The sequence below is a fragment of the Labrus mixtus genome, chromosome 20 (genome assembly GCF_963584025.1).
Source record: "Labrus mixtus chromosome 20, fLabMix1.1, whole genome shotgun sequence".
In the NCBI taxonomy this organism is placed as follows: Eukaryota; Metazoa; Chordata; class Actinopteri; order Labriformes; family Labridae; genus Labrus; species Labrus mixtus.
In genome coordinates this window covers 23,970,922-24,111,181 of record NC_083631.1, presented here as the reverse complement: position 1 = coordinate 24,111,181, position 140,260 = coordinate 23,970,922, and the positions used below count along the sequence as shown (strand labels likewise).

Genomic DNA, 140,260 nt, shown 5'->3' with positions numbered 1-140,260 from the left:
CAACGAGAGCATCTTACTTATGGAGCTATCTTCACCCGTTGCTGGAAATTAGGTGGATACGCCATGACTGCAATGTGATGTTGGCATTTAAAGGAGCAGTATGTATCTCTGACCCCTAGTGTTTAAAATGGGTACTGCAGTCTAAATTCTAAACATCATAGAGAGCTGTCTTCCCCCCCCCCCCCCCCCCCCTCCTCTCTAGAGTCCATGCTCACACAGGTCACCATGTGGTGGACTCTGAAGCTTCAGTGTTTATCCAGCTCTGCATGGGTCTGTAAACCTTTCTGTGTTCTAACCTCTCTCCATTTTTCAAAAGCATCTCCAATATTGATCCTAGTTTGAGCACGTTTCTGCTCGTGGAGCTTATTAGAAACATGCAGAGGCTTTTTAGGTCGGGTACAATCACTTCTATCTGAACCACTTCTCTTGCCCGCTTCCATCGCTGCAACACCTGTTGACCTGATAACTGCTCTCATATCTGACAAACAGAGGGGCATCCAAAACGGCCGTGTGGGGGCGTGTCTTAAAAGCGCCTACCTTCTCTGGTCCAAACAAATCCAGAGCATTCAGGAGCAGAATCTAAAGTTAGAAGGAGGACATACTGACTGCTGCATTGTTGTTAGAGAAGCCAGCACTTCAACATAGCATGTTTTCTTAATGTCTGCAACCATGGAGGATTCATTTGCTTGGTTAAAACCAGGACAGGAACTCTTCAAAAGTCCGGGACATATTAGTGATCTATAGATCTTTGTGGGGAGCTTAAAAACTTGACTTATGGTCACGCCATGTGGAGGGATGGTGGGTTTTAAACATATAAATGAGACTCAGAGTTCTCTTATAGACGGTATAGACTGTGGCTCAGTCAGTCTGTCTAGACCCCCCCCCCCCCCCCCCCCCCTCCCCCCCCTTCATTTAAGTTGTGTTCAGGTGTCCGAGAATATTCCTTCATGGTCTCTTTGAGCTTTTATTTTTACCTCCACAAATCATATGGACTGTATGCCTGCACTGTATGTGCATCGACGTAAAAAGAGCATGGTTTCCCCTGAACACACACACACATACACACACACACACACACACACACACACACACACACACACACACACACACACACACACACACACACTCACTCAGGAATTCATGCAAGCTTCATGAAAGAGGGGGTCTGTCAGGTGAAGTCAGACGTAGCTCGTGTTACCTGCTTCTCTCCAAAAAAAGGATAAATTGTCCAACTAGCCCGGCCTCTATGATCATAAATGAAGTCGCTTTTATTCATTTTTTAAAATCTGTTTTTCTGTGTAGTCGCTGAGCACATGTGAGGCAACAGCGCTAACCACTGCACCACCATTCAGCCCTAAATGTAGGTACATAAAAGATAATATGATTGTTACTCCAGATACAGATTTGACAGGACAAAGGAGCTGAAGAGAAGCTTTTTGAACAACCATAGAAGGGGAACTATGTCTCGATGTTTACAGGACGACTGCTCCTGAAATCCTCCTGATCTGGTTCAATCATAGACCGTCATGCCATAAGGTATTCTGTGTGAAAGAGGTCAGACCGTCTGCTGCTGAATATCAGGTCAGATGGATGAGGTGGACTCAGGCTGAGCGACATACAGCAGATCACACACGGCTTATTGAAATACAGGACATTCCTAATCCCATTTGCGGACCCGAGTCAGACACAGACGCATCAGAGGAACTACAGCACTCCTTCACAACAACATGCATCTACATGCTTCTGTTAGAATACAGCGCAAGTGTTTAGTTTTTGTAGCATCAGTGGAAGAAGATGGAGACTTCTTTAAACCATTATTTTATAACTTTGAGAGCGAGTCTTCAGGTTCCAGTTCAGGTGACTTTATTTGTACCTGTAGATTTGTTCAGCAGCCAGCGAGAGAGAAGAAGAAGAAACACATTAGAGAGAAGGAACACTATTTTAAAACCTTCTTAAACACGAAAAAAAAAAAACCCTGAAAAAGTACTGGTCACGTTTACCTGTCGTTCACATCCTTTCAAATGAGGGTGCAATGCAACCTTTTGCACCCGATGCAGAGCTGGATAAACACTGAAGCTTCAGAGTCCACCACATGGTGACCTGTGTGAACATGGACTCTAGAGAGGAGGGGGGGGGAGAGACAGCTCTCTATGATGTTTTGAATTTAGACTGCAGTACCAGTTTGAAACACTAGGGGTCAGAGTTACATACTGCTCCTTTAAGCTTGTTTAAGACATCCATCCTGACGTCTCTCACTTCTGATCTCGGTGACTGATTTCATCTTTGCACAGTTCGAGTGGACGACAATCCTCTTTCTCTTCTCTGGTTCATCTTTCAGGGATCGTTCTGCGCTCATCCCTTTCAGCTGCTCTCTCTCCCTCACTCTCCCTCACTCTCTCTCTCTCTCTCTCTCTCTCTCTCTCTCTCCCCTCCCTTTATCTCTCTCTCCTCTCTCTCTACATATTTCACTATTCTTCTCTTACTTCTGATTCCTCAGCATATTTTGTCGGTTTTGATCCTCTCTTATTGTATTTCTTAAAAACTCCTGTAAGTTTGAAAAACTCTTCTTTAGAATTCAGCCATTTATATCGGTTGAAATAAAAACCGATTGTTGTGGTGTGCCGATGGAGTAGTGGTGCAGTAGTAGGCTTTCCTGCTACTTTCTCCTGTTCTCCTGAGAGAGGGGGCGTGGTCAGACACAGCTCATTTACATATTTAAAGGTACAGACACAGAAACAGCCTGTTCTGAGCAGGGCTGAAATAGAGGGGTTTATAGACATGATCAAATACAGGATCAGAGTGGATTTAGAACAAGAAACTTCACACACATGTTTTGAGGAGCTCTGAGACTTATTTAAACTGAAGAAGAAGAAGAGGAGGAGGATATGTGACCTTTAAGTCGTGAAATCAGCTGAAGAGAACTTCGCTGCCTACTTTAAATGATTTCCTTTCCTACATGAGCACGCCTTCATGTGTATTTCGATTTTAACTCATGTAATTCATTAATGCTCGTTTAGGTTGAGCACTAGTTGCAGAAAATAGAGTTTAAAACCTTTGTTTGATCTTGACAAAGAAAAGGAAGAGATGTAAAGAAGTGTCCGTTCACATTAAAAATGCTCTTTAGAGGAGGAACATAAGACCTGGAGAGTTCCTGAAAATGTTTGGAGAAACTCCAGGATGACGCCAAACAGGCGGCGTAAGCCTTTGAAACGAGATTCGGGTCAATCTGCCCTTCAGAGAATTCTTCCCAATTAGTTCAGCAGGCTGGCTTCTTAACGTCTTACATAACAGCGACACACACACACAAAAGGAAACATCCAGAATCCCTGGAAAGAAACAGAAATAGATTTTTTCACCACAACAATGGAGGAGACAAAACGGCTGTTTGTGTCTGCGGTTAAAGACGAGGTCGATGTTTCCCAGAATGAGACACAAAGAGAAAATGTCCTGAATGATTCCATGATTACTTTTATTATTCTGCAGGAAACGCAGCTGAAGACACAAGTTGTTTAAAAAGTGAACTCTAAAGGCCCGATGCATGCCAAGGAGATCGTCGGCCATCGGTCGGTGAGCGATCGTCGCTCTGGTTTTTGAGGTGTGTCCGGCTCCGTCGCTACCCGTCTGTCTTTTTTCAGCCGATGTTGAATCTGCGTCGGTCGGTGTCGCTGTCGCCGTCGGTTGGTGAGAGGAGTCACTCTGATTGGTTCTTCAGCTAAGGCACGAGAAGAAAAACAGAAGTGACCAAAGCAAGAAAACAACTTTTTATCAGACATTATTCTCGATTAGAAGAACCTTTATTACAGCGGTGTGAAAATGGTTTTCTCGTATCATAACAACGGTTTATTTATCCACATTCTTCTCCGTCCTCGTCCTCTTCCGGTTTCCCCTTTTTGGAATGGTGATTACAGACTACCGCCCCCTACTGGCATTGAGGGGTATTACGTCTCAGGCACACGCACAGCATACGTGGTGGTTGGCCATCGGCTGTAGTCTTTGCGGTGCGTTCAAGTACAAATTTTTGGGCCAAGACAAAAGCAATTCTTCTTTGACGTCTGCTCGATGTGTCAGGGCTTTAACATCCACACATCCAACAAACATCACCTACTTATTAAAACATTTAAAACGCTGAAAGATGAAGAAACTAAAGGGGATTTTTAATGAACATGTAGTTAATTAAAAAATCAAAGAGAAAGAAATTGAATTCATTCTCTGCAGGCAAATTAAAACAGAGAATGCAGGAGAGCCGTGAAAGTGAAAGATTTGGGCTCAAAGTGAGGATGTTCTCACTTCAAAGCTTAACGAAGCGTGGCGGCACACAGGAAATGGAAACGCACAACGTGTTTGCAGAAAGGAGAAGAATCAGTGGATGTGTAGAAAGTGAGTTAGAAGTCTGCACATCCACTGACCAGGAGTCTGAATGATTTATTACAACGCGGGGATACTAAGATTTAAAGACTTTGTTTCAATGCAACAACAAATTACACTTTTTAATTCATATTTATGAAGCACGTCTGAACACAGAAACGAAGAGATTAAAGAGCTGTGCAGATTTAGAAAATAAACATTTCATGATGTAAAAATATTAAATTCAATAAATAAGAGATCACAGCAGCAAAGTCAGGAATGAAAGATCAAACAGAAGAAAAACTCAGGGAGGAATAAAAAAGAATGATAAAGTAGGAAAATATTTAGAAAGAAAAAGGATTTAAACTCTTTATATGTGATTTTTTTGATCCAGCAGATGTCGCCCTTGAGCACCAGCATGAAACCAAAACAACTCGCGCTGCATTGTTGTGTTAGCATGCTAATGCTAGATCTTTATTATGCTCGTATCTTCACACTGCATGTAAATTTACCTGAAATGAGCGTGATCTAGAAACACAGTTAAGCAGTGAGTACAGTATGTTATTCTTCTTTTCTCTAGTCCCTCAATTAAACAACTTTTATACACGAGGGGAGGAGTCAGCCGGCCGTCCGGGCGATGTAAACAAAGTGAAGATAGGACTCTGAAAACTCTGAAAACATCACAGACAGTGGGACTCGGGTGTTACACCCATTGTAGACAGTCATGACTCACAGAGTTATTTTCAGAGGAGATACTTGATTTATATATTTAAGTGTGAAAAATCACATATAAAGCCTTTAAGGGAGCAGTATGTAACTCTGACACCTAGTTGTTAAAATGGGTACTGCAGTCTAAATTCTAAACATTAGAGAGAGTCATGAAGGCCTAAGAAGGGCGTACAGTCAGGTTGAAAAGAAGTCTTAAACAAACTTCACAGTCTGTTTATTAAATATCCAAAAAGTGTCTGAGGATCAGTTTGTTCACTAAACATAAGTTATGTTCCTCCTGCATGACAGATCTGAAGGTAACAACCCAATAATGAAACCTGAAGACCCTTTAAATGTCAGCACAGAGTTTGTAGCGTTCTAAAAAAGGTTTGGATTGTTCTGCAGATAGGAGTGAAAACTTCACCGTGCTGAGAATAAACTGGACCTGACGAGGAGAGCTTTGTTGTTTTCATGCTCTTTTTAAAAGCAGAACGACTCGGCCTTCACTCTCTGGGATGCCCACGTAGTCACAGTAGTGGAGCCAACTCGGCTCTGAGTGGGAGTAGAGCAACAGAGGAAGGGTTCATAAAGACGGGGAGTAGTGAGAGTGAGGCTCGGTGTGTTTTGCGGGTGGATTTGTCGGGGCTGAACGAAGGACCTGCAGCTGTAATCTGGGCTTTTAGGATCCGTTGGTATTAGGAAGGACACTTATTAGATTGGAGCGCTGAGCGTTCTGAGCTCAGAGGGCAGAGACTAATTGGATATCGGCAAATCAGAGAGGCCGACGTTATCATGACACGGTGGAGGGAGCGTGAAGGATGATGCTCCAAACAAGAGGAAGCTGAATTAATGGCAATTAAAAGCAGCTTGTGATGCAAAGAGACGGAAATACGCACACGCACACTGAAGCACGCTGCTATTACACAAGCTCACATTCACCAGTCAACAACTATTACATCATTCTTTCAAGTCTAAAAACATACACGGGGGGAGCGTGCTCAGGGTTTGTTGTGCGCCTCCGTTCGTTTGCGTGCAGAACACGTCAGGAGAGTGAATGCTTTAGCAGCGTCATCACCCTGCAGAGCGGTCCTTCATTAGCTGCTTCAGAAACTGTGAGGAAGCAGAGTGGAAGCTTTTGAAGGAAAGAGAGCTAAAAGATTGAAAGATGAGGGTTGAAAAGAGCAGAAATAAGAAAAGCAAAATATTATTTAGAGGAGAGTTCTTAAAGGTCCGATCAGTGAGCTGTGTAGAGAGTGAGATGATAAAGGACCAATCAGTGAGCTGTGTAGAGAGTGAGATGATAAAGGTCCAGTCAGTGAGCTGTGTAGAGAGTGAGATGATAAAGGACCAATCAGTGAGCTGTGTAGAGAGTGAGATGATAAAGGTATCTTACTATCTGATCATTAAGGAAACATGTTGAAGTGCTGGCTTCTCTGACAACAATGCAGCAGCCAGTATGTCCTCCTTCTAACTTTAGATTCTGCTCCTGAATGCTCTGGATTTGTTTGGACCAGAGAAGGTAGGCGCTTTTAAGACACGCCCCCACACGGCCGTTTTGGACACCCCTCTGTTTGTCAGATATGAGAGCAGTTATCAGGTCAACAGGTGTTGCAGCGATGGAAGCGGGCAAGAGAAGTGGTTCAGATAGAAGTGATTGTACCCGACCTAAAAAGCCTCTGCATGTTTCTAATAAGCTCCACGAGCAGAAACGTGCTCAAACTAGGATCAATATTGGAGATGCTTTTGAAAAATGGAGAGAGGTTAGAACACAGAAAGGTTTACAGACCCATGCAGAGCTGGATAAACACTGAAGCTTCAGAGTCTGCGTGGTTGTTTTGAACGTTAACGTCGTCATTTTGTGTCTTTTTTTTGGGCAGTTAGAGTCTGCCAGTTGTTCTGCGTCTGCCCGATGTTATTTTGTCCCTTTGTGGTCGTTTGGAGTTCTTTGTGGTCATTGTGCGTCTGCTCGTGGTCGCTTCTGGTTCCTTTGTTGTCGTTTTGCATCTTCTCTGCGGACATTTTGTCTTTCTTTGTAGCCATTCGGATTTCATTGTTGTGTTTCTTTTTAAGTGTCTCTAAGTGGTTTGATGTTTTCATGTCTCACTTCGGGATCATTCTGCATCACGTTGTTATTCTTTTATGTATTTTTTAAGGACTTTTGTGCCTCATTTTGAATCAAATGTAAACTAGACTTTGTAGAATAATGAGCATGACAGACGTTCTTTAAGCTCAGCTCTGTGGCTTCCCATCAGGCTCAGCTGTTCCGATGTTTCCCTCATGCGTCTGATTGTTTTCAGAGTCACAGAGTTCGTTTCCTAATTTCACATTCTCAACATGTCGTCAGCTTTATCGTCTCACAGCTGCTCACAACACACAGGATCCATAACGTCTCTCCTCGGTTTCCTGCCTTTTTAACGACCGCCTGAAAGCGTGGATCCCGGCGCCCCCCCCCCCTTTATTACAGACTCTGTTAAGTATTAATGAGTACATTACTACACTGTGGGCTGCAAATGGGATGTTTAGCTGGCCGAGGGCGTCTCCTGCAGCGTGCACACATGGGGACTGAATAATGAAGCCCAACAGATTGAGAATTTATGAGCTGCAAGCAAAGATGTAAACATATAAATAACCCGGCTGAGTGTGGAGAGGACGCACACACACACACACACACACACACACACACACACACACACACACACACACACACACACAGGAAGCTGTCTGAGTGTGTGTACTTATAGTGCATTAATCTGTGCAGAACAGAGGAATACCTGCATGCAGCGACGTCTTTAAAGTGCACAGGTGGAGGAATCCAAATCTGAATTTAAAGTATTTGCAAATATTTAGAATTTAATAATCAGAAACATCTTTTATAAGGAGGCACACCTCATTCACACCTCTGTCTGTCTGTGTGTGTGTGTGTGTGTGTGTGTGTGTGTGTGTGTGTGTGTGTGTGTATGTGTGCGGGGGCGGGGGGGGGGGGGGGAGGGGGGGAATCACTGAAAATGTGCATTTTATAAAAATATGCGAAACATGTTCTGAGGATGTGCAGAGCAGGAAAAACATAAACTCATTATTGATGCTACTGACTGGTTTAATGAACTCATTCATCATGGCTTCCTTTTTGTTCATATGGGGAATATGTGGGGGTTGTTAATTTGCTTTTTTCTTTTATCATTCGAGTCAAGACATGAATGCAGCTTCAACTGTCTGCAGGACAGAGACATGTGCACAGTCACATTAAAGGGATCAGAGCTGCAGGAAAGGGAGCGAGACTGAAACAAAACCGATTGACACAAATTCATGAGTTGTATAATCTGTTAAATAACTCAGAATCTGTGGTTCAGTATATTTTAGTTCCTGTTCTCTGCTGTGCACTCCGACATCCTCCTCTTCACCCAGATCACAGCTGCAGGCAAACGGAGCCACGGTGGAAGCTTCACTTTAGACTCTCACCCACTCACCCTGCTGCAACGAGCAGACACTCAGCCGCAGAGAGAGACCGTGTGAGGAAGAGCTCCTGCAGAAAATCAGAGCAGAATGAGAAGCTGCAAAAAGAAAGAAAGTGAAACAGCGAGGGGAATAAAGAGGAGCTGCTGCAGGAGGGTAAATGTTCAGACGATGCTCAGAAAAGAGAGAAGAGCGGAGGAGATTTAAAGAAAAGCACGTTCCTTCCCTCCCCAGCTCCCTCCATCAGGGCTAATGTCTCATTATTAGTCTTAGCCGGCGGCTCTCAGGCAGTCAGGGAGAGGTCAGGAAAGCTCCAGAGAGTCAGGCTAACTCTGAGCTTCTCATTGAGCTTAGTGGAATAAAAAAGTCCAGAGACATAAGGAGACTCTGAGGAACGCTCTCCGAGGAGGATTCAGAGGGAGGTGCTTTTAGAACTGTGGGAACTAAAGGATACGTTAGACGTGCACACACAAAAATGACTTCCGATACATAAAAAAGCACAAAGGCAAAACATCCACAAGAGGATTCAAAAGGACGAGAAACAAGAGACTACAGAGAGATGCAGAGAGACCACATGGCTCACAGCGGGCCTTCCACACCTGCCTCTGACAGTCAGCAACCAGGTCTGCATACTTACCTCTTTTCCTCTCCTGAACCTTCTCCATCCGGTCTTCTCATGGGACGGTCAGCTCGATTAAGACCACTTGCTCCCCCCCCCCCCCCCCCCCCATTCTTTTTTTCACTTGTAATCCCTCCTTCCACCTGCAGGGGGCAGCTCTCACTCAGCAGAGCTTCAGTGTTGCAGGTTTTAAGTCTCTGCTGTAGTTTTGATGCAGTCATTGTTGCAGAGGGTGAACGAGGACAGCCCCCCCCCCCCCCTTATGTTTCACACGGCTGTTTATCTGACCACAGCTCGGCCTCACACACACTTCATGCATACCAACGACAGCTAGGAATAAAAGACGTGGTTTTAGCGGGTCGTGCTCCAAACCCTCTGTGCAGAATCATCTGAGCTTTAGAAGCCGTGGAATGAGTCTCTCTTTAATGCATAATTAATGTTGTTTTAATACGGAAACACACACTGGTGCAGATCATTACATTTTAAATTCTTCCATGCAAACCTCTGAGTCGGTCTCTTAACAGACGCTGTAAACAGATTTATTCAACAATCATACCGTGGTCAGTTTCGACTCGATTGTGACCACAAGGGGGGGCAGACCACTTCTAAACCAACCCCTTTGCTTGTGTGCAGTTCATCAGGTTCTTGTTCGGCATCTGAGTAATGTTAGTCTAATGGCTGCATGAGGCTTTTTACCTGAGCTGAATATTCACACCAGCATGCAAAGTTTAGAGAACTGCAGTTCCAACTTTTGCCACTAGAGGGCGGCTCCATGAGTGAGTCAATCCCCATGAGGTCTCTAACCACCACAGCAGAAATCAACATGTTTACAGCCTGGTATGAGGTCCTCTCTCTCTCTTCAGGAAAACGTTTATACGACTCACCTGTTTACATATTAAGGCTTAAAGGGATGTAGAATTAGGGGGGCGTGGCCTCTTTGAGTGACAGGTGGGAGCTGCTAGCTGTCACCTCAGCTAATTAAGTCACTGACCTTTAACCTCTGGGCCGTGTTTGTGCTGGTGGAACCTTTTGGAGATTTTTTTCACTTTTTTCACACCACATCGTCTCATGCTTCCTTTATGTTGGGGTGGATGTTAAGATGTATCCACTAGAGGGTGCGGCGTGCACAGATCGCCACAGGTCACCGTGAACTCAAGGTACAGAAAACGTATCATTGCACGTCCTGGGTCATTTGAGGCTGCAGCCTTTTTGAGAAGTTTGTCTCCTTTTATCTTCCAGGGTGTGGGACCCTAAAATGAGACGACAGCAGAGAGAATCTGAGCCTGAAATAAACTGAAGAGTTTATCGGGTTCAAACGGCGCTCCCCCCCCACCGTGTCTTCATGTCACTCGCTGCCACCGGCCGCCAGCGTGTCACTCGTGTTGGTTCACTGCTCGGCCCGGCGTGTTAGCGTCCGCAGACATGTCATTACACTGACCGCTTCTGACAACCACAAAGGGAGGAGAGGAGAGGAGAGATGGAAATCAAGAGACTGAATGAAGCCAACGCAAACAAATATATGAAATCTAAAATGACAGAGAAAAAGAGGAGAAGCCCAAAAAAAGAAAAGAGTTCAAATCAAAAGCTGACAAGGACAAGAACTTCCTAAAAATATAACAGAGAAGAGAAACATCATAAAGAAGTTTGGAGCCTGGTCACCAGGAAGCAGCACAAGAGTCTGAATCCACAGACCAGCACTCAAGACCTCCGTTTCAGAGTACTTCTCCCCGCCCCTCATTGTTGCTAGGTTACAAAAATTAACATCAACTTCCCTCGTTAATGTCTGTTAGGTGTGTTTAATATTTACTTTAATTCAAAGACATATCACAAAGAAAACATGAAGATGATGTACAGGAGTCGTGTCCTGACATCAGCAGCAGCTCTGCACCTCTCAGTGTCACTCCACCTTCACCAACCAATAAGAATCAAGAAGGGGGCGGGACTTCTGATATCAGCTTCGTCAACAACAAAGGCGGAGGAGGCACTAGTCTGACTCCTCTTTTCGAGGGACATCTTTTCATGTCGACCCTATACTGCAACCAGACAGTATGGAGAGCTCCAAATATTTTGGCTTCACTTTCGGGGAGCTGTCATGTCGTCCATCTTTTTAAAAGTGTCTTTGGTCAGCGCCTGTTGCTCGGGGTGTTTTGTCTTCAGTTTGAGATCAACAGGAGATAAATGAGATGCTCTGAACATCTTATTATAGAAGTGTTTTAAATGTTTGTTTAGTTGTGTTCAATGTTTGTTTATGAGTTTTTGAATATGATTTGAATCATCTGTGCTTCTGATCGAGCGTGATATTGAGAAATATGTTTGCAGTACGAACATGATGTTTTGGATCTGCAAACAGAGTTCCCTCTAGCACATTGCTGTACATGCAAACTCAGCACAACTCGACCTGAATCATCCAACTAAGTGACCTCTCAAACTGTGTGCAGATCTTTAAACTCAGACACATAAACCGGTTTTAAATACTTCATCAGGCCGTTCAGTCAAACTGTAAAGTTTAAGTTTAGGATCCTGAAAAGAAAAGTTTTGGCTTTGTATAATTAGAAGGAAATCACAGCCAAGAAGGGACGGATGCTGAACGATGAAGCATGGTGGTCCTGTCTTGTTTGTTTGTTTGTTTGTTTTTTAAATGGTTAGACTGAAGAGGAGAGGAATCAAAGAGAAGCTTCCCTGCTGGTTCTGGTTTAGAGACGAGCAGACTGTTGCAGTTACTGACTTTGTGTTCATGCATTAACCATCATGGTGGAGATCTGAAGAGAGGAAATTCCTGCACAGCGAACTGCAAAGACAAAACTCTGCTCAGCTGTTTTCACACATGCACTTCTGAAAACTTCTAGAGAATGGGTTGCCGGTTCGGACCAAAGTATGGATGTTTTACCGCTAGCTGGAGAGGTGCCAGGTCACTTCCTGGGGACTGCCGAGGCGCCACTGAGCAAAGCCCATGCGCTCCCTGTGTTGCACCCCCCAACCAGCCCACTCAAGGTGAATTCTCCTGATTATATCCTGCTGCGTTCTCACATCAGAGGCTGGAGGAGAAACTCCGGGTGAAGGACTTCAGGAGTTTTTTCAGGAGTTTTGTGCGGGTGTGAACAAGGCTTAAAGTCGTAAACACTGCAGCTATTTGTAAAGGCTTTTTGATAGAGGACACAAATGTGTGTGTGTGTGTGTGTGTGTGTGTGTGTGTGTGTGTGTGTGTGTGTGTGTGTGTGTGGGTGTGTGTGAGATTCCTGACAGGAGTGGTCGAAGGCCCTGCAGGTCAGTTTGTTAGATTTGGCACCACAGAAGAGCAAAGTCAACATCACATGAAAAGAAACAGTTGGAATCGAGCTCTTATGAGAAATAGAGACAGATTTTACCGAGCTATGAAGCAACACAAACACACACACACACACACACACACACAAACATGGCCCGGAGATGTTTGTAGAATTATATTTTACAGTAAAAGAAGATTAAAAACTGAAGAATTAACCCCCAAACTCTGCAGGACTGAGCCCGAAGAGTGACACTGGATGGCATCGTATTCTGTGTTTGCACATCAGTTTTAGTGGAAGAAACAGAGAAAATGATGTTCAAACTTTTCACTCATAAGGAATCTTAAATGAAGAATGTGCGACATGTTCCACATAAATAATCAGGTATCAGGTCTCTCCTGTGTAAATGTGTCTCTGAGTCCTGACTGTCTACAATGAGGGAGAAGCTCGAGTCCCACTGGCTGTGTTGTTGTCGAGCGAGGACAGTCCTCCTGAGTAACGTCTGTCCCCCGTCCCTCCGATACAGCCGGCTAGCATCACTCTGTGTTTTCTATCTGACTCACTTCAGACTCATCTGTCGTATTAAAAACAAAGTGTAGTGAAGCAACGGCCGTTCATGAATAAGGATTAAAAATAGCAGGAAAACATGCGCGTGGGCCAGGAGGTTGTTGTTGGATTGGTGTTTGTCTGCGTTGTGTCCGCTCTGACAGACCAACCACAGAGCGGCCTGAGGTCCACCTATCGACCACGGAGGGAAACATGAGCCGCCCACACAGGTTAGAAATGTGTTTGTGCAGACAGAGCCCTTCTTAAGAAATACATTTACTCTATTTCACTTTTTTTCCTTCTGGATTAATTCTCTGTTTTGTTTTTTTTTACGACCTTAAAGCTCATTTTTTCTTTCCATTCCTCCTCGTCCTCTCCTCCCACAGGCACGCCAAAGCTTTCACAACATCCAAACCTGACTGCGGGCCTTTTCCGTCTCTGCATAGATAATGAAGCCGCTGGGGTTGTCATGACGACAGAAAAGTCCTATCGGCACCCAATGTGGGGAAATAACTTATTTTTAATCACCAAAAACTCCCGAACACTGTCCGACATGAAACCAAACGTTTGGCTGCCAACAATCCTCAATGTTATGATTCTAACCACGCGTCACCACGACCACCAAGACTTCACGTGAACGCGCGTGCAGGGCGAACACACGTTTCAGACTTCACTCCAAACCGAATAAATCAACATTTTGTTTTTCTAAAATAACACAAACATGAACAGAGTCCTTATGAGTAAGTAAGTCCAGATGTTGGACGATGGAGTGAATGCACGAGTCCGAGTCACAATTTCCCGAGTCCAGGACCAGAGTCTGACTCGAGTCCGAGTCCTGGATTCAACGAAACTCAGCCGTGGGTTAGACGTAAATGGTAAATGGACTTGAGCTTGTATCGTTCTTTTCTAGTCTTCGGGCACCGATGAGGTAGCGAAAGCAACTTGGGGTTAAGTGTCTTGCCCAAGGACACATTGGACACGTGGCTGCAGGAGCTGGGGATCGAACCCCTGACCCTCCGGTTGAGAGACGATCAACTCTACCACTGATCCACAGCCGACAATGCCAATGTGCAAAATTGCACTCCTGCATTGAAAGGAAACTGCAGTTCCTCCAGAGTCCACTAGAGTCTGTCTCCTGCAGTGAGTCAGTCCCCATAGAGCTCTATGTTAAAATGTCCAACTTTACAGCTGCAGTTCCTCCAGTGTCCACTAGAGTCTGTCTCCTGCAGTGAGTCAGTCCTCATAGAGCTCTATGTTAAAATGTCTAACTTTACAGCTGCAGTTCCTCCAGTGTCCACTAGAGTCTGTCTCCTGCAGTGAGTCAGTCCCCATAGAGCTCTATGTTAAAATGTCTAACTTTACAGCTGCAGTTCCTCCAGTGTCCACTAGAGTCTGTCTCCTGCAGTGAGTCAGTCCTCATAGAGCTCTATGTTAAAATGTCTAACTTTACAGCTGCAGTTCCTCCAGTGTCCACTAGAGTCTGTCTCCTGCAGTGAGTCAGTCCTCATAGAGCTCCATGTTAAAATGTCTAACTTTACAGCTGCAGTTCCTCCAGTGTCCACTAGAGTCTGTCTCCTGCAGTGAGTCAGTCCTCATAGAGCTCTATGTTAAAATGTCTAACTTTACAGCTGCAGTTCCTCCAGTGTCCACTAGAGTCTGTCTCCTGCAGTGAGTCAGTCCCCATAGAGCTCCATGTTAAAATGTCCAACTTTACAGCTGCAGTTCCTCCAGTGTCCACTAGAGTCTGTCTCCTGCAGTGAGTCAGTCCTCATAGAGCTCCATGTTAAAATGTCTAACTTTACAGCTGTAGTTCCTCCAGTGTCCACTAGAGTCTGTCTCCTGCAGTGAGTCAGTCCTCATAGAGCTCTATGTTAAAATGTCTAACTTTACAGCTGCAGTTCCTCCAGTGTCCACTAGAGTCTGTCTCCTGCAGTGAGTCAGTCCCCATAGAGCTCCATGTTAAAATGTCCAACTTTACAGCTGCAGTTCCTCCAGTGTCCACTAGAGTCTGTCTCCTGCAGTGAGTCAGTCCTCATAGAGCTCCATGTTAAAATGTCTAACTTTACAGCTGTAGTTCCTCCAGTGTCCACTAGAGTCTGTCTCCTGCAGTGAGTCAGTCCCCATAGAGCTCTATGTTAAAATGTCTAACTTTACAGCTGCAGTTCCTCCAGTGTCCACTAGAGTCTGTCTCCTGCAGTGAGTCAGTCCTCATAGAGCTCTATGTTAAAATGTCTAACTTTACAGCTGCAGTTCCTCCAGTGTCCACTAGAGTCTGTCTCCTGCAGTGAGTCAGTCCTCATAGAGCTCCATGTTAAAATGTCTAACTTTACAGCTGCAGTTCCTCCAGTGTCCACTAGAGTCTGTCTCCTGCAGTGAGTCAGTCCTCATAGAGCTCTATGTTAAAATGTCTAACTTTACAGCTGCAGTTCCTCCAGTGTCCACTAGAGTCTGTCTCCTGCAGTGAGTCAGTCCCCATAGAGCTCCATGTTAAAATGTCCAACTTTACAGCTGCAGTTCCTCCAGTGTCCACTAGAGTCTGTCTCCTGCAGTGAGTCAGTCCTCATAGAGCTCCATGTTAAAATGTCTAACTTTACAGCTGTAGTTCCTCCAGTGTCCACTAGAGTCTGTCTCCTGCAGTGAGTCAGTCCTCATAGAGCTCTATGTTAAAATGTCTAACTTTACAGCTGCAGTTCCTCCAGTGTCCACTAGAGTCTGTCTCCTGCAGTGAGTCAGTCCCCATAGAGCTCCATGTTAAAATGTCCAACTTTACAGCTGCAGTTCCTCCAGTGTCCACTAGAGTCTGTCTCCTGCAGTGAGTCAGTCCTCATAGAGCTCCATGTTAAAATGTCTAACTTTACAGCTGTAGTTCCTCCAGTGTCCACTAGAGTCTGTCTCCTGCAGTGAGTCAGTCCTCATAGAGCTCTATGTTAAAATGTCTAACTTTACAGCTGCAGTTTAACGCAGCTCCGCCTCTTTACCTGTTTCATGATTGGCTGAAAGTAATTTGGAGTCAGCGTTACCAAGACAGCGACCGCCATCGTTTGACTTCATAACTCCTTTTCAGAAACCAATGGGTGACGTCACTGAGACTGCGTCCATGTTTTATACAGTCTGTTGTTTAAATATGGGGTCTAAAGAGGGTTGACTCACTTCTAGAGCCTCCAGTGGCCGCTGTAGGAACTGCCGTTTTTGGGACACATATCGGAGGTTGTCGCTTGGCCCTCTGCGTGTCCATGTTTATCCCTTTGACTGACCTTTTCTCACTTCCTGCTCGTGTTATGTCTTTAAACAGGCTCTGTTAGTCACCAACATCGAGCTCTCCTCCTCCGCAGGGCGTTTCCCATTCCGTTGTTTCACTCCCTCCTGTTCCCGTTTATCATTTATCTGGCCTTCTGGCAAAAAAAAAAAACACGCCATTTCTTTGTGCTTTCATAACATTTCTAGACGGCTACACATTCTGTTTGGGTTAGACGGACGAGCCGGAGGGGAGAGAGAGAGGGAAAAGTACTTATGGAGGTAAAGAGAGAGGGCATGAAGAGAACAGCAGAAATATGACTTTAGTGATGGACGATTAAAAAAAAAAAAAAGGCTGAATGAGAATTTTGTTCCATGTAATCACCCTCTCCGTCGCCTCTCACCCTCCCTCTCCTCTGGCCTGCGTCTCAGAACAAATTCCAACAACTTTAACTTTATTTACAACCCGCCACTTCCAGAGTAAACATCTTTCAAATCATGAAGAAAACAGTCCCTCTCATTCATGTTTCTCTCCCCCCTCTCTGTCTGTGCGGGACGTTCAACATCAGGCTAAAGAACCAAAACTCCTGCTCAGCTGTTTCAGAGTTAACGGCCTCTCAATGACCACATCACTGAAAATATCTGCAGCCCCAGCGCCAAAAACATCCCAAACCTGGACACTGTGTGTTTTCTGTCACTCTCTGGGCTCTGCAACATGAATCCCCCCCCCCCCCCCCCCCCCCCCCCCCCCCCCCCCTTATCTGTCAGCCGCGTTTATCTCCATCTTCATGTCGTCTCAATGTTTATCTGTCCGTCTGAGTCCTGTTGATTCCCGTTAAAGCTCCGCCTCCTATTCCGGTTTGTTTACCGTCGGCCTGCACGGCTCTGCCTTCACACAGCTATTCACAGAGTGTTGTGGTTTGAGCCAAATGTGATGTGATGTTACGTAACGCTCAGATACATGGAGATCTTGTTCTGAGTGACGAGAAGCTCAGGCAGAAGATAACATGCATCCAGAACAGTTCTGCATTCAGGACCTGCTGCGGAGGAATTACTTCATCATAATTATGGAAAAATGCTCAAAACATCACGCTACAAATTATTGTGATTAAAAGAAGCCTAATTGAATCACAGAACAACAACAACTTCTTCTGCCTAAAGCGGGTTACCATGAGAACGTTCAGAAAAACAAGTCTGCGCTTGTTTGTAAAAAACACAGAAAAAGAGGAACAGCTGTTCCAACGTAACCACAAACAACGAGATGAAGATTCAGAGATTTCAGACGTTTGGAGTTGATTGGAAGGTTGTTTTGCATTCTTGTGTTTTCGCAGGTTTTCATGTAAAATATGACATGGTAGTTTTGACCAATCACATATCAGCAGGCTTCAGCGTGTGCAGGAGACGACGATGCACCTCAACGACATCTCGACGCCGATCGTTGGTGATCTGACGATGATTTTTTTATCTCTATAAACGGATATCTGCGTGAAAGAGAAGCTAACGATCTGCTAGGAATCAAACATTCACACTCGACTGAACAATCTGTTTTACGCTGCGTCATGAAGTCAATCATTGTTTAATCCCAATTTCCACATACTCGGAGCACGCCGCAGTCCGTCAGCGCCGTGCACTACCCTGCTGTTCACTGCCACTCTGTGAATGTGTTTCCACAGCGAGCGCCGCCGTCCGTCTCCTGAGCGTGCCAGCAGCGCTACTTCTACGATCTGCTCGGTTTCAAATACTCACCAAGTCTATTTTTGACGGAGCACGCTGCAGGCACGCGTCAAGCTTTAGAGAACAGAACAACACTCCAAAAGTTGACCCAGTGAGGCAGCGCACTCGCCATTCGACGGAGCGAAACCGCAAGGCTAATGGACCGCGGCGTGCACGGAGCATGTGGAAGTTGGGAGTCAGATTTCCTGACTTCCTTGATGCAACAGAAATGGTCAGTCCAACATACATTCAACAAATGTGAGACAACGATGAAACCGCTAACGTTACATCTCAATCTGTTCTGAATGATATCTGCAGGGATGTTCACTCTGCTTCTCTCTCTTCTTCTCTTCCTCCGTCCTCTTCCTCTTAGCCTCAGTCGTTGTATCAAACAGTACAGTGACGGGCTAACTGGCTGCTGAGTGAGCAAGCGCCGTCAAGACGTACGCACTTCTCACCAGACGACCTCGACCTGCTGACAAAGTTACAAAGTTGCAGAAAACAGGCGAGCGGGGCGTTCTGTGGGCACCAGAGAGACGCCATCCTCCCTGCTGGAAGTTATCGTTCTAATAGATCGAGTTTGAAACGACTGAAGGAGGAGGAGTTACAGATTGTTGCTTTAAAGGGTTAATGAAGGCCTGATAAGCTGCGAGGAAACATCTGAGTGTCAGACGTATTGTTATTATTACGTTAAATATTTCAGAGGTCATGTCAGACATGAGATCACAGCTTCAGTTCATGACAGTTAAAGGGACAGTTCACCTAAAGTCTCCCTTTAAACAGTCAGTCTGTATCTCCTCCTGAGTGAAATGTGTCCCTGCAGGGCGGATTGTCTTCTGATCTCATCGTGCCGTGGTGGCAAACAGCAGTGAATATTATCATGTAGCTGTCAGACATCAGCTTCTCTGTTTACCCCTCTCTCTCTATCTCTCTCTCTCTCTTGTTATCCCCCCCCCCCCCTTACCTCTCCTCAGTGAACGCGTGGGAGTCGGGAGAGAGAGTGAGCTAATACCCCCGGTCTGATGGAGCGGTGGAAAAGGGGGCTGATAGAACGAGGAGGGAGGAGAGAGAGAGAGAGAGAGGGGTGGAGGGAGTCGGTGGGTAGAAAATGAAGGGGTGGGGGCACGAGAGGTGAGTATAAAAAGCCTCTCGGGGAGGAATTAGGAAATATTCCTCTGGAGATATTTGAAACTTCTCACTGCGTAATAATCTGTAAACGGTAAGAAAAAACATCTTTTTACTCTGAGAGCAGGTGGACTGAAGACGCAGCTCGTTTTTATCACTAACAGATGATACTAACATTTCATAATGCTTTCTGCACAGTATCAGAGGCCTTCAGTGTTTGTGTGTGTGTGTGTGTGTGTGTGTGTGTGTGTGTGTGTGTGTGTGTGTGTGTGTGTGTGTGTGTGTGTGTGTGTGTGTGTGTGTATGTAAAGATGTGGGCTCTATTCTGCTCGTGCCCAGCATCATTCCTGTGGCTTTAACTCTGGGAATATGAACCCACCAGGACCCCGACTAAGACTCAGACAGACATAAAACTTTGCAGACACTGTTGTCAGCACCACACACACACACACACACACACACACACACACACACACACACACACACACACACACACACACACACACACAAACACACACACACGCACACACTCTTGTCTTTGGAAGCTTTTTGAGCCTTAAGGCCTGAGGCTGCTGTTTCTGTGCCCGATGTAAGTTTTGGTTACACCTGAAGCCAAGATTTACCTGAGGGGCTGATGTTGTGTGTGTGTGTGTGTGTGTGTGTGTGTGTGTGTGTGTGTGTGTGTGTGTGTGTGTGTGTGTGTGTGTGTGTGTGCGTGTGTGTGTGTGTGTGTTTATGTATAATGAAAGCCGCTATTGATGGGGAAAAAAGGAGGGCTGCTGAAACAGAGTCCAAAAGTCCAGTCCAAATCCTACAAACAGAAGACGAGGATGAAGGCTTCTCTGCAGCGCAGGCATGCAAATAAAGTGTGTGTGTGTATGTGTGTGTGTGTGTGTGGACATCTGGCCTTGCTGTTTTCACAGGTGCCACACACCTTACTGTATGTCACTCGTGCATGTTACCGTGTGCACGTGTGACAGTGTTTGCGTGCAACTTGCAACTTGTGTGTGTTCTGCAATCCTGCAAACAAGACAGATAGACAGATCTCCGATAACACAGTCTGTACTTTATGAAATGTTTTTCCTAATTTAAGCCCCCTGATAGAGTTTCATAGCTTCTTACTTTTTGATTCTTCTATTGTGTTCTTTTTTTTTTGTACACCAAAGCACCAAGAAAAAATCCTCTATGTGTAAACCTCTTGAGCAATAACCTGACTCTGATGTAGAAACGTCTCTTTTAGATTCCTGTTCCAACATTAACTTGTCTCGGACTCTCTGGGGGGGTCGGTCGGTTGGACGGCTCTTGCAGCCACAGTTATTCTCTCATGGCTGTTCTTTCACACTGAGGTTTCAGATATGGAGCAGCGGTTGCGGGTTGGCCTTGCGCTGCACTGAAAAGACCTTTTGCACGCTTGTTTATCTCAGCGAGGATCTTCAGTCTTGTCTCATGAATATATAAAAACTTCTGGGCGGAAACTCTGCAGCAACTTATAGATCATGCCTCTCTTTGGTCTTCGTATGCACTGAACCACACGGACAGATTTAGACACTTTTAGCCGTCTATCTCTGCTTGTGGTTCTTCCATGTTTGCCAACAGTGTCGCCACTTTCTCTCTTTTTCCTTTTTAGCTCTTACTGCAGAGCTGACAGGACTCACTGAAACACCTTTCTGCTCTCTTCCAGCAGACAGGCAGATAAACACGGCCCAGGATGAGGAGCCTTCTTCAGTTTGTGGCAGTGTGTGCCGCGGTCTCTCTCTGCGCCTGCTACGGTAGAAAGAAATGCCCCTCGACATCCTCACTTTTCAGCTGTCGTTCCTCTCATGTCAAACATTCGATTCACGCAGCGATTCATCATTTTATTATTAACTGATTCCATTTTTTCCCGTAGACTCTCATGAAAGCACAGAATCCATTGAAGGTGATTAAACGTTGTCTCTCGATCATGGAAAAAACTTCTAACATCATGCATCCAATCCCTTCTCTAACACGCCCCTCCCCCCTCCCCCCTCCCCCCTCCTCCCCCTCCCCCCTCCCCTTTAACTTCACTTGATCAGATGCACGATGCTCGATTTAAAAAGGGGATTTCTTTTGTTTAGTAAAGTTTTGATTTTCCAGATGTCTTTGTGCCTCCAAACCGAGCCAACTCCTTCATCACGCCGTCGAGAGGCAACGCACACACCCCCCTGAGAGGGAACAACTTCAACTATTACAACATGAGGAGGTGAAACACTCGACACATAACCCTGCTTTTTTATCATGCACATATGTAAAACCTCAACAGGCGAGGAAATGCACACGTGCACACACACATTAAGGGATCATTAGAAAAACTTTAGTAGACTATAAACTTTTACAGCTGCTGAGAGCCTGCAGCTGGACGTGAATACACGATGATTGAAGAGTAAAAAAAAGCCACTGTCTGTTTCTGATTATGATCCTCTTCCCCTTTAACCGTCTCTGTCTGCATTTCCACGTCTGTGTGTGTTCTTGTCTGAACTCTGCAGGACGATAAAGTCCCCGGCAGAGAGGCGTGCAGAGACCTGCGAGGACTACGCCCCCTGTCGCTTCTACGCTTACCACAACGGCTTCCAGCAGGCCTACCAGAGGTTCTTCGGCGCCCGAACTCAGCCCCAGCCTGCGAGACCGGCGGTGACTCGTCGCTACTAAACATCAGCTGTCTGTCAAACACACAGTCGTCATTATCGTCATTTTTTCCACATGTCATAACTTTTGTGTAATGAATCGATGTTTTTGTGGCCTGAAACAGGTTTTTATATCAACGGAAGGCGTCCATCTTGGCTCAGGCGTTGCAGCCTTTTTTACTACAGATGTAGAAGTTCATGTTCCATCCTTTGTGTATTCTCAGGATAACTTTTATCCACTATTATCACACCTTCAGAGCAGTAATGAGCTTTATTTTCTGTGTGTTTGCTCACTCTCCACTATCTCATATTATCCATTTATTTATCGGATTGTTTCCTTTGCTTTGAATGAATAAAATATCCCTTCATTGGGTTTGTCTTTATGCCGTCTGTCGCTGTTTGTTTGCCACATGCATGGCAGATGTTAGAATCACAGTTATGGTCCGACGCTTGAGGTGAAAGACGAACTGAGTCCTGTTTGAAGGAATAGAGTTAGAGGGGCGTACGAGTGAAATAAATAAACGGATCATTCCTCCTCAGTGTCCCCTGTAGTCAAGAACAAAAAGGATTCATCTTTTCAATGTGTTTGGTTTTCTTGAGTGTCCTCACACATACACACACACACACACACACACACACACAGACACACACATACACGTGTACCTTACTCTGAGGGGACTATCTATCTATACAACACAAATGTGGACTTCTCTTTCTGGTCATTTTAAAAACACAAAAAAGTAATACTACATTTACTTGTGATGTCTTTAACCATAATATTACTTCAAATGTGTTTTTGTTCTTTTTAACACACACACTCAGACACACACAAACAGGTCAGCACACACCATGTCAGAATCAATTGGTACTAAACGGACCGTCTGTTGGATGTTTGAATATGGATGCTGCCAACAGGCCGCATATGTGCACAATTTAAGACAGCCTGAGGTCGAATCCTTGGACTCTGTCCTCTAAGCAAGCCAAGGCCCCAGCTTTGACCCAGACGGTGAAATTACAGCCCGTGTTATACGCTCAGAACCGGTCCAGAATCTAAATATTCAGTTTGAAAAAGCAGCAAGAAGAGCCACAGAGAAACAGCCCCATGGAGGACTTCCTTTTAATGATATTCTTATAGTGTCTGTGTTCATCAAAAATCAAAAAACCTAAATGCATGTTTAACTCGACTCCATGTAACGTTTTATTGGAAAACAACCCTCTCGTTTAGTTAGAAATATCTTCCAACATCCTCAAAGTGAAAGCTTCAAACACACTCTGCTTCTAAAAGTAGATTTTTTTATGGAGGAACGCCGGAGCCTTTAGATTGAAATCATGTCGCATAATGTGGGTTGTTGGTTTCTGCTGTGTGCACTGAATGACCTGCAAGAGCTTTAAAAAAAATGTATGTGGGAAACTCTGACCTCTACTGGCTGCCTGCTGACACTACGTCCCCAAGATGAACTTTTATTTTACCAAACAGGAAAGTGATTTAGATAAATGATGGATTGTTACTGAATCTATCAGAGGGAAACTGGGGGAGATTCTGCAGCTATATCCCACATGTTATCACCTCTATTCACCTGTTTTTCTTCCATATTTAAATCTCCTTAAAAGGTGTCAAAGAGGAAACTGAGATGCACATGCATGTAAAGAAATCAGAATCTGGTGTTTTGAGAGCGGCTGTTGTGACCCAAACGAGGTGCAAAGTTTTAAAATATGAGATCTTTATCTCATTGTTCACACATGAAGAAAACTTTAAAGACAATCAAGAGGCCTTTACATGCGTCTGGTTTCTTGTCACCTTTGTTTTAAAACAAATGCTCACCTTTTTGCAGCCGACTCCACACTCTCTCTCTCTTTCTGTTTGTGTGCATGTACATTTAAGCAAGCTGAAACATCAAATCTGTCCTTGTGGACATGTTTTTTTTGTGGAGGTTTGCATTTCTGCGTCCCTGTGGGTGTGTGATACTTGATTCCCTAACCAATCACATCCCCATGTCGTAGTGAGGGCTGCATCTATTATTCTATTTATGTATATATGGACACGAGAAAGAAAGAAAAGGAGAGAGGATCGAGAAGCTGCTTCAGTCCCCGGTCGTACCTGCTGCTGCCTGATTCTGCAGACGCTGACGAGAGAAGCCTGAAGATGAAGACTTTGTCCGTCCTGGTTTTGTTGTCCCTCGCCGTCATCTGTCTCACCTCAGGTAAAAACATGCATTACAAAACTTTTGATTCAATCTACAGGGTTATATTTAATTATTTAAAGCATATTCTGCTGTAAAAACAAAGTTTAATAGCTACTTACATCTCAGAGAAAAACATCAACATATAATTATTTTCATATTTCTAACTTCACGATTGACAGATGCCTCCCAGACTGCTGATGGAAACCTCGCTCAGGAGGGTAAGAACAGACTTTAACATTCTTTGTTCATCAGTATCATCAGTGTTTAATTTAAATTTACGTTCCTTTTTAGCCAGTTTGACTGATTCATCCTGCAGTTCGACCTGAAGATTTTAGCTACAATAACTGATTATTAGCTAAAGATTTCCTTTAAAGGACACATTCTCCTCGTCTTCAACCATTGTAATTAATTCTCAGAGCTCCTCTTCAACATGTGTGTGAAGTTTCTTGTTCTAAATTCACTCTGATCCTGTATTTGATCATGTCTATAAACCCCTCTATTTCAGCCCTGCTCAGAACAGGCTGTTTCTGTGTCTGTACCTTTAAATGTAAATTTTGTTCGTGATTGATTCAGTTTTCTGAATTTCTACACAAAATTCTTCACAGTTGTGTGAATTATTCGTGATGTGCAGGTCCGTTTGTGGAGAAGGAGGAGGCCTCTGAGGTGGTGAGACAGAAGAGAGCTGCAGGACAGTTATCCCTGACCCAGCTCGAGAGGTATTTTTTAAAAAACTTCTGCTTTCACATCGCCCATAAGACACATCTTTATTTAAGCACTCACATACCAAATAAATGTATAACATGTTTCTTCTGTCTGTCTGGTCCACTGACGCCCAAATAGTGTCCGTCTTTACTCATAATTAGACTCAACCGAGTCGTCTTCTGCACTCGTCTCTAATTGAAATTGTCCCTTTATGCGGATGATATGCTTCTTTATATATCAGACACCAGTATTTGGACTATACTCTCTGTGTTTAGGAAAAATTAGTGAATCCTTTAATCTCTCGTTGGACGCTGTCTGTCAGTTTGTTCAGACACATTCAGAGAAAAAAAGCCCTGAAGGCGGGGAATCGGCTCGTGGCTGTGCTCTCACTGTGTGAGTGTGTGCAGGCATACGACCAAAATATCAAACATGACAGACAATCATCCGACCGGTCTGGAGCAGCTGATCGGGCCGTGAGCGTCCATTGGGTCTCAGTATACAACTAAGGCCTCATTTGCCCCCTCAACGATCCGTTATCCCACTTTGGGAATTTCCTTTCACAAGACTTTTTGAAGCACTCATAGGTTTCTGTTTTCCTGGCAAAGGATTCTTAATAACAGATAAACAGGTTGCACAGAACATTATCGTTATTCAGTACCATCTTGAATCATAAACATCATTAAATGTCTGTGTGATCCCCCCCCCCCCCCCCCCCTCTCTGTCTCCCCCTCAGTCTGAGAGAGGTGTGTGAGGCCAACCTGGCGTGTGAGGACATGATGGACACCCAGGGAATCATCGCCGCCTACACCGCCTACTACGGACCAATCCCCTATTAATACCAACCAAAACAACTGACCCCACATTAACAGCTGTATTTCTTCTAGGAATCAGCATCAGCACCTTTAAATCTGACCGGTTTCTTCCATAAAGCCATAAAGTCATTTAACAAACCAACAAGTGAGAGGGGACTAAAGGGGGAAATATGTGTCCAGCATAACCTTACAGATGTGTTTCTTTATTTCCTTTCATCCTGTAGAGTAGTTTGAGATTAAATAAAGATGAATTAAACTCGCCTGTGCTGCTCTCTCTCACAAAGTCTCACCTGTGTTTCTGGAACTGCTGTGACACCATGTGGCCACTAGATGTCCTCTTTTTCAAAGTCAAAGGCAAAGGCAAAGTCATCTTTGTTGTCAATGTTTTGCCAGGTCACACAGAAGAATCTCCAAACCACGGTGCAAGCTGCAGTAGTGTAAAGAAGTCTAAAAATATAAAATACAAATATCCAAAAGATAATGTGCAAACAGATGTGCTGTTTGCACATTATCTTAGCTGTGCTTGAACTAAATATATATATATATATATATATATATATATATATATACATATAGGGCAGCAACTTAGTGAACAAGAAGGTACTCCAGTCTTTTTTTAAAGTCTTTGTGTTTTAAAGTGACGGATGCTGAACTGAATACTGACAGAGGTTTCCATCACGCTCAGCATAACATTGTGATTTGCTGTTAAAACAAATGTGTCCTGTTAAGTATGAATCTGTTCCGCTCCCACAGCCGGCTCTGTGCCAACTTGGCGTCGATGTTTATGATACGGGAGAATCAAGTCCAACAAGTTTGCCGTGTTTTCATCACCGATGATGAAACTATTTTGTTATTGTATTTATAACCTGCTTTTCTTTGTGGTTCCTTCTAGCGTGCGAAAGGACAATTGAACCAAAACGTGACTTGACCGATGTGTGTGTAAGATTAAGAAGGAGAATAAACAAGAGTTTATTAGAGGCTGCAAACACAACCCGTTTCATTAAGATGCCTTAAGTACTCCTATTCCTCTGACGCTGATTTCACCCCCGCCCCCCCAAAACCCCCTCTGTGTTTCCTCACTTCTGTGTTTGTCTAAATACAAGAACCATGATTTCCATACAGACAGAAACGAAGAGACGACTCCCCCACCCAGAGTCTCGACCCCTCTGGTTTCCTCACATCGCACCTGCAGCGGCTGACACAAGTCCATCGTCCTTCTTCCATTCATGTCCTGACCCCCCCCCCCTATCCCTCGACCCTCATCTCGACCTCTTCATCCCACACATCCCTCAATCTTCGATTATCCAACCTTGCTTATCATTTTGATCTCCACCATGCATATCACAATAAACTATTCTAAATCAGTATCTTTCTCCTTGTGGTCTTAGTGAACCATTCAAAATATCATATTAGCTGCTAGCTGCTAGGTAGCCGTAGTGAACAAAAGCCAAATTCACACAGCGATGACAGGAGTGTTTTGTTTTCAGCAGACTACATAATCTACACTTTTTATAGAGCTCATTAAAACAGTCCTCCTCTTTGTCATCCTTCTTGTTGATGATTTGTGGCAACACGATCCTTTGACATCCTTTGTAGTGACTCATAGGATTTAAACTCTATGTTTACGTTTGCCAATACAAGCGGACTCGCAGCGGTGCAAACCCACAAATTAAATCACACAAAGCAAAAGTGAATCATCTCCACATCATCATTTAGCTGACTAAAAACGTGCTCATATTTATTTTCTAAATAAATAGGTGTAAGTCAGATCAAGCTCAGTGTATGTAAATTAAACTTTTCATCCCCAAAATATTCTCATCACAAAGTTATTTGGGGGGGCAGGGGACTTAGAAGGGGCTCCAAACTGTTTTAGGGGAATGAAGGGTTAAGACCCTGAAAGCCATTTGAAGCACAGTTTGCAATTAATCCTAAAAAGTATGTTTTTGACGGTCTGCTCAGCGACTTTGTGACAGAGACCAGCTAGCTGAATGAGCCTGATTCCAGTCTTGTCAGTAAGTGTAAACCACATTTGGAAGTCATTCCTGATATAGCCTTTGACAGTGCAGGTAAAGAAAAGTGATAGGAGAGGCCCCAGCTCTTTGTGTCCCAAACTAACCATATCCAAATATAATTTCTGCCCATTCTGGGGGCACTTAAGGCCTCTAACATCTGCTGGGTGAGTCCTGCTAGCTGCTTAGAAAAAGGGAAATCAAGTCATTGATGTAAACGTTGTGAAGAGACATCTATACTGTGAACACGCGTCTAAGAACAGCAGACTTGAGTTTTGTGTGTTGTACAAGTGAAGGGGCAATGTGGACATGTTTGGAGTTTCATCTGCTGTGGGTTTCCTCGGGAAATTCCACAAACAGACGTCAAATTAAAATTGTCTGCCAGTAATCTGCGCTGGAATGTTTTGAATTATTTCCTGTTCAGAAGAGGAGGGCCGGCCTAAACCTCCTCCCTCCAGTCTTCACTTGGTATTCCCTTTGAAGCTCACGTTCCACCTGCACCTGTGGTAACTAACCACCCATTGTTTAACAGCAGTACCAGCCCTGAGCGGGAAGCTTAATGACGGTTCTCCGGTTGATTTTAATATCTGTTGTCTGTGAAATTCTTGCAGGAAAAGGCCCGCATAATTAACCTGCAGACACGTCAATCTTCAATCCAGCTGCTGGTTGAGCAACTCAACCTGCCAAAACAAAACTGTGTCAGCTTATATAGCATGAAATAGACTGATTCATATCTTTGTATATCTTTGACACATCTCTTTGGTGTTACTTGGATCCTCCGATTCTGCAAACTATTTCAGGCAAAATTGTTTGCAGTTTTGGTTTACTCATTCCTCTCACTTGCACCTGTCCAACTGAATAAATATGCAAATCATTTTCATGGTATTTAAAACAAAATGTAGATTATTTTGACACCAAATGCCATGTCTGCAATGGTTGTGTTATTTATGATTTGTTTGGCGTTATCTGTATGACTCTAGGGTGCGACATGTTGACCTCAGAGTTAGTCGGTCCACCTCGTTAGTCCAGACTGAAATATCTCAAAAGCTGCAGGATGGATTCAACCAGAACAAAGTAGAACAGTAAAATCCAGTCAGATTTTGGATTCCATCCAGTTTTTCTTTAACTTCCTCTAAGATGTAGAAGGTTAAAGAAGCCTAAAAGGTCAATCACCTTCAATTTGCATCTGAGAGATTTTAATTGCCACACACTTCTCCCTCTTTGGATTTCTGGTCTAACATGTTAATCCCGTTTCCCGCGCGTCACCTGGAGGACATAAAACCTGCAGTCGGCTGTGCAGCAGGCACAGAGTCACCAGGATGGACCTGCTCACGTTTGAGAAGGAGAACCAGGACCGCATTCAGGCCGTGGAGAATTCCTTCAGCACTGCAGGGCGACCTTTGTCCAAACCGGGTCGGTTTCTGATGGGAGAGGGCCGGCTGATGAAGCAGGGTCGCAGGAAACCGCAGCCTAAAGACTTCTACCTGTTCAATGACTTGCTGGTTTACGGCAGCATCATACTGAACGGACGATGGCACAAAAATCAGAAGATCATTCCTCTAGGTGAGACACAGACTCTCCTGAACACTTCATACTGTCACACTTTTCAAAATGCTTTAATGGTAAAAAGGAAACTTCAAACTAAACTTTACAAAGTAAGACATGAAGGAACAGAATCATTTCTCATTTTAAAGAAAGAAAGACGAAGACATCAGGCTGATATGATCACATGTTTCATTACAGTCTTTTCAAACTCACTGATATTTTCTTCATATTCTGGGAGTTAAAGTTGTATTAACTGCAGCTTGTTTGGTTCATTATGAATGTAAGATGGAGATGAGTATCTACATTGTTTTTTTTCCTGCATGTTTAACACTCTGACAAAATGTGTTTCAGAGGACATCCAGCTGGAGGACATGGAGGACGGTGTGACGATGACTAACCAATGGCTGCTCCGCACGCCTTCCAAGTCCTTCTTTGTCTCCGCCTCCTCCTTCAAGGAGAAGCAGGCGTGGATGAATCACATTGAGGAGTGTCGTTTAAACCTCCTGCGGGAAAACAGACGCCAGCCCGGTTTGGTCTTCGCCAGCTCCTGGATCCCCGACCAGGCCACCTACAAGTGCATGCGCTGCTTGGGCGGTTTCACCGGCACCAAACGTCGACATCACTGCAGAAGCTGCGGCTTTGTGGTTTGCAACACCTGCTCCAAACAACGCGCCGTCATAAGTCACATCCATCCCACCAAGAAGCTGAGGGTGTGTCGCCTCTGCTACATAAACAACGAGAAAGAGGAGGGCGGCGTTCCCCGCCCGAGAGGAAACAGCATCTGTCAGAAGAGTTCAGAGGAGGACAGTGACAACGACGAGGAGGGAGTGAAGGGAGAGCAGAGCTTCACTCAGAGCAACTGGCTGGACTCCCGGTTAGGAACCTGGGGACGGAGGAGCAGCTGCGATTTCCCCACAGCGATGCACCCTGATGAACCATTAACCACATAAAGACACAATGACTTTTATTCTATGTAAACAAGTAACGGACCTTTGAACAGATTCAGATGCCTGACGGCTGTACCCGTTTTCTTTACATGAGAAGAAGCATACAGTGTTACTTTACATCCATGTCATCAAGATGAAAGTTTATTTAGTTGGGCCTCCAGAGAGAGAACTACTGGATTCAGGATCTGCATCCAGAGTCTCTTTAATGAGGAGCAACTCCTCACTGGCAGGTCTTACATGCACTATCAAAGCCCTGCAGATGTTCTGAAACGCAGCAGCACGACTCGTCTTCAGCCTCCTCAAAAGAGCACATCCCTTTGCACCTTTAAGAAAAAGCTAAAGACCCAGCTCCGAGCAATTACAACCTTAATGATGATGATGATGATATTTATGTTTTGATGCTGATTATGACTGTACAGAACAGCTGTCTATTTTTAAATTAAAAAATACATTTTTTCAAAAGTGCTCTGTCTCTGGTCACTTCCTGTCAACACCTCTGGTCACTTCCTGTCAGCACCTCTGGTCACTTCCTGTCAGCACCTCTGGTCACTTCCTGTCAGAACCTGTTTGTCCGGTCAGACTTAAAGCTGTTTGTTTGCTCTTCCTGACGTTGTCTCCTCCTCTCTAGATCCTCGCTCGTGTTCTTACTCTCTGATGTTTATCAATTTGAATAAAAGCGTCTCATAAATTATATTTTTTTAAGTTTTGAGGTGGACGACGCTTTGATCCCAGATTAACTATTTTTCCTTCGTTTCCTGTCAGAATCTTAAGGACGGTCGATCGACGTTCTCCCTCAGGAGACAAAGATCAGACACACAATATTCTAATATTCGTCCATTTGGCGAGAATGAGCCACAGACTTTGAACTAAGGAACTAAGGAAGGTTAACCACAATCTTATTCTTTGTGTTCTTAATAAAGCTGATTCTGATTCAAGTGTCTGTCTTTTTTTTTTTTTTAAACATTGTCTCTATATTTAATTTTCAACATTATATCACAGGCCCAAAAGGACCAACAGAACAGGAGAAAAACAACAACAACAAAAGAAAAAACAAACTAAAATGAATCCTCACCCCCCCAGAAACCAGACACACACACATAAACATTGTACATAGCCAGATATCTATCAAAAGAAGATAAATGATACATTGCATATAGCCAGACTTTCTTAAAAGGTAAATAAATAATACATATAGAAATATATCACAGAAAATAAAATGGTCCCATTATGCTATGTTGTCAGCCTCCATCTCTTCGACAAAGATCAAAAAAGGTTGCCAGATATTATGAAATTTCATAATAGACCCTCTGATAGTGCATCTAATTTTCTCTAATTTAAGATGGTACATAACTTCTTTGATCAAATGAATATATGTCGGTGGGATAGGGTCTTTCCATTTAAACAGTATCAGTCTCCTGGCAAGGACAGTACAAGCGTCTGTCTCTTTTTTTTTTTTCAAAAATATTTTTATTGTACTTTTAACTTTTAAACACACATACAGACAATTCAAACAGTACAACAGAACAAACAACACACATTGACCACAAATTAAATTTCTCATCTATATCTCAGACACATGGCACACCCCATACATTATAGACAAAATAGTTACGCCTGTAACCACAAAGTATGGCACAAAGAAAGCCACGGCATCCAAGCTTGTGCAGGAAACAGTGTTTAATAACCACAGTTGACAGTGAGGCAGCACCTCTTTTTCTTTTACATTGAACATTTTTTAACATTAAAAGCAATGTCTTTTAAGCAAGATTAGAAAACAACGCATAAAATAATGGGCATCAAATAAAAAATTAAAATACATTAAAATTAAAAATTAAAAAATGTTCTGCCCTATGACCCAAAAATATCAAGCGTCTGTCTTTTGATAAAACATTTCTTTTTTGGTTTCATGAATATTTCCTTTTTAAAAAGAGGCTGAAATTACACAACCCTTCTTGTTATAGGTCTCCATGCTCACACTAAGATGTGTTTTAGCCTGCTAAAGTTTTGGGGTTCCTGTGACCTAGTGGGTGACTGAGAGGTTTTTCTCAAAACATGCCCGAGGTCAAAACGAAGAAGTGATCTCTTCTTGCCTAAAGGCTTATAAAAACATTCCTCATGGGTGACTTTGATCCACTGTTTTTAAAACAAGGCCAGATCTGTTCTCACCGTGGGTTTGTCATTCCTTTGAATGTGGTGTCAGACTCGCTTGACTTCTTTCCCTCAGTATGAGGAAACTTGACCTGTTTTTCTGAGTAGTCCTGCTCTTACTCACTACAGGTGAGTCATTTAGGAGTAAGAGAGTAAGAGAAAATGTAGATGTTGTTTTTGGTTCGTCTATACATGATGCACATTCAACAGGGCAGGAAACTTAATGGTGCTCATGTCTTTATAAACCACACAAATCAAATCAAATCAAAGTCCGGAGAGGGGGCCTTCTCTCTGGAACAAACTGCTGACCTGAGCTCCATCACAACTGTCTCTACTTTCAAAGCCAAACTCAAAACCTATCTATTCTCTCGAGCATACAAATAATTACTCTTTGTGTATATGTGGGTATGTGTAAGTGTTTTGTTTTGTTTTTGTTTTCGTACTGTTTTGTCCCTAATCTGATTTTTGTATCATATTTATGATGAGTCATGATAGAGACAGCTATTTTGTCTCTTGTATTCCTGTTTGTTTTTTTTAATCTTCAATGTAAAGCACATTGAGCTTACCTGTAATGAAATGTGCTTTATAAATAAACTTCTATTCTATTCTATTCTATTCTCTGCTCTTTACTTGAATATGAATCACATTTTATTTATAAAAATTAAACAGCAAGAAATCCTCGCTGTGAAAACACAAAGACCATTTCACCTGCACTCCAACCCATCATCCATCCATCCTTTGTCTTCCTCTTAGTGGAAGCCGGGTAACGCTGGTAGCAGGCTAAGCAAGTCGACCTAGACCTCCCCGTCCTTATAACATTTTCCAGCTCCAACTGGAGGATTCTGAGGCGTTCCCTCCAGGCCAGATGGATACTCCCTCCAGCGAGCTCTGGGTCTACCCCGTGCTCTCCTCCCCGTGTTGGACATGCCCAGATGACCTCCGAAGGGAAGCGACCAGGAGGCATCCTAATCAGATGCCAGAGCCACCTCAACTGACTCCATTTGAATGTAATGCAAAGTGTGGACCAGACACACCTGCAGAAGAACACCTGTGTGGTGGTCAGAAGTTAAGGCTATGAACATGGCGTGGACATGATGCTGATATTGAGCCGTTGCAAATGACCACATTTTAAATCATGTTTCTTTGCACTGCAGGTAATGTGTAACATGTGTCCTATTGTACCGCATTGTTTATTGTACCCAAGCAGTAACCTTCAGTTTAAACATGAAGCTGATGCTGAAGTGTAACATCCTGCAGTTCCTGGAGTGTCCACTAGAGGCTGGCTGCAGAAGCACAGGAAGTCACATACACACCCATTCTAAAAAGCCTGTTTTTACAGCAGAGATTAACATGTTTACAGCCTGGTTCAAAAAACCAAATAGGTGTGATTAGCTCATGTCTCGATGGACACACACTGTACGGGGGGTGAATGTTTTGATGACTCATCAGTTTTGATTTGATGAAGGATAAGAGTTATTCACAATAAGGCGTGTAGCTGACCTGATTGACAGTTATCATGGTTCTATTTGTATCACTTCCAGATCTGTATCATATCATTTCACAACGTCTCTTTTTGTATCTTACCGGGTCATGTCAGATAGATACATAACTGTGAGGTTACAAAACAAGTGACTGCCTTTGGTGTTGTTCTAAATAAAGAGAGTTTGACAGTCAATAATTTTGTCAAAACAAGGTGTGGTAAGAAAGATTCAATTGCAGATGTGTCTAAATAAAAGTGAACTCCCTGCATCTATCTGCAGTTCATGTTCATGAAGTATTTGGATCACTTTCAACTAATCTTAAAATCTGCCTTTGAAAGTTGTGAAACAATGACAAGCTTATTTTGTATCCACTAAGTTCCTGAAAAACGTTTTACATAATTTTTCCTGGCTTTGAAAGGTCGTCAGTCCGACAGAAACGCCCTCATGGATCCTGCCGCCATTAAGAGAGATTTCCACATTTTAACATCTCATTGTGGATCAATCTGCAGCTTCCTTTCGCCTGCATCTTCTCTCAAACATGTGGAACCATCACCTGCGTTCTCAAACGATCACATCAGCGTGCATATTAAGGCAGAAAGTTGCAGCCCAACCCTGCAGCCTCTGCCAGACACCTGTCACCCACCTGCAGCTTTATGCAGAAAGACATCTTCTGAGCGTTTTCCAACAGCCTCTGCCAGGAACAACAACAGCCTCGTTCACCTGAGAGAGCCGAGAGATAACGATAACCTGTTTTCTTCATCCAAATTTTTATGTAATGGTGATGTGTTCTTTTCCAAAATATGTCGCTCTCATTCTTGTTAGAGCTTCACTGTCACTGTCAGAGACCGCAAACAGTTTCCTGGAACAAATATGGCTTCTGCCGGCCTCGGAGTCTGTCAGTTTCACACGAAAAAAAAACAAACAAACAGTTATGCCCATCTAAACTGCTGTTTCATGACTCATCAGTGATTCCCAAAGTGGGGTCCATGGGCAGTTTTAAGGACTTCCAGTTAAATGTAAGACTACTGAAAATGAATCTACAGCAGACGTCACAACCACCAAAATAAAGACAAAACATATGACGAGTTGTGTCTCGCCACTGTCTTCACCTGTACGACGGTGGGTAATAAAGAGAAACTCTTTCCTTTGAAGCATCCTACCTGTGTGAGGGAAGTTTTTCCTGCAATTGTCTCACAGCTGCACCCCAGACTGAGAAGATCTGTAACACAAAACAAGCCCGTCATAGAAATTATTGCAGGACTGGAAGTTTAAATCTTAAAAGGAAATTGTATTAATTTTGTTTTTATTTTTAGGGAGTTGTTTGGGGTCTTTAATCAATACACACTTAACTAAATGCTGCTTCTGAGAGCTCTCTGACTCGGTGCATGTGGACTTCATTTGTAGTTACTCACTTCGACCTCAAGAGGGCAGAAACACTCACAAGAATCAGTTCGATCTACAAAATATTTTTATATAAAATAATGAATAAATATTTATTTGACGGACAAGCTTGTACATCCATACAATAAGAAAAATCATTTTTAATTTAAATATTTTTGTTTTTAGCATAAAAAAATCAATCGCTTTTTCTTGACGTCATATCCGCTTCCGCTCTCGCTAGCGGCAGTAAACATGGCGAGCGGCTAACGGTAGTAATGCTAAGAGTGCTGAAGCTTTTGGATTTGAAAGCTTAAACATTACATTTCACGTTACATTTGGCGTCCAGAGGCGTGTCAGTTGGGCTTTACGCTCAACAGATTTTACTTTTAAAGGTAAAGTGGTGAAGTTTACCTCATTTGTTGTTATCGTTGCTAACGCGGCCCTAGCTACAAGTGAAGGCTAACGTTAGCTAGCAGCTAACCTGATGCTGCAGGCTGCATGAGAGTTAGACACTTTCTGCATGTTTCCCCCTTTTGTTTTAATGTTTACGAGTCTTTAAGACATCTAATGTGTTAAATAATTACAAACAAAGGTGTCACATTCCTCCTTTGTCTTTAGTCGTGTTATCTTTATTTAGATAACTGTAAATAAATTAAATATGTACATGATGTTTCTCTGATCTTTTAAATGAGACAAATTACAGAGCTGAGCTTTTACTACTGGTGCTCTGATAACTCATTGATTTTAAATACAAAGAAATGATTACTGATTTTAGAAGACAGTCATCTCTCTCCCCTGTAAAGATGAAGGACACAGAAATATAAATTGTACCAGAGTTTAAGTATCTTGGCACAATAATTGACAACAAAACTGACATGGAACACCAACACAAAGCAAGATATGCAAAGGCTCAACAGCGCCTCTATTTTTTGAGGAAACTAAGAAATTTGAATGTTGACAGCACTATGCTGAAACCTTTTATTGAAAGTGTGCTGACCTTTTGTATTCAGTGTTGGGGAGGAGCACTGTCCTTACAAAATAAGAACAAACTGGACAAGGTTGTTAAACTAGGCAGCGAGATAACTGGGAAGCAAATGTACAGCATTTCTTTCCTGACAGACCGGTCAGATCACAGCAGACCCTCTGCACCCCCTTTGGTCAGAGTATGAACTCTTGAATTCAGGGACAGGTACAGAATGCCCAGGATGAGGACTAAAAGAGGCATCTCCTTTGTACCGCGCAGTATTCAGCTGCTTAATAAGAACTGATCATACAGGACGAACTCGGCACTCTGCACTTTATTTAACTTGCTGAAATCCCTCATTGAATCATGTGATGCTTTAGTGTGTTCTTATGTGCTGTCCTGTAAATGTTTGTTTGTATTGTGTTTTTTAGCTCTCTGCAAGGCAAATTCCCCGAGGGGCAATAAAGATTTCATTCATTTATTTCGTTAAGAGGAATGAATCGATCAAACATGTCAAAGAAGAAATAGCACAATGTCTAAATTGGAAAAAATACGTTGTCAACGTGTTTGTGCAATTTAGGCATTGTGCAGGTACCAACAATACTCTAAAGCATCTTCCAGTGATGATGATCCAATATGGTGCATTAAGTCAGTGCAAATATAAAATGAAGATCTGCAGAGGTTTTCTGTGTACCCTCCCTTCTGAGTTTGTATTTGTTTTAATCTGGCAGGTTGAAGGAGACGCACCGACAAGATGGGGCGACGTTCAACCTCCTCCACCAAGAGTGGGAAGTTTATGAACCCCACCGACCAGGCCAGTAAGTACCAACGATTCACACTGCTGTAAGTCCCCTGAAGAACGTCAGCCTGTAACCGACTCAATGAATACTGATGTCTACATTTCTTTCACCTTCTTCACAGGAAAGGAGGCCAGGAAGAGGGAGTTGAAAAAGGTACTCAAGATGTTGAAATCTTCACTCATAACCTGCTTTTTCATCTCATACACAACATTAAGTTATAACGATCTGCTTAATTTGTCGATTCTCCTGCTAGAACAAGAAGCAGAGGATGATGGTGAGAGCGGCGGTGCTGAAGATGAAGGATCCCCGACAGATAATCAGAGACATGGAGAAGCTGGATGAGATGGGTGAGGGAGGCGCTGACTGTGTTTTACTGTTTGTTGACCTTTCTCAGCCCAAGTCATTTGACCCCTGAAGTGCTGTTTACTTGATTAGAGCGAGTGCTCCATTAACACTTCATCAGGGGATGAATAAAGTCTTTCTGATTCTGAAACTTCTGTTATCGTGACCACCCTGTTTCTGTTTCGTCTTCTACAGAGTTCAACCCAGTCCAGCAGCCCTTGTTGAATGAGAAAGTGCTGAGGGACAAGAGGAAGAAGCTCCGGGAAACGTTTGAACGCATCGTCCGCCTGTATGAGAGGGAGAACCCCGACACCTACAAGGAGCTCCGCAAGCTGGAGCTAGACTACGAGACCAAGCGGGGGCAGCTGGCGCTCTACTTTGACTCAGTCAAGGTGTGTTTGTGTGAAGAGATTCTGTGTGGCTTTATCTCGATCTATGAGGAGAGTTTAATTCACTGTAAATATTGTTACTGTCGGATTTTACTGCGTGTTGGTATGAGATGCAGCTACATGATGATGGGGCTGATTAGCCCTGGTTGCTGGTATTAAACACACTTTTGAATATTCATTTAAAGAACATGATTTTGGGTATTCTTCAGTCTGTAAACTTGATGCTGAACCGTTTATTTAATACTCACCTCCCTTACATTGAAGATGTGATGCACTTTGCTTTCCCTCCACTAACCATCGTTTTATCCCTGAACACTTTTCTCTCACAGAATGCCGAGTCAGTGGAGGTCGACAGCATCCCCTTACCAGACATGCCTCACGCCCCCTCCAATATCCACATCCAGGACATCCCACTACCAGGGGCTCAGCCTCCCTCCATCCTGAAGAAGAGCTCTGCTTTTGGGTAAGCTTTAACTTCAAGGAGGGGAAAACACAGACACATAGACAGAAACATAAAATACATCAATACGAGAGTACATCAAGCATACAGCAGGAAACGAGAATGTAGAAGACCATCATTAAAACTAAAATATAACCTCATCTGTCATCAGGGTCATTTTTTTTTTAGAAATTAGTAGTTTGAGTTATGAAATAATATTTGGTCCTGTTGAAAGAGTAAGACTGTCAAATGTTCGATACTGTGATACCTCTGGTGAGTACGTGTGTTTTATTAATACAGTCTCCGCCCCATGTACAGAGGCTGGAGTCCTATAGTCAGACGGCCTGGGGTCGAAATCCGGCCTGTGGCTCCTTTCCTGCATGTCATTCCCCCCACTCTGATTTCTGACTCTATCCACTGTCCTGTCTCGGAATATTGGAGTAAATGACCCAAAAAAAAAACTTCAAAGAAAGTAGCAGTCACAGTTTTAACCAAAAGCTGCTGTGAGAGAAAGAGAGAGCACACATACATCGACAAAATGGACAGTCTTATTAATAAGAAACTCAAACAACCAAGCTTCAGCCAATCAGAAGATCCCTTTAAATGTTTGTGCATTGAATTTCACTCTTGGTAAACTCTGTATATGATCCTGCTGTTATTCTGTTTTATCTCTCAGTAAAGGTCCTCTGTCGACATCCTCTGGACCGATTTTAGCCACAGCCCCGGGTGTTCCACGTTTACCTACAGGAAAGAAGCCCCCCGGCCCCCCACCTGGACCCCCACCTCCACAGGTCCTCGCTCTGTACGGCATTCCTTCTCGACGAGCTTTCGGCACAGACATGGGTGATGCACAAACTGTTCCCTTGAATCCCTGAATTTATAAGTAACATATTTTAAATGTTATACGAGAAGAAAGACTTGTATGATCGCTCGCACCTCATGATTTCTGTTCATTCTCGTTTTCTCCAACAGAGCCCTCCATCCCCGGTCTTGAAAAAGATTCTGCCATGGACCTGGGGAGAGATCGGGACAGCGGCAGTGACAGCGACAGAGATCGTGATGACGACGACGATGAAAGTGACTCTGAGGACGACAGTGACGATGAGAGAGACGAAGGAGACGACGGCGACCAGAGGATGAGCGTGGACAGGCTGGACGATCAGAGGGAACGAGAGGAGGACAGAGACAGGAACGACAGACATGCTAGTGAGTGTTTGACCATCCCGGTGTGTATTTGAAACATCCAAGAAGTCGCAGAACTAAAAGTGGAGTTTGAGAAAAAAAAAAGGTTCCCAGGACACTTTGTATTAAATATCTTTAAGCTGAATATTAGAAGGACAAATCTCCTGTTGAATAGCTGTTTGTTTGAAGTACCCTAAGCTGAACTCAGTGCAAAACTTCAAAATAAAAGCCCAACAAAAACTGTTTTAATTGCAAAATAAAGAGATTTCAAACGTGATTAAAATGCAATTTATTGTTTTTGACAAACGTCTCACTCCTTCAGGTCGCAGTGTTCGTTTCGCTGATGTTCCTCCAGAGGCTCCACGCGAAGGGAAGAAGAAGAAGAAGAGGATCGTGAAGAGGACCAAAGCCATCACTCCTCTACAGGCCATGATGCTGAGGATGGCAGGTAAGGGTGTCCACTCTGCCAACAGTTTGATACTTTACCTGTCGGTTTGTAAACGCCTTCAGTGTGTCTTTGCTGCGTTCCTCTGAAGCTCACCCGTCTTGATTTAGACTCCTAACATCTGATTGTGTTTCTGTCTCCAGGTCAGTCTGTTCCTGAGGAGGAGGAGGAAGAGGAGGTGGAGGAGGAGTACACAGACGACTCGGACGCTTCGGACACCGAGGACAGAGGACCACCGGGGGACAGCCAGCCCCACCTGATGCCCAACCAGCGTCTACCCCCACCCTCCGGACCGGTGGGTCAGCAGGGGCCTCCACATATGCAAGGTCCACCGATGACCGGGCCCCCACCTCTGGGTCCACCCCCTGCTCCTCCAATGAGACCACCTGGTCCTCCCTCTGGCCCGCCTCCTGGCCCCCCACCAGGTTAGTAACAACCTCTATTAGCTGGAAGAAGTGGAGGTCATTTATCTGCGCTTGGTTGAGGATACAGAAGAAAAAAAGACGAGACATTCTGAATCATTTCAGAAATAATCCACGTTTAAGTTTGACACCCTACATTCTGTTTAAGGTGCTCCTCCGTTCCTGAGGCCTCCTGGTATGCCCGGAGGCTTGAGGGGTCCGATGCCTCGTCTCCTGCCCCCTGGACCTCCACCTGGTCGACCTCCAGGTCCTCCACCGGGCCCCCCTCCTGGCTTACCACCAGGCCCCCCACCACGAGGACCCCCTCCCAGACTCCCACCCCCGGCACCACCAGGTAGGCACATGTGTGAAAACATCTGTGTGTGCACGTGCAGATGTGTGTTTCTAACAGAGGTCTCCTTTGTGTTCGTACCGTTTTTATTCATGCTGAGCAAACGTGACTCACGTGGCGCCCAAGTGAACCGTCTCGACCACGAGACGTATATTTAGTTTAAAGTCATTCCTGCAGTAAAAATAAAAATGATCCACATCAGTAAATATATTGAAGCATGTTTGGTGTTCCATATCTTTGAAGTGGCAAAGAGGAATGTCTCGGTCACGTCTCATCTCAACACGTCTGTCTCTCGTCTTTTTTTAAGGTATGCCCCCGCCTCCCCCGAGAGCAGGAGGACCCCCACGCCCACTCGCCCCCCCGCTCTCCCTCTTCCCCCCACCTCTCAACTCCAACGTGCTCAGCGCTCCTCCGAGCATCGTGCAGCGACAGAAAGGCTCCGCGTCCAATCAGGACGCTCCTCAGAGCAACATGCCGCCCCCTCCCATGCCCATGAGGCCGGGCGTCATGCAGATGCCTCCTCCCCCGGGGACGGCTGCAGCACCCGCGGGCGCCAACCAAGGCAGCAACCCCCACCACGCCGCCACCATCGAGAAGCGGGCCAACATCACCTCTGTGGCTGCAGCTGGAGGCGGTGTCGCGGCAGGGCCCGGCGCCGGAGGGGCCACCATCTCCGCCAAACCTCAGATCATCAATACCAAAGCGGAGGTCACCCGCTTCGTGCCCACGGCGCTGAGGGTGCGTAGGGACAAGGGCGGAGCCATGCCCGGGGCGGCTCTGGGGCCAATGGAGAAAGGAGGAGGACGGAGGGGCGACGATGGCATGGGAGGGGGGCATAAGCAGCACGCGGCGGCAGGTCCCATGGTGCACCCGGCCCAGATGGGGGCTGTGCCTCAGCCCAACATGAAGACAAAGGACCAGATGTATGAAGCGTTCATGAGGGAGATGGAGGGACTCCTCTGAGACTCGGGGGTGTCGAGGGGGGCGCCCTCGTTTTCTGTGTTTTCCGTGCGGAGGTTTAGAAGTGTCTTTGAGGGTGTCGGCTAGATCAGAATCTGTAGTGCCCAAGGCTCGTCTTCTTTTTATTTTTATCTGGCCTAATATTTGCTGTATCAAAGAGAATGTGAACTTCATGTACGCAAAACATCTGATCGCAAACTTCATCGTGACCCTTCAAAAAGGTCGCTCCTCTACGCCCACATGAACCAACACCTTTCTCCGCACTGTAAAGAAAAAGTTCCTAGACTTCATTTTGTGTGTTATTCTTTTTTGTGCTCCACCCAGTCGGCTGTTTTGTATGATTTTATGACTGTTCTGTTTTACTCTGTTGGTGATCTCCTAAACATGTTGGACTTCAAAATATTGTTTTGAACAATTGTTTGACACTTCATTGACGAAACACGTGTCTGTATTGAACAGAAACTGAAATAAACTGAAACTTGATCTGCAGCTAAATAAATGCATCAAAATAGTTTTTACCGCATGCTTTAGTTTATTTTTCTCAACTTTATTAACAGTTTGGAAGTCATTTTTTTCAAGGAAACAGATTTACATTCAGAAATAATGCTCAAAAACACAATGAATTTAACAAAACAACATGAAAAATGTTTTAATTTTAACTTCTTTTGTTGCAATTTATGTTAAACCTTTACCAGAGGCTCTAAATATTGGATCTTCACAACTTGAAAAATTAGCGGCACTCGCGTATCCATTAAAAACAACACTTCCCGTCTTCCATTGCGGCTGCCGCATGAACATAATTCCACGCATGCGCATTACAGATCTGACGACACGTTGGGGTGATAAGCATGGCGGACAGTGAGGAGGAAAGCGTGAAGCTGAACAAGGATGAAACAGTCGAAGGTTCGGGTAGTGATGATGATAACAGTCCTCTTAACGGCTGCGATGAAGATGAAGCAGTGAAGACGTTTAAAGATTTGGTGAGTTTATTTAACACCGCGAAGAAGAATCGCAGTGTTAGCATCGTAAACAAACAGCAGCATAGCCCTTTAAGCTAGCTAAACTCCGCTTGGTTTTCCTCTCTTTTTAACGTTAAAGTTATAAACTGTGTCTGACAGCAGGTTTTTTATTCGGTGGTGAACTCTGATCAGAAGCTCATAAAGGTGTGTTACCGGCTGTGTTTGCTGTCCTACAGGGTGTTACTGAGGTGCTGTGTGAAGCGTGCGATCAGCTGGGATGGAAGAGTCCCACAAAGATTCAGGTAGAAGCGATACCTGTAGCTCTGCAAGGTGAGTCCTCACTGAACCTGCTCTCTTTCCATCAAATGTGCTTTAAAACAGGTGTTATATACCGGTCTGTAACAAAGGTATAAATAACATCACACAGTCCTGATTTCAAACTGTTATGTAACATTCAGGAGAACAGATGGAGCTTTGTTATTGTTACACTTTACTATTTATTATAAAGTATTAGAACTGCTACAGTTACATTTAAGCATGACTTCAAAGTAGCCATGACCACACACTGTTTTGCTTATGGATGGCTTTGTTTACTTTCTAAAATGTCACCTTATGTTATAAAAGAAAAGGATTATCTTGACCCCTGGGTGACCCCACATGTCCCTCTATCCAGAATAAGTCCAAAAAGCAGATTTGTTTTGACCAGTTAATGTGAGGATAGTTAATCTAAACAGAGTCTCTCTGCACCTTTAAGAAAAAGCTAAAGACCCAGCTCTTTCATGAATACCTACTAACTTAATGATGATGGTCTCCATATTATTGATGATGATGATGGTAATGACGATGGTTTTTGTTTGATAACGACGACTTATAAGATGGTTTCTATACTGATTAGAGCTCTCAAGAACTGCCCTCAATGTTGTGCTTTGCCTCTGGTCACTTCCTGTCAGCACCTGTGTGTCCAATCAGACTCAAAGCTGATCGTTTGCTCTTACTGACATTGTTCCCTTTTTTCTAGATCCTTGCTTGTGTTGTACTTACTCTCTGATGTACGTCGCTTTGGAGAAAAGAGTTTGCTAAGTGAATTGTAGAGTTAATGGTTTGCTTTCTGTCTTCTCCTCCTGCAGGAAAAGATGTTATCGGCCTCGCAGAGACGGGCTCGGGAAAGACGGGTGCGTTTGCTTTGCCCATCCTTCAGTCCCTGCTGTCCTCCCCCCAGAGGCTCCACACCCTCGTCCTCACCCCGACCAGGGAGCTGGCCTTTCAGATCTCAGAGCAGTTTGAGGCCCTGGGCTCTAGTATCGGTGTGAAATGTGGTACGTCTCCACTGAAGGCTGATCGGATGTAAACGATGGAGATGAATCGTTTTGGTTCTTTTCCTAACACGTGTCTCCTTTCTGTCTCAGCCGTCGTTGTCGGAGGAATCGATATGATGTCCCAGTCCTTGGTGTTAGCTAAAAAACCTCACATTGTTATCGGTAAGACCACGAGTGAAACTGTCATCATCATTTTCTAACACACATGTTGTAAATAACAGCAGCTCATCTACTTTCACCTCAGGCTTCTTTTACATGTGAGCATTGTTTTCTAATGTAGTATTGAAACATGATTTTTAACAGTATCGTATCAAAGTTTAAAAATCTGCTATCCTGACATGCCTACATGACGCAGTGACTCCTGTGTGTTTACAGCCACGCCGGGTCGATTGATCGACCACATGGAGAACACAAAAGGCTTCTCTCTACGAGCTCTGAAGTTCCTGGTGATGGACGAAGCAGACAGAATCCTCAACATGGACTTTGAGACCGAGGTTGGTATTGAAAATGTTTCTGTCATTGATTGATTTCCTTCAAGTCTGTTGCTTTTTTTTTTTTTTTTTTTTTTTTTTTTTTTTTTTTTTTACATGTGTCTTAAAAGCGCCTACCTTCTCTGGTCCAAACAAATCCAGAGCATTCAGGAGCAGAATCTAAAGTTAGAAGGAGGACATACTGACTGCTGCATTGTTGTCAGAGAAGCCAGCACTTCAACATGTTTCCTTAATGATCAGATAGTAAGATACCTTTATCATCTCACTGATTGGACCTTTAAGAATACTACTGAAGCGACTTGCAGTGAAAGTGACACGTTGTTTAAATGAAGCTGGTTTGATGCGTCAAAAACTAAACCATCTCAGCCACAGATGTCGGCGCTCTGATACAGGCGCCTCTTTGTAAGACATTGTTTTAATAAATGTAACATTTTAAACTCTCTTATTGTAGATGATGTTGAACTTTACTTCCTGTAACTCTCTCGTTTTTCTTTCCAGGTGGATAAGATCTTGAAGGTGATCCCCAGAGACAGACGGACCTTCTTGTTCTCTGCCACCATGACCAAAAAGGTACACAAACACCCAAACTGAGTAAAACTATAAAGGGCGTTAAAGTGTTTGTAATAATCTTTATTTTGCAGGTTCACCAGAAAGTCTGACAGTCATTCTTTCTAAACTTTCTTTTATTTCCTCGCAGGTCCAGAAACTCCAGAGAGCCGCTCTGAAAGACCCCGTGAAGTGTGCGGTCTCCACTAAATACTCGACGGTGGACAAACTGCAGCAGTACTACGTCTTCATTCCCTCCAAGTACAAGGTAGAGCTGCACGCTGTGATGTCATATCTGTTCCTGAGTCTTCACGCTGCACGCTACAGACATGTTTCTACTGTCTTTCTGAAGGCGTTCATGACACAGTTTTGTGTTTTGTGACAGGACTGCTACCTCGTGTCCATCCTGAACGAACTCGCCGGCAACTCGTTTATAATTTTCTGCAGCACGTGTAACAATGCCCAGCGGGTGGCGCTGTTGTTGAGGAACCTTGGCATCACTGCGATCCCGCTGCACGGACAGATGAGTCAGGTACGGCTTCACAGAAACACACAGATGGTGCACATGTTAGCTTAGCATCAATAATCATTTTACACTCTACAAGACCCTGTTTGCTCTTTTCTCCGCCCTCACACTTTTGATTGACGGATTATAAAGTTGTTGTCATTTCATCACATTCAGAAAAAGACGACAACAGCATCAGTATTTTTTATTTTTTTGCTGATGTCAGTAGTTTTGAGTTCTTATGAGGACACGATGACCTGGAAATGATCCATCCATCCATTATATTTACCGCTTTTCCTGTTTGGGGTCGCAGGGTCAGGAGCTGATCCCAACTGTTATTGGGCGAGAGGCGGGGTTACAACCTGGACTGGTCACCTGTCAATCACAGAGCTTACATATACACCCCGCACCTACGGGCAATTTAGAGTCCCCGTTTTAGTTGGAATATTTTCGATGGTTGCCATGGTTACATCTTCTGTTTGCTTCTTGGCGGCTTTGCAAACCACACCACTGTTTCATATAAAACAATGTTTTGTGTTAATTTAATCTCACTTTCTTTATCTTCCACACTCAGAATAAACGACTCGGATCGCTGAACAAGTTCAAGTCCAAGTCTCGATCGGTGCTGCTGGCGACAGACGTGGCGTCCAGAGGACTCGACATCCCTCATGTGGACTGTGTCATCAACTATGACATCCCCACTCACTCCAAGGTACCTCGCTGCTCCTTCTCCCGCTGCTGATCGTTTCCTGGATCATTTGTTGGTGTTTGTTTGAGTGATCTCATTGATGTCTTCACTCACAGGACTACATCCATCGAGTGGGACGAACAGCTCGAGCGGGACGCTCTGGGAAATCCATCACTTTCGTCACGCAGTAAGAACGACCTGTTCGTACTCTTTAACGGTGAAAATGAGTTTATTGCTTTAAATTAACTTATGTTGTCGTTTTTAGATACGATGTGGAGCTTTTCCAGCGAATCGAGAGCCTGATCGGGAAGAAACTTCCGGCCTTTCCGACTCAGGAGGACGAGGTGATGATGCTGGTGGAGAGGGTGAGCGAGGCCCAGAGGTTCGCCCGACTGGTAAGTCTTCTCGACGTCATGACCAGATTACTTTTCAACTCCACCAACTTAACGAGTTCCACAATTAAACTTTAAACTGATTTAACTGAAACTGTTACTAAGCAACCCGAACATTCTACTGCACTCTGCTGGTCTCCATGGCAACCACAGAGCAGCTACTCGTATTACTAGTGTGAACATCGGCTGGTTGTCATGAAGAAGGTTTAAAGTCGGCTTGTTTTGAAAACTTAATTATCCTTTTTTTTTTTTTAATGGAAAAATCAATGTGTCGTCTTTCTCAGGAAATGAAGGAGCAACATGAGAAAAGGAAAAGGCCCAAAGGAGGAGATCGAGACGAGGACGACACGGAGCAAGCGAGTGGAGTGAGGAAAAAAGTGAGAGGAGGAGGAGGCGGAGGAGGAGGCGGCGGAGGAAGAGGAGGAGGCGGCGGGATGAAAAACAAAGGTGGAGCAGCCTGGAGGGGAGGGCGCTGAAGCCCCCCCTGACATGAACAGACTGTACATAACAACGTACCATGCCATTATTGTTTTCTTATTAAAAAGGATTATGACGATGTACAACATGGCGGCCATTTTTCTTCAATGACGGGCTAACTGTGCGGAGATCAAAAGCTGTTATAAAGTCTAATCTAATATTACTGCTTCTCCAAGAGACGAGTAGGGTTTCTTGTCATAGTAAAAAATGGCAGCTGGCTGAATTTCCCTTTCATTGAGTTGGGCTGTGAAAAAAAATCATCAAACAGCCCTTCTTCTCCCCCAGGTGAGATTTCCCCATTTGTAATAAAACAACTGAGTGAAACATAAAGTTTGGGATCATACGAATGTGTTGTGTTAACACTGCTTTGAGGCACAGGATGGCGCTGTTGCAGTTTAAAAAACAGGAGGATGAGACTGATCACTTGAAGGAGACACACTGCTAATGAATGTTTTGAAATAGAAAAGTTCATAAAGATATTTTATAATGTATAGATGCATTTATGCCCTGTTTACAGACATCTGCACATCTGAATGTAATGTGGCATGAACCAATGTCGGTAGGCGATGTTAATCCAAACTCATTTTCATTGTTAAACATGAGAAGAAATGTTGGAATTGTGAGTACACAACACCTTTAGATACATCAGTATTGGAATCGACAATCTGCTAAATTGTTATTTCAAACATTGGAATCGGCATTGCCCATGATTTGCACAATCGGTGCATCTCTATTTACGAGTGAGGGGTTGGTTTCTCCCAGCCAATGATTGAGAGAGGGAAAGACCTGCGAAGTGGGAGCCCAAATGTCTCCATGCTGCCCTGGTGGGTGGGTGGGTGCAATGCATAGAAATTTGGGGAATAGATTCCCCACCACAGTTTTGAAATTCTCTGAAATATGTGTGTTAACTTGTGAGTGATATCTATGAGATTATGATTCATAAGGAAGGCACAGCCCACATTTCTGCTCAGGTGTATCCTCCCACAGAGTGACACACTGTTTGTATTGATCTGCATGGTCACTGTGTGTGTAGGCGGGATCAGCAGCAGCAGCGGTCAAGTGTGCTCTCTTTAGGAGGGGCCCCAAAGTGTGGAGGCAACGCTGTGCCTGCTGTGGTGCTGCATACCAAAGCCCAAATACATGCCTGAGCTTCAATTGTGTGGAGCTGCTGCTGGTCGCATACAGGGTCTCCTGATCATCGGGGAGGGATATCAGACTGTGGTGAACAGGATCTGACTGCTGCCTCTCTGGATATAACACTACACACACACCAGGTAAGTTAAGGTGAATCTTGTCACACTTTAACGGTCGTCATTTCGTTTGCTGGCCTTTAATATTGCCTAAAAAATATACCTTTTGAGCATCTTTATTAATGTTTTGCCTCCACATCATGCGTTACTACACGGAACAGTTAGTGCTGTCGTGTTGTAAGCAGGTAAAGTTGATTGTATTTGATGATAATCGTCGGTGGTGTTGCGGTTAAATTTGCAACCCAACAATCGAAGGCTTTGACACGGAGCCGCGTAACCCGGCCATTATCAGATATTAAACAGATAGTTTCATGTGTTTAATTTAATTCATCGTTACTACTTTAGCGTTTCTTATATTTGCGTAGAAGCTAAAGTTTTGGCGTAACGGTCGCTCTTTCCATGTAACTGGAACTTTAAGCTAGCGTTACCATAGTTACGACGTTACTTATCATTTAGCGGCTACATCCAATAAAGCTACATTTAACCTAATTAGCTTATATAAATCGTATCTATAGGCTTTATACAGACAGGTATAGTATTTAGATAAGTATATATAAGTATAGTTTACAGGACATGCTCTGTCACATATGGTATTCTTTAATGAACCTGCGCAAACCGACATTATTGATAACATCGGTTGCGCAGGTTCATTAAGGAATTAGCCTGATATTTGGAAACAGGACGTCGGGCAGCAAGTTCCCCTCCTGCTGCTTTCCGTTCATGCTGTTCCTCTGCGGGCTTTGCCAATGCACAGTCATCGTGTCTGTTCTATAAGCTCCGTCTGTTTTGACAAGTGCAGGTTGAAGACTTTATCTGGACGACTGGGTGCAGTTTAAGTGGATAAACTGAAGATTTAGAACAGAAAAAAGGGACAAATTCTGTTATTTGTGCCTTTCACGACGTCTCTGCCGTCCTGTTGGATCTGCTGAGTAAACTACGCAGTATGCGGATTGCTGTTGTGCAGATGCATTCAGTGAGAAGTCATGCAGACTATCAGTCCCTCACTTTAATCTGTTTTTGTTTGTCCGACTATTCATTCATTTATCAGTTCAGTATATGACATGCTCTGTCACATATGCCCAGCCTCACTGTGAGTGTTTCAGTTCATGCATTGTACCCCTGAGATTAATCTGCTTCATTTGAATGTCATTATTCATGCAGTAATTAGATTTAGTCAAACAAAGTCCATGAAATGTTAGAGACATATTGAGGCTATTAGGGCTTTAAATAATATAAGGACACTTATCTCATGACACTTTACATATAAGTGGTATTGTAGCTATATATCTGTTTTATTCATTGATGTTCTGCAGGGGCGTGTCTAGACTTTCTCTACTGGGGTGGCCCTGACTGATGCAGGGGTAGCAGAATTGAATTTATTTACCCTTCTATCTCTTATAAGATAAGATAATCCTTTATTTATCCCACAATGGGGAAATTCACAGTGTTACAGCAGCAAAGATTGCAAACAGAAAGTGAACACAGTACAATTTAAATAAAAAAAGAAAGAAAAATAGCTGTATCGTATACTTTAACAAAACACAAGAGAAGGGAACATATACATCGTCTCAGTGTAATACTTTAAGCATGTCACAGTTTAAAGCACCTGCAGAATGTCAAACTTGCAAAATATATTTATTGGCACATTGTTAGATGCACATGTGTATGGCCTCACTTCATACCTTCATATGTGTCTATTAAATATATGTACTTATATTTATCTACAATAAGTACCAACAAAAGATAGGTGCTATACACAGACATGTTGATAACACAGCTGGAATAGTTAATAGGAATAGTTTGACTTAAGTCCCGCCTCTGACAAGGCAAATAGCCAATCATTGTTTTAGGATTTTGGGGTGACATCTAGGGTGGCCAATAAGATTCAAAAGGGGGCCCGGGTGACCCCTCTGGACACACCCCTGCTCTTTTTGTTAAATGTCTGCAGATAACATTTGTTATGAATTGGCCCTTTTCAAATAAAGATTTATTGATTGAAATGGTATCCTTAATGTGAGTGCAGGAGATTTGTTTCCATACATGCATTGTATCCCAGAGATGAATCCGATTGATTTTAAAAGCCATTATTCAAAAACTAAACTACAGCCATGAAATATTAACAGTCAAATACTGAGGCTTTGAGGGACTCATTCACAGAGTTTAAGGACACAAAAGGTGGACATTCATCTGTAAAGTCTTCTCATGTAGATAAAGTCTAGTCAGTAATTTTTGAGATATGATTTACAGAGCCTGATCACTTATTAACAAATGAGCAAGCATGATGCATTAGTGGTAAGGTAAAGCTTCCTTTAGGCAGAAACCTCAGACAGAACCAGACTCGGTGGTGGACAGAGAGATGGAGAATCTACTTTTCGATGTTTTGCGTCATGCATGTCCAGTTTAAGGTAACAACCCCTGCTCTCGTGTGTGTTCCAGGTGGCCACGTTGCTCTGGTAAACCCCAGGTAAGATGTCTCATCGGAGTGGGCAAGAGGACCCGGAGCGGTACCTGTTCGTGGACCGGGCCGTCGTTTACAACCCAGCCACGCAGGCCGACTGGACGGCCAAGAAGCTGGTGTGGGTCCCCTCGGAGCGCCATGGCTTTGAGGCAGCCGGCATCCGGGAGGAGCGGGGCGACGAGGTGCAGGTGGAGCTGGCGGAGAACGGCAAGAAGGTGATGATCAACAAGGACGACATCCAGAAGATGAACCCGCCCAAGTTCAGCAAGGTGGAGGACATGGCCGAGCTCACCTGCCTGAATGAAGCGTCTGTGCTGCACAACCTGAAGGACAGATACTACTCAGGACTCATATACGTAAGTGACACACACCTGGACCCTTTAAGTGTTCTGTTTTCTTTCCAAGCTGGGGAATGATTAACCTTAAAACTCACAGATCTCACAGCTCTCTCAGCTGTAGATTGAATTTCACTCCCAGATGTTATTATCACAAATAATGGACAGGATTTCTGCTTGGATTCAAACTAGTCTTTGCTATTGGCCCTCTGATTTTGGCACTCTTTTGTGAAAAGAAGACCTGATACTTTCAGTATTTCCTCACAGACTGAGCTGGCATTGAACTCTTCTTCTGCACTGACTGAATCCTGACCCCGCACTCACATATTTGCACACGGTTTGAGTGACAGCTCTCACAAGTCTTTTAACCATTGCCAGACTTTTTACCCCCTCTGGATCTTCCCTCCTTAGTGCCCCAAGGTTACAGATTGTTACCTCCCCCCCATGGCTTCCCCTCTCACCTCAGCCCAAATGTAAGCCTCCTCCATAAACACCCCTGGGTTCAGTTTGTTTGTCCTTCTCTGCGCTCCTACTGGTGGGTCTTGTTTGATCACCGAGACAGCGTGATCTCTCTCCTTCTCTCTCTCCTTCTCTCTCTCCTTCTCTCTCTCCTTCTCTCTCTCCTTCTCTCTCTCCTCAGGTCGTCTGTGTTACACTTCACACATTTGGCCTAAGCCCGGAAAAACCAGCACAGCTTTAGATTTACTTGTATTATTGGATAGTCCATTTGACCCCGATAATGTCTTAAAAACATGTTAAATGTATGAATGAATCAAAGCTTAAGTTTGAGGGGGTTTTTATGTCTGCGTGGTCGGCGTCCCCGTATTCCACTTTCACCACTGATGGATCTCCTCGGCGATGTTCTGGTTGTGTTCTTGACCCATTTAGTGACACTATTTCCAGGAATAGAAAGTGGGTTGTTTTTTTTTTTCTCGTGAGAGACTGTGGTTCAGGGACTGCAGCGGGAACTTGTTGCACAAATTCACACATCGCCGCTGACTTTCAGACGATCCCGTTTGGGATGTTTGGTGTGCACTGCTTTGCGAGTGTTCAGTCTTCTCAGTACTTCCTTCTTTAAGTCAAATTGTTGGTGTTTCAGTTAAGTGATAGAGCAGAGCTTCAGTTCGACTTGCCTCGTTCTCCCGGGTTTCTCTTTATTTTCCCTCTCATACCACAGTGTCATGGTTTCTACGTTCTTTTTTGTGTGTGTGTGGTGTGGTTCAGGATTGGCTTCAGCGCTTGTTAAATCAGCCCTCGGCCAGGAGAAATTGAAAACATGTGCTTGACTGTGTTGGTTTCCTATCAGGGAGAGAATTTTCCTGCAGAAGAAGAAACCCTCAAAACCTTTTCCAGCATATTGATTTACCCCCCCCCCCCAGAGCGCAGCGACATCCACTGCAGACATAATATAAAACCTCCCCCAGGCTGTGTTCCTTTTGAGGTTTGTTGGGGGAGACCTCTATATCTGAGTGTGATCAGCATGGATCTTTTGGAGTCTGATATAGGATGAGGCCTCTCTGCTTTTTTTTTTTTTTTTGAATCAGTGAGATGTGTAGAGAGTGAAATGATAAAGTGACCTTACTATATGATCAGACATTAAGGAAACATGCTATGTTGAAGTTATTAGTATCCCTATTATTATTCTAACTTCACCGGCCAGCAACTGAAGCCTTGAGGCTACTTCTGCATTTTGAGTTCTTAGTTTTAGTGATTCATCTCTCCTCTTTGCCGGTCTGACGGCTTCATCCGTGTGATGCCGGTGAGACACTTCAGCCAACTCATTTAGTGCAGCAGCTTTCTATCAGTGAGTCGGTGACGCACAGGCTGACCACAGTGCTACACACTAGCCATGGCAGCGAGGCTACAAGCGGGCCTTTGTGTCGTTTGATAAGCCTCAGCTGTCAGAAAGCCTCAGCATTCTTCCACAGCAGAAAGATCGTCCGTCTGTCTGTCTCCTGACGCCCACTTCAGCTCTGCTGCTGCTCAGTGTCCGTGCTGTCTGCCCCGACGAGTCTGCTGCTGCCCTGCCTCACTGATCCTGGACTATACAGACTTTAATTCTTCCATCATAACATCATCTTTGTACAGTCTTACCCTTTTTAGCTTTTTAAAAAAAATACTGAGATTTAAAGTCTAGATCTATGTAATCATATTTTCCTGCACAAAAACTTGCTCGAGAGGTCTTTGATCAAACACGTGTCAAAGTATTGAACATCTTTACAATCTTAGTATGCAAGCAACTCCTTTCGGTGTACAACGAGCGCCATGTTCAGTAAACAGTAGAGTACCAATTAATAATAGATCAATTCTCCTCTTTATGATTAAGTGAGAAATCGTTTCCACATTTTGTTTCTGGAGAAAAGCAGAAGACTTCTGTTTTCACTGTGAATGAAAACCATCCATCTAACTGCAGGGATCATATTTCAAAAGCCTGGTCTGAAGTAATCAATACATTTGTTATAAAATCACTGCAGAAACACTGTCAAGGGTACTTTCAAGGTTTTCCTGCACTCCATCTAGATCAGCAGCCCTCAGAGCGCCCCCCCCTCAGCCTCTGCAGCGGACGCTCCACGTAGGCAGGCTGGCCGCTGGCTGACTGATCAGAGGTGGCAGATGGGGTCGGCTGTTGTGTCTGCTGTTGCCTGAGTGTTTCTCAGCTGTTACTAGGCCACAGGATCCCCACCCCTGGATCTGATTTCACAGTGGAAATATCACCTTCTCCTTCCTGGACTGGGCCTCGACGCGTTGGTTTGGCAGGCCGCGTTGAGTGAGCTCAGCTAGCTGGAAACGGGAGCAGTGAATGTTCTTTATGCTGCGATGATCCTGCAGGATCGTTCACTGTAATAACTGTTGTGCAACAAAACAAGCATGCAGAGAGTTTTTGAGACTATTAGCAGGTTATCTAAGCAAAGTGACCACAGTAACGTATCAACAGAAAAGAACTGGCAACATGCTGCAAATTAAAAAAGGTAAATGTTTGCTGTCACAAGGCGTTCACAACTTTTGAAAGTTTTCCAAAAGCCTGACAGCTTTAAGCAGCTTACCTGTCACTAAAACGGGTTGCAGGGGGTTCGTTCTGCATAATTTAAAGCCTTAATATTAATAAAGTAGATATGTTTAATAAAAATGAACCCCTCATTTGGTTTTGGGGAACAAGGAAATGAGCCTCGATGTTTGTTTCTGCTGTTTTACCATTTAAATAAAAAGATAAGTTGCGATTCACTTTGGCTTAATTTTTTCCAAAAAGGTTGCTGCTTGGGTTAAATCAAAAATCTCATTCATACAGAGACATGATGCAGTAAATTACTACACCACCTGTGAGCTCTTCAGCCGCCTGGGACAGTCCAGGTAGACACTGCAGCCCAGGTATCTCTGTGCAGCTGCAGAACCAAAGAGAACAGAACAGACTCGCTATTTATAGCAGCTCCAGTTTGCAGATAAAGGTGAATTCATTATTTATTAGTCTGTAAAAAAAGGAGAGTGGAGACTTAGATTTCAGCCTCTCTCTCTCTCTCTCTCTCTCTCGGCCCGTCAGTTGGGGGTTAATTTAGAGGAAGTCTGAGCACTCGGTTCACAGTTTTCACAGTTTGCTACACCTCTGTGTCTGAGCTGGATCAGACCTGAGGGAGCTCTGTCAGCTGGATCGTTGCTCTGCTCTTCATTTCACCTCTCTCTCATTCACCACCTTCTCCTCTCTCTTTCTCAGCTGCAGCGTTAGAGCTGTTACATAACGTCTACAGTGTTCAGTCTGCCCTCGGGGGGGGGGGGCCTCTTTGTGAACACACGACTGCTGAGTCACTTACGGCACGACGGAGCCTCTTGAACCCTGGATGTAGTTTTCATTATGAAGCAGGTGTCACAATGTTTGATGCTCTGATAGGAAAAGAACACAGTCCCTTTATGTTTGACTTTATGGGCTGTGCTGTGTTCTGGCAGGATTTGCAGCCGCAGTAAGAGGAGGGGGATGATACAATAAAAAGCTCTTGAAATATTCAAAAGCATCGGCTGTCAGTCCAGAGAGAAGTCATGCTTTCATTAACTCTGAGCGTGCTGTGCTGGCAGCTAAAGATGTGACTACTACTGGATAGATTTCAGGCTCATTGCAAAACATTTTGAAGCTTTAATAATCTAAGTCTTTGAAAACAGAACGTCCCTGCAGAGTGAACAAAAAGCAAAAAAGATGTGACGACTTCCTGAAAGAATTTCAGCTCCGATAAAAAACATTTACAGTTGTTCCTCTTCTCCTGATTTCTTTAGATTTCTAAAGAAAGTGTTTCCTGTCAAGTTTGAATGTTTGGACCCAGAAGGAGACAAAGCAAACAAACACGTCTGTCACCGTGACTTTAAAACCAGCAGGGAGCCGGCTCCTTCTGATCCCCCCCCGCGGCCTCCTGCCAGAAAGTCCAGACTGCTTATTATCCTTCATCCAGCATGTTGTCTGCTTCTGATACGGGACAGTACATGTGTGTCCAGGCGGGTCGTGTTTGTTTGTATCACATGTTTCAGAAACACACACGGCATCAAAAGCAAGCAAGACAAAGTGCGACTCAGTCCTCTTTTAGTGTAATGAAATCAATCACACCGATAGTATGGTGAAGTTCTATCTGTGGACGTGTTGTCAGTGTGTCATTATCGTCAGGTATGAGCTAACAAAACAAAGGTACTCCTGGAGGCGTCCATGTTGTAGACCTGAGTTTGGAGGTAAATAGAACGCACCAAGAGGTTAAGGCCCCGTGTCCACCTATCGTTTTTTTTGAGTGCCAGCGTCTTATCTTCAATTGTTTTCAATGAGTAGAGAGCGTTGGCAGCAGAAAGCAGCCGGAGGTTACAGCGCTGAAGAAGATTATGACTCTCCTTCCTCTCTGTAAAGTAAAAAGAAAACATTTACCTGTATGCATATCGATAAGGTTTACATCAGGATGCATTTTAAACCAGTAAGCGAAGTCATGGTGGGCGTCTGCGTGTAGCCACCAGAACTGTCCTAACATACCAGTGGTGAAAGACACACTCTCTACATGCTGCTCTTTCTCTGTGTCATCTATAGGGGGGAATGTAAAGCCTCTATGACATCTGCAGAATATGAGAGAGAGAGAGAGAGAGAGAGCGTGCTCGCCCCTGCAGGCCCCCTCTCTCTCTCTCATTCCTGCTCGCTCGATTCAGCCGAGGAGGGTTCTTCATACCACACACAGTCTCAGGGGAGACATCTTCAGGGCTTATTGCTCAGAGAAATGCAACACCAAGAGCGAGAGAGAGAGAAGGCTGAATGTTTGCAGGGGAAGTCGTTTACTGCAATAAGAGTCTTTAAGATATTTTCATACACTCCTTGTTCACGTTCTGCTCTTTTAGGGTTCACTGCAAACACTGAACTGTGTTTTATCCACACATATTAAATAACTCTAAACATTCTGCTGCTTCTGCTCCCTCATACTGCACACAGCACTTTGTATTATTATTTAACACCCCTTCAATATTAGGAGCCCAATGCCTTGCTTCCATGTTGCTTGATTGTGTTTTTATTCTAACATAAGTGTTTGATGGTTTTAATGTCTTACTGTGTGTTTTAAACATTTAATATTTGCACACTCAAGTCAAATGCAAGTTTCTGCCTTTACATGCACAAGTAGAAAATAAAAGCCGGGGCGCTGAATCGTCATTAAAGAATCCGCTTCTATTCTGTGTAACTGCACTTTTATTTTTTAAGCTGCATTATCAAACAGTGCAGGAGCAGCAGCAATATGGCAGGATGTAAACTTTACAAACACTGAAGCTCAAAATGACCTTTGAACAGTGTTTTGACCTGCAGACTTGGTGTTTAAGATCAGACATGAAAGCCAAATCCAGCTCACTAAAGTCAGACTTTGTTCTCTGATTTAATGTCCCATGTTTGTCTTTCCCTCTGCTTGATTACAGACATACTCGGGCCTGTTCTGCGTGGTCATCAACCCCTACAAGAACCTGCCCATTTATTCAGAGAACATCATCGAGATGTACAGAGGGAAGAAGAGGCACGAGATGCCGCCACACATCTACGCCATCTCTGAATCTGCTTACCGCTGCATGCTGCAAGGTGGGACACTCTTTTGTTTTACTCTCATTCACCTTAATCCTGGCTGTTATGAAGCTCTGTGATGTCACCGCTGGTCTTTATCTGGAGCATTATGAAACTTTCATGTGTTGGGGATGAGTGCACACAGTGTCATTTCTCTGTTTTACAATGAGAAAGTCAAATAACAGGTCATGGTGTCGTTGGGGGATCTGGATCTTGATGTTGGTTCTTTCTTTGTTTTTGGTCACAGGAGTTTAGCTCACTTGCAGGCAGCCCAGGGTTTCAGCTGCATATTCCAGGAGATTAGTGTGTGAAGAAAGCGTGCAAAGTGTGTGAAAGTTAACAAGGTCAGCGAGGATGTGACATCACTGATTATGCCTGAGTAGGAGAATGAGAATCTGGCAGATTTTTCAGATGTATCACCCGGGGTTAGTTCATAATAAAAGGTTGTAAAATAATCTTATCCGCACCGTCATCAGCTCTGTTCACGCTGTGCGCTGGATGACGGGTTGAGGTGTGAAGTGGTGTTGGTCACTCAGCTTGTTCTCTGAATGATTTGCTACGTGTGCTTGTGTAACTAACTTCCTGTCGGCCGATATTCCTCCAAAGCACGGGCAGATTTCTTCATCAATGGCTGACACACAAGTTCAACTCAAATGTATAATGGTGAAATAATCCTTATTTTAGAGCTGCACTTGAACATCATAATGTCTCAGTCTTCATGGCCTCTTAAGACCTCCAATCTTTTGACATTGTAGACGATGAGAAGAAGAAGGTGGCTTTGTCGCAGCGTCTCTCTCAGGCGCTCGCAGTGGTTTTGTGACGTTTGACACAAAAAGTCAAAACATGGCAACTTGCATGAAAGTTTTTTTAAAGCTGCAGAAAAAATCAAATGAAGGTGAACAGATAAAAAAGATGCGATATTCTGTGAGTGCACATTTGGTCCTACATGAGGATACTGTTGCTCAAGCCTAAGTGAGTCACTCATCTCCTTTATGGGCACTTTCCATATGTTGCATGCACTAAATATATCTTAATTTGAAACCCACACACACACACACACACACACACTCACACACACACACACACACACACACTCACACACACACACACTCACACATTCCTCTCAAACTTGTATCACTATGCAAAGTATTTGTCCTGATATGGGACACCTCTCTTGTGCCACACCATTCTTTTCTCTCTGACCCCCTTTTTTTCCCCCCTCGGCTCAGAGCTCGCTTCATTCTTTTGCTGTCCCTCACAAAAGGGGCGGGGCTAAGCAGCCTGTGGAATGAGGTCATCGCTGTCCCTGGCTTTCCATACCATGCTGTGCTAAATTCCTCGAGCTGAGTCATTATCAAGTCATAACGCTCGTCCAGGCAGCGTGTAACCGGGGTTACCATGGTTACAGGACTGTGGATACCTGACCTGTATGTGTGTTTGTGTGTGTTTGTGTTCACCTGAGATCTCAAACAGAGGTTTCACCTGTTGAATCAACAGCAGGGAGGGGCTTCTTTGTGTCTCATTCAGACTGAGAGACGCCGTGTCTTTCAGCTTTTACAAACTATCTAGGATCTCCCACCGCTTCTTAATTGCTTCTTTTTTCTCTCATTGACGAGAGCAGCTGGCATCCCTCATTCCCGCCCTTTTACGAACCACTTTCTCTAGTTCTCTCATCTTTTTTCTTCCCGCTTGCTCTAAACCAGAACGTTGTGGCTTGGACAACACTAAAGAGGAAAATTCCCCACATCTTTTCAAAGCTCCTCCTGGTCGCCTTTTACTTCACATGAAAACTCTGGACCGCAGCCCTGCTGGAAGCTCGCTGGTGGTGGCTCAGTTTGCTTTGTTCCTTCCTTCATGTTCTTTGATCAGAAAACACAGGAGGACGAGCGTGGGGAACGTCCACCTCTGAGTCGCCCCTCGACATCATGATATATCTGCTGTCGCCATCATTCAGCCTCTCTCTGTTGCGTTTTATTTTACCCCTCAACGGGCCCTGACCACATGACAAGTATCAGGAACATTAATGTGAACTGTACAATGGGCGCCGTGTCTTTTAAAACCGCCGCCACAGCTTTCCAGCCATATCGATTCTGTCACATCTGCATCGATGCTCTTATTTGCAAGGAGTACGTGATGATGTATTGCAAAAATTGGTTTATTTTTGTGCTTTTTATGACTTTATTTTAGAGGTAGGACAGTGCATAGAGTCAGGAATCAGGGAGAGAGAGAGAGTAGGGAATGAGATGAGGGAAAGGAGCCCCCCTACAGCTCTAATTTCAATATAATCTATCATTCAAATAACAAAGATTGTTTTGTTTTTTCAACATGTGGTATCTAAAAGTATCAAAGCGTTGAACATTTTGAAAACCTTATTCAGGAAAAGGGGCTGTGCTTTCTCTGGCAGTCATACAGAAAAACATAAAACCACAGGCACGGATCTTTATTTTCTGAGGGGAATGCCAAAGATAGTTTTGTATTTTCCACATATAATATATTGCAGAAGACCTCTCTCCAAAAAACATAACCTTACATAACATGAGCAGCTGCATTCAGACAGTTGTTCTGAGAGTTATGAGTCCTGTTTGACATGAACGACAGATATGAAACATGAGGCAACCGCTAGACAAGAGGAAAAAGTTCTGGAAAACAGAAACCAGAGGGAGGGCCAATCTGGGGGAGACAAAAGTGGAATGTGAAGTGAAATCTTTGGTACTGAAGGAGATACTGGGGGGAACGGGGATAAAAGAGGGCAGAGAACCCTTCAGACACAATGGTCGGGGTTGGTACTGCAGATTCAGGAAAGAAGAGGAAGAGGAAGAGGAGGAGAGCGAGGGAGCGGGACAGAAGGGACAGAGTTATGGGGGAAACAGAGCAGAGGGTAAGGGGTAAAGGCTGAGGGGGTGGCCAGTATTGTGCCTCACAATGGGGGCTTTGTGCAGTGTGAAGGGGGCTGGGACCAGGGCGCTGCGAGTGTGCGCGTGTATGTGTGTGAGGGTGCAGGCTGTAGCTCTTGCAGGGGGAAACGAGGCCTCTTGTTGGGGCAGAGAGGGCTGCAGAGGAGGGCACATCCAGGCTCTGAGTGACAAGACAGGTGTGTGTGTGTGTGTGTGTGTGTGTGTGTGTGTGTGTGTGTGTGTGTGTGTGTGTGTGTGTGTGTGTGTGTGTGTGTGTGTGTGTGTGTGTGTGTGTGTGTGTGTGTGTGTGTGTGTGTGTGTGTGTGTGTGTGTCAGTCAAGGTCCTCGAATGTCTGTGCTCTCAAAATGTTAAAGAGAAGCATTTTTTACGACCATAGTAAAAAAATAAGTGTCTGAAGATCTGTAGTTTCGGTCCTTTTTTGATACTGTCGATCATTAAAATAAAAGATATTGTAACGTTTTTAAACACACCACAACCGTGGTTTAAAGATGATGTTTGCACAAATGTACTGCAAACACACACACTCTCTCTCTCTCTCTCTCTCTCACCCACACACACACACACAGATGGGAGGATGTGTCTGAATGGCAGACAGCTGTGGAGTTCATTCAGTATATAATCATATTTCTGTTTGGGGGTTGTAAATCATTTTCTGATTCATGGTTATGTTCAACACGCCAACGCTTTTCCTGCGGCGCCTGAACTGTGCGATGATCTGAGGGGAAGTGCTCCTGTGTATTACACATGTATGTATCTGTTTCGCTTCATAGGAACAATCAAGCTATTAAAATAACAAAGCTTTGCTGCACACATTTTTGTGGATAATATTCCAGGTTTTTGTCATTTCATGAGTTTCTAGACTTCAGAGAGCAGAAAGACTTCCCCTGGACTCTTCATAATAAAGCTCTTGTATTGTATGTGACGATGTAATTTCCTGCAAAGGATTAATAAAGTATCCATCTATCTATCTATGACCTCCTGTGGTTAAGATACATTCGAGCAGTGTGTGTCTGCGGGTGTCAGACGTGGTCATATAACCGAGAGAGGAGATGATTTAAGGAGTCTGTCATGTATTGCGGTCGTTCTTTGAAAGTGTTGTCATGACCGACGGGTAACATCGATAGCAGGAGCCTCAGCAGGACGGATAGAGTTACCTGTCTGCTGCTGTTTCTGCCCTCTCACCCGTGTGTCACTCTGTTTAATGAGCTACTGACGACATGTGTGTTTGTTCATCTGTAAACTGCACACTATCAGTCTGAGACATTGTGTCTCTGCTACAGCCTCCACGTTTTACTTTCCCTCTCATGCAGACTCTCGCCACCTTTCATCCCTTTTCTGTTTTTTGTTTTGTTTTTTACATTCTTTCACTTTTGTTTCTGTGCCACACACTGACACAGCGTCCCCTCTGTGCCCTGAATGCCCCACTCCCTCCTGTGTGTCTGGCTTCCTGTGGGGTTGCAGAGCTTAGCGTGGCGATATTGGAGGTGCTAGCGTAAACACACATGAAAACGGCCTTGTCCCGTCGGATTACGGCAGGCCGAGCCATCACAAAGAACCTCTGTGGACCAAACAAGCCAACCCGACGGCTGCCATCTGCAATCCATTACAGTGCCAAAAACTCTCACTGTTTTCTCTCCCCTTTCATTGGACCAGAGGCAACACCCAACAGCACAAAGCTAATTTTACACTCATGGTGAGCGTGCTTTTGTGCTGCACTTTAGCATAAACAAAACACTGCAACTGCACTTCACATTTCCGCTTTCCCCATCCGTTTTCATGGCATATGCAGAGCTAGAAAAGTGCAGATCCATCATTGACCTTGGAGCAGCAGTAACTGATAAAGTGTGCTATTCGTCAAGGGGACTCTTAGCAGGTAATCCTTGTTGACAGGGACAGGCGCAGGGTAAGGATGGATGTGATGAGGTGTGACAGCAGCAGGCGATTAAAAGTAGAAAAGCGGAGTGCTGTCCTGATGTCTTCTCTTCATAAAGTCCTTTTATTGTGATTTGAAAAACCATCTGCCTTGGGCAAGACACTTAACCCCAAGTTGCTCCCGCTTCTTCGGCTTATGAATGGGATGAGTTACTTCTGATGGACACTTTACCCAGCAGCCTCTACCATCAGTGTGTGAATGTGTGACCTGCGGTATAAAAGAGCTTTGAGTAGTTAGAAGACTAGAAAACACTCTACAAGCTCAAGTCCATGAACCGTTGGCTGACTGTATGATTGCATCCCTAATATCTTCACTTATCTTCGGGGCAGCAGACATGAGCTACAGTTAATGCAGACAAATCGCCATATTAGATTTCAAAGAGACTCCTAATTATCCCAAGAATGTTTACCACTCGGACGCAGCACCTCTCCATGAGAAACACATGCTCCTCTGTACCTCTCTCTCTCTCACATACCCGCTCTCTCTTTTCTGCAATCGCTCCATCTTTCTCTCGATACCTCTCTCTCTCACTCTTTGCTCATTTCACCCCTGTGTCACAAGCATCTGAAAAATGTGCTTTGTGGGACTTGAGAAGGGAAAGGCTCCAAACTCCTGTCTGAATGTTCTCAGCAGAGTCCAGCTCAGGCTGTATATGAGACGAGACGTTCAAGACGCCAAACACAATCAACAGCACATGAAGCGGCGTTTAACATGCAAGAGGCTCGTAAAAAAAATCCATATGTGAGTGACGCCATCCTTAAATAAACCCTTTAAACTGTTACATTCCACTTCTCCTCCCAGATTTATCCATTTTAGATCAAATCCTCCGACATGAAGCCGACCACTTCTTGCGGTGAATATTTGACCCCATGGCGTTGTTATATTAAAGACTTCTGGGAAATGTATGGCTGTGTGTAATGTCTGGAATATCTTGGCTCAGGTCTTTTTTCTGTCTGTCTGTAATAATGAGAAAGTTCATATCTATGGGAAGAGATGAAATATAGATACGGCACTCTCTCTTCAGGAGTGGGTCTATAGCCGACGGAATGGTTAGCATAGAATAGCAAAAAAAAAACTTGACTGGTCTCTTATGCACAGCTTGAACGGGCTGCACACACCGGCAAAAACGTGCTCTCTCCCTCTCCCTCACTCCTTCTCTCCCTCTCTCTTATGCTCACAAACAAAATCTGCAACACCAATAAACACAAGCTAACAAGCCACAAAATCATACATTCTGCAGATATTTCTGCCATAGTTTCTGATGTGATAGGATGGGGGAGACCGATAAAAAAGGGCATGCCTGCTGTTGCCGTCGGGCCTCAGTGTTCACTGCACGACTGACGCCGGGCAATCGGGCCTCTGAATCGTTCTGAAATCGTACAGTGCACGTCGGGCTGTAGACTCCTGCCTAAGATGCAGTCTTGCATTATCGTAATCGTTCTGTGTTCATGAAGACAAAGTTTCATCATTTCAGAAGCTGAAGATGAAAATGATGAGAGTATCTTTATCTCTCAGCTTCTGTGATTGTTTGTTGGTGTGTTAACTGTGTATTTGTGTTTGATATCTCTCTATCCCACCTCACACACTCTCAGGAGGTCTCTCACACTCTGCTGGGGATTTTCACCAACCCGTGATGAAGATCTATTTCTGTGTGTGATCTCAGCTGTCAGCAGTCGTCACCCTCCACAAACTGAACCAGAAGCTCTGAAACACTCTTTAGGATTTCACCCTTCTCCATGTAAACAGACGACATCACGTTATTTATATCTGCTCTGACTCTCTTTGTCTGCCTCTCTTTGATCGTCCCCTTTGCTATCTCCTTTTCCCCTGCTGTTGGTTCCTCTATCTGCAGTCTTCCCACCACCACGCCCTCCTCCTCCTCCTCCTCCTCCTCCTCCTCCTCCAAGTCCCCCAAACTGAGCTCCTCTCCCTCTCTCACTTGTGCCAGATGCTCAGAGGGACATCCTGTTACTGTCAGCAGGATTTACTGCTCTCTCTCCCCCCCGATTGTTAATTTGCAGATAGTGTGAAAATGATGTCGTCTACAGCAGTGGTTTCCAAAGTTTGGGCTGCAGTGACAAGTTATTTTAGAAATAAATGGCACATTTTGATATTTCAAATTTGCTATAATGGAGCTTTACAAATTAAGATTGATTGATCGATATAGTCCTCCAAGCGGGCAATCCGGGTTCGAATCCGACCTGTGGCTCCTTTCCCACATTTTGTCCCCCCCATTTCCCCCTTAGTGTCACTAACAGAAAACAACGCCTGCTCCACGCCCAAGAGGCCCCAGAGCGAGCTACAGGGAGGGGCACCAGGGGCATCCGATTTTCCAACACACACACACACACACACACACACACACACACACACACACACACATTCAGATTGGCACACACAAACTGCCAGTCAGCTATGGCTATCTGCCCCTCTGTGCATGAATGTCTGTGAATGCCGACCTGGCAGCTGGTTCAGCAGCACTACAGTCCATCTGAGTCACGCAGCGGTTTGAAATGTGCTCATGAGCAAAAGAGTACGCTGAAGAAACTCAAAATAGATCTATCTACGAGCTGAAGTATCCGTCAATACTCAGGTTGAATTTTAAATGAGAAGACTCTGCCATCACATTTGACTCTTATTTTTATTGATTTGTGGTAAGAAAATCTTCCAAGTTTGCAGATTTGTCACATAAAGAGATCTGTAACTTCAAATGAAATATCACCTGCAGGACATCCACCTTCCCTCTGCTTTACGGCATTTATCATGTTAGATAATTTAGAGTTTTACTTTCAGCACTGCAGGAGGATTTAAAGCCTCTTAGTGTGTTTATCTTTTATCCTAAACTCTGTGGGAGGATAAAGCTCATCCTTCTTCTTCCTCTCTCTCTCTGTTTGATTTACTTCTTCAGATGATTCTCTGTGAGCTTTAATGTGACAGTGAAGCTCTGCAGGTACCCACAGACCACAACACCCACCAGATCACTGCGACTGTTAGCTACTTCCACCGTCTGGGAATGTGAATGAGCTACACACACACACACACACACACACACACACACACACACACACACACACACACACACACACACACACACACACACACACTTAAAGCCTTGTTCCTCTGGTCTTTTTGTAGCTTGAATTCTCTTCTGCCTCTGCTCCTTTATGAGTTTGCAGGATGCTGTTTTTATGTCACCTTTGCACAGAAGCGTTGCTGAAGCACGGACACAGCAGGAGCTCCACACACACACACACACACACACACACAGCGCTGCACTCCCCTGCTGGCTCAGCTGATCCTGTCTCTCCTCTGTAACGCCTCTGTTACTACCTCTGAAGACGGTACAGAGAGAGGGGGGGATAATCTGGGACAGATTTTGTAAAATTGATTGAAATCTTTTGATCACAGGAACTAGTTACTAAAATTTACACTCCTGGCAAATCAATGTGTGGTAACTGCCACCCAGTGTTTGTTTAATTAGAGCGTCTGGAAGAAGTCTTTTTCATTTTGAAGGTTACCTCATCAGTATCTTTGCACTACAACTTCCCGTCATTCTGCTATGATTAGGAAGTTGTGTGTGTGTGTGTGTGTGTGTGTGTGTGTGTGTGTGTGTGTGTGTGTGTGTGTGTGTGTGTGTGTGTGTGTGTGTGACTCGAGGCAAACCTCACAGCAAGTAACAGTAGTTTACAAGCGAACAGTTCACCGGCGATCGCTCAGGATTTTTAACGTGTTTGAAGTAGTTACTGTGGTGCTCGAATCTTTACTGTGTGCGGCTGCGGTTTACGACTCTCCTTCATGAAGCTAAGCTGTTAAAGTTTGAGCTACAGTGTGGAACAAATGTGTAACATCCAGCTGCAAAGACCACTTCGGTTTTTTGACGTCACTTCACGCCTGTTTCTAATCAGAAACGTGAAACAAAAAAGATGAAATAATGGGACGAGGGCTGGCGTCAACTTTTCCTTCTAGTTGTCTAAATGCAGTGCTGGACAGTGACAAAGTAGTTCTGTACTTAAAGGGAGACTTCACCCATTTGCATTAAGCTTCGTATCATTAAAAACCTGGTAGTGTTTTTGAATGGTCGTGCATCCCGCCCTCATTTTCCCCTGAGGCGGGAAATCTCTGTGTTTCTTCTGAAAAGGAGCCTCCAATGACGCAAAAATCGTCATCTTGACTGAGCAACTTCCACTTGTATTGGACACTTTGACTCAAGTCATGAAGTTGTGAACTTTGTCCTCCAATGTCTCACAGTCACCACAAGGATGAGATGAAGAATTTGTGTAATCATGGATGGTTACAACAATTACGAGGGCAATTTGAGGGCTAGACTTTGGGTCCGACTGCGTCGTACTGGAGTCATTTTGCTGACGACTTTTGGCAACAAATGGACGTTTATGTGCACTAAAGTTTTGGTGTCAGCTGTCGATGCAGAGACGCAATGTTTTTGGCAATTCTAGTTTGGAGGCCTTAAATATTTTCAGCTTGGAGACTTAATGAGCCTGAATTGTGTCGACGGTCGGTCTGACTGTGGCTCATTAAAAAAGGAAAAAAAGGGGAAATAAATGCTCTGCTTGTCTTGGGGGTATTTTGGTTAATCAGATTCTGATGGATCATCAATCTCATCCTGCAGGGAAACATAAATACTGTTCCTGTTCCATGTGCAAGGCTAGAATCTGCATAAATACAGAGCATGCAACACATTGTATCATGCCAAAGCTTCCTAATTTATAGATAGTGAAAGTGTAAAGGTGCAGCTTGAATGTCTTTAGTTTCAATGACACAGAATATCGTCCTGATCTCCTGGCTTCTTGCTAATCAAAAGGGAACAGTGAGGCTGGATGAGCGTCGATAAAAGCAGCAGGATAAACAGATACAGTGAGACGAGGCGCTCTGAGGCGGTATGAGGTTAATGTAGGGCAATAAAAGGGAGTTATGGTAATGATCCAGGCTTTAGTGGAGATGGAGGGAGAGCGGGGAACGCTGAGGAATGTGAAGAATGAGGGTTTGTTTAATCCCAGAGGGGGGATAAATTATTAGCAGCGAAGGGAACCCTGCTGTGTAAGACACACTCTGCCCCTGACATGAGAGTGTAACGAGAGACCTCAACCTGCAGGTATCAGTTCTGTACACTCATGAGACGGAGTTTCTGCAGACCATTAATTGAATTGGAGTGATGAGGTGACATATCTTCTTCAGTTTAAATAAGTGTCAGAGCTCCTCAAAACATGTGTGTGAAGTTTCTTGTTCTAAATCCACTCTGATCCTGTATTTGATCATGTCTATAAACCCCTCTATTTCAGCCCTGCTCAGAACAGGCTGTTTCTGTGTCTGTACCTTTAAATATGTAAATGAGCTGTGTCTGACCACGCCCCCTCTCTGGAAGGGCTTGGGTGTACTCGGTGCTTTCTCGCTCCATGTCCTATTGTTTACGGTGAGAAGGCAGACTCAGAGGGCAGAACAAACACCTAGCTGTGGGAGTGTCACCCACCTGGGGGAGGGGCTACTGCCCTTTGTGATGTCATGAAGGGAAAATCTCCAAACGGCCTGTTTGAGCACACATTTTCTGAAAAGTGGAGCAGGGTGAAGACGGAGAGGATGGACTTTTCTCATCATTGGGGGGTTTGTAGACGGACTAGAGACACATGTTAGAGTTAGAGGAACATGGAGAAGAGGATTTTACAGAATATGTGACCTTTAAGATAAAAGATTGTATCGAAGATGTTGACCATCTTAGTCAGTAAACACCTGGAGATGTTTGCTCCGCTAACGTAAAGTATTGCTTCTCGAGTAGAAATTAAGAATTTCCTCTCTCAGTGAACTTTGTGAGCCGTCTTTTACCGTGCTGTCATTTTCATCTAATTTGTATCCAAACGAACTCTGACCTCTCCAAAAACTTGATGAATGAGTGAACCAACTCATTTCCTTCTTCTGTTAACATTAACCTGTATGATTAGCTGTGAGTTGCCGTGGTGGAAACGGCTCAAAGTTGTGATGAGGTGCTGAAATCAAAAACATGTGTTGGAGTGGAAACGTTCTCCTCAGCGGTCGGAGTAATCTGGTTTTGCACAGTTCATGAGGGGGAAATGAGAGCAACAGAGAAAGAGAGGGAAACACAAAGAGGGTAAAGATTTACGGAGGCACTAATGAGCCCCTGTGCTGTTTGATTGGTCCAACCTACGCCCAGCCAGCATGGCACCCTGGGTAAATGTGACCCGGCAGTTAGTTGCTGTGGTGATGTAGGAAGCAGCAGCTGCCAAGAGGAGCAGATGGATGCACGCACACACTCACCCACACACCACAGGTCACATAGATAGTGAGTTTTATGTAATCTCCACGCCACATCGAGGCTAAGCTGCATTTCATAGGAGGAGAACTTTCTTAACTGGAGATTTAAATTAAGACTGATGCTTTTTTATGAGCTACGAAAGAAAGCAAGACCATCAAGAAGAATATTGTCTTGTTGGTTAAAGTGTCTTTAATCCCTGTTACCGCTGCATCCTCTGTGTGTGTCCAGCAAGCTCAGTGGAGATGCGTCCTGAACTCGCCGATGCACAACTTCTTTCTAATGCGTCCTCTGAATATCGGGTAGTGTTGTAGTCAAGACCACACAACCGAGACCAGATAGCTCAGAGACTGAGACGAGACCAAGACGTACGATAGGGCCCGAAGTCACTAAAGGGGATGGTAGATTAAAGGCTTGATTGTCATCACTGAAAAAGCTGTTGGAGTTTACATGTGGAGCTGATAGACGCTCAAAGAGGAATAGAAGGTCAAATGAAATGTGAAAAGGAGGGCATCACAGGTGAGCAGGGTGAAGAGGAGACCGTCTCTGTGTGTTTGTGAAGGTCATCTTATCTCAGTCTCAGTCTATATGGCTTGCTGTTCTGTGCCACATTGTTCTGGTTTCTTTCACTGCATTACAAACAAAACCCAGCACATGGTGTTTACTGATGCACCTGAGAAACACTTTAGGTAACTGTATGGGAATGCAGGCTGACTGCAGTTGTTTGGAAGGGAACCTTTAAAAAAAACAATGACAGCATCACAATTTGTACCGCACTTGTTTTCAGTTTGCAGCACAGCGCTAATTTCAGAAGCATGAGGTCACACATGCAGACTGTTCTGTCTTTAATCATGTGAATCTGAACTGATGTCGCTCCAAAGGCTGTGAGTGTTTTATATCTGCATATTAGGTCACGCAGTTTAGCGAGAGTCGACATCAGGGGCGTCTGATAAGCTTCAGGATTTTTTGTAAATTTGGACGTGAAACACAGACTGGAAGGAGACCTGCGTTTCTGAGGTTTGCCTCAACCTCTGAGGAGAAGGGGCCGGTTTAGAAGAGCTGCACATTCATCATTTCTGCTGTTCCAGGAACTCTGATCCAACACAAGATTTATTTAATATGTGCATATTTGTGTTTCCTGGTTCTGCATTTCATTTGCATCGATCCTTATCTTGATGAGAAAAACTGATTTTTCACTGGAGAGAAAAAGCATTTAGACGGAAAGGTTGTCAAAATGTATCCCTAAGAGGGAACTCACACTAGGCCCAGTTGCCTCCAACCCTGCTTAAGCACGATTGCCCTGCCTCCCGATTCCCCCGCTGGCCTGTACACACACTGCTCCAGGACTAACAGGACCTGAGCACGTTTACCTCTTCTACATATGTCATCACCATATGTGTAGTTCTGCCGAGGTGAGTCCTTTTCTCCCAGCGAGGAAATGGAAGCAAGCAGGCCTGCATTCTGGGGGGTGATGTCTGGGGGGAATAAGACACCTTCAGCTAAACTCATGGTCACCAGCTTTTATCATCTGAGGGAAGTTCACAGTCTGTTGACAGAACAAAAGGTCATTTAATAGCTGAGAGTTGACACCTTAAAGACCGCCTGACCCACATCAACAACTTGCCAAATGACCAGTTAAAGGAGTCAAATGCTCCTCTCCTTGCTAATGCGTCTTCTTTATCCTTTAGATCTCTTTTGACCAAACATCAGCAAAGAAAGTTGCCAGATTTCTTAAATGAGAGTAAGCAGGTTATCCTCTGCAGGTGGTCAGTTCGTTCGTTGGCTCTTTTTAAACACAACAGGAAAAGAGTTTGGGACGACTACTCAGGGGGACAAAGAGAAAACATTTCACAATATACATTGCACCATGCACACGTTCAGTGTAATCCAGACTCTTCTCCCAGTGCAGCTGTGTGTAGTGTGAGGTGTGTGTGAGACGTGAACACACACACGGTGGGCCCCTCTCCTCTCTGTTTTATTGGGTGCAGGAATGTGGAGGTGTTCTCAAATTTGTCCGTCTCAGGAAATGAAAAATCTCCCGGTTTCCTGCCTCAAGATCGTCAGAGACAAATGACGGTCGGCATGAGGAGGATGTGTTTAGAGACTGGAAAAGGAAGGATTACTTAGTTTAACATGGGGGGGTCGTTTAAACTTTAAACTTCATCTATCTGTTTAACATCAAACACTGTAAGCACCTAAGTAGTTTTCTTTTGTGATTCTTATTAAAATAGATCATCTCTGGGCGCCGACGGCCTAGCAGTTACGTAGCGCCCCATATTCAGAGGCCAGAGTCGTGGGGGCCCGTGTTCGAGTCTGACCTAAATCCATCAGTCTTCCCCAGCGTCCTGTGTTTGCATTTTGATGCTGAACTGGTTCTGTTTGTATTTTAGAGTTTTATTGTCCAACAGTTCAACCACACGAGGTCGTCTTTGTAATTACACGAGTTGTAAAAAGATTAAATCCAGAGAGAGGATTGAAGCATGCTGACTGTGTTTTTCTTTTCTGTTTCTCTGAACAGATCGAGAGGACCAATCAATCCTTTGCACGTAAGTACTGCAACTTTGAACCCTCTATTTCTCCTCCTCTCCTCTCCTCTCCTCTCCTCTCCTCTCCTCTCCTCTCCTCTCCTCTCCTCTCCTCTCCTCTCCTCTCCTCTCCTCTCCTCTCCTCTCCTCTTTTGTCTTCTCCTCTTGTGCTCTCTCCTCTCCTCTCCTCTCCTTTCCCTTCCCCTCCTCTCCTCTCCTCTCCTCTCCCCTCCTCTCCTCTCCTCTCCTGGGGTCATGAAGCAGATCCATGGACTGTAAAATGAAACTGTCTTAAGATGACGATTATAGAGCTTCCCTTTAACAGGGTTATCTTTTATATGGTCAGGGTCTCTCTTCTTGTCCTTGAAAGTTTTAAATGTAACTAGCAGAATCACTGCAGTTGTACATAAAATATGATGAGAGCTCCTTATACAGATCACAGCTTCTGAATTAGCTTCTTTCTGTTCCCCTCCTTACATCTCAATCTTCGTCCTGACTCAGCTGGCCCGCTCCCATCATCCCGCTGTGTTTTATTTAAAGACCTGTCTCGGGTAGATCTTTGCGGATGCCTGGTCTTGCAGCAGCTCAAACTATTACTGAGGAAGTTATGAGTGCGGTTTGGTGCCCTGCTTTTATCCTCTGTGGTCCACAGTAATTAAGTGGCACACTCTCTCAGTGTGGCTGAAGCAGACGCTGCCAACAAACACACACGGAGCTGCTCCTTAGTCTGACCTAAATCCTGACAACGACCCCCTCTGTTGGTGACATTTCAGCAAAGTGTCCTCTGTGTTAGAGAAGTAAGAGGAAACTTCTTCACTCTAAAGACGTCTGAACTTATTTCAATATCAACAACATCTGTTGGAATGAATAAAGCATCAACAGAGAATAACACTCAGTGATTACAGGCGATGGGCACTGAAGGTATTCACATCAGTCAAAATATTGCAAACCTTTAAAAAGCTGTACCTTGGGGCGCCAGTGGCCTAGTGGTTAGTTTGCACTGCCCTTGTACAGAGGCTATAGTCCACCAGCATGAAACCAAAACAAACTGCTTTTTTGGTGACACCTCCTCCTTTCTTGGTGATACTGAATCCTCCGCTCTCCTGCAGCGGCACACCCCCAACCCCTCTCCCCTCGCGTTGCACAAAGGAGTTATCAAATATGAACGCTCCATGATTAAGCACTGCGAGCGTATTTAAAATGACCTGTTAAAATGATATTTGCAGACTCTGTTTCCTGGTGTTTAATTGTTCTCCTGGATTGCATGATGCTTGTATTTATGATCAAACTTAATGATCCTGCAGTCAGCTGTTAAAAATACTCTCTGACTGGGAGCGACCCGTAAGAACTTGTCGAATTTCTCACTTACGAGTCGTCGACGTCAGAGACCAGAAGATGTGAGGCAGGAAACACAGACGGACGGGTCCTGGTTTCCCTTCATGATAACGTCATGTCATTTAGTAAAATCCTTGAGAAATATTTCTCCTCTAAATCGGTAAAGACAGCGAGCCAAACTGTGCTGTTTTTAACTTGACCTGTGATGCTTTCTCTGCATCCTGTGTTCGAGGACTCGCCCATCCAACTGGAACTCTAAGAGCAGTGGCGCTAATGAACGGCTTCACTAAAGCCACCGGTATGTGTGTGTGTGTGTGTGGATGTGGAGTTTCTGGCCTGGTTTCTGTGCTGGTCTCTCTGGGTCCTGACTGTGGGACGCTGTGGACAGCCCTGCCTGAACACAGCTATCATTACAGACGGAGCAAAAAGCAGAGCCAGGAAACGTTGGAGTTGGAAAACATTCCCACCAAACCTCAGAGCTCTCCAGTAAAAACACACAAACTCATGGACTCAGAACACAACAACAAATAGCTTAACCGTCCTCCACTTTCTCGTGTTTACCGCTTCCTTTGTTTACTCTTCCTGGAGTTTAAACCAATTCAACTTTACCGCCATGATGGGGAGTGAGAGTGACTTTGGTCAGATGTCACAGCGTTCTCTCTGCACCTCACTTCAATGTGGAAAACGTGCACAGATCATTTCCTACAGCGTGACATTACCTCACAACCAAAACCCTGCAATTCATGATGGCAGACGAAGGCTGCTGTTGATACATTTATAATTCAAGTGACGGAAACTTTGAGACAGAAATCTTTGCTCGCTCTATCTGCTCCGAGATTACAGAACTGATGTTATTCTGGAGCTGGAGGAGAGCGGAGGCTTCAGTATGGAGGAGGTGTGGCCTAAAAGCAGTTTGTTTTGGTTTCATGCTGGTGCTCAATGGCGACACCTAGATGTTAAAAAAGTTGCACATTCATCCTTTAAAACACAAGTTATGCAAAAATGCAATAAATTCAGCTACAGATTATAAACCCAGTGCTTCTATCTCTCACTCGTTCATGACGTCAATCAGACCTTTCCTCCCCCTCGTCTCTCCACGTCCATGTGTATATCCACGCTGTGCTCGCTGTTTGTTTTTTCAGGGGTGAATCGGGTGCAGGAAAGACGGAGAACACGAAGAAAGTGATCCAGTACCTGGCCCACGTCGCCTCCTCACACAAAGGACGCAAAGACCACAACATTCCTGTAAGATCCTCCACTGCCTACATGTTTCCTTCTCCTGTCCAATCAGATGCATCCTCTTAGAACCAGTCTTGGTATTTGTTAACTAAAGCCCTGTATATAGTAAATAAGTGTGCTGTCACTCCACTCCTTTGTTGTGTTGCTGTGTTCTAGTTAAAGATCAAAGTGTAGTGGTAAAAGTTGTGTATTAATCCTCACTGAAACATTAGATTGTAGTCTGACTGGTCTCTGCTCTCGCTTCATATCATCAGAGCTTTTCCTCCACATGTTGCTCTAAAAGTGTTGTTGACATAAGCGCTTCAGGTTTTAACAATCACCTCTCTTTATCCATAACAAGCAACCCGAATCTCCCAAAGCATTCAAGCTACAGGCAAGTGCATCTTCAGCTTCCTCTAAATGTGTGTGTGTGTGTGTGTGTGTGTGTGTGTGTGTGTGTGTGTGTGTGTGTGTGTGTGTGTGTGTGTGTGTGTGTGTGTGTGTGTGTGTGTGTGTGTGTGTGTGTGTGTTAGCGTGTGATGCATGCTCCGCCGTTTGATCCTGTGCCGCTGATGGTTTCATCTCAGCGTTTATCTCTCTGTTTGTGCCGGCTCGGTCCTCTCACATGATTATCTGAAGCTCAGTGAATCTGCCTTTACATCAGCAGGCTCATCAAACTTTAAACTCTTCAGTTAGTTTTAACAGATTGAAGATGGATGGAGGTCTAACCTGTCCATAAAGCTGTCGACATTTAGTGCTAATTCATCATCGAAGAACTCTGTGTACAAGAAAACTTTTTTTTTTTAAAGGCTGCATAGGACTTAATGTTATTTTATTGAAGTGGTGTGTGGTGTGGTTGGGTCGCACCCCATGCACAAAGGCTGAAGTCCTTCAGGTGGGTGGCCCAGGTTCTAGTCCAACCTGTGGCTCCTCTCCGCATGTCACTCTGTCTCTCCCCGGATTTGGAAATGTGAAAATCAGACCACAGCCGCACAAAACAAAACTTCTCTCATCACCTCTGATGTTCGATGTCTTCTCCACCCCTCAGGTGTAAGTCTTTCATGTGCTCGTGCACGTTTTCCATTGGTGATGTCCTGTAGATGCATGCTTGTGGTTTGAAGAGCCTGTAGTTCATCGACCTGTTCTGTCTGCTTGGATGTGATTTCATTATTTCAGATACAGACTTTGTGAATAACCAATCACAGGTGATGTTTCTAGGTGATGACACCTCAATATTTTGTCCCTAAAGTTACACAAATACGACTCAGCCCAACTTCTGGGGCTCACTCTTTCTCTGCGGGATTTATCCCGTGTCAGTTTTTCCCTCCCTCGTCCAAACTATAACCTGATGTTCCTGTGTCCTCTGTAAATCTAATAAACGCAGAGGCACAGGTGAAACCTTTTAACCTGCAGACCTGAGCACGAACAGCACGGACGCACGCCTGCGTTTCAGTAGCAGAGAGTGAGCCACTGTGATTCAGGGCCGCTCTGCTCCCATTCCATTCACACTGAGCTCCCTAAAGCTGCGTTCCTCCTGCGCTGCATTACGGCGGCCTCTGAGCACGGGCCAGAGGAATGTAGAACCGGGGAGCAGAGGGGAGAGGGGGGAGATAAAGAAGTGGACAGGAGGTAAACCAGACCAGAGAGACGTACAGGAACACATGTTTATTCTTTAGGATGTATTCACTGGTTCCTTGTTATTCAATGTTATTTAAAGCCTTTAAGATAAAAGGGAATAACTTCTGTCACTACGGCTGATTTCACTGGAGCCGGCTTGCATTCAGGAATCATCACATTCAGACAAACTGAAGACTGAACAGATACCTCAAATATCAAGAAAGCCAAAACATGACGTAACATCTGCTGTATGAGACGCACTTTTAATACCCTTTTTTTTTTCTAAAAAGAAGGCTGCGTCTTATATACTGGTGAAGTGCGACTTATATGCACCAAGAATGCAGCTTTAAGGTTACCAAAATATCCAATACTTTCCAATATCACGATAACGATACAACCTCTGTTATTGACTTTGATGGCCTGCACGAGTTTGTCTGCCTTTTTTATCATTAAAAACAAGAAATGACCCAATCATGGGTGTCTAGTGGTATCGATAGTGTAAGCATTGATAGAAAGGACAGTTCCTCTTCTCCTTGATGCGTCTTCTACATCCTTCTTTCTGTCCCTCTCTCTCTCTTTTCTTGCAGCACCCTAAAGTCGAGCCAGAGATAGTCCCACGATTCTTTGAGCGGCCATTACCGGCTGTCTGGAGTAAAAAAGACCAGATCTGCGTTAGGAGCTATTTCTGCCCTGCAGAGACGAGGCTGAGGCATGTTTTGAGGAGTTGGCGGTTTCAGGGTCTGTAGGGAATGTCCCAACCACCTCTCAGGCGGTTACATTTGGGAGGAAGCCATCATTACCGTGATGGTGGTGGTCTGGTCTTTGGATGTGTATATATACAGTAAATCGTCACAGCTAAAGGAATGTGCAGGAAGAGCCTCTCCAGTAACCACTTACTGTATGGCATGTGTCGAAACACTTGCTATGTTGCCTCTGTGGTTTCACAAGTCCTACGGAGTATTTGGCTGTCTTGGCACGTCACACATGTCGAGTTCCCCTGAAAAAAATCACACTCTGCTGCTGTTGGCTAAATTAAAGCCCACAGAATGTCTAACGATCGGTTAAACCCAGGCGTAGGGTTAGGGGACTCAACCCTCTCACTCCACTCCCACATCAAATCCATCACTACAGCCTGCCTCTCCCTCGCTCTCCCATCCTTTGCTACCTCAATCTCAGTTTAGTTCTTTGTCTGCTCCCTCCCCCATGTAACGCATCCTCTGGTCTCTTGAAAGGCGCTCTATAAAGATTCAGTTTTTGTCTCCGCTTCTTGTGCATGTAGAAAAATGTGATGAAAAGTGATAAAAGATTCATGTTCTTAGAAATGTGTGACGGCTACCTGACCTCTCACCTCTCTCTCTCTCTCTCACCTGTCTCTCTCTCTCTCTCTCTCTCTCTCTCCCTCTCCCTCCTCAGGGCGAGTTGGAACGCCAGCTCCTGCAAGCCAACCCGATCCTCGAGTCTTTTGGCAACGCAAAGACGGTGAAGAACGACAACTCGTCTCGCTTTGTGAGTACACCTATGTATTCTTGATTGCACTCATGCATTGTGAAAAAAACAACAAACTTTACCAACAATTTCCACATACTTGGTCGGCTTCTCTTTATCTGAAGTCAACAAAGTCGACCTCTCAGCACCTGCTCCCACCGCCAGGACTCAGTCTGTCACTTTAACCCTCTCACCATCAAACCACAGCGTGTTATTTCTGTTCATACTTCTGCTGGATTAAACGGATAAGATGTTCATTTCTCTGTCCAAGCGCTGAGAGATTTCTGTATGAGTCAGTGAAGCATGCGGCCAACGTAACCACCGGCCAGCGTTCAGACCTCATGAATCACCAGCTGGCTCGGACGAGAAGCCGTGATGACCAGCAGACAGATGGGCACGCACACTTTGAAACCACAGAAATACCTCGGGATTCTTTCTGTTAACCTGACTTCTTCCTAATATAGTCACACTGTTCCCGACGTCTGTGCGTGTCCACCAAGTGTTTTTAAAATGTAGCTGTGTCTGCAGGAACATGTGGAAGATGCACTCTGACATCACTGACCTGTGGAATCAGAGGAAACGCAGATTTAGCTTCAACACTTTTGTTATCCTGTTCTGTTTTTAAAAATGGTTAAAAAGAAAAATAAGAGCACAGATGTTGTTCAAAAGCGAAATCATTTGATAGAAGAAGAAGGTTTCTGTGGCTGAACGTGTGCAGAAGTTTGAGCACGGGGAAAAATATGTTGAACGACACTTCGTTTACAAGAAGCGCGGTCTCACAATAACAAGAAGACTCGGAGAACATGACTGCAACTCTACTGACTTGGTGTTTTTTTAAAAGTTGTTTTGTTCGGACACATGACAATTATCACGTCTGCCCAAATCTCTGTATCACCGCCATTGTTTCAAATCATTTTTCCTTCATTTTTGCCTTTTCATTTCAGCTTGTCAGCATTTTTCTGCAGAGACGTGAACATGTTCTAGTTATAAGCCTGAAGTTTCAACATGTTTTTTTTAATTGAAAGCATTTTGTTTTCTGCAGGGGAAGTTCATCAGAGTCAACTTTGACGTCGCTGGATACATCGTCGGGGCCAACATTGAAACTTGTATCCACTTTACTGAGACATCGATTGTTTCAAACACTTAAAAAAAAAGGCTGCACGTTTAAAGTTTAAAGAGCTGAGAGAAGCTGCTGAACCACAGCGAGGCCTTTAACTCAACAGAGAAGTGTCGCACTAAGCTTTACAGAAAGAACCTTTTTATTGTTCTTTTTCAGTTTTATGTGTGTTATTCATGCTAGCTCCCACCGGCCACCACAACCACAAGTAGAGCTTCTGTATCTTCCCTTCCCTACCACATGGCCATCCAGGGGCGCCGCCAGGAACTCTGGGCCCCATGAAGAGATATCTCATTGGGCCAAAGAAAGAAAAAGGAAAGTTATCATTATGAGGACACTGTGAACAAAGTCTTCTCTTAATTTCATATTTTTTAGGGCCCCTGTTAGTCTTGGGCCATTCTGGAATCGTTCTCACTTGTGGCGCTGTGGCGGTTTTTGATTTGGTGGTCAGCCCTTAACCTTCTCGCTCAGACCTCCTGGAGAAGTCGAGGGCCATCAGACAGGCCAAAGATGAGAGGACCTTCCACATCTTCTACCGGCTGCTGGCAGGAGCCGGAGAGCATCTCAGAAGTGAGTGTTTGATGGCAGATATGTGGATGAACCAAAGTGTAGAGGAGTGACTTATTGTTTCTTTACTTCCTGTTTCCAGCCGACCTTCTCCTCGAAGGCTTTAACAACTACCGCTTCCTGTCCAACGGTAACCTCCCCATCCCGGGCCAGCAGGACAAGGATAACTTCCAGGAGACGCTGGATGCCATGCACATCATGAGCTTCTCCCACGATGAGATCGTCTGTGAGTAACCCCCTTCTCTTTCTACGATTACAAATCTTTGTGTTATCTCATCCTCCGTCATGACGTCCTTCAGTCGGCCGTGGTTAATGCCTTTGAGGCTGCAGAATGAAGACAATCAGAAAAAAAAGTGGAGAACAGGAAACATGCAGCAGCAGGTTGATTAGAGCACGGAGATGGTAGAGGTGGCGTGCAGACAGTCTATGGTCGTGCAGCGATCACAGGGAATAAAGGTCACCACCCCCTCCCACTGGCTCCTCCCACTGGCCCCTCCCACTGGCTCCAGGTGAATTCTCCTGATTATATCCTGCTGTGTTCTCACATCAGCTCACTCTGACTTTCTGCAGAATCAATATGAGGAGGCTGGAGGAGAAACTCTGAGTGAAGAGAGAAACATTCAGATGGTTGTGTTCACACATGATGCTCAGTCTGCAGATATCAGGAGTTTTCTGCCGGTGTGAAAGCCCTACATGATGAGTTAAAAGCACCTCGGATGAAAGAAATGTTCAATGGATGTTTCATTTGAATGCTTATAAGTCGCTCACTTTAGTTTCTCCAGGGTGGAGATGGTTTATTTCTCTCTAATGTTTCTGTGATCTTTGGTCTCTGGTCTCTCTTTTACTAAATATCAGTGATCTGTAACCTGCTTTTGAACCGGTAAATTAATCAATAAATTGTTGTTTCTCTTTCTCAGGCATGTTGAAGATCGTCTCTGCCGTGCTGCAGTTTGGAAACATCGTCTTTAAGAAGGAACGAAACACGGATCAGGCGTCCATGCCTGAGAACACGGGTAAACATCAACACAGAAGACACACGTGTCCAGATGTTTTTAGTTGAACTTCCTCACCTCACATATAAAAACAAACAAAGTGTCGACGAGCTCAACTCAAAACTCCTCAAAGACAGTCGTTTTTTTAAATCTAGAAGAGATGACACAAATCTCTTTTTTTTTAAACTATAGTCTGAAGACTCGTCCGTGAGCCAGTTCTTAAAGTTTAACATCAAACAATAAGTCAGAAACTTGTTTCTCCTCTCAGCTGCTCAGAAGCTCTGCCACCTGCTCGGGATGAACGTCATGGAGTTCACTCGAGCCATTCTCACCCCGAGGATCAAAGTGGGACGAGACTACGTGCAGAAGGCGCAGACCAAAGAACAGGTACGGTGACGCTTCAATGTTTGAGTGTCAAGTTTTACAGATGTTGAAATTCTGAACATGTGGATCTACTGCTTTGAATAACTCGGGTGATTTTAATAAGTTTATATTTATATCAAGTTAGGCGATGAGTCATGAATTATTTGGAGAAAAGAGACAAATCTATGTAAAGTTAGAAACAGAGCACCCACACTGGAATAATCCTCGTCTCTTAAATCGCTCTTTCAAATGACTCATCGGCTATTTAAGGGTCACCCCCGGTTCAAATTGTTGTCATTGCGACTCTTCTTTCTCTTCATGTTTCCTCAGGCTGACTTTGCCATTGAAGCTCTGGCGAAGGCGACGTACGAGCGGCTGTTCCGCTGGCTCGTCCATCGCATCAACAAAGCTCTGGACAGAACCAAACGGCAGGGGGCGTCCTTCATCGGCATCCTGGACATCGCCGGGTTTGAGATCTTTGAGGTGTGGATTGTTTTTACTCTGTTACCGTCAAAATAACTTCTAGAGACTGAATATATTTTCATATTTCTGACGATGTCGGAGATGAAGAAAAAAAATTAAAACGAAGACACACACTCTTTCTGTTTCCAGCTGAACTCGTTCGAGCAGCTGTGCATCAACTACACCAACGAGAAGCTGCAGCAGCTCTTCAACCACACCATGTTCATCCTGGAGCAGGAGGAGTACCAGAGGGAGGGCATCGAGTGGAGCTTCATCGACTTCGGCCTCGACCTGCAGCCCTGCATCGACCTCATCGAGAGGCCGGTCAGTGACTCTCTGTGTTTGACAGTTTATGAGTCTGCTCATAGATTTATGTGTTTAATGAAACGTCTCTCTCTCTCTCTCTCTCTCTCTCTCTCTTCAGACAAACCCTCCCGGTATCCTCGCTCTCCTCGATGAGGAGTGCTGGTTCCCTAAAGCCACAGACAAGACGTTCATAGACAAAGTGCTGCAGGAGCAGGGAACGCACTCCAAGTTTCAGAAGCCGCGACAGCTCAAAGACAAAGCCGACTTCTGCATCATTCACTACGCAGGCAAGGTATGGTTCTCTTTTCCACTTCTTTTACCTTTAATTTCTCAACGGTGCAGTCACAGGTCACCATGTGGTGGACTCTGAAGCTTCAGTGTTTATCCAGCTCTGCATGGGTCTGTAAACCTTTCTGTGTTCTAACCTCTCTCCATTTTTCAAAAGCATCTCCAATATTGATCCTAGTTTGAGCACGTTTCTGCTCGTGGAGCTTATTAGAAACATGCAGAGGCTTTTTAGGTCGGGTACAATCACTTCTATCTGAACCACTTCTGTTGCCCGCTTCCATCGCTGCAACACCTGTTGACCTGATAACTGCTCTCATATCTGACAAACCGAGGGGCGTCCAAAACGGCCGTGTGGGGGTGTCTTAAAAGCGTCTACCTTCTCTGGTCCAAACAAATCCAGAGCATTCAGGAGCAGAATCTAAAGTTAGAAGGAGGACATACTGACTGCTGCATTGTTGTCAGAGAAGCCAGCACTTCAACATGTTTCCTTAATGATCAGATAGTAAGATCACTCATCATTTCACTCTCTACATGCCGCCTCTGGGACCTGCTCATCGTCTCAGCCAACAGCTCTTAAGAAGATAAATAATAACTCGTCGTGTGTTTTCTTTATGTAGCAGCTCTGTGCTTCTCTAGTAGGCGCAGACTTTGCTCCTCCAGTTAACCAGGTCACTTCCTGAAAACAATGGACCAGTTGTTGTTCTGCCGCTGTAGGAAACACACATCTGGTTCACATCGGTGTAAAATCCCGTTTCTGGTGCCTGGCGGTTACATAACAGAAGGTTTTAAACTTTCACCTCTGAGTGGTGGTCTGCCATCCCGACTGCATACCAGAGAGGAAGGAAAGCCGATCTCGTCCCCAGAGTGATCCTTTAATGAGAAATATTTTTCCTCTGTGGAACATTTATACACGAGGAGCATCAGATGTCCACAAACAGGTGAAAACCTCATGTTCATCCAGGATTCTTTAGCGGAGCCAGAAATAAATAAAACTTTATCAAACAAATCCTGTCTGACGGGGAGCGATGCTGGAGCGGAAAAATGTGCCAAAATCAAACGTGTGGGTTTGATTCTTTCAGGATTCTGAATCAAACCCAGATGGAGATCGTCTCAGGTTCACTCACTGTGTCGGCTGCTTATTTTGTTTTAGTGTAATCCAAAAGGTTTCAGAGTATGTTTGGAAAACACACACGGGTAAAATGATCGTGTTTCTAATCCAATCAGCTCGTTAAATACACACTTAGATGAGACTGTGGATGTTGCTGATGTCTGGTGAGAGGAAGCTCCAGAGGCGGCGGGGGGGGGGGGGGGGGGGGGGGGGCGGCATGGTGGTCAGGCGGGCGGGACGGGTCGGGATGTGCAGTGAGCTGAATGGAAGAAGAAGACCTGAGAGTGAGGGTGGGCTTGTTGATGTGCAGGAGTTCAGAGCGGTACAGAGGAGCGAGGTCGGCCTTGAAGGTGACGAGCAGAATCCTAAAGTCGATTAAATATTAACCGATGACGCTGCTGAAGGACGGGAGTGAGGTGGTTAACGGAGGGCGTTCTGGAGAAGATGAAGGTCGTGGATGGACATTGTGTATCTACAATGTCTATCATTATAAAGTCATGAAGAACACATCTGGAGCTGCCCGTTAGATTAAACATCTGCAGGGTGTTTGGAAACTTCATTAAAGTCAAATGTATCCGTCAATCAGCACGCTCTCCTGATGATGGCCAATCAGGAAGCATCTGACTAAATAAAGAAGAACAGCAAAAACATGTTTATCCACCTCCAGCTACCTCTGTAACATTTACAGCTCATTGTTAGATCGTCTACATGACTTCATCCATCGCTCTTTATTTTATATTTCATACATTTCTTATAAAAATTAGTCCAAACACGATCACCAGTTCTTCCTGCCCGTCGTCCTCCATGTTTTTTTTGCCCTCTAATGTCCCGTTTGAGATCAGAGATTTAGTGAGACTTTAAAATGACTATTCAAAGGCTGAGAAGTAACAGATTGTTTGTCACCATGTGGGGACTCTCTGTGTGTCTGAAATCGCCCTCGCTGTGTTTCTTCAGGTGGACTACAAAGCTGACGAGTGGCTCATGAAGAACATGGATCCTCTGAACGATAACGTGGCCACGCTGCTGCACCAGTCCACTGACAAGTTTGTGGCTGAGCTCTGGAAAGATGGTGAGTCTGATCTGCTGTGTTCATTATAACGAGTCCAGGGGAGTGAAACACATCACGCACAGTGTGAGGGGCAACCGCACGACGACAGTGTTATAAATGAAATATACAGTAAATACAGATATATAACACTTAACTCAGGGCGTTTTCACACCTGTAGATCGTTTGCTCTGGTCTGAATCATGAACCAGTTTGTTCTATTGTTTCATAATCACCTCGAGTTCGATCTGTGTTCACACGGGGGCATTTACAAGACGACCAAAATGTGTGAGGATAATGCGTTCTGATTGGTTGGACTTTCTTGCGGTAAACATCCCTAAAGTCTTTAAACTCTTTATATGTGATTTTTTGATCCAGCAGATGTCGCCCTTGAGCACCAGCATGAAACCAAAACAACTGGCGCTGCATTGTTGTGTTAGCATGCTAATGCTAGCGATCTTTATTCTGCTCGTATCTTCACACTGCATGTAAATTTACCTGAAATGAGCGTGATCTAGAAACACAGTTAAGCAGTGAGTACAGTATGTTATTCTTCTTTTCTCTAGTCCCTCAATTAAACAACTTTTATACACGAGGGGAGGAGTCAGCCGGCCGTCCGGGCGATGTAAACAAAGTGAAGATAGGACTCTGAAAACTCTGAAAACATCACAGACAGTGGGACTCGGGTGTTACACCCATTGTAGACAGTCATGACTCACAGAGTTATTTTCAGAGGAGATACTTGATTTCTACATTTAAGTGTTAAAAATCACAAATAAAGACTTTAACATTCAGTGATGATGAAAATAGTTTGAAATACGGCAAACCCAGAACCACCTTTTCAATTGGCCTCTGTCCAGCAGCAACCTCCAGTGTTTTTAAAATGAAGCCGATCCTGAAGTGCAAAATCCTAATATTTACAGTCTATGGTCTCCTTATTGTTGTTTGGACTGCACCAGGGTTTGATTGACAGCTTTCAAACCAGTATACATGAACCACACTCACTTGGCAGACGGACTAACTTTGTTTTTAACCAAACCGAACAGGTGAGGTGTGAAAACGCTCTTTTAATGTTCATCTTTAATAACTCAACACTAGCTCTGAATAATAACGAGGTTTTGTTTGTATGCACATAATTTGATATCACAGTGCATGAACTGACACTGAACTTTGACCCCTCTTTGTTTTTAACAGCTGATTAACACTTGTGTGTGTTTGTGTGTAAATGTTGATGTGTTTGCACGTCCTCTCTCTCTCTCTCTCTCTCTCTCTCTCTCTCTCTCTCTCCTGTCCTCTCTCTGTCTGTGTCTCTGCTGCTGTAGACATTCAGACGTTTCAGAGAGCCTCTTTCTATGACAATGTCTCTGGGCTCCATGAAGCTCCAGGTGAATCATAGTGACCTCTGACCTTTGTGTACTTCCTCCCTGCTGGAGGTGTCATTAGTCCCCCTGTCCTGGCTGTCATGTGCGTCCCTCTAAAAGCTCCCCTCTGGCTTTGCATGGCTGCACTCCAGTTGTATTATGATCATACTAAAACACGTCTCTCCTTCATTAACGCCTTAGGCTAATGCCGCTCTATTTACTAAAAAAAAAACAATCTTAATATTCATGTGACAAACATTTTCCTCTGACGTCATGCTCAGTTAATAATATAATATAATATAATAAAACATATAATCCAACACTTCTCTTCAGACCTTTAGTGTGTTTTTTTTCAAAACTACAGCTGCTGAAAACAAACAAACTTAAACTACACAGCTGGGTTTGTTATCACAGAGTGAAAACTTCACTTTAGACCCCTACACATTCACACACTGATGGTAGAGGCTGCTGTGTAAAGAGACCATCAGAAGTAACAGATCATGTGGCTGCAGGAGATGGGGATGGGAACCTTCCAGTTGAGAGACGACGACTCTAGCTTGTGGTAGCGCGCGTCTTTGTTTTGTGTCAGTTAGGCGTAAAGTAGGCGTGATGTAGGCCATGAGGATGGAGACAGGTTGGCGAGCTGAAACAGCTGACACAGGCCATGGTGATCGATCGCCTTCTCTTGTTATCACACAGCCATTGGATGAAAGCCGTGTTTTAGCAGGGCGACTGTCCTACACTTAAGAAAAGTAGAGCCAATCAAATGCGAGAGAAATGCAAAATGCTCGACAGAAAGGTGGCCGTGCAGTCGCACAACGCTGGACACCTGATCACCCTAAACACAGCAGAGAGACAAGACAATAAAACTCAAGTTCTGCATAATCATATGAAATAAAAGCTCATATAAAGGTTAAAAAAGGTCGTATTTAAGAACTTAAAGTCTGTTTCCTGTAGTCAGGTAAAGCTCGTGTCACATCGTTGTTTGTCTTCATGCTTTCTCAGAAGATAGAGAAGAACAAATCCGGCTCGGCTGAACACACATTTCTTCATGAGAAAACAGAATCATTCAAAGGTTCTGCTGTTGGATTTGTCTTTTCTACCATCATGTGAACACAGCGTCAGTTTGTTGTTCTCTTCACACATCAGTAAAAAACAACATCCCATCATCCTCCCTCGGTCGCTGTTAATCCTCCGCCCTCTCTCCGTCTCTTTTCCGGTCTCCAGTGGACAGAATCGTGGGTCTGGATCAGGTCGCCGGCATGAACGAGACGGCGTTTGGTGCCGCCTACAAGACCAAGAAGGGCATGTTCCGTACGGTGGGTCAGCTGTACAAAGAGCAGTTATCCAAACTGATGGCCACGCTGAGGAACACAAACCCAAACTTTGTGCGCTGCATCATCCCCAACCACGAGAAACGGGTGAGGGGGAAATGAATCTTCATCTTCTTAAAATAAATTATGATTAAATGTTAAAGTTCAGAACTTTTACTGAAACATTTCCTCCTCCCTCCTCTTCCTCTTCCTCCTCCTCCTCTTCCTTTTCATCCTCCTCCTTGTCCTCCTCCTCTTCTTCTTCCTCCTCCTCCTCCTCCTCCTCCTCCTCCTCCTCCTTTTCTTCCTCCTCTTCCTCCTCCTCCTCCTCCTCCTCTTCCTCCTCCTCCTCCTCCTCCTCTTCTTCCTCCTCCTCCTCCTCCTCCTCCTCCTTGTCCTCCTCCTCTTCTTCTTCCTCCTCCTCCTCCTCCTCTTCCTCCTCCTCCTCCTCCTTTTCATCCTCCTCCTCCTCCTCCTCCTCCTCCTCCTTTTCTTCCTCCTCTTCCTCCTCCTCCTCCTCCTCCTCCTCCTCTTCCTCCTCCTCCTCCTCCTCGTCTTGCAGGCGGGTAAACTGGACCCTCACCTGGTTCTGGACCAGCTCAGGTGTAACGGAGTTCTGGAGGGGATCCGTATCTGCAGACAGGGTTTCCCGAACCGCATCGTGTTCCAGGAGTTCAGACAGAGGTGCTGCAATAAAACACAAAACTAAATAAATATACAAACATCTTTTTGTTAATTAGATGAAATCAACTGAGATCAAAAGAGAAATGTCAGAGAATAGGTGTACAGAACCGAAGTGTTTCTTTCTTCAGTTTGAAATGACTGATGTCGTACAGTATTTATAGCTCGAGTCAGCCAGAATACTTTTGCACAACGTTACAAAGACATGCCTGATGATTACAAAATGAGGAAACATGAGATGTTCATCTGGTGTGTAAGATTCTCTCTGTAGCTGCACTGTAACACTTTCCTTCTGCCTCTTTGTCCTCATGATGCTCTTCTCTCTCTTCTCTCCGTCTCCAGGTACGAGATCCTCACTCCTAACGCCATTCCCAAAGGCTTCATGGATGGAAAGCAAGCCTGTGAGAGAATGGTGAGAACTCAGATTTCAGACCTGATATAAAAAAATCTTTACTGATCCCTACGAGCTCTTTGAAACATAAAAAACTTATTTTCTCTTCTCATTACTTCTTGTTTTTATGATAAAACTCCAACAAAATGTCACTTATTTAAGGAAACATTCTAAATAAGGAATTCTGCTTCAGTCACCTCCAGTAGCTCTTCCTCTTTCCCCCTTAATGTTTGATTAGTTTTTTTGTTTCACACTTCAACGAAAGTAAACATTTTAACCCCTTTTAAAGAAACCTGTGGATGAAAACCCCACAGAAAGATACATAAACCATAAAATCACAGATTCATTTAGGTCATAACTGTTCCAAATATAACGTTATGATTTCTGAAGTTTTTTGTTTGCCAGCATCGACCCACATTATCTGATAAATCCTCTCTTCCTGTCGTCTGTAGATCCGGGCCCTGGAGCTGGACGGGAACTTGTTCCGTATCGGTCAGAGTAAGATCTTCTTCAGGGCCGGAGTCCTGGCTCACCTGGAGGAGGAGAGAGACCTGAAGATCACCGACATTATCATTTACTTCCAGGCCGTCTGCCGGGGATACCTGGCACGCAAGTGAGACCTTACTCAGCATTCTGGATTCTGGAACCTTAACCGCCAACTGAATCTCATGTTTTTATTCTGAATCAGCTGTCTCACTAAATCTTTGTGCTCGTCTGTCGCTGTGATCCTTCAGAGCCTTCGCCAAGAAGCAGCAGCAGCTCAGTGCTCTGAAGGTTCTGCAGAGAAACTGTGCAGCTTACCTGAAGCTGCGTCACTGGCAGTGGTGGAGACTCTTCACAAAGGTGTGTGTGTGTTCTTTATTTCAAAATAAAAGCAGGGTTCAGTTCAAACAGCTGAGATAACAGATGTTTGCATGTTTAGTATCCTGGGTGTTGGTGTGTTAAACTTCAGGTGTTTCTTCTGGAAGTCTCCCATGTTCTGCTCTTCCTCTGAAATGTCTCCGCTGTCCGACAGGTGAAGCCTCTGCTGCAGGTGACCCGGCAGGAGGAGGAGATGCAGGCCAAAGACGAGGAGCTGGTGAAGGTGAAGGAGAAGCAGACGAAGGTGGAGGGAGAGCTGGTGGAGATGGAGAGGAAACACCAGCAGGTCAGTTAAAGCAGCATCAACGCTCTGCAGCACAAACATAAAAATGATGACACACTCTGCAGAATGTTTAAGGTTTGTTATTGATGTGCAGTTAGTGGAGGAGAAGAACATCCTGGCAGAGCAGCTGCAGGCGGAGACGGAGCTGTTTGCAGAGGCGGAGGAGATGAGAGCTCGCCTGGCGTCCAAAAAGCAGGAGCTGGAGGAGATCCTTCACGACCTGGAGTCCAGGCTGGAGGAGGAGGAAGAGAGGGGCCAGGGCCTGCAGAACGAGAAGAAGAAGATGCAGACACATATCCAGGTGTGCAAAATACTCCTACAACACCGACATCATGGTTCACACATCAAAATACACGTCAGCATTCTTCTTTTTTTTGTGTGTGCAGGACCTGGAGGAGCAGCTGGACGAGGAGGAGGCCGGCCGGCAGAAGCTGCAGCTGGAGAAAGTGACGGCCGAGGCCAAACTGAAGAAGTATGAAGAGGACATTTTGCTGCTAGAAGACCAGAACTCCAAGTTCATCAAGGTGAGAGAGAAAAGGAGCTGAAGGACGGAGAAACATGTGAAAACCCGGAGAAGCTTTTCTCCTGCATGAGTCAATTACAGAAATACTTTAGAAATGAAATGAGAAAATGAAACTAGTAAGACAGAAACGATACAGATACCTGACCAACAGGGTCCCCCGTGCACAGCCAACCTACGTACTCAGGTGCCGGCTGTGTTATATAAGCAATACAAATATACAAAACTGGAAAGAAAGATGCAATAATAAGAATTATCAGTTTGTAGTGGCACTGTTGAAATAAATAATAATTAAGAATGATTAAATGCAGCAGAAAGTTTGTGATAATTGAAGAATTGGTTTCCTGTTTGTGTCCTTTAGGAGAAGAAGCTGCTGGAGGACCGAATCAACGAGATGACCTCGACGCTCGCAGAAGAAGAAGAAAAGGCCAAAAACCTGGGCAAGGTGAAGAACAAGCAGGAGATGATGATGGTCGACCTGGAGGGTAAGAGGCACTTCAACCTAAACATCGAATGTATGAATCATTACATGCAGACTTCTGTTGATCCTCTGTGGCATCTCTGCTCTCGTGTAGAGCGGCTGAAGAAGGAGGAGAAGACGCGTCAGGAGCTGGAGAAGGCGAAGAGGAAGCTGGACGGTGAGACGACTGACTTTCAGGATCAGATCGGCGAGCTGCAGGCTCAGATCGAAGAGCTCAAAGTTCAGCTGAGCAAGAAGGAAGAAGAGCAGCAGATGATGCAGACCAGGTACGACGTGCTGACGGCTTAAGACTTTAATCAGCTCTCAGGTTTCACAGTCATATGATAACATATTTCATTTTGTCAATATCATCTTAATCCCGGCACAAGCAATCACATTGCGAGATTAATCGCTGAATTTCAAAAGGTAATCGTGATTTATCACAAAATTAATCACAAGACGATGTTAAAAAACAGGAAAGAGACTCCAGAGACACACCTCCAACCCCCCATCCTCGCGTTCACATGAAGGAGTTATCAATTAGAAAGTACCATAATTACGCACCATTAAGAGCAAGCAGCAGAGAAAATGTATCTTTGCTTGAGCTGTTATCAACCTGTGTCCTGCATTGTTGTTAGCATGCTAATGTTAGCGCCCTTTAGTTACACAGAATGAGTTTGATCTAAAAACACATTTACACAGGATAGACTGGATTTCTGATATATTTATGTGTAGCATGTCGCACGTTCTTCCTTTAATGGTCTAAAGATGTCCGTGAGTCTTACCTCTGCGTGTGTGTTTGTCTGAGTCTGAACGTGTGAGTCAGTCTGAGGTCATCGTTACATACCTGTGCTGTACGCTCATCACACCAAACACTGCTGCAGGCAACACACACACACCTGCTGTCCAACATGTGCTGCATTTTATCCGACTGATAACACTCCGGCAGCTCGGCTCTGATCGTCCTGAGACTAAATTAGCTTCTGACATGTCGCTGTTATTTATTCACTGATCGTCGCTGCATCACAATGTGTGTATGAAATGTTTCAGAATCAACATGTTGCAGCTGTTTGTCAGAGAAAACAAGTCCATAGATGTACAGTAGGTCCTTTAAAGCAGTGGTTCTCAACTGGTAGGTCAGGACCCATAAGGGGCTCACAGAGCCGGTTTTAGTGGACTGGGAAGGTGTGTCTGAAAATAATGTCAAAAAGTTTTTGAAGCACTTTTGAAACATGTTTTTTTCTTCTGATAGATCCGTGCGTCCCTTTTATATGTTTATTTATTTTTCTGGAGTCTGCCTGTCTTGTAAACTGACCACGCCTCATAATTCCATAAAGCCGTGCATGTGTTGTATTCAGACTTTATCTTTAGAGGTAACCGTGCTCAGGCCCGGTTAGTCCTGGAGCGGTGTGAGTGCAGACCAAAGGGGGGCCATCATGATTTTTACTGTACAGGGCCACTGGGCCTAGAGTGAATGTGAAGGGAAGTGTGAGCAACAACTGCTTTGAAACACAGTGACTCTGCTGCCACCTGGTGGAGAGTTCATCAAGAACATTCTTCTCAGTTTATAGAGAGAACATTTTAAAAGTGGATTTGACCGCAGCAGCAGTTTCAGTGTGAGGAAAAGGTCAAAAGTCATTACTAAATAACACTTAATGACGTTTTAATGTTTTTTTATTTAGATGGATTTGATAGAAGTTGCAGGTGAAGTCCTGCACGCTGTCTAAACATTAACAACATTATTGTTGGTTAACAGGTGCGAGGAGGAGGTGAGTCAGAGGAACAACGCTCTGAAGCAGGTGAGGGAGATGCAGGCTCAGCTGGCCGAGCTGCAGGAGGACCTGGAATCAGAGAAAGTGTCTCGAAACAAGGCGGAGAAACTGAAGAGGGACCTGAGCGAGGAGCTGGAGGCTTTAAAGACCGAACTGGAGGACACGCTGGATACCACCGCCGCCCAGCAGGAACTCAGGTACTCTGCTCTGATTTATACACGCCGTTTTGTACATTTAAAATGTTTACAGGAGGTTGTGATTATTTCACCATCTCTGAGTCTTCTATCTGCAGTTATGTTTCTTAATAACATCTTAAAAAACAGCGGTAGGATGTTTACAAACACAGCACGTGTCACTAATTTTACTGTGTTCCTGAGATGGAGGAGCGTGAAAATGTAAATATCTGGGGGTTATTTTGGACTTTAGGTCAAAGGTCAGCTGTTTTCACATCTGAACATTTCTAGATAATATCAGGAGGACTGCTCCTGATATTATCTAGAAATGCTCCTCGATACTCATTTCAATAACAGAGATTGATTTATTTTAAATCATGTGGTATTTAAAGTACAAATCAAACAAATAAATAAATGAAAGGACGTTCTTGTGTCACTGTTTTCCTGTAGGACGAAGCGTGAACAGGAAGTAACTGAGCTGAAGAAGACCATCGATGACGAGTCTAAAAACCACGAGGCTCAGATCCAGGAGATCAGACAGCGTCACGGCACCGCACTGGAGGAGCTGTCTGAACAGCTGGAGCAGGCCAAGAGGGTGACGCACATTTTCTCATTTCTACAATCTAACCTGAGAGGACGAGATGAACCGACGGCCCTCCTAACAATGACACGCTCATGTTTGTTGTGTTTTAGTTCAAGGCCAACCTGGAAAAGACCAAGCAGAGCCAGGAGAGCACCAACAAGGAGCTGGCCTGCGAGGTGAAGACTCTGCAGCAGACCAAGACCGAGTCCGAGCACAAGAGGAAGAAATTGGAGTCTCAGCTGCAGGAGTACGTCGCCCGAGTCACCGAGGGAGAGAGGGCGAAGGGCGAGCTGGCCGAGCGGACGCACAAACTGCAGGTTGATAACATTTCTGATTTGTTTCAGAGAAATCAGCCAAATTTAGATGTTTGTTTTTATGTTTCCTGAACTGTGTTTTAAAAAATACTCTTTCCTTAAATCGATAACCATCCTATACCTCCGCGTCTCTCCACGCAGACTGAGCTGGACAACGTGTCGGCCATGTTGGAAGACGCAGAGAGGAAGGGGATCAAGATGGCCAAAGACGTCTCTGGACTGGAGAGTCAGCTGCAGGACACGCAGGTGACTTTGAAGAGCATCACTCATCTTGACACTGCATTTTCTTTATCATTTCTATCAAACTAATCGGACAACTTTATCCTTTCAATGCAGGAGCTGCTGCAGGAGGAGACGCGTCAGAAACTGAACCTGAGCAGTCGTATCCGTCAGCTGGAGGAGGAGAAGAACGCTGTGCAGGAGCAGCAGGAGGAGGACGAGGAGGCACGCAAGAATCTGGAGAAACAGATGTTGACGCTTCAGGCTCAGGTGAGACATGAAGGAAGGAGGAGGTCTAACTGTCTAATGTTTTTTAAGATTTGGTACTTTACGATTTGTCGATCACTTGAGAACAAAGATTGTATCACTTTAAACAGTTACCCTTCATGCAAACACAGAATAAACAAACAGTCAAATGTTCTGCAGGCAAACAGGAAGTGAAGAGACGACCTCTGGTGTTGATTTTCTATGATTGTGCTGAGACCTTCAACGTCATTCTTTGGGAAACACTGATACATGCAAGCTGTTGTTCTGGTAACTCTGAGGGTTTCGTTTTTGTAGCTCTCGGAGAGTAAGAAGAAGCTGGAGGACGACGTGGGAACAATTGAGGGTCTGGAGGAGACGAAGAAGAGGCTGCTGAAGGACTTTGAGCTGGCCAGCCAGCGTCTGGAGGAGAAGACCATCGGCTTTGAGAAGATGGAGAAGACCAAGACGCGCCTGCAGCAGGAGCTGGATGACCTCACTGTCGACCTGGACCACCAGAGACAGATCGTCTCCAGCCTGGAGAAGAAACAGAAGAAGTTTGACCAGGTGAGCACACACTCACGCCTCTTTAATGTAGAAAATATTATTCTAACAGATCAGAAACATTAAGAATAACCTCCTCTGTGTAGATGCTGGCTGAGGAGAAGAGCATCTCGGCTCGTTACGCTGAGGAGCGCGACAGAGCTGAGGCCGAGGCTCGAGAGAAGGATACCAAAGCTCTGTCCATGGCCAGAGCTCTGGACGAGGCGCTGGAGGCCAAAGAGGAGCTGGAGAGGGTCAACAAGCAGCTACGAGCCGAAATGGAAGATCTGATGAGCTCAAAGGACGACGTGGGCAAGAATGTGAGTGTTCAGATTTAAAAAACACAAACGAGTTCCTTATATATATATATATATATATATATATGTATTTAATGTTTATAATCCCCTCGGATCATCCTCAGGTCCACGAGCTGGAGAAGTCCAAGCGAACTCTGGAGCAGCAGCTGGAGGAGATGAAGACGCAGCTGGAGGAGCTGGAGGACGAGCTGCAGGCCACAGAGGACGCCAAGCTGCGTCTGGAGGTCAACATGCAGGCCATGAAAGCTCAGTACGAGAGAGACCTGCAGGGACGAGACGACCAGAGCGACGAGAAGAAGAGAGCGCTCGTCAAACAGGTGAAAGATAACACATGACATCTCAGACAGGGCCTGTTATAGACGTTCAAATCAAAAAGAGCCACAGGTTGGACCTGAACCCAGAGCCCCCTGCCCTGAGGACTACAGGCTCTGCATGAGCGACACGCAGGCCACGACCGTCAGGCCACCGGTGTCACAACGACACCAAAATTTGAAACTTAGATTTGATACAAGCAAAAATCCATACGTGCTTCAAAAACACAGCAACAAAAACACAAGACTCCTGCATGTTGTCTAAATTGCACAAATAAGTTGGCAACTTTTAGGTTACAAATTTGTGCAGGTTAGTCAGTGTCACCTCCTCTGCTCTCTGTCTGTTTGTAAGAGACAAAAACATTTTTTGCATCTTCATGAGACGTCAAAGAGACTTGAAAAAAGCAAATGTTTACCGACCTGTTCGCTCAAATAATGTGACATGACTACCCTCTTATTTCAAAAGTTCAGGACTGTTTTCTGCTAACCTGCTCCTCCACACATCCTCAATCTAATGCATTTTAATCTGCAGTTGTTGCATGATGACATATAGAAAAGTTTGAGGGGATTGAATATTTCTGCAAACTTCTTTAAAGACAGTTTAGAAGCTGCTTTGTCCATATTAATGACTTCAACCGGTTGCTCTCAGGTGCGAGAAATGGAGGCGGAGCTAGAGGACGAGAGGAAGCAGAGAGCTTTGGCTGTGGCGGCTAAAAAGAAGCTGGAGATGGATCTAAAGGACATCGAGGGTCACATCGAGGGAGCCAACAAGGCTCGAGACGAAGCCATCAAACAGCTGCGCAAGCTTCAGGTACAGATGTTTATATAGAGACTCCTGTAATCATGTCGGATCGGCTTCTCTCTGAGCAGCATTTCTCACGGTGTGTTCTCTGCTTCAGGCCCAAATGAAGGACTACCAGCGGGAGCTAGAAGACGCCCGAGCCTCCAGAGACGATATCTTCGCCTTATCGAAGGAAAACGAGAAGAAACTGAAGAGTTTGGAGGCTGAGATCGTTCAGCTGCACGAGGTACGAGAAGGAGGGGCGGGGCTGCTTTTTGTTTCACATGTTTACTGGTTGACACGACGCATAAAATAGCCGGAGCTATGTCGTATGTCGACAGACCCTGAATTTAACGTGTAACCTTTCTGTTCAGGACCTGGCAGCGTCTGAGAGAGGTCGGCGTCACGCCGAGCAGGAACGGGACGAGCTGCAGGATGAAATCTCCAACAGCACATCTGGAAAGTACGTTTCACTCAAGCAAAGCTGATTTTCTCCTTAAAGTTCAGAGTATGAAACTTTATTTAAAAGTGATAACTGGTCTCATATCTGGCAAACCGAGGGGCATCCAAAACGGTGTGAGGGGGGTCTTTTTTCTCCTGAGGTCAACGATGACATCATAATAAATGTAAATGTTTTTTTAATTCATTTATCTTCTGTGTGCTTCAGGTCGGCTCTGATGGACGAGAAGAGGAGGCTGGAGGCTCGTATCGCTCAGCTGGAGGAGGAGCTGGAGGAGGAGCAGGGCAACATGGAGCTGCTCAACGACCGCTTCAGAAAGACGACCATGCAGGTGAGCTGTGAAGTAGAAGTGCTGAGAGGAGGAGCTGGAGAGAACATCTTTAAAATGATAACGTGTAACAAACCTCCCTGCATCACTTCGTCCCCCCTGTCCTTCCTCAGGTGGACACTCTGAGCACGGAGCTGAGTGCAGAGCGCAGCACGGCACAGAAAAGCGAAAACGCCCGTCAGCAGCTCGAGCGTCAGAATAAGGAGCTTCGGGCCAAACTGGGCGAGCTGGAGGGTTCTGTGAAGAGCAGGTTCAAGGCCTCCATCACCGCGCTGGAGGCCAAGATCGCACAGCTGGAGGAGCAGCTGGAGCAGGAGGCCAAGTGAGAGACCGATCTGCTGCTTCTTTAAACTCATGAGAACTTTAATCTTATCAAAATGTTTCACAATGATCACTGTTTCTGCACTGAAGGGAGCGAGCTGCAGCCAATAAGATCGTGAGGAGGACCGAGAAGAAGCTGAAAGAAATCTGCATGCAAGTGGAGGATGAGCGTCGCCATGCCGACCAGTTTAAAGAACAAGTATGTGATGCTGATGTCCAGTGTAGAAAGTTAATCACCTAATCGAGATCAGAGAGCGACACTGCTCCCTCAAAATGCTTTCCTCAAACCCTTTTTGTATTTATTTTGTGTGTGTTTTTGTGTTTTTGTGTAGGTCGAAAAGGGGAACTCTCGCATGAAGCAGCTGAAGCGGCAGCTGGAGGAGACTGAAGAGGAGGCGACGAGGTCGAACGCCTCCCGCAGGAAGCTGCAGAGAGAGCTGGACGACGCCACCGAGGCCAGTGAGGGTCTGAGCCGAGAGGTGCACACGCTCAAGAACCGCCTCAGGTACGGACAGAGCAGACAGGAAACAAATCTGCTGTTTAACATTTAAAAACATGTGTTTATTATCCTTTTAATTCAGGACAAGCATCAGTTTTACATCCAGGATTTTCAACAGTTTTCAAAGCTGAAACTCAGAGGGAAGAATGTGCTGTCTTACAACAGACTGCTCATAGAGAGTTTGGAGGGATGGGAGTTTTTAACACACATGATTTTCATATCAGTCTGCACAAGAGTTCTCTGTGATTTCAGCTGAACAGACAAGTGACCACACAGGGCTGTTATCTGATGATGCTTTCAAAAGCAGCCCAGTAACATGAATTCCTGCTGAACTCCACAGACTCTCAGTCTGCGTTACAAGTTCAAAGGCTGTTGCAGTCTGGAGCAGAGACTCTCAACATGAGCACCTCCAGCTGAGTGTGTTGTAGATGTGATCTCAGAGGTTCTTGTACGAGCAGACCTTTGTGTCTGGGTTCATTGTGGATGACCACAGGCTCATGGTCACCCACTCCCCTGTGATCAAACTGCTTTGTCCTGAAGGGGTCGCCAAAATCAACGAGAGGTGAAAGTCCATCATCGCTGCTTTAATGAGCAGATTTCACTACAGGCTCTCGGCTGTAGGATCAATATTTAGTTTGGCAGAGATGTTTGCCCTTTAGAATACGCTGACTGGATGAAGATTTAACAATGATAAAAAGTTATTTCTCTTTTACCCCTCCTCCTCCTCCTCCTCCTCCTCTTCCTCCTCCTCCTCCTCCTCCTGCAGGCGTGGCGGCCCCATCAGCTTCTCGTCCAGCCGCTCGGGCAGACGTCAGCTGCAGGTGGAGGGCACGTCTTCTCTGGACCTCCTCTCTGACGACGAGCTGGAAAACAAGATCACAGACAACAACGCCAACGAGACTCCAGCTACACCCCAACCCCAGCAGCAGGAATAGACGAGGAAATAACGCCTTAACCTTCAATCTCCCAGATCACAAAATAAAACACTCAGCCACCTCCTCCCAGCTGCTCTAACCATACTCATACAGCGGCCATTTTTATCTGACATCAAGCTCAGAGTGGGAACATAGAATTCTGTTTTAAGTCTGCGTCTTATATCAACATTCAGATGAAGTGATAGTAGATACCAGCTTTGAAATAATGTCTCATGGGGCGCTGGTAGCCTAGTGGTTAGTGCGCACGCCCCATGTATGGACGCTGTAGTCCTCAAAGTGGGCGGCCCGGGTTCAAATCCGACCTGTGGCTCCTTTCCCGCATGTCAATCCCCACTCTCTCTCTCCCTGGTTTCAGACTCTATCCACTGTCCTATCTCTGAAATAAAGCCCCAAAATAAACCTTTAAAATAATGTCTCATGTTAGCATTTAGCCGCTTTCTATGAGGGGCTAAATGCTAACACTACCATATAAGGATGTAACAATCCACTCAACTCACGCTATGAATCACAATACTGGGTCCCCAATATGATTTCATCCTATCAAAATATTATTTTTCATATTTTTACGCCTCTCTTCCTCGGCTAATTATGTTGAAACAACAGAGGCCAAAAGCAGATAGCACCCTCTGCTGGTTCAAATTGAGTATTGCAATATATGTTTTTTTGTCTAGTCGATTTAAATCGTCCTTTATTTGTATCAATTTTTAAAAGTATCACAAGCTATCTGTATGTCCCTGTTACCATATTATTATGTTACACAGCGTGGTAATCAAGGCTTATGCTGACGCTAATGTGAGCTAGGAAGTGGCTGAATGCTAACATTAGCTATTTTCTGAACGTAGCTAACGGGTTCAAATAGGTTCATCTGCCCAATTTCTCTTTCTCTCTGTTGGTAGAAATGTTTTGGACATTATGAGAATTTGTCCGATGTATATACGACCTAATCACCTGGAAGACGTTCATCATTTTATCATCCTTTAAGGTTTCCATCCTGAGCTTGAATCAGACGTAAATATGGCCATCGTGAGAATATGTTGTCCTGTTAGCCCATGTTAACGGGATCTCTCCAAGCACATGCAGCATGATCAAAACAGGATTCATCTATAAATCCTGACGCTGTATCTCAGCCCTGACACCAGCAGACGGACCCCCCCCCCCCAAACGCTCAGCCCTCTTACGAAGCACTTCTCTGCCTTATACCCCTCGTTATCGAGCTGCAGAAAAGACGTGCTTTATCGTAACCTGCACAGAACCTGCACCTGAAGAAACAAAGCACGTTAACATGAATCATGTCAACCTTGTGATCGGGTTGTGCTTGTAGCTCAACGGGTGTTTTTGGATGATGGTTATATTTTGTTGGACCAGATTTTTAAAAAGCTCTTTGAAACGCTTCCGAATGCTAAAAGTTCAGCATTGCAATATTTAAACCGAAGGAGCCGCCGACTTTATCTCTTCATGGATCTACAGTTATGTCCATCATATAAACCAGTTTAGTTATCTTAGCTGACATGTAACTTGATAGTATTTTTTAAACCCACGTGCTCTGATTGTCTGCTTGCATATGAAAATAGAAATGTGACTTTAAGCTGCCTCTTTGCCTCGCCATGCTTTTCTCAAGGTTTTAACCATATTCATGAAGCGGCCATTTTCCTCTGATGTCACTCTCCCCGGGATGGAAGCTCAAACGTTTCATTTCAGCTACTGTCTCTTTAAGGCCCTCTTACCCACATGCCCACTTTCCTCTGATTGGCCAGCTCTCTGGAAGCCTTCAGAAGGGCAGAACGCTGCAGGGCTGCCAGGGGAGGGCTGGGAGAAGAAAACATATGTAAGAGGTTTCACCGGCGTATGTAGAGGCTTGAAGCCGTCTCGAGAAATTCTTGGTTTCATATCGGGGAACTTTGGCGTGATTTGCAGAACAATCAGTTTAGCGCCCTCTGCAGACTCATCCTGGGATTACTCCAACAAACGTTTACCTCATGATCTGAAACTTTGACCACGTTTAGTGCAAGATGGCACCTCCTTTGTTGAAAAATGAGGTCGATGCTGAAGTGTAAAATCCTGCAGTTCCTGGAGTGTCCACTAGAGGCTGGCTGCAGAAGCACAGGAAGTCACATACACACCCATTCTAAAAAGCCTGTTTTTACAGCAGAGATTAACATGTTTACAGCCTGGTTCAAAAAACCAAATAGGTGTGATTAGCTCATGTCTCGATGGACACACACTGTACGGGGGGTGAATGTTTTGATGACTCATCAGTTTTGATTTGATGAAGGATAAGAGTTATTCACAATAAGGCGTGTAGCTGACCTGATTGACAGGTGGGCGCAGTGTAACGGTTTGTCAGGAGGTTTAAAACCCGCCTCAGCTCCAGCTCTCAGCCTGTCGTTAGGTTGACTGAAAGTTAGACTGAGACAGCATTTCCAACACGGAGACCGCCATCGATGGGACTCCAGCGCCCCCTGCAGGAACAGACGGGGGACGACACTCAGGCTTCAAACGTTAATATTTACAGTCTGTGGGATCAAATGAATTAACAGCAGTAAAGGATAAATAGCTTACAATCTTCCCACACTGAGCATGACATCAGAGGAAAATGGCCGCCGTGTGAGCACAGTGAATTGGTTTTATATATCTGACGATAGGTCGGTGTCGACTTGTAATTATTCGTTGTGAAAGCAGCGATCCGAGCATGTTCCTCTGCTTCCTTCTTCTTCTGTGCCTTTTTCCACTCATGTGAAAGTGAAACCCCATGTACGCCACTCGCATACTGAAAGAAGCGTCATTTCATGAAGGTATTTTCATAGTTTTTGCATTTTATCACGAGATGTTTGTGGGGTTTCCTGTGATTTGTATGTGCTGCTACAGCAGTGGTTGAAATGTCGAGCCGTGCAGGAGTGTTTGTAGTCGGGTGCGATGACTTTTCTTATCGATAACTTTTATACTTTTTGAGTTATTAAGATTTAAAAAACAATCCAATAGACAGCGACTGTATTTATATCTCTGCTACTGTATTCAGTACAAAAGTCCATTCATATTTCAAGATGCTCAGAACGCCACGTTGACCAGCTGTACCAACGCTCTCCATCATGACATGTACAGTTCATGAGTTATTAGGAGCTATAATGCATTAAAGTCTATTGAGCCCAATCCACTCACCTTGTTTCTCACCTGTTTGATTTTTATTAATCCCAGAGGAGAAGATCGGGTTCACACTCTTGTTATTGACTGCTTGGGGCCCCAGACCAGTAAGGGGGACCCAGAGGGCTGACAGACTGTAATCCAAAGCAGTGGCTCAAAATTTGCACATTTTGCAATATTCTACAATTCACTTATCAGACTCTTTTCTCCAAAGCGACGTACATCAGAGAGTAAGAACAACACAAGCAAGGATCTAGAAAAAAGGGAACAATGTCAGTAAGAGCAAACGATCAGCTTTGAGTCTGATTGGACACACAGGTGCTGACAGGAAGTGACCAGAGGCAAAGCACAACATTGAGGGCAGTTCTTGAGAGCTCTAATCAGTATAGAAACCATCTTATAAGTCGTCGTTATCAAACAAAAACCATCGTCATTACCATCATCATCATCAATAATATGGAGACCATCATCATTAAGTTAGTAGGTATTCATGAAAGAGCTGGGTCTTTAGCTTTTTCTTAAAGGTGCAGAGGGACTCTGCAGATCACATGGAGTTTGGAAGTTCATTCCACCACCGGGGGGCGACAGAGGAGAAGAGTCTAGTCAGAGACTTAGGACCCTGTTGTGAAGGTTGGATCAGACGCCTTTCAGTAAGAAACCTCCTTAAGTTTAGAGTTGTTTGTGCTGTGTTTAAAACAACAATCAGAGGAGTTGTTTTGCTTTGTTTGCGTTTTGAGAAATACAGCGTTATTCTCAAAATGCAAACACACCAACCCTGATCCTTCCAGTTTAGCTAGTTCTGGTCTAGAGATCATCTGATGTGGTATAGATTAATAAAAACTAAAAACTAAAGCGCTCTTTCTCCTCGGCCCTCAGGAGGGTTTGTGTGAGAGGAGATAAGGAGGCTGTAATGCGCAGAGTTATGGAAACAACTTCTGTAATCCTTCATCACGTGACTCATACTAAAATAATCACTTGATAATGAAGAGAGACGCGCGAGGAGGTGACACAAGCGGAGAAGTGAAGCTACACACACACACACACACACACAGCTCTACAGCCTCAGGTGAGTGTGGATCCTGAACCTACACACACACACACACACACACACACACACACACACAGCTCTACAGCCTCAGGTGAGTGTGGATCCTGAACCTACACACACACACACACACACACACACAGCTCTACAGCCTCAGGTGAGTGTGGATCCTGATTTCCATCCACTTACAAACACGCACATTTGATGCTCTGAAATGTCATTTGACTGAATTGTTGTTCCACTTAAAGCTGGGTCAGTGAGGGAGGCTTTGATTCATAAAAAAAACATTATCTATCAGTTGAGCAACAACTGGCACAGTTAATAACAGGGTTCAGATGAATTGCCACACACAAACAATCCGACTCTGACATCAATTATTCAAATGCAAATGAGCGCCTGAACCACAGCCGGCACAGCTCTCCTATAAGAAGAGACTCAGAGCGTCCTGTCGTCCTCGCAGGGCCTGACAGGTGATCCTGCCGAGCGTGAGACAAGCACAGGAGAGGTGAGAAGAAGAGAAGAAAGTTTTCTGTGGAGGAGGGGAGAGAGAGAGAGAAGTCGTAGGATGTCTGTTATTGGCGCGCTGCCTTTCATCAAACCAATGCTGCCTGGACCGTCCGTCTCTCCGGGCATCCAGAGGAGACACACTCTGCCCGCGAGCGAATTCAGACCCCTGAACACGCAGGATGCCATCAGCGTGTTTGAGATCGAGCGAGAAGGTGAGTGACGCATTTTCTGAGTCATGTGATGAAGCTGAAATCCGCTCTGAGTTTGTGCTCAGGGGACAGAAGCGTTTAATCGAGAGAGGGATTTGCGTAAAACTATTTGCAACATTGATGGAACTAATTCCCTCTTAGTAATGTATTCATTATATGAAAGTCACCTGTTAAATATTATTTTCATTAACATCCATATCTTTTAACCTATAACACTCTCAGAAGTATGATAAGTGGGGGTTTGTGCAGTTTAAAGCGTGCGTAAAAGTTGTGCCAAACCATTTTTACGCACGCTAAAAAAAATACCGTTCTCTTTCTCTTCCAGCGTTTATCTCAGTGTCAGGTGAGTGTCCCCTCCACCTGGATGAGGTGCGTCATTTCCTCACACTGTGTCCAGAACTTTCTATGGGATGGATCGAGGAGGGCCGGCTGGTTGCTTTTATCATCGGCTCTCTGTGGGACCAGGACAGACTCTCCACGGTAAGACATTCAGCACATTAACAAACTAACATACAGGTATGTATCGAATAAATGATCATAATCGCTTTTTATTTTTGCCCCAGGATGCACTGACTCTCCACAAGCCGCGCGGCTCTACCGCCCACATCCACGTGCTCGCCGTGCACCGCACCTTCCGGCAGCAGGGCAAAGGTCCCATCCTGATGTGGCGCTACCTGCAGTACCTGCGCTGCTTCCCAAACGTGCGCCGCGCGCTGCTCATGTGCGAAGAGTTCCTGATCCCCTTCTACCGTAAATCCGGCTTTAAGGTGCTGGGCCGCTGCGCCATCACCGTGGGTCCCCTGACCTTCACGGAGATGTTGTATCCGATCAGCGGGCACGCGTACATGCGCAGGAACAGCGAGGCCATCCGCTTCCCGCAGCATCCTCTGACTCTGCCGCTGACAAAGACTGATGAGCAGGCGGATGTATGACCAGGTGCAGTTTGTCACTCAGGTGTCACTCCTTTCTAGGAGATTATTGTTCATTAAAGTCTGCTTGCTGTTTGTTGAACTAAAGCTAAATGTGACGTCAGCCCTCCCTTAATGTCAAATAAAAACACAGGTTTCATGAAACCATCATGCGACTCTTACATTCAATTATTCATCAGTTAGTTCCGACCAAGCAATCTGATTGGACAAGAGGCATTCCATGAGTGACGATATAGAAGAACAACATCACCGGAACTTTTCACATCATGTATCCCTCCGCCTCAGCGTGCAGGAGCTCTGAACACCTTTAATGAACATTTACAGCTGAGAAAGTTTTTATTAGTTCATCACCTCAAACCTCAGACTCTCACAACACACCCAAATGTCACTAGTTTCATAATTTTAACAGTTAAGTAAAGGTTCATCCTACAAAGGTAGCTGCTGCGCTGTGGTAACCATGGACACCAACAGTAGAGTAGAACGTTCGGGTTGCTAGGCAACGGTCTAGTTACATTGCGGAACTAAAATATAATCTGTTGTTGATTTTTACTTTTTATTAATATCATCTGCTTGTATAAATGCATGTATAATGCATTATTAAATCTGCTGTAAATGTTAGTGAGTGACCAACATGTGTAGCCTGTTGTTGTTCAATGGGACAGATTTCATTTTGTGATGTTTTGTTTTATATTTGTGTCTGTTTCAAAATCTCAATAAAATGTTTTCTACTGTTTATAAGATTAACAAAAAAAACTTTTTTATTTGATTTTCCTCCTGCAACACATTTATAAACACAAACTGACAAAAAACGAAAGTCCTCTGCATGCACAAATGCACAGGTGTTGCAGTGATGGAAGCGGGCAAGAGAAGTGGTTCAGATAGAAGTGATTGTACCCGACCTAAAAAGCCTCTGCATGTTTCTAATAAGCTCCACGAGCAGAAACGTGCTCAAACTAGGATCAATATTGGAGATGCTTTTGAAAAATGGAGAGAGGTTAGAACACAGAAAGGTTTACAGACCCATGCAGAGCTGGATAAACACTGAAGCTTCAGAGTCCACCACATGGTGACCTGAGTGAGCATCCATTCTGGGGGGGGGGAGACAGCTCTCTATGATGTTTAGAATTTAGACTGCAGTACCCATTTTAAACACTAGGTGTCAGAGTTACATACTGCTCCATCAAACATCATCTTTCGTTTCAAATGTGAATAATTACATATTCAGTTATTCAATGTGAGGGTTTTATTTTGGTGCTGGGTGCAGAAATTCAGGATTGAAAGCAGCTCAGGTAGAGAAAATCTGAGGAGGCTAAATGAGGAATAACATCGTAAATGACATTGCATGTTCAATTAATTGTAAACTTTGATTTGCATAGTGCCACATCACAATGAAAGGTATTTATACATACGTCAGAGCGCGTCTAGGTCGACTCTTTGTTTCATTATTTACAAAAACCTAACATGAATCCACCAATGCTCAAGCACTCGACAGCAGCAAGGGAAAAAAAATAATTATTTTAAATGTCAGAAACCTCAAACAGGACAGCACACATTATTGGAAAGTCATCATCTGTGACCAAACATCACGTTTCCTCAGAGTGAGAGAGATGCCACTGTTCCTCTGAGCTGTGGATCTGACGGTACAGACCGGCCTCTCGTGTTCTCGACTGAAGCTTTAATCACGTCTAATCCACGGACGTGTCAGGATGAGTAGCTCCTTCTCCTCCTGAGGACAAACCTGCACCAAGAGCTCACCTGAAAGTGACTCGAAAAAAAAAATGCAGTTCCTCCAGTGGCCACTTGAGGCTGACCCCAAAACAGAGTCGACCCCCTGTAGACCAGAATCACAATCAAGCACATTTTAAAGTACATTAAAGGAGCAGTATGTAACTCTGCCCCCTAGTGGTTAAAATGGGTACTGCAGTCTAAATTCTAAACATCATAGAGAGCTGTCTCCCCCCCCTCCTCTCTAGAGTCCATGCTCACACAGGTCACCATGTGGTGGACTCTGAAGCTTCAGTGTTTATCCAGCTCTGCATGGGTCTGTAAACCTTTCTGTGTTCTAACCTCTCTCCATTTTTCAAAAGCATCTCCAATATTGATCCTAGTTTGAGCACGTTTCTGCTCGTGGAGCTTATTAGAAACATCACTCGGCCTGCGGCGCCCCTCAGCTTACACCTCCTCAGATTTGTAGTATGTTTGTAGAAGTTTGGAGCACAGGTCCAACTTGTTGCAGCGGTGATGAGCAGACTGGTTTAGATTGTGCTGTTCTGCTTTTTGTTGTGCTAATAATCAGTGTTGGTCTGTCAGACGCTCAAAACAAGTTCAGCTGCTCCTGTGTGTTTGTGTCGAGTAGGAAAATAAAGCTCAGAGCTGAAAGAGAGAGAGAGCTTTTAGTCACATGGTGTGTGGATGATTGCAGGGCGAGCAAACAGGAGGGCTGTTTTATATTCATTCATAAAAAGCATGAGGCCGAGACCAACATTTTAAAGCTTTTTGTAAAGGTTTAAAACATCAGCACGGCACTCAGAGTTATTATAATAATAATAATCCAGCTAAAACAAAAAGAAGCCGCCAATTAACGAGTGCATCAGTCAGGGAAATGTGTTTCCACTTACTGTACGTGACGTATTCTGCTTTTTTATCAGGAGTGTAATCATCACACGTGCGCTCGAGTCTCTGCAGCGTTGATGAAATAAATCATATGTTCAAAGAAAAACAGAAATAGGAGGCGGCCGGTACACAATGCAGGATAGTCTAGTGTTGGAGTATTTGAGATCGGTCTTTTTGAAGGTCTCTTATCTGGTCTCGCACTGCCGTGGTCTTTTATCAGCCTCTATCCCTGAATGTCTTGATTTTGTCTCAGTCTTGCCCTGTCTTGGTCTTGTCTTGGTCTCAGAGCTCTCTGGTCTTGGGCATGTCTTGGTCTTGGTCTTGGTCTTGTCTTGGTCTCAGAGCTCTCTGGTCTTGGGCATGTCTTGGTCTTGGTCTTGGTCTTGTCTTGGTCTCAGAGCTCTCTGGTCTTGGGCATGTCTTGGTCTTGGTCTTGGTCTTGTCTTGGTCTCAGAGCTCTCTGGTCTTGGGCATGTCTTGGTCTTGGTCTTGGTCTTGTCTTGGTCTCAGAGCTCTCTGGTCTCAGGCATGTCTTGGTCTCGGTTAGTGGGGTCTTGACTACAACACTAGTTGAGTCATAACAGCATCACATTTTAACAGAGATAATCTTGTTTGTGAGGTTTTCTGTAATCCTGAACTGCCATCCCCTGAAATTAATCCAGCTGCTGGTGATGCCTCCCCACATGGGGCAAGCACACCAACCACTAGGCCACCGGGCGCCCACCGTGGGTTTTGTTTTGATGAGGAGGTGAAGAAAGTTGTTCAGTCATGTTTCTATCAGCTTAAGGTAATGTGCTACACTAATCCTTCTGATCCTCTGAGGATTTCAACAGAGTTGTTTATCTTCATCGCCTACGATTGGTCCAAAATACTGCAGCTGAAATCACCAAGAAAACAAGATCTGATAACTCCAGTTCAAGCTTCATTACATTTACATCTTCTTTTTAAATGTATCACATTTAAAGGAGCAGTCTGTAACTCTGACACCTTGTGGTTAAAATTGGTACTGCAGTCTAAATTCTAAACATTAAAGAGAGCTGTCCCCCCCCCCCCCCCCCCCCCCCTCCTCTTTAGAGTGGATGCTCACACAGGTCACCATGTGGTGGACTCTGAAGCTTCAGTGTTTATCCAGTGATTCAAAGATGTCTCAAAGTTTGTATAACCTTTTTAGGATCTGCATGTTGAATTAAAGACGCAATTTATTGTAACATTTTTTGAACTTCTTAAAAGTGAAATAATAGGTAAAGATCCTTCACCCCTTCTGAACGTAGAGCGGGGTCACGTCAGCCTCCAGACCGGCTCATGGTCAGTAATCCCACAAAGTCCTTCCAGTCAGCGGGTAATCTGGAAGACAGACATCCCAGCAGAGTGGCCTCAGATTCCCACATCATCACCTTTCACTGTCACCTCCTCTGCGGGGGCAGATCTCAGACTTTTCCCAAACCACATCAACTCTTCGAACTCTGCCAGGAAAAAGGAATTTAAGCTTTTGTTGACGAGTTTCTACGGCGCTGATTTGTGACGAAGGGCTTCTAATTCTGAAGTCTGTTTTCTTGCCCAGGTTGTTTTTTTCAGACACGTGCTCCCTCCAAGGCGACCCCTGAGTTTGACCTTGTGAACCACTCCAGGCCTGCGGTGAGCCATTTTTAATCTGCATCCATAATCCATCATTTCAAAGCATATGACTCATCAGGGTTTACCAGCAAGGCGTGCTAAGTATAGCGATATGGTCGTGAGGTGATGATGATTCATACTGTTGTGTTACTTTGTAATCCTTCTTTACATTAACAGCTAAACAACCATGCTAGCAGCTCTGTGAGACTTTACCCGTTTGTCAGATATGAGAGCAGTTATCAGGTCAACAGGTGTTGCAGCGATGGAAGCGGGCAAGAGAAGTGGTTCAGATAGAAGTGATTGTACCCGACCTAAAAAGCCTCTGCATGTTTCTAATAAGCTCCACGAGCAGAAACGTGCTCAAACTAGGATCAATATTGGAGATGCTTTTGAAAAATGGAGAGAGGTTAGAACACAGAAAGGTTTACAGACCCATGCAGAGCTGGATAAACACTGAAGCTTCAGAGTCCACCACATGGTGACCTGAGTGAGCATGGACTCTAGAGAGGAGGGGGGGGGGGAAGGACAGCTCTCTATGATGTTTAGAATTTAAACTGCAGTACCCATTTTAACCACTAGGTGTCAGAGTTACATACTGCTCCTTTAAGTGATCCAAACCATGAATTATATTTTTACTTCTACTCGTGTACCTTGACTTGTTTACGAATTAAACCAACCCAGTGAACAGACATTTTGTTCTTCATATTTAAAAAAAACAGGACAGAAATGTTCATATCAAGCTCGTAGTTTAATAAGAATGTGTGAAGTATTACCCTTGACACAAAAGTAAACCATAAAACACAAACATGACCCTCATTTTTACAGAAGACCCCCAAAGTAAAAAGCTTCACATGTTCAGTTTCACCAAAAAAGAAGAAACATGAATTTAGAATCTGCACCTCAACATGTTTCAGTTAGCATTATTATAAAATCTGAAGCATCAGTTGCCGCACCAAATAAGCCGTCGTCCATTTCTGTCTACATTCTGTAGGGCGAGTTGAAGCGGTAGTTTGAGTATGACGGGGTGTTTAAAGCCTTGCTGGAGGCGACAGGAAGCAGCAGCAGCCCCGTGCTGACGTCTTTTGTACACCGATCCATCGCCTGCTTGTACGAGATCTTCTCCTTACTGATCGGGTCGACCAGCTCTTTGTTGTAGGAAGCCTCGTCCTGCAGCTCTTTGCCAGTTTTGCTGTCGATCATATTGGCGTCGAGAGCTTCTTGCAAGGTGAGGCGGCCCGCTTTAGAGGGATCCACCAGCCCGCCGGTCAGGTACTGAGCCTCCATGTACCTTCTTGCGTTCTCTGCAGGGATATAACCTTTCTGGGCTGCGGGTCCCACTGGTAGACGCGCTTTGGTCGTGGGATCTTCTACTCCAGTGAAAGCTTTCTGAGCGTTCAGGAGCTTGTACATTTGACCCTGGTCGATGAGGCCTTGCTGAGCCGCCTTGTGGACGGAGAGTTTGTCCTTTTTGTTGAGATCGACGATTCCTCCGGAGGCAGCCTGTGCCTCCAGCAGCTTCAGAGCCGTGTTGGCGTCAATGAGCTGGCGGGTCAGGGCGCTTCTTACGGACATGCGGCTGTCAGTGGTGGTGTCATAAACACCAGAGATGGGAAAGTTCTCGTCTCCTGCCGCGGCAGTGAGGTCTTTGGTGCTGCCGCTGTGGTGCGAGTTCAGGGTGGAGTTCATGTTGGAGTTGAGGTTGGGGAGGGAGGAGCGCAGGGAGGTAGGCATGGTGTTCAGAGGAGAGGGCGGGGCGGCTTTGGTGGGGGATCGTGGAGTCGTTATCGGTGGAAGAAAAGGCTTTTTGGATTCTCCGACAACAAGCAGGGCGAACTCAGAAATGGGCATTTTCCCTTCCTTGTAGCGCATCAAATCATACTGAGTCAGTCGACCTTCCCTCAGAGCATCCTTCACAGGGTACTGCATCCCACTCTTACGATCCTGCAGAATCGTTGTGTCCCCATCTTTGCCCGTTGAGGTGATCTCCTCCCAGTCACACTCCAGCTCTGACAGGTGGATGTACTGGTTGCGATCAATCAGCCCCGCCACGTAGGCTTCATAGGGACACATGTCTTTACCAGTTTCTGGGTCCATGATGGTGATCTTGGTGGACAGGTTGGTCTCTCTGGTGTGAGTCTCAGTCTGCTCTTCTGTCTTGATGCTGTTCTGCAGCTCGAATATGAGGGCCTCTTTCTGGTTGATTCTGTCTTTCTCGTTGAGGATTTCTGTCTCCAGACGTTGAACTTCCGAGGAGGACTTCAGAGTCCTCTGCCGCGCCATCTGGTTCCTCTCGCTCAACAGCTTGGACTGTTGCTGGAAGGTAATGCTGATGCTGTGTCGTTCGGACTCTAGCATTTTGAGCTGTTTGAGGAGATCTTCCTTCTCCCTCTTCAGAGCGTCTCTGTTGCCAGCGCGCGTTGTCTCCTCGTGTGAAGTCAGAGACTTTGACGACTGCAGATGGGTCAGTTTGATGGTAAGGTTCTGCACGTTGTCCTCCAGGTTCCGTCTGAGATTTCTCTCCTGCGTCACCAGCTCTCTCAGATGTTCCCTCTCGGCCTCGACTCCTGGGTCCTTCTCTACGCGGACAACTTCCCTGTAAACAACTTTCTCCAGTGACTTCTCCTTCTGCAGAATGACCAACTGGTGCCTCAGGTTTCGGATTTCTCTCTCCAGACGACTAAGATTGGTGCTTTCAGTCTCCAAAGTGATGCGTAATTCATCGTCAAGTTTTTCCAGATTGGGATCTCTCTCCACTTTGAGGACCTCCTCGATGACAATCTTTTCCTCGACGGGCGCCGGAAAGTTTTCTAATTCGAGGATGCGAGCTTTGATCTGCCTGAGCTCAGACTCTACCTGAATCTTCTTGTGGCGGTCGTCCATCTGAGACAGGGTGCTCTGTTTGTCTTGAACCAGGGATCTGAGCTGTCTGACCTCTAACTCCAGCTTTCTGCGGTTCTTCATTTCCTCGTCCAGGGACTTGTTCAACTTCTCATGTTCCAGGATCTGCTTGGGGTCCTTCTGAAGACGCACCATCTCCTGCATCACGATCTTCTCCTCCGGTTTCTGCCTCTCCAGGAGGATGTACTGGTTCTGAAGGTCAAAGATGATCTCCTCCATACTGCGGCGCTGCTGAATCTCCTCTCTGAGATTCCTCCGGAGTCTGTCCGCCTCCTTCTCAATGAGAGGATCGTTCTCATATTTGATGAGCTCTTTGTTGACCAGCTTCATCTCCACCTTTGATTTCTCCGCCTTCAAGTCGTCCCTCTCTTTGCGCAGGCGGATCAGCAGCTCCAGGGTGGTCTCGCAGTTCAGTTGCACGCGGGACACTTGGTTGTTCAGCCGTTGCAACTCCCTGATGACCTCGGGGCTCTTCTCCTCGATGATCACCTCCTGGGTCACCTCCTTGAACTCCACTTTGGGTTTCTGGCTGCGCTGGGCGGTCAGAGTCGTCATCACAGAGGTGATTTCCCTCTCTATGTCCGTGCAGTTACGATTAGTGTCCTGCAGCTCTTTCTTCAGACGCACCAGCTGGACTTCTGTATCAGGATCCACTCTGAAGATCTCATTGATCACCTCCTTCACCTCGACTTTAGATCGGAGCTTCTCCACTTCACTGTAGCGCAGCTGAAGCGTGGTCAGATCCCTCAGCAAGATGGTGTTCTCCTCTCTCTCCTCTTCCACGGCGATGCGCAGCTTCTTCGACTCCTCCACGGTTTCTGGATCTTGTTGAACCTGTTTCACCACCTTGCTGACTATCTTGGGCTGGATGGTGGGAATGACCCTCTCCAGCGTGTTTATCTGGCTCCTTATTCTAAAGATGTTATCGTTGAGCTCCTTCACTCGAGATTCAGAATCAGAGATTTCGCTCTTGAAGGTGAGAACGGCTTTCAGCATCTGTGGATCCTTTTCCAGCCTCACCACTTCTTTCTTCACCACCGTCTCCCTGACTTTTGGTTTCTGCTGAGACAGAACGGTGAGCTGAGTTTTCACATGGACCGTCTCGGTATCCCTCGTCTGGAGCTCGAGCCGCAGCCTCTGCATCTCTTCTCTCATCTTTGCGGCTTCTTTGTCGAGCTGAGGGTCTCTCTCGTATTCAGTCACCACCTTGTTCACTAGTTTGGGTACGACTTTGGTCAGCTGCAGCTCCAGTTTGATAATCCTCTCGTTGAAGATCTCTATCTCCGAGTGGGTGCGTGATCTCTTAAATGATTCCTCCTGGACCCTTTTCCTCAGAGACTCCAGTTCCACCTCCAGTTTGGGCTCTCGGTAGTACTCCACCACCTCCTTCTCCTGAAACCTCTCCACCCCTCTCCTGCTCTTCAGAGACACAAACCTTGCACGGTATGTTTCCAGGTTTTTTTCTGCAAGTAAGCGTCTGGCAATCTCCTCAGCTAATTCGTTTTTCAGGCTATCACTCGCCTCCAGGTCCTTCTTCTGGCTCTGCATCTGCAGCTGCTGACTGACGACCACCTGGTTCACTCTCTCGTCATTCTGGAAGTCGAAGGAGGAAGAGGGCGATATCAGAAAAGAAAGACTGTGATGATGAAGGTCAGATTGTTGCTCTTATGAGTGATGTCATACCCTGGCCTTGATGCTCTTTGCCGTCTCCAGCTGGTTGAGACGCTGGCTGTTTTCTGCAGAGACCTCAGCGTAAAGGTTCAGGAGATCTTTCTCCTGTGGACGAACCAGAAGGTCAGATTACAAAAGAAACTCAAAGTGTGAGTAAAGAGTAAAGTCAAAATTGTCTTAAGCCAGGCATACGCTGTGCAATGTCAGAACGCTTCGCCTCGATCGATTGTTGTTTGGCGTGCGGAGTACACTGAGGCACACTGCCCCAGTGCAAACTGTCAGACACTGTCATAGATCACCATGGCAACAACAGTCATGCCTGTTTGATATGTTTTTCCCTCCCATCACCAAAGAGGTTAATGAGAGAAACGTCGGCAGGAAATATCTGAAGATTTCCAGCTGATAGGGATGCGGTTATTGCTGATGCTTAGCGTGTGTGTGTGTGTGTGTGTGTATGTGTGTGTGTGTGTGCGTGTGTGTGTGTGTGTGTGTGTGTGTGCGTGTGTGTGTGTGTGTGTGTGTGTGTGTGCGTGTGTCTGTGTGTGAGAGAGTGAGATAAAGATTTTATGGCATATTTTGGGCTTTTTGCCTTTATTTAGATGGGACAGTAGATAGGGTAGGGCTGAGAAAGAGAGGTGAATGCAGCGCAGGTCGGACTTGAACCCGAGGCCGTCCGCTTTGAGGACTTCAGCCTATGAACATAGGGCGTAACCTAACCACTAACCACCACTTTTTACCGACAGACATCAACGCTCGTTCCTGATTGAACTCGTGCAGAGAGAGCTCTCAGGGTTCGACAATCTGACCACACAATGTGAGCTCGGAAATTAAACGTTGATGCTCGGCTTTATGTGCCTTCAGGTGATCGTCTTAAAGCGTACCTTTCTCTGCACAGCTTGAGCCATAGTCAAAGTTTGCAGTTTCTTTGGGACTGGTTCGTCGTCTTCATCGTCATCATCATCGCCGTCATCGCCGCTCCTCAGAGTGCCGCGGTAAGTGTTCGACTTTATATCGTACTCCTGGAAAAGAAAAAAAATATTTAACAATCAGGTAATAATAAAAACATGTGCTCGGCTAATTCTTAGATTTTGGAGAGAATCAAGAACTCTGACACTGAAAATGTGGAAAGAAGAAATGATGACAATAGCTTCTTGTGACAATATGTTGGGAAACTGAACTGGAAAAATGACATTTCTAAGGAGCAATGGGACAATTTTAGCCAGTTTATATCAGGAGAACACAACACATCACTGTTGATTGACTTTTGTTTGTTTGTGAGTACATGTCATCTGCCTTCCTTCTGGTGATGCACTGTTGATACTTTCTTCATCTAATTTCTGTCATCCATTTATTGTCTATTATGTTTCCTGCCTGTTTTGTTGTTCCCTTTTAGTCTGTTTGTTTGTTTTTATAATTGTTTGCCATTATGTGTTTTTACCTATTTAGGCTACTTTTAGCTATTTATAACCTAATGTGAGAGTTAGTGTGAATGTTTGTATGTTTTCATGTTGAGCCTCAACAAAAGGTAATTTTCTGTCACAATGTGATAGACAATTAAGTTTTTTGAATCTTTGAATCTTTGAATCTTTATAATGTTGTTATAAAAATCAATAAAATATAAATTATAAAAAAAGAAAGAAAAAAACATTCAGGTAATAAATGCTTGAAATGTTTGAAGCGTATCGATGTTGATAAAAGAGACAAACTCTCTGAACTCACGTTGAGGACGTTCTGCAGGTCACGGGAAAGAAGCTTGACTTGGTTTAAATCATCCGACTTCTTCTTGATGTCCTCCATCACTCGCTAAAGAAGACAGCGAAACAACACAGCGGATCATTTTACAACAACGCTAAATCCCCCTGCACTCTCTCCATCCATTTGTAGTTTAACCTTCATGCATCATTATGGACATTTTTGTCCATTTGGTCAAATGTCTCCTCTTCATCTGGTCATCATTTTGTCTGTTAGAGCATATGGAACACATTTTTGTAAGAAAGTCTCTCTCTTGACACATTTTGGAATTTTAATAGATCAGGGAAACATGTTTACTACACTCTGAATAATTATCAGGAATTTAACCTTTTAAATGCCAGAATCATGTAATCAAATTGGTATTTAAAGGGTGAAATTCCTGATTATTACTCAATATTTGGTAGTTTTGAGCAGGGCTGAAGTTGTTTAAGAGATTTATGCAGAAAAAAGTAGAAAAAAATATCAATCTGTTCTATTTTTATATCAGTTTTTTGGAAGTGGACATTTTTGTCCTTAGTGACTTCAGAGGGTCGTAACTTAAACTGATGCCTGAGGGTTAAATAAGAAAACGTTGGAGTTGTAAAGATGATTTTGTACGGACCTTCTGGGAGTTCTGCTTGGCTGTGATCCGCGCCACATCATCGCTCGCTTTGATTTTATTGTCGGGAAGATTAACCAGGAAGAAATCCAGCGAATGAACGGCGTTCTGGAAGTCTTGGTTTTTATTGGTCCCGTCCTTTAGGAGAGCAGATCTGAAGCAAAAATGTGAAAATAAAAACAACAGATATCAAACTCAATTCCACAGAATCCCAAATAAAATCAGGATGTCTACGAGGTTAAGAAGCACACAGAGACAGACCAGCTCGGTCCGATCTCGCTCACCTGTCCTGAAGCTGATTGTTGACCGTCGCGTAGCGGTTCTTCAGCCGTTTCACCTCGTTCTCCTGACGCTGGATGTCAGGACAGTATTCTTTGAAGCTCTGCTGCAGGGAGCTGCATGCTTGTTGCGTCAGGTCGAGGTCTTTACCTAATTTATTCAGAACATCCTTCTTGGCAGCGACATCCTTACGTACAGCCTGTTTGATATAAAGACAAAAAAAAACAAAAATCCAATCTAACCAAGGTTATCCAAAAAAAGTTTGGATAACCTTGATGCTTTCTGTGCTCCATATCTCATATAAGCCTTAAACTTTCAGCCATCTCTTCTCCGCTTATCTGAGGTCGGGTAGCAGTAGCAGCAAGCGCTATGATGTCAACCCAGACATCCCTCCCCCGAGCAACATTTCCCAGCTTCTCCTGGGGGATTCTAAGCGTTCCCAGGCTAGACAGGATTTATAAACCCTGCAGCGAACTCTGGGTCTACCCAGAGTGTCCTCCTGGTTGCCCGGAAACCTCCAAAGGGAGACTCCAGGAGGATCCTAATCAGATGCTCGAACCACCTCAACCCGGCTCCTTTCAATGTGAAGGAGCAGCAGCTTTGAGAAACTCATTTCAGCCGCTTGTTTCCCCGATCTTATTCTTTCAGTCTCGACCCAAAGCTCATGACCACAGGTGAGGGCTGAAACGAGGATCGACCTTTTAAAGACTCTATAATACTGGTGAGTTGCATCATAAAGAACGTCACCTGCAGCTGCTGGTTGCGACTCTGAAGGGCGTTAGGTTGATTGAGGATGGTGCCATCTTTAGTGAGCTGCTCCTCGTAACCAGAGACGATGCCGTCCACGTTCTTGATCTGCTTCTCGAGGTACATGGAGGCCGTAGCTCTGGATCAGAGAAGAGACACACGGGTTAAATAAAGTCTCAACAACGATGTTTACAAATCGTCTTGTATCAAATCTTCGAGGTAACATGTTTTTTATATTTTCTTACTTTTTGCTGTAAAGATTGAGAAGCGAGTAGATGTCATCGAGCTTGTTGTTGGTGCCGCTGAGTTTGACGGGCAGGGTGGAGGCGGTCGGTCCGAGCGGTTTCTTTGCCAGGATTGGTTCCATCTCTCTCTGGACCGCAGACTTCTCCGCCTCCAGCTTCCTCACCGTCAGAGCAGATTTCTGCAAGAAAGGCGGTTTTTAAAAATCACAACAAGACAGATTTATGTGAGCGCACAGACGAGAACACTGAATGAATCTAATCTTTTTTAAAAAGAAGATGTCTCCGGTCACCTCGTGCTCCTGCAGCCGTTTTGCCAGGTCCTCTGTGGGGTTAATGTTGTCCAGCGGAGACCGGAGTCGATTGAGGATTTCTTTTTCGGTCCGTTCCAGCGCTTTGTTGATCCGGTCGAGTTCACTCGCCAGCTGTGCAGCCCGGGGATCCTCAGGAGCACTTTGTACGGTGGCTGAGAAGGAGCAAAGAGCAAAAAAAAACATCTACAATGAAAAGTTTGACCGGCCGGATTCATCCATCAAACGCTCATCCATCTTCTGGATTTATCGTTTTAAAGAACTTTTGACTTTCATAGATAAAACTCGACTTTCATTACGACTCAAAGAAATCAAAATAAAACTTTTAAAGGTTTTGGTCTTCTCACCTGCCTTCTGAGGCCGCACCGCCTCCACGGTGGGGTTCTTCAGGGAGGTTAAGAGGGCGGATCTACGACTCTTCAGGCCCGTCAGAGCTCTGTCCAGACTGAACACACACACACACACACACACACACACACACACATGTTTCATTAATATCCTCTGTAGTTGTTGTAGATATGTAGTCCTCCTCTTTGTCCACACTTTCCATCAGGGGGTCATGGTGGACATTGTGCAGGACTAGTACTTGGTCGTGTAATTGAAAAAAACTGGACTAGTCCAAGACCACCGAGGCCGTCTACCAGAAGGTCCTGAGCCGCCTCTCAGCCCCCCCGTCTTGTTTTCCTTCTCTCTGTAGTTTCTTACACTTCCTGTGTCGTCGTTCTCTTTGTGTTTGTTTTGTCTCTGCTGTAATTTAAAACATGCAGTGATTGGTTGTAGTAGGTTGTATCTTTTTTTACACTTTGTACCTGTTTAACGTCTCCATGGCCTCATCATCCGGCGGCGGGATCATGAAACACGCCCCAGGGAGGGTTTTTGTCTCTCCACTGGCGTTCTGAAGCACCCAGTTCTTATTATCAGAGTTGGACTTTAGTTTGAGCATATCACCACGCCTCACCGTGTCCTGAAACACACAGACCAACGAGGAGGGGAATAAAAACAACATGCAGCCATGTTTCATATTTAAGAAGCCTGAGAGTCACTGCTGGTCTCACCTCCTCGTCCTCCCAGTCGCATAGGGACACGACTGTTGTGGGTTTAGTGGGCTGAACTCGACGTGACTTGAGAGGAGCGACGGTGCTGCTGAGCTCTTGGAGGGCGGCCACGCGGTCCTCGTTCCTCTTCACTGCGGGTTCGTCTCCCTGAAGGAGAGGAAGAACAGAAGAAACGTTAAAATGGTTAAATGGACTCGAGCTCGTTTGGGATTTGTCTAATCCCATTCCAGGCAATTCAGGTTTAAGTGTCTTGCCCTAGGACACATCAGACATGTGGCTGCAGGAGCTGGGGATCGAACCCTCAACCTCCCAGTTCAGAGACGACCTCAACCCACTGAGCCACAGCCGCCTCGTCAATCTGTGTTTATGTAAGAGGAAGGGGCGGGGTGTCGAAACTGCAGCTGCACCCGTCTCTACATGTGTAATACTTCAGCTCTTGTTGCCAGGTGTGTGTTTGCTTCACTTTTGTACAACAGCAGGAAGTGGAGATGTGCGTCTATCTTTGTATACAGTCAACGGTTTGGACCATGGACTCATGTTGTACCTCTATCACGATCAGGGCCTCGGCGTTGCTCTTGTTAGCCAGAGACTTTGGGTCCAGAGAGGTGTTGAGTCTCTGCAGGGAGTCGGACAGCGTCTCCGCATCCAGCTGGAACTGAATCAAACAAACAGAGAGACGCGTTAACACGTTAACACTGAGCAGGAGGATTTAAACTCACAGTCCGTCAGAGTGCGGTGTGCTCAGAGAGGATTACCTTCTTGTAGTCGTCGATGTTGTCCAGGTGAGTCTCCTGAGCCAGACACAGGTTGAGGAAACCTTGCCACTCTGTTTGCACAGTTTCCATGTGAGCCTGCAAACAACACACTGATTCAAATCAATGCAAATCATCCGTCACATTACTGTGATGTCTGTGACGCTTATTCAGTTATCAGACTCTGTATTTCACTTTTTCACTTACACCCTCCAGCATGAAACCAAAACAAGCTGCTGTTGTGTGGCCACGCCTCCTCCAGAGACACACCTCCAACCCCTCTGCCCTCACGTATGCATGAAGGATACAAGTGAAGCGGCGGACAAAATCGTCCTCTAGTTGCAATTAGCTGTGTCCTGCATTGTTGTGTTAGCATGCTAATGTTAGCGCTCTTTAGTTAGCTCGTAGCTTCACATTGTTGTGTTAGCATGCTAATGTTAGCGCTCTTTAGTTAGCTCGTAGCTTCACATTGTTGTGTTAGCATGCTAATGTTAGCGCTCTTTAGTTAGCTCGTAGCTTCACATTGTTGTGTTAGCATGCTAATGTTAGCGCTCTTTAGTTAGCTCGTAGCTTCACATTTCATGTAAACTGACACAGAATGAGCGTGATCTAAAAACTCTTACTAACATCCAAATAATCAGTGAGTATGTTCTTCTTCTTCTCTCTAGTTCTTGACTAAAACAGCTTTTATACACAAGGGGAGGAGCCGGCCGTCCCGTCCATGTAAACACGGCTCTGACAACAACACAGCCAGCGGGACTCGAGCTTCTCCCTCATTGTAGACAGTCAGGACTCAGAGACACATTTACACAGGACAGACTTTATGATTTATTTATGTGGAACATGTCGATCATTCTGACTTTAAGCTTCTTGTGACATCCTATCATGTTGCACATTCCTGCAAAAATCAAAAATCTCCTCTATTACACCAACATGTCAAAACAGACAAGTTATTCAGACAAAACTGTCTGTAGAAGGCCTTAAATATGTTGTTTTTTTTGCAGTGAAAACTGACCTTTGAATATGAGACCTAACGGGGATTCCTTTGCTTTTGCAACACCCTCAAGTGGACACTCGAGGAACTGCAGATGTTTTATGTATTTAAACTTTCTGATGTCTCAGATTCTGATGTTTCTGGTGTCTGCCTCAGCTGACAGGTTTTACCTTTACTGCCACGCTGCCCGGATGTTTTTTCCCAATGAGAGTCTCTCCTTCCTTCTGCAGCTTGTTGACCTCGCTCTCGTGAGCGATCAGGCCGTTTGTTTTGAATTTCTGTGGACAAACAGGAACAGAGATGTAGAAAACATGACATGCTGTTTCAAGCAGATACAACAAATACTTCTGGCTGAACAAGTCGATGCAAACAGCTCCTTCAGAGACTTCCTCGAGGGAACACTAAACAAACTTTTAATGCAAACAGGATCTCCCTCCGAGCACATTAGTGACATCACCACGCTCCGGCTCACCTCGTACTCCATGCGGACGCCCCGGGGGTCCACCATGCGATCGCTCCAGTCCCTCTTCAGGATCCTATCCTGCTGGCCCGACAGGTAGCCCAGCTCCTTATTGCAGCTCTGCATGTAGTCATACAGAGAGGCCAGGTGGTTTTTCCTCTTCTGGGAGCTCTCCTGCAGAGATAGATAAACACAAACACATCCCTCTAAACCTGACTGAACCCATTAAGACAACTCCAGAGACACATGCAGGATGGACAAACTCACGTAAAGGTTGGCGTATTTCTCCTTGAGAGCGGGGTACTGGTCCTTTAAATGAAGAAGAAGAAGCAGGTCAGTGATTCAGGAGAGCATGACGAGTCTGTTTATCTTTCTGTGTTTTACTGACACATGATCTACTTTAAAGTCTTTAAATGTGATTTTTCACACTTAAATATCTAAATCAAGTATATCCTCTGAAAATAACTCTGTGAGTCATGACTGTCTACAATGGGTGTAACACCCGAGTCCCACTGTCTGTGATGTTTTCAGAGTTTTCAGAGTCCTATCTTCACTTTGTTTACATCGCCCGGACGGCCGGCTGACTCCTCCCCTCGTGTATAAAAGTTGTTTAATTGAGGGACTAGAGAAAAGAAGAATAACATACTGTACTCACTGCTTAACTGTGTTTCTAGATCACGCTCATTTCAGGTAAATTTACATGCAGTGTGAAGATACGAGCAGAATAAAGATCACTAGCATTAGCATGCTAACACAACAATGCAGCGCGAGTTGTTTTGGTTTCATGCTGGTGCTCAAGGGCGACATCTGCTGGATCAAAAAATCACATAAAGCCTTTAAAGTAGCTGATATTAGACTGAGAGGACCCCCAAACTCCAGAGTACACAGGTGTTCTCCCTCAGAGCTCCTCCTACATCATTTCTTTCTCCCCTGGTGCACGCTCTTTTCAGTTTGTGGTCGTTTTGATATTTTCTCTTAAATGTTACATTATCTGTCGCAGTATGTTTGTACATTAATATCATCCATAAACTGTGTAAAAAGACAAACAGCTCTTGATTAATGGTAACCGTGGTTACCTTGGAGGTGGTGCTGGGCTGCAGCTGGGAGCTGTAGTCCTCGATGGAGCGGTTCAGGATGTTGTGTGCTGCGATCTGCTTCTCGACGTCGGACAGTTTGGGGCCGTACGGCTCTGCATTCAACTGTTTCTGTAAAACAACAGCAGAGAGAGAGAACTATCACAGCTGATGAGCAACAGGAAGTCTGGGCACTGAAACTCAACCGGAGCTCAAACCGACCTGTTTTTCATCCAGCAGAGGACCCCAGCTGATCTTCTGTGTGGGCTCAAAGGTTGGCTTGCGGTCGTAGAGTTTCCTGTAGACGGCGCAGTTGTTCACCCAGCGCTCGTGCAGATTTTTCACGCTGAAACAAACAAAAGTGTTTGAGATTTGTACCCAAAGACTTCATGAACAACCTGAAGCAGCTGCAGGAATTAAACTTAAAAAAAAAAAGAACAAATCACATATTGATCTTTTTTTTTATAAAACAGGATGTGCCATTTCTCTTCTTTTCTTTTCTTGTCTTTGTCTTTCATATTTTCCCCTTTCTGTTGTCACTTCCTGTTCCTGTTTCCCTGTCACTTCCTGTTCCTGTTTCCCTGTGTGTGATGCACTGTTGGCTGCATGTTTGTATGAAAGGTGTAGTATCAATAAAGTTTGACTTTGAGTCCTGGTGGAGCAGACGGGCGGGGACAATCAGAGGGAATGTGGAGTCACATCTCGATGGTATGCGACACATCGAGTTTTGGGGAGTGTCTGCCATGTGTGTGTGTGTGTGTGTGTGTGTGTGAGATGATTTGTCAGATTAGACTCACTCCTTCTCGATCTCCTCCGCCTGCGGGTGGTGCAGCCTCTTGGACTTGTCCACGTCCATGAAGAGATCCTTCAGCAGCTTCTCGGCCTGCGCCAGGCTTTCTGAGTTCACCTTCTGGTGGATCAGACTCTTCTTCTTCACATCTCGCTCTGAGTCCTGCAGGAGGAGAAACATTACAACTTCTTTTCAGGAAGAAATAAAAAGGCTCATCCGCAGCAGCCGCCATGCTGGAAATCCTGTCTCAGTCTAACGTTCAGTCAACCTAACGACAGGCTGAGAGCTGGAGCTGAGGCGGGTTTTAAACCTCCTGACAAACCGTTACACCACGCCCACCTGTCAATCAGGTCAGCTACACGCCTTATTGTGAATAACTCTTATCCTTCATCAAATCAAAACTGATGAGTCATCAAAAAATGTTGACAATCTGAGAGCAGCCAGAAGAGTTAAGTGGGTTTAATAAGTGCAGTCACAAGAGACAGGGGGCGTGTCCAGACTTTTTTTCACTGGGGTGGACCCAGACTTAAGCAGGGGTGGCATGAAGTTTGTGGGCACACACACTATCCTGCATGGTTCCTGATCGTGCAGAGCTTTAAAAAAACAGACTGAAGTCGATCTGCTGGTCCTGGTTAAACGTCCTGCAGCAGCAGCGTTTTGTGAGGAAATATTAAAGCAGGTGAAGACACATGGACTAAATGTTGCCTGTCTTACCTCAGCCAACAGCTCCTCTGCTCTCAGGATGTCTTTCTCCACCTGGTCTGCATTGCTCTGCATACGAGCGATCACCACAGCGAGCTCGTTGGCCTGACTCCTGAAAACACACACAGACAGAAGAGAGTCAGAATCATCAGACTGACGATCACACACCTCCAAAGATCTCCAAAATAAAATGTTCATCAGGACTTCTCAGGTGAATATGGATTATAAAAAATGTAATGAAATGTTTTTGACCACAACTAAATACATTTTCCTTTACCCCCCCCCCCCCCCACCCCTCCTCGACACACTTCCTCATCGAGCTGTCACTCACAGACTCTTTCTGCAGACCTGTTTGTGCTCTCTTAGTGTTTGTTCTGTCATTCCTCTGCCAACTATTTATCCAGACACACCCAGGGGACACACGTGGGGGGGGGGGGCAGGAATGTGTGGTTCTGACATTCCTGAACGTTCAGCTCTTATCAAACGGGCGCCGTCATTAAGTTTCAGAAACGGTTGTAGTCAGACATTATGACTCATAGTGGTTCAGGGAGGAGTGACAAAAATAGAATTCAGTCTCTTGATCTTGAACCTTTTCTTTAAAACTTCTGATTAACTTTATTTGACTTTGCTGTAAAATTATTACGATATGTATTTTTGGTTTGTTGGATTTTATTTAAAGGTCCAATCAGTGAGCTGTGTAGAGAGTGAGATGATAAAGGTATCTTACTATCTGATCATTAAGGAAACATGTTGAAGTGCTGGCTTCTCTGACAACAATGCAGCAGTCAGTATGTCCTCCTTCTAACTTTAGATTCTGCTCCTGAATGCTCTGGATTTGTTTGGACCAGAGAAGGTAGGCGCTTTTAAGACACCCACACGGCGTCCACATTTGGACACCCCTCAGTTTGTCAGATATGAGAGCAGTTATCAGGTCAACAGGTGTTGCAGCGATGGAAGCGGGCAAGAGAAGTGGTTCAGATAGAAGTGATTGTACCCGACCTAAAAAGCCTCTGCATGTTTCTAATAAGCTCCACGAGCAGAAACGTGCTCAAACTAGGATCAATATTGGAGATGCTTTTGAAAAATGGAGAGAGGTTAGAACACAGAAAGGTTTACAGACCCATGCAGAGCTGGATAAACACTGAAGCTTCAGAGTCCACCACATGGTGACCTGTGTGAGCATGGACTCTAGAGAGGAGGGGGGGGGGGGAGACAGCTCTCTATGATGTTTAGAATTTAGACTGCAGTACTCATTTTAAACACTAGGGGGCAGAGTTACATACTGCTCCTTTAAAAACTAACGAGAACACAGTCCAAACACATGAAGAGGAAACTGTTTATAAGTCAGGACCAGAGATTATTTAAGGAGGCGAAAAGTAAAATGGAAATAATGGACGCTGCGGGTTAGAGAGAAAAAGGACCATCCGGCTTGTTATCAGCATACTTGATGGTATCGAGGTGTCCATGAACAGGTTTAGGAGCAACTTACGCTGCCAGGTAGACAACTTGTTTTCCAGCGAAGGGTTTTTTAATCTCAGCAACACGATAAGAAACCACATTCTGCTCGTATGACAGCAGCATGGCTCCGTGGTCCGGGTGGTGAACTGGCCTTCCTGAAGTCCTGAATCGTCACCCGATGAGAAGATTTGGAGCATTGTGGCGCTGATGGCTCCCAATGCCTGGCAGTCTGTCACGCCCCATGTGTATATATTGCCTCACAGCGAGGAGGTTCCTGGTTTGAATCCCCGTCTGACGGGAGTCTCTCTGTGAGGAGGTTCCTGGTTTGAATCCCTGTCCTTCTGGAGTCTCTCTGTGTGGAGTCTGCATGTTCTTCATGTGTGGGTTCTCTCCTGGTTCTCCGTCTTCCTCCCACAGTTCAAACACATGCTCGTTAGGTTAACTGCTGACTCTAAATTGTCTGTAGGTGTGAGTGTTAGTGTGGCTGGTTGTCAGCCCTGTGATTGGCTAGCGACCAGTCCATTATGTAACCCCGCCTCTCGCCCAATGACAGCCGGGATCGGATTGGCTCCAGTCCCCCCGCGACCCCGAACGGGAAAAGCTGCATAGATAATAGATGGATGGATGGATGGGTATAATTTTAAAAAGACAATAACATTGGCAGCCCTGCAGCATTCGGCCCCTCTGAAAGGCCTCCAGAGAGCTGGCCAATCAGAAGAAAGGTGGGCATGTGGGGAGGAGGGCTTTAAAGGGACAGTAGCTGAAATGAAGCGTTTCAGGCAGAGGATGAAATGAGAGTTTAAATAAAATAAATCAGATCATGTGAAGCTGCTCTGAAGGTTTCACAGACTGAAGACATGAAAGGTGGGAAATGGGGTCTTTAAGACGTCCCCCTGCTTTCAAACTCTATAACAGCACTCACGGGAAAGCTTCCTGTCCAATCAGATTAACTGTGTCCGACCTAACTGTTGCATAATCATGAATATCGAAACCTATACTGCTGTATGCTAACACATGAAGAAAACATGAAAAACACCCAGAAACTGACTCATTTACTTCCTTTCAAACTCATGTGTGACTGTTCAGATGAACACACACACACACACACACACACACACACACACACACACACACACACACACACACACACAGACCATGCCCTGCCACTCCCTCAGCTCTTCCTGCTGTCACCGAGCACCGTGGCGTCAGGACACGCCCCGCTGTGAAGGAGCGCTAATGTTCAACAACCCTCGCCCATCCACCTCAGGGTGACACGCTGCACCGAGGGGAGATAAACACCTGGCTTTATCACCCTCAGAGGGGGTTGCACAATTACACACACACACACACACACACACACACACACACACACACACACACACACACACACACACACACACACACATTTATGACCGTGTGCACCTTCATAAAAAGCTGCCTGATAGAGTCTCCTCCTCTACTCAAACAAACACTGGTTCCACTTCATAGCAATGACAACAAGCCGCTCTCTATTATAAACTGCCTCGGCTCGGATTAGAGCTGTGAAGGCACCGTGTTGACCGAGAAGCCAAATGAGTCACAACACCGGCCTGATGAGCTCTTTGATGACACACACACCTTGGGCAAAGACACAAATAAAATAAAGACAGAAATAAAGGGAGTCAGGTGAGGCGAGGACAATCAGGTAAAACACACTCCATTAAATAACACGGTGGTGTCATTGTTAGAGACAGCACAGGAGGGAAGATGTCAGGAGACTGTATCAAACACAGTGTGTGTGTGTGTGTGTGTGTGTGTGTGTGTGTGTGTGTGTGTGTGTGTGTGTGTGTGTGTGTGTGTGTGTGTGTGTGTGCGTTTAAAGGGACACCATGAGGTACTTTTGATATCGTCCAGGATTATCAAACAGCCCTCTCCCTTTGCAAACACAAAAATGAACAGGGGGAAAATGAAAGCAGAGTTGTGGAAACAGAAGAAGGGACAGTAACATGAGCTCTCACACACACACACACACACACTCAGGTATTTAAGGGCACTCACTTGCTGAGTTTCACGGGACTGTATTCCTTTTTGTTCGACATCTTTTGGAGGACCGTCCGGAGGCCTGTTCTGTGTAATCTGAGTCCGACTGTTTCCTCTCAGCTCCTCTCTCTCTCTCTCCTCTCGCTCTCCTTCTTGTGGCGTCACCCTCCTCCTCCCTTAACACAGTTTAAGGAGCGTCCACCTGTCTCAGCTCCTCCCAGCAGGCCAACAGGTGTGTTGTCAAATCAAAAGTAGCAGCGGAGGAGCAGACCGGGCGGACCTGTTTGACGCTCCACAGCCTCGTCTGACTTCTGATTCTCCCCCTGCAGCAGCATCCGCTCTGCTCATTAAACCAGTCTCTCTACACTCTGAACACCTCTTCTGTTTGATGAGTTCCTCTGCACCATTTTGAACCCCTCAGAGGGTTTATTTCCCCCACCTGCACACACCTGCACACACACTCTGATTGGTGCCTGCAGCATGATAAAGCTCTCACTGTTTCCACTCGAGGAGGAATGTAACCGGACAGGTCGCTCCTCGGCTTATCAAAACGATTATTAGTTGAATTGTTCGTTTGACCTGACAAACGGATGTGTCATTACCATTTTTATGTGACATATAACCGTTTATACGTGCTCTAAGGAGGTGATAACAAACGTCTACGAGAAGAGGATGAATGAAAAGAGAAATTGGAGTAAAGAAGAAGATTTACTTTATTAATCCTCCACTTCATTGTGTGACATGCTAAACACACACAGGCTTATATGCATTAATGGAGAGATGTCAGAGTGAGGGGGCGGGCCCACAGCGAGCTCCTGAGATACAATTTGAGCTTGACATTTTGAAATGTTTATTCATGCTCCTATTTATTGTGTTTTTATTGTGTTTCATTCTATATGTTATTTTATTTGTTCTTTTTGTTTTGTGCAGCACTTTGGTCAATCTAGGTTGTTTGAAATGTGAAATAAAGATTGATTGATTGAAGGGGGTTACTCAGTGCCTTGCTCAAGGGCACCTCTGCAGTGCTCAGGAAGTGAACTGGCACCTCTCCAGCTACCAGACCAGTATCCAGATTTGGTCCGCACCAGGACTTGAACCGTCAACCCTCGACAGAGACTCAGATGCTGCTGATACTGTAATATACAGCAGTATGTACGGGGCGGACTTGAACCCAAGTCCCTACCGACTGAGCTATGGCCGCCCCTAAATGTTGATATATATTTATATATATGAGGTTACGGCCTACACCTGATCTTTTTCTAAAGCGTGATTACGTCTTTGCTCCTGTGCTTCACCTCCTCCTTTCACAGAGGAAAACTAAGATTTATCATCTCCACAGTTAAGCGCTGATCACCTTTATCACCTACAGGTAATTAAACTCAGATTACAGACAGAGTCAGGGTCTCACTCAGGGTCGAGTCTTCTCATGGCGGTCATACTGAAACCTCACAGATGCTCTGAAATCATTCATTGACCAATGAACCGCTCCGACTTAACCTCCGCCTGAGGGTGACAGAGCTGATTGATTTCAGAGGTTATCAGACGCACACGCCCTGCAGAGTTATCTCTGTGTGACACTCACGCAGTCAAAGTCAATGTGCAAAGATTTCAAACTCCACCTGCTGCAGAGAATAAAAACGCTGATAACGAGAAGGTATGCAGGACGACGTCTAGTGAGAGCGTAGACACATGTGTGTTGGCACGAACACAAGTATGCACCCTGCACAGTGAAGGGTGGGGGGGGGGGGGGTGTGCAGGAGTGTGAAGGCACCTTTGCTGGTCGAGTCGAACAATGTCTTCACGCCTCAGCGCTCTGCTCAGCATGCTGCTCCGTCTCATGCCTGCAGTGGGTGTGTCTGACGCACACACCCTGAGCAGTTACTCCAGAAACCAACACCCACATACCTGCAGGGCCGGGAGGGAGGGAGGGGGGGAGGACGGAGGAACAAAAGGTGGAAGAGAAGCGAGATCACACAGAGAGAGGAGTGAGTGACAGCACGAGAAAGAGGCGATGAGTGATGAGCTAACAGGTTAGCTTAACTTGAACCCTGGACCAGCAGCGCTTAAAGAGGCTTCAATGATATTTGTTCAATAACAATTAATCAAACGACTGAAGGGAGGATTTCAGAAGAGAAGTGAGGGACACCTGAGGAGAATCATCACCTAAAGCTGCTCTCAGCTGCACAGAGACAGTTTGAGCAACATGTTTTAGTTGTCTTTAACAACTCGATTGTTTCCTCTCTTAACATCTCTTCCCCGAGCAGCTTGAAAGATCCTCAGTAAACTTCCTGTTTTAAAACTCACCGACAACAACCACATTCACACATGCACTCATTTTTGGAAACTTTACAACAAGCTGTCCTTGAAATCTTCCTGATTTAGTTCATTCACACACCGCCAGCGAAGCAGCAGGAACAACTTGGGGTTAAAGGTCACATCTTCTCCTCAAAACATGTGTGAAGTTTCTTGTTCTAATCCACTCTGATCCTGTATTTGATCATGTCTATAAACCCCTCTATTTCAGCCCTGCTCAGAACAGGCTGTTTCTGTGTCTGTACCTTTAATAATAATAATAATAATAATAATAATAATAATAACTTTATTTAAAAACACAGGTTTACAAAGTGCTTTGACAAACAGCAAAAACAAGAACAAACTAAACCAAACACAGAAGAACAAAGAACAAACAAATACAAAATACTAAAAATAATTAAATACAATTCAACAGAAAAGAACCCAAAGTGCACGATACCCAACAGACATATATAACCCGACCATCACAAGAACCATCACAAGAACCATCATAAGAACCATCACAAGAACCATCACAAGAACCATCACAAGAACCATCATAAGAACCATCATAAGAACATCATAAGAACCATCACAAGAACCATCACAAGAACCATCATAAGAACCATCACAAGAACCATCACAAGAACCATCACAAGAGCCATCACAAGAACCATCATAAGAACATCACAAGAACCATCACAAGAACCATCATAAGAACCATCATAAGAACATCATAAGAACCATCACAAGAACCATCACAAGAACCATCATAAGAACCATCACAAGAACCATCACAAGAACCATCACAAGAACCATCATAAGAACCATCATAAGAACATCATAAGAACCATCACAAGAACCATCACAAGAACCATCATAAGAACCATCACAAGAACCATCACAAGAACCATCACAAGAGCCATCACAAGAACCATCATAAGAACATCATAAGAACCATCACAAGAACCATCATAAGAACCATCATAAGAACCATCATAAGAACCATCATAAGAACCATCATAAGAACCATCATAAGAACCATCATAAGAACCATCATAAGAACCATCACAAGAACCATCACAAGAACCATCACAAGAACCATCATAAGAACCATCACAAGAACATCATAAGAACCATCATAAGAACCATCACAAGAACCATCACAAGAACCATCATAAGAACCATCACAAGAACCATCACAAGAACATCATAAGAACCATCACAAGAACCATCACAAGAACATCATAAGAACCATCACAAGAACCATCACAAGAACCATCATAAGAACCATCATAAGAACCATCATAAGAACCATCACAAGAACCATCATAAGAACCATCACAAGAACCATCACAAGAACCATCACAAGAACCATCATAAGAACCATCATAAGAACCATCATAAGAACCATCACAAGAACCATCACAAGAACCATCATAAGAACCATCACAAGAACCATCACAAGAACATCATAAGAACCATCACAAGAACCATCACAAGAACATCATAAGAACCATCACAAGAACCATCACAAGAACCATCATAAGAACCATCATAAGAACCATCATAAGAACCATCACAAGAACCATCATAAGAACCATCACAAGAACCATCACAAGAACCATCACAAGAACCATCATAAGAACCATCACAAGAACCATCACAAGAACCATCACAAGAACCATCATAAGAACCATCAGAAGAACCATCATAAGAACCATCACAAGAACCATCATAAGAACCATCACAAGAACCATCACAAGAACCATCATAAGAACCATCACAAGAACCATCACAAGAACCATCATAAGAACCATCACAAGAACCATCACAAGAACCATCACAAGAACCATCATAAGAACCATCATAAGAACCATCACAAGAACCATCACAAGAACCATCATAAGAACCATCACAAGAACCATCATAAGAACCATCATAAGAACCATCACAAGAACCATCATAAGAACCATCACAAGAACCCAACAACACGAGCTGAGACCAAGAGGAACCAAAGATTTAAAAGAGCTAAAAGCAAATCAAAAGAGAACAGCAATAAGAAGGTAAGAGCAGAAAAATAAATAGAAACAAGTGGTTAAAGGATCAGAAAACCCAAACCTATAATATTAATAAAAATAAAAAGTAAATATAAATATAAAACATAAATAGACAAAGTAAGTAAGATCAAAAAGTTAAAACAGAAGAGGAGTTCAGATAAGAGGATAAATAAAAGGAGAGTAAGAATAAAAGAAGATAAAAATAGTAAAACCAGAAAGAAGACATTAAGAAGACGACATCACATAAAAGCAAGTCTGTAAAAGTACGTTTTAAGAAGAGATTTAAAAGAATTGAAGGAGTCTGCGAGTCTTATCTCCTCAGGGAGGTCGTTCCAAAGTCCAGGGGCCCTGACTGAAAAGGCCCGGTCACCTTTAGTTTTAAGTCTCGACTTTGGAACGACCAGGAGGCCCCCACCTGAGGATCTCAGACTGCGGGCTGGCTCATATGGTGTCAGTAGCTCTGTTATATAGCTTGGAGCCAGCCCTGTTCGTGCTTTAAAAGTAATGAGTAAAATCTTAAAATCGATTCTAAAACGTACAGGAAGCCAATGTAATGAAGCTAAAATTGGAGTGATGTGATGTCGTCTGTTACAACCAGTAAGAAGCCTCGCTGCTGCATTTTGGACTAGCTGGAGGCGAGACAGTGACTTATTTGTGATTCCGGAAAAGAGGGAGTTACAGTAGTCAAGTCGGGAGAAAATGAGGGCGTGGATGATCTTTTCAAGGTCTGGTTGGGTTAGTATTGTTTTAATTTTGGAGATGGTGCGTAGATGGAAGAAGCATGATCGGACAACTGTTTTGATATGGGATTCAAAGGTGAGATTGCAATCAAATGTTATTCCTAGATTTCTGGCGGTGGGTTGGACATTGGCGAATAAGGGACCGAGGTTGCTCTTTGAGATATGAGTGGAGTTTGGCGGGTTGAACACTATGATTTCAGATTTAGAATTGTTCAGTTGGAGAAAGTTTTGTGCCATCCAGCTGTTGATGTCGTTTAGACAGTTTCTGACAGCAGCTAGGCTCCTAGCGTCCTCAGGTCTCAAAGGAAGGTAAATCTGTGTGTCGTCTGCGTAGCAGTGAAAGGCGACTTTGTGGCGTTCAATTATTTGGCCAAGAGGCAGCATATAAATGGAGAATAAAATGGGACCTAAAACCGAACCTTGCGGTACACAACAGGTAATGTTAGAGGTAGAGGAGGAGTAGTTACCGATGGTGACCGCAAAGGTTCTTTCTAAAAGATAAGAGTAAAACCAGCTAAGTGCAGTATCCTTTAAACCAACCCATTTTCTGAGACGATCAATTAAAATTGTGTGATCAACAGTATCAAAAGCTGCGCTAAGATCTAAAATAATTAAAATTGTCTTTAAATATGTAAATGAGCTGTGTCTGACCACGCCCCCTCTCTGGAAGGGCTTGGGTGGTCTCAGTCTTTCTCGCTCCATGTCCTATTGTTTACGGTGAGAAGGCAGACTCAGGGCAGAACAAACACCTAGCTGTGGGAGTGTCACCCACCTGGGGGAGGGGCTACTGCCCTTTGTGATGTCATGAAGGGAAAATCTCCAAACGGCCTGTTTGAGCACACATTTTCTGAAAAGTGGAGCAGGCAGAAGACGGAGAGGATGGACTTTTCTCATCATTGGGGGGTTTGTAGACGGACTAGAGACACATGTTAGAGTTAGAGGAACATGGAGAAGAGGATTTTAGAGAATATGTGACCTTTAAGTGTCTTACACATGAACACATGGGACATGTGGATGCAGGAGCTCGGAATCAAACGGCTGAGAGACGACCTCTGATATCAACACGCTGTGAGTGGTTACATGTTGTTGTGCGTTGAAATGCAGAGTGACTTAAGATCAGATAAACTGGATCATGATGGGTCAGAGAGGAGATGATGAGGTACAGGAGTCACTCAGTCTGTGAGCAGTTTGATGTGATCTCTCAGAACTCAGAGGGGTTCACATCACATGTTCATATTGTTGTGTCCACTCGGGTATTTGAATCCTGCCCTCCTGTTTAAACTCCACGTTGTGCAACAGAACCGAGATAAGCTCGATTGTTTTTTTTTATGTTTTTGTCAAAGCATCTTTGAGTTTTTAGAAAAGCGCTAAATAAAACCAATGTATTATTATTATTATTTATAATAATGTTATACACTATTCCACACTGTAAATAGTTTACGTCGCTGACATAGTTTCAAACAAAACAATATGACTCCTTCAACACTCAGGTGTGTCTGTCACTTATCGGGATGGAAACCAAAAAGAAGTTTCCTTTGACTCATATTTACAGAGCGTTCCTCACATTCCTCATATCAGCCGCGCCCACACACACACACACACTTCATCTATTCTCCCTGACAGCTGACCTGTGCCTGGTCTCACATCTCTGATTACTTACAGCATTATGATGGAGACTCTGATCTATTGAGGCTTCTTCATTTCCATGTTGGCTCGTCTTCAAGTTCAGGTAACTGAATGTTTGATGTTGTGATCTTGATAAGAGGCCTCAAATATTCAACCACTGCCAATATGACATACTGTTTTTTATGTGAGATATATGTGAGATATTTGGAGGAGATCCCAGGTAAGGCTGAGCCTCCTCATCAGGGTCCACATGACCCCTGGAACCTGCACCTCTGCTACGGCTCAGAAGAAACCTGACAAGTCTGCAACTCCTCAAACAAAACTCGAGGCTCGCCCTCCCTTATTGCAGGGCCGGTACAGGTGGACCAGCTGGAGACCCCGCAGGCTTGAAGCAAACAGGGCCGGCCTAGCAGCTGATATCAGGGGAGGGATTGAAGCAAAGAGCTGCACCATGACGGAAAAGGTTCCTCCGGTCACTAGGAGGTGAGATGACCGTTGACCTCGACCTTCTCTACAGCCAGACATTGTGCTCTGGTCTGTGTACGTCATATCAGAGGTGACTGTTCAAAGGGGAGGAGGGATGGAGGCCGCCCTCGAGAGAAAGTCAGCAATGAGACGTCCTAGCAAGCTGGAGGAGAGAGAGCGTTTAACTTTCCAGTAGAAGTCAGACGCAGGAGCTGTTCCTGAAATCTTTCATGGAGTCGAAGACCTCAAAAGGAGGAGAGCTCTCTAAGATCCTGCAGGGGGGGAGGGAGCTTCTGGCTCTGAAGGAGGGAAGGACAAGACATGGGGGAAAGGATCCTAGGGGCCGTCAGTCACATACAGTCAGGTTCTATGTGCTAAGATTTCAAACTCCACCTGCTGCAAAGAATAAAAACGCTGATAACGAGAAAGTACCTGGATGTTGGTTCAGTGTGTGTTAAATGAATGTCCTGTGTTATTCTGTGTTACCAGCAGGTGGAGACATTTCACCATTCTTCTATAAACCTAACCCTCAGGCCTTAACAGTTTTACCTTCTAGATATTTTTCTGATCTTCTCTTCGACACTGAAGGATCCAGAGCAGACTTCAAAGCTGGAGCTTTTTTTACTCACTCTGCAAACATCTCGGTGGATTTTCTCCTTCACTGCAGTGATACCAAGAAGTGTGTTACTGAACCTGAACACTGTCGACAACTTAGGTCTCCAATCAGCACATTAATAAATGTGAGAGACGGTCTGAAGGGCTTTTACAGAAATGTCTGCAGCTATAACAAAAAATAAAAAAATTTGAAATTCAAGGTTTTGGTGAGCTGCCCAAAAATAATTTGGTTGTGGACTCAGATTTAATTTCCGGAAGGTCTGAGTGTTTTTTGATTTACTCACAAGACTAACTCTTAACAAATGACAAGCCCCGCCCCCTGCGTCACTGCACCAGATAGGAGGAAGAAATGTGCACACTTCATGTTTTGGAAACATGAGGGGACTCATTCAAGCTGCAGCTGAAACATCTTGTAACACATGCTGCTTTAATACAGTGAGGATGCTTCCTTTAGCTTGAGAAGCCTGACACCTGCTGGACACTAATGGTAGTACAGTCACTCCAAAGTGAAAGAATAAAACATAGCAGCTTCTGTTTTTGACTTTTTATTTTGAAAGATCATGCAGTGCACTTCCAGGTAGGAGCATAACATCACTTTCAAGGATACACATGAAAAACGATACATTTGTAATTACCTAGTACAAAACATAACTAAAGCATTAATGAGGAATGTAACAAATTAAATAGTAAAGGGGGCAAAAAACGAGTGCGCAACACGGCTAATGCTGCACTGCAGATCTTAAAAGGCTTGATACGAGGTTCAAGTTGTCTGTAACCCTGTCGTGTAAATACAAAAAAATACTCAGGATTAAAGTGTTGAACTTAAAACGAGACAAAAAAAAGCAATAAATTACTTCTTTCAAGTGTACGGTGTTTACTGAGAGAACTGAGGAGGCATGGGGTACGGCACCAGCGGAGGGGGGTGCTGCTGTGGAGCCTGCGCCTGGGGGAAGGGGAACTGAGGGTGAGGCGCGGCTGCCTGTGGCCCCGCCTTCGGAGCGAACGGAGCCGCCTGGAAGTTGTTCTGGCCTCCGAACGCTGCCGCCGGGTTGTTGAAGTTGGACTGTCCGTTGCCGTTGTAGCTGCCTCCGCTGAAGCCGTTGCCATTGCCGTTGCTGCCCCCGTAGCCTCCGTTCTGGGAGTTTGTGCCAAAAGCTTTGCTCTGTCCGTTGTCATACCCTCTACCGTTATCCCTGTCCCTATAACCGCCAAAATCACGCCTGCCAGAATACCTATCCCGACGGTCGTCTCTGAAGTCACCACCTCGGCCGCCCCTTGAACGACCTGGAAAGGAAAACAGACTTTAGGAGAGCGGCGTGGAAAGAGTCGGCGTTTAAACTAAGAGAGTGAAATGTTACGTTCAAAGACGTGATGAGGGCTGAGCTCAGCTGTGGAACTTTTGCAAGAAGCAGTTTGAAAAGGAGCTAAATGTGACTTTACATGTGACTGGAAAAAACATTCATTGTGCAGGTTTATACCCTCCTCTCCTCTCCACCTGCAGTGCACTTCAGTTTCAGGTAGATACTTTATGTAATGACCTCGTCTTTGCACCACTAATGACTTGAAGGTAAGGAGGTCACAACATGACGCTGGAAATCGTCGGCATTGATTTTGTGCAAAGTAGAAAAGTGCAAGATTTCACTTAAGCCAGCTTTTGGTTAAAAATATGACACACCGCCGACCGTCATATCAGAAATGTTGACATGCTAGTAGCAGCTGTTGCGTGTGTGTGTGTATCATAACATTTTGGAAGTGAAAATAATGAATTATTTTTATTATGAATTATCAAATAAATTGGTGCAGGATGGATTTGAGGTCGAGATATTTCCTGAACTGGTATCAGAACGACTCCTCTAAAACCTGGTGTGGAAGTTAAGATAGTCAACCAAGTCGCAGAGGAAACGAAGGAGAGCAGCAGAAGAAGAGTGGCTGCAGAACACAGCACCGTTTCTGTATCTCACCAATTAGATTTACCTCCTCTGTCTTCCGCCATCTGGAGGAGCTTGGGGTTGATCGCCTGGTTGGCCTCGCGGAGCACAGAGATGAGGTCGCTGGCCTGCCTCATGTTGTTGGGAGTGAAGAAGGTGTAAGCCGTGCCTGTCTTTTGGCTACGAGCCGTTCTGCCGATACGGTGGATATAGTCCTCAGAGTTGTTGGGGTAGTCAAAGTTGATGACAAATTTCACGTCTTCAACATCTGTAAGATTGTGTTGCAGTGTGGCATACAGGAGGAGGGACGGGACACAAAGATGTGCACCAATGCCACCACAACAACCAGATCAAAAACAAAAGAGGCCAAGTTAGTTTTGTCATGAGGACGGCAGCGCTGGTTAATCCACAAAAGGCTGCAAAAGATTTAGTATTAGAGAAGCTACACAGACATTTCCTCGTTGGGGAGACTACGGTGGGAAAAGATAAAGGATGCACACTCCATCTGCTTCCAATCCAGTGGGAGAAAAGAAAAAAACCCTCCCCCTCTACGACCACCCTCAAAAAGAATGGATCAGAAGTCTTACCATTTTGTGGAGTATGCATTCACTAGTCCATTCCCATTGCAGCGCACGCCCCACACATTACCAACTGACCCACAGGCGTCCTGCTCTGCACACACTACTGCTCCTAGTGTGCTCAAACTAGCTCTTTAAAAAAAAAAAGGCTCCCTTTGTCGTGTGGTGCTAGCGATAAAGCTCACACTGCAGTGTCTCTTGCCAAAAAAAAAGAAACTGTAGATCTGAACCAATCTGCAGGATGCCTACAAACATCCCGACTCTCTGCATGGCAAGATTTTTCCAGAGCCAGTGTTCACTTGATAAAACGTCTCTTGTTGGCAGGTCTCGACATGACTTTGAAACGCAGGCGAGGGAGGAGTGTGAGCTTGGATTTTGTCCAAGTGTGTCCAACTAGCATGTCCCACTGTCACCAAAAGCGCCAGTAGCCATGTCACTACAGAGGTGAAGGTTTGATCGATCTGACAGACTGCTCTTCCAACACGAGTTGACTGCAAAGTTTAAACACCACCCATGCTTTACAACAGGTCTACACAACCAAAGCACCTCCCAGAATGACTCAACGCTTGCAATGCAGCGCCCAAACAGGCATGCAAGACAAAAGGAGACAGTGTAGCCGGGCTTTGAGCTGGGACAGTTACAGAGCCTGGGTGTGTGAAGCAGTCCAAACCATTGCCAGAGAACAGACGACGTATGTTTTGGGGGAGGAACTGTGGCCAGCCCTTCAACTCGCCCCCCGTTTTTAGGCAGGCCAGCGCGTTATGCCGCACCCGCACCTGGTCACCTCTGTTTATCTGCGCGACTGGGAGACGCGTGCCTCGCCAGTCAGGACACCTCCAAGAATCCTCCTTCCCCCTCTGGAGACCTGGGCTTGTCATGCCAAGGCCCTGCCACACAGACTGCGCCTTCAGGTCAGGGGAGAAACTCAGAAAGAAGCAGAAGAGTTAAAGAAAGCAAAAACACTTTCTTTTTTGAAATACATCCGAGTACGGAAGCGTTCAGGGAGGATACTGACCTAGACCTCTGGAGGCTACATCTGTAGCAATGAGAATTGGAGCCTTTCCGTATTTGAACTCTAGAAAAGAAAATAATTCAGACATGAAGAAGTTGGTTGGTGCACATTATTATTAAACTGATGAACCAGTGATATTCAGTTTGTTGTGGACGACGCTCACCATTAAGAACCCAGTCTCTCTCCTGTTGGCTTTTATCTCCATGGATTCCCATAGCGGGCCACCTGAAGGGAGAGAGGGTTTCAATATCAAACAGTTCATGTACAGCTTTACTTTCATTTCAGAAGCCGCTCAGCGATTAAACTTTGGCGGCCCGAAACATAAGTGGGAGGCGTGCCGGGGTATAATCAGTTTATGGGCAAAGCTGTCAAACAACTTCAGTCTTGTGTGTCACTTGAAGTTGGAAATTTCTGGATAAAACTGATAGAATCACATCCCAGGTTTTTGTGACTGCTCTGCCTCTTTCATGAGATAATTGCTCGTGTGTAAATAAATACTCTAAGTTAGTCTGTCAGGGGTCATGCTCTTGTTTTGCACATTTCTGTCTGAGTGTGCTCCCGTCTGTCTTGTGGATCTTTGTTATTCCTGATTTCATTTCACTTTGATGAATGTAAAACATGGCTGTCATTTATAGGGAGACTAGTTGAGCCTTTAGTTCAGGGACGGGGGGGGGGGGGGGGGGGGGGGGGGGGACATCTTAGTACAGCAGTTTAACTTCAACACTCACCCATCCCTCCTCATCCTCCGGGTGAGGTCATCACATCGCCTCTTCGTCTCCACAAAGATGATCGTCTTGTTTTCCTTCTCGCTCATGATTTCCTCGAGCAGGCGGATCAGTCTAAAGAACGGAGACCAAACGTGAGTCTATTTAAAAAAACTTCAATATTTGCATCAGATTTGAATTTAAACCATCACGAAGAGGTCGGGGCTTCAACACCGTTTGCTTTCACTCACTTGTTCTCCTTCTCTCCGTCGTTGCAGACGTCCACGATCTGCAGGATGTTGTGGTTGGCACTGAGCTGAAGAGCTCCGATATTAATCTGGACGTATTCCTTCAAGAAGTCCTCAGCCAGCTGGCGGACCTCTTTGGGCCAGGTAGCACTCCACATCAGAGTCTGACGGTCAGGCTGCAAAAAGAAGATAAAAGTTCATTAGAAACAAAGATTTTTAAATTCAGCCTCCACAGATGTTTAACAGCTCTGACGTTATCGTACTCTGATCTGGTCGACAATCTTTCGGATCTGCGGCTCGAAGCCCATGTCCAGCATTCTGTCGGCTTCATCCAGCACGAGGTAGGTGCAGCGGCGGAGGTTTGTTTTTCCCGCCTCGAGGAAGTCGATGAGCCTTCCTGGAGTGGCGATGCAGATCTCCACACCTGTGAACAAATAGAGTCATGTTAGAGAATCACCTCAACATTTAAAGTGACAGTTTAAGTGTTCTAAAAAACAAAGAATCAACTGATGAGACAATACCTCTTTCCAGGTCGCGGATCTGAGGTCCCTTGGGCGCTCCTCCGTAGATACAGGTGGACTTCAGGCGAGAAGCTCTGCCATATTCAGCAGCCACCTGTTGTACCTGCTGAGCCAGCTCACGGGTCGGGGCGAGGACCAAGCACTGTGAAGGAGGAAAACATGAATCAGTACAGGTCAGTCTCAGATAAGCAACTCAACCGCTAAAAAAGACAAATATAAAAGTGACGTTAGTCTCTGTTATGATGTAATAAATACTCACAATGGGACCATCTCCACGTTCCAGGAAAGGCTGGTGGTTGATGTGAACAATTGCAGGTAACAGATACTGAAAAGAGAAATCACTGAAGTCACTCCCAGGATCTTAACAGGCACAAAATCTAACCTTTAATCACATTTTAATAAAATCTACCCGCCAGCAGTAAAACATCAACATGTAACTTACAGAAAGTGTTTTGCCAGAACCAGTCTGTGCAATGCCAACCATATCCTTCCCACTGAGAGCCAGAGGCCAGCCTTGAGCCTGGATGGGTGTTGGCTCTGTCCAGTTTTGTTTGTTGATGACATCCATCACATAAGCTATAAAATAATAATAAGACAAACATTCATTACTCATTTTTACACACTTTATTCATACTACAGGGACATTCTGGTTTACTACACATTCACAAGCAGGACATGCATCAATGGAGAGATGTCAGAGTCGGGCTACAGACTGAGCTGCTGCCGTCCCAGGATGCACCAGACTTCACCTTTTAAGGTATTTCACTTGTTTTTACACTCACATGGAAAGCTGGCCTCGTGGAACTTCATGATGGGATTTGGGCAGTCTCTTCCTTTAAATGTGATGGTTTTGGTCCTTCTGTATTGCTCGGCTTCTTGCTGCAAGTTGGAAATAAAGCAGATAAAGTTGAGCAGTGGTAACTTGTTGCATAAGAGCAACACGTGCAGAGAGGACACGTGTGCAGCATGTTGCATAACAGCAGAGGAGCCATGCTGCCTACATACCAGGGACCTGCGGGCCACATCGGGATGCTGCTGGTAGAAGTTTTTCTCAAACTTGGGCAGCTCGTCCAGGTTCCATTGTTTCTTTCGCAGACGTTCTCCTGGATTTCCAAACTTTCCTCCTCCTCCTCCTCCTCCCCGGTTACCCCCGAAACGAGGAGGGCCGCCGCCATAGCTGCAATTAAAACCCCCGTTAAGTCTTCATTCAGCACCAAAGTGATACAAAACAAACGGGACAAGATTTCATGCGTCATTTTGAGGAAATATAGCTTGTCATATACTTTCCATCCAGCAGAGGAACAATGGAAAAACGGAAAAACAGCCGGCATTTTGTATCCGCATTCTGCTGCCACATGGCGAAAAGCCGACTAGCCAGCTGTATTAGCAACACTGCTAGCTGTAGCATTTTAGACGTTAGCCAGACTTTTAGAAACACACCAACAAATTCATCTTGAAATGGGTCTATTTATATGTTTACAATTTACATTAACTTATAGTATTTACAGTTTTCTAGTTAACATAAAGATCGCAGTATTACCTTGTGTCCAGCTAGCCTGAAGCTAACCGCGCAGGTGTTATGTCGCGATGTGCTACCTTGTTGAAAAACGATACCATAGAGTAAAACGATCCAAACGCATCAAATCATCCTCCCACAACCAAATGTTCATTTACTACTCATCATGTATGCATTATCAGAGACAAAGAGTGAGTTCTGGTTTCGTATTATTTCAGTATTCAGAGGTAGCAGCATATCACGATGGACAATAATCATAATAACCATGAAATACTCCCAGTTTATAACCACTTATATATATATATAACCACTTTAAACACCACTGATCTCTGCGTTAGCTCTTTCAGAAGACTGGAAGTATGTTAAAGTTTTATATAAGATTAAATATCTATAAACGTAAAGCCCCTCTCAGAGCTTCCGGTCTTTGAAACCGCATGGTAGCACATCTCGACATAACACCGGCACGCGAGGCCAAAGCAGGCCTCGAGCCAAAGACAACGAGACGAGGCTCCGTTCACCGGCTCGGGCCTTTACCGGGGAAATAAACCGGACAATGAGCTGGTTTAAGCGTTATTAGAGACCCGAACATTCAACAACACAAAGTACGTCGAGTTTGTTTCAGATATGTGACTCTGTTTGTAAATATTAACGTTTATTTCTCGGTGTTCGGGATGGTCAGCCATTTCCAAACGATCAGCCGTTAACACCAAACTAACGACAATAAAAGATGCTTACCCTCTGTCTCTATCGCGATCCCTGCCACGATCTCTATCGGCGTATCCAGGCATGTTGAATGTAACTTGTATAAATAAAAAATATAAATACACTGAGGTTTGACGGTCGTCTAAAAAATACCGACCGGCAGTGATGCTGAAATGCCGGTTAAGAAAAAATGAGGCCCGGTTTATATGGCGAGAGGAAGTCCGTCTTCCGATGTATTCATCCGCCTTACGTTTTGAACATATGGTGCCTTCATGTAGTATAGGACTCATTGGAAAAACGAGCTCCCAAGTTGTAAAATGCACATGAACAGCTCCTCAAGTCGGAACAACAACTCGGAAACGAATTAGGTGTCCAAAATATGTTCAGTTAATGTTGACATACTTTTAATTAATTCACGTAATGCACATCAAGGTTTTGCTCAAATATAACTTGTAACAGTTACATTCCACACATCTTCTTCGTAGCATCAACGCTGTTTTTTTTTTGTTTTTTTTTTGCTGTTGATGGATCATTAATACTTTCCGAACTGGAATCACTTGAACACACTGAAGTCGGAAGAACCACTTCCCAACTCGGAAAGTTGGAAAACCCGAGCAGCACCTGAATGCAGCATAGGACTGTAAATTTAACGAACTCAAAAAACAGTTAAAATGTATTTTAAATCAATGTAACCCTCTCGTTTCTAACAACGTAACAATAATCTAACCTCCCATTGAGTATAAATTAAAATATACAATTAAATAGTTTCTAACACGTAAGAAATCGAAATCTTTTAATATAGATTTTTTTTTCAACGTAGATCCTAAAACATTCGGAAACGTTTGTTTCAATATTCTTTCATTGTAAACTTCCTTTAAAAAAAATGCTTGTCAAATAATTTAAAGGACTCAACTGCAGAGGATCTTTTTTTTTTTGATACGTCACAGTCGGCGGATGGATATGTACAAAACAGAGCCGGGGAGATTCGGCTCCGACTGTGCTTCCGATGTGTTCCGGTAAGTGACGTCATCCGGACCAACCCAAACATTAAAGAGACTTTTCCATGACGTTCAGTGAATTGTATTTTTGTTATATAAATTATTACATATATTTCTTGAGATTGTTTTTTTATTAACCGTGTGTATTTTTGACGTTTTTATTATAATTTTATATTTTATATTAAATTACATCCTTCATCAGAAAGAGAATAAGAAACACTTTAATCATTTCATGGGCAAATTCAGTCATTACAGTTTCTCTTTAACACAATGTAGCAGTAGGAAATATAGAAATATAAAATATAAACAATAAAATATAAATAACAGAATAAGAAATAATTCCCAAGTGAGAGCATCTGAAGAATAATGAGTTATGGAGGAGCTCAGTCTGGAGGGACTTGAGTTAGGAACTGGAGGGTGGCCGGTTCAAGTCCTGGTGCAGACCAAAGTATGGAAGCTGGTTCGGTTAGTAGTCGATTATCATTTTTATTCCATTTCCAAATTCAAGAAATTCAAGAGTTGCATCAGTGAAAAAGACGAGAAGAAGAGCGTTCAGAAGATAGCAAATAATAAGAATAGATA

General features: G+C 44.7%; 9 protein-coding genes across 15 annotated transcripts; 7 read left to right on the top strand and 2 right to left on the bottom strand.

Moving 5' to 3' along the window:
- Positions 1-19,041: 19,041 nt before the first annotated feature.
- mgp (matrix Gla protein) lies at positions 19,042-22,027 on the top strand. The gene is made up of 5 exons (XM_061027368.1): positions 19,042-19,096; positions 20,687-20,771; positions 20,891-20,920; positions 21,118-21,223; positions 21,507-22,027. The coding sequence occupies exons 2-5, from the start codon at positions 20,711-20,713 to the stop codon at positions 21,667-21,669; spliced, it is 360 nt and encodes a 119-aa protein (XP_060883351.1). The 5' UTR covers positions 19,042-19,096; positions 20,687-20,710; the 3' UTR covers positions 21,670-22,027.
- Positions 22,028-23,664: 1,637 nt separating this feature from the next.
- Positions 23,665-25,601, top strand: bglap (bone gamma-carboxyglutamate (gla) protein). The gene is made up of 4 exons (XM_061027367.1): positions 23,665-23,845; positions 24,007-24,045; positions 24,459-24,543; positions 25,263-25,601. Exons 1-4 carry the CDS (start codon positions 23,680-23,682, stop codon positions 25,363-25,365), a joined length of 393 nt encoding a protein of 130 aa, XP_060883350.1. The 5' UTR covers positions 23,665-23,679; the 3' UTR covers positions 25,366-25,601.
- A 3,042-nt stretch (positions 25,602-28,643) lies between these two features.
- Positions 28,644-30,307, top strand: LOC132954719 (pleckstrin homology domain-containing family F member 1-like). Its single transcript, XM_061027366.1, has 2 exons — positions 28,644-28,913; positions 29,247-30,307. Exons 1-2 carry the CDS (start codon positions 28,670-28,672, stop codon positions 29,843-29,845), a joined length of 843 nt encoding a protein of 280 aa, XP_060883349.1. The 5' UTR covers positions 28,644-28,669; the 3' UTR covers positions 29,846-30,307.
- Positions 30,308-35,080: 4,773 nt separating this feature from the next.
- On the top strand, positions 35,081-41,637 carry LOC132954715 (WW domain-binding protein 11). Its single transcript, XM_061027361.1, has 12 exons — positions 35,081-35,243; positions 36,547-36,633; positions 36,737-36,768; positions 36,869-36,962; positions 37,153-37,349; positions 37,676-37,809; positions 38,462-38,628; positions 38,758-38,991; positions 39,290-39,415; positions 39,556-39,837; positions 39,983-40,168; positions 40,473-41,637. Exons 2-12 carry the CDS (start codon positions 36,570-36,572, stop codon positions 41,126-41,128), a joined length of 2,172 nt encoding a protein of 723 aa, XP_060883344.1. The 5' UTR covers positions 35,081-35,243; positions 36,547-36,569; the 3' UTR covers positions 41,129-41,637.
- Positions 41,638-41,940: 303 nt separating this feature from the next.
- On the top strand, positions 41,941-46,585 carry ddx47 (DEAD (Asp-Glu-Ala-Asp) box polypeptide 47). Its single transcript, XM_061027363.1, has 12 exons — positions 41,941-42,105; positions 42,321-42,414; positions 43,212-43,400; positions 43,491-43,562; positions 43,776-43,894; positions 44,390-44,461; positions 44,589-44,705; positions 44,823-44,969; positions 45,517-45,654; positions 45,747-45,817; positions 45,896-46,025; positions 46,307-46,585. The coding sequence occupies exons 1-12, from the start codon at positions 41,974-41,976 to the stop codon at positions 46,496-46,498; spliced, it is 1,473 nt and encodes a 490-aa protein (XP_060883346.1). The 5' UTR covers positions 41,941-41,973; the 3' UTR covers positions 46,499-46,585.
- A 3,573-nt stretch (positions 46,586-50,158) lies between these two features.
- On the top strand, positions 50,159-97,098 carry LOC132954714 (myosin-10). Of its 5 annotated transcripts, XM_061027356.1 has the most exons (42): positions 50,159-50,563; positions 56,453-56,609; positions 70,239-70,266; positions 72,723-72,825; positions 73,160-73,192; positions 75,829-75,921; positions 76,943-77,006; positions 77,489-77,587; positions 77,667-77,810; positions 78,502-78,597; positions 78,845-78,963; positions 79,270-79,422; positions 79,552-79,725; positions 79,826-79,999; positions 82,058-82,172; positions 83,471-83,533; positions 84,737-84,930; positions 85,385-85,506; positions 85,846-85,915; positions 86,347-86,507; positions 86,629-86,737; positions 86,910-87,041; positions 87,133-87,339; positions 87,425-87,562; positions 87,920-88,043; positions 88,134-88,305; positions 89,775-89,987; positions 90,414-90,558; positions 90,657-90,863; positions 91,002-91,106; positions 91,197-91,349; positions 91,641-91,889; positions 91,973-92,185; positions 92,287-92,499; positions 93,143-93,304; positions 93,393-93,521; positions 93,649-93,737; positions 93,942-94,065; positions 94,176-94,384; positions 94,474-94,582; positions 94,716-94,888; positions 95,649-97,098. In XM_061027356.1, exons 1-42 carry the CDS (start codon positions 50,219-50,221, stop codon positions 95,815-95,817), a joined length of 6,051 nt encoding a protein of 2,016 aa, XP_060883339.1. In that variant the 5' UTR covers positions 50,159-50,218; the 3' UTR covers positions 95,818-97,098. The 5 variants fall into 5 exon arrangements, with proteins under 5 accessions (XP_060883339.1, XP_060883340.1, XP_060883341.1 ...); XM_061027357.1 differs by lacking the exon at positions 73,160-73,192; XM_061027358.1 differs by lacking the exon at positions 83,471-83,533.
- Positions 97,099-99,669: 2,571 nt separating this feature from the next.
- On the top strand, positions 99,670-102,373 carry LOC132954713 (serotonin N-acetyltransferase-like). Of its 2 annotated transcripts, XM_061027354.1 has the most exons (4): positions 99,670-100,157; positions 100,461-100,719; positions 101,042-101,196; positions 101,280-102,372. In XM_061027354.1, the coding sequence occupies exons 2-4, from the start codon at positions 100,566-100,568 to the stop codon at positions 101,646-101,648; spliced, it is 678 nt and encodes a 225-aa protein (XP_060883337.1). In that variant the 5' UTR covers positions 99,670-100,157; positions 100,461-100,565; the 3' UTR covers positions 101,649-102,372. The 2 variants fall into 2 exon arrangements, with proteins under 2 accessions (XP_060883337.1, XP_060883338.1); XM_061027355.1 differs by having other exon boundaries at positions 99,670-100,719; positions 101,280-102,373.
- Positions 102,374-106,601: 4,228 nt separating this feature from the next.
- Positions 106,602-123,852, bottom strand: evplb (envoplakin b). The gene is made up of 22 exons (XM_061065269.1): positions 123,692-123,852; positions 120,209-120,308; positions 119,502-119,656; positions 118,927-119,050; positions 118,708-118,836; positions 117,899-117,940; positions 117,644-117,805; positions 117,342-117,449; positions 116,181-116,276; positions 115,970-116,080; positions 115,426-115,572; positions 115,180-115,334; positions 114,718-114,815; positions 114,353-114,525; positions 114,063-114,241; positions 113,818-113,956; positions 113,076-113,269; positions 112,795-112,945; positions 112,161-112,244; positions 111,323-111,460; positions 110,454-110,546; positions 106,602-110,363 (listed from the first exon to the last, which is right to left on the bottom strand). Exons 1-22 carry the CDS (start codon positions 123,730-123,732, stop codon positions 106,851-106,853), a joined length of 6,132 nt encoding a protein of 2,043 aa, XP_060921252.1. The 5' UTR covers positions 123,733-123,852; the 3' UTR covers positions 106,602-106,850.
- An 8,148-nt stretch (positions 123,853-132,000) lies between these two features.
- ddx5 (DEAD (Asp-Glu-Ala-Asp) box helicase 5) lies at positions 132,001-138,874 on the bottom strand. 2 transcript variants are annotated; one of them, XM_061065215.1, is made up of 13 exons: positions 138,714-138,873; positions 137,468-137,639; positions 137,245-137,341; positions 136,905-137,038; positions 136,722-136,787; positions 136,463-136,604; positions 136,205-136,365; positions 135,945-136,117; positions 135,718-135,828; positions 135,153-135,214; positions 134,993-135,052; positions 133,446-133,667; positions 132,001-132,755 (listed from the first exon to the last, which is right to left on the bottom strand). In XM_061065215.1, the coding sequence occupies exons 1-13, from the start codon at positions 138,764-138,766 to the stop codon at positions 132,346-132,348; spliced, it is 1,863 nt and encodes a 620-aa protein (XP_060921198.1). In that variant the 5' UTR covers positions 138,767-138,873; the 3' UTR covers positions 132,001-132,345. The 2 variants fall into 2 exon arrangements, with proteins under 2 accessions (XP_060921198.1, XP_060921199.1); XM_061065216.1 differs by having other exon boundaries at positions 132,622-132,755; positions 133,433-133,667; positions 138,714-138,874.
- Between the last annotated feature and the right edge of the window lie 1,386 nt (positions 138,875-140,260).

Excerpts from the sequence above, each read along its gene's own strand:
- mgp (XM_061027368.1), top strand. The coding sequence starts at position 20,711 with ATGAGGAGCCTTCTTCAGTTTGTGGCAGTGTGTGCCGCGGTCTCTCTC. Across the intron at positions 20,921-21,117 it reads AAGCACAGAATCCATTGAAG|ATGTCTTTGTGCCTCCAAAC; the intron begins GTGATTAAACGT and ends TTGATTTTCCAG. Across the intron at positions 21,224-21,506 it reads AACTATTACAACATGAGGAG|GACGATAAAGTCCCCGGCAG; the intron begins GTGAAACACTCG and ends TGAACTCTGCAG.
- bglap (XM_061027367.1), top strand. The coding sequence starts at position 23,680 with ATGGACACGAGAAAGAAAGAAAAGGAGAGAGGATCGAGAAGCTGCTTC. Across the intron at positions 23,846-24,006 it reads CGTCATCTGTCTCACCTCAG|ATGCCTCCCAGACTGCTGAT; the intron begins GTAAAAACATGC and ends CACGATTGACAG. Across the intron at positions 24,046-24,458 it reads TGGAAACCTCGCTCAGGAGG|GTCCGTTTGTGGAGAAGGAG; the intron begins GTAAGAACAGAC and ends CGTGATGTGCAG.
- LOC132954719 (XM_061027366.1), top strand. The coding sequence starts at position 28,670 with ATGGACCTGCTCACGTTTGAGAAGGAGAACCAGGACCGCATTCAGGCC. Across the intron at positions 28,914-29,246 it reads TCAGAAGATCATTCCTCTAG|AGGACATCCAGCTGGAGGAC; the intron begins GTGAGACACAGA and ends AATGTGTTTCAG.
- LOC132954715 (XM_061027361.1), top strand. The coding sequence starts at position 36,570 with ATGGGGCGACGTTCAACCTCCTCCACCAAGAGTGGGAAGTTTATGAAC. Across the intron at positions 37,810-38,461 it reads AAGAAGAGCTCTGCTTTTGG|TAAAGGTCCTCTGTCGACAT; the intron begins GTAAGCTTTAAC and ends TTTATCTCTCAG. Across the intron at positions 39,838-39,982 it reads GCCTCCTGGCCCCCCACCAG|GTGCTCCTCCGTTCCTGAGG; the intron begins GTTAGTAACAAC and ends ATTCTGTTTAAG.
- ddx47 (XM_061027363.1), top strand. The coding sequence starts at position 41,974 with ATGGCGGACAGTGAGGAGGAAAGCGTGAAGCTGAACAAGGATGAAACA. Across the intron at positions 43,895-44,389 it reads ACATGGACTTTGAGACCGAG|GTGGATAAGATCTTGAAGGT; the intron begins GTTGGTATTGAA and ends TTTTCTTTCCAG. Across the intron at positions 45,655-45,746 it reads ACATCCCCACTCACTCCAAG|GACTACATCCATCGAGTGGG; the intron begins GTACCTCGCTGC and ends CTTCACTCACAG.
- LOC132954714 (XM_061027356.1), top strand. The coding sequence starts at position 50,219 with ATGTCTCATCGGAGTGGGCAAGAGGACCCGGAGCGGTACCTGTTCGTG. Across the intron at positions 78,598-78,844 it reads GTCCATGCCTGAGAACACGG|CTGCTCAGAAGCTCTGCCAC; the intron begins GTAAACATCAAC and ends TTCTCCTCTCAG. Across the intron at positions 91,350-91,640 it reads TGTTGACGCTTCAGGCTCAG|CTCTCGGAGAGTAAGAAGAA; the intron begins GTGAGACATGAA and ends TCGTTTTTGTAG.
- LOC132954713 (XM_061027355.1), top strand. The coding sequence starts at position 100,566 with ATGTCTGTTATTGGCGCGCTGCCTTTCATCAAACCAATGCTGCCTGGA. Across the intron at positions 100,720-101,041 it reads GTTTGAGATCGAGCGAGAAG|CGTTTATCTCAGTGTCAGGT; the intron begins GTGAGTGACGCA and ends TTTCTCTTCCAG. Across the intron at positions 101,197-101,279 it reads ACCAGGACAGACTCTCCACG|GATGCACTGACTCTCCACAA; the intron begins GTAAGACATTCA and ends TTTTTGCCCCAG.
- evplb (XM_061065269.1), bottom strand. The coding sequence starts at position 123,732 with ATGTCGAACAAAAAGGAATACAGTCCCGTGAAACTCAGCAA. Across the intron at positions 119,051-119,501 it reads GCGGAGGAGATCGAGAAGGA|CGTGAAAAATCTGCACGAGC; the intron begins GTGAGTCTAATC and ends TGTTTGTTTCAG. Across the intron at positions 114,526-114,717 it reads GGTGCGGCCTCAGAAGGCAG|CCACCGTACAAAGTGCTCCT; the intron begins GTGAGAAGACCA and ends GCTCCTTCTCAG.
- ddx5 (XM_061065215.1), bottom strand. The coding sequence starts at position 138,766 with ATGCCTGGATACGCCGATAGAGATCGTGGCAGGGATCGCGATAGAGAC. Across the intron at positions 135,829-135,944 it reads GACGGAGAGAAGGAGAACAA|ACTGATCCGCCTGCTCGAGG; the intron begins GTGAGTGAAAGC and ends TCCGTTCTTTAG. Across the intron at positions 132,756-133,445 it reads GATGGCGGAAGACAGAGGAG|GTCGTTCAAGGGGCGGCCGA; the intron begins GTAAATCTAATT and ends TTTCCTTTCCAG.